Source organism: Lontra canadensis, unplaced genomic scaffold (genome assembly GCF_010015895.1).
Source record: "Lontra canadensis isolate GAN:19392208 unplaced genomic scaffold, GSC_riverotter_1.0 scaffold21, whole genome shotgun sequence".
Lineage (NCBI taxonomy): Eukaryota > Metazoa > Chordata > Mammalia > Carnivora > Mustelidae > Lontra > Lontra canadensis.
This window is the reverse complement of record NW_022631015.1, coordinates 7290738-7434916: the sequence shown is the minus strand read 5'-3', so window position 1 is coordinate 7434916 and position 144179 is coordinate 7290738. Positions and strand designations below refer to the sequence as shown.

Sequence of the window (144179 nt, the reverse complement as noted above, 5' to 3'; positions counted from 1 at the left end):
CTGTAAGTCTTCCTGATCAAACTGCTAAAGGATGTGTGGTGCTTTGCTGGGAAGAGCGTGGGGAAGAGTCCAGGCCATTGCCCAGGCGACCACAACGGGGACTGATCTGAGCATCACCAAGAGCAACCAGGAAGTGCTTGCCACCGTCAGAGAAAGAGAGGCTTACTGCCTGGACTCGAGCAGGGTGGTGAGTATGGGAAGGACAGGGGTGCTTAAACACATATTTAGGAGATCCTACCTAGCGATAGAGAAGAGGGAGAACTCCAGACTGGGTCTCAGATCTCTAGCATGGGTGAACAGGAAGATGGTGCCATGAACTGAACACAAGGGACAACACAGGAGGCAGAGACCACGGTTTTGCACTGTGGAGTCTGAAGTACATGGACAACATTTGGGGAAGGTGTGCGATTTTCCACATAAACATGGCACTTTCCAGAGAGCTCTAGGTTGAAATCACTGAATTGATCACTGTCAGCAGTTAAAACATAAGAGTGGGTGACATCTGCTGGGCAGAGCATATAAAATAAGAAAGGTTATGTACCCTGAGAATCACCAATATTTAGGAATGAGCAAAGGACAAGAAGTCCACCCAGAAAGAAGAGTTGGAAAACTAGTTGGAGCTGGGGGAATTGAGGCATTGGTGGTAAGTTTGGTTGTATTTGTCTGCGAAGAGCTGCCGTAACACAGGGCCACAGACGGGGCTGTGAAACAATAGAAATTGATTTGCTCACAGTTCTGGAGGCTGGAAGTTCAAGATCAAGGTGTCATCAGGGTTGGTTCCCTCTAAGACCTGTCTCCTGGACTTGTGGATGGCAGTCTTTTCCCTGTGTCCTCATGCTGTCTTTCCTGTCTATGTGTCTCATGTCCTCAGGTCCTTTTCTTAGAAAGACACCAGTCCTACTGGGTTAGGTTTGACCTAACTACCTCCACAAAGGTCTTTCTCCAAATAAAAAGTCACATTCTGATGTGCTACGGGTTAGTACTTCAGCACATAAACGTAGGGGGACACAATTTAGCCCATAAAGATGGTTTGATAGTTAAACAGAGCACAGAGGCCCAGTAATTTAAAGATGCAGGGACGCCTGGGTGGCTCAGTCGGTTAAATGTCTGACTTGATTTCAGCTTGGGTCATGATCTCAGGGTTGTAAGATCAAGCCCCCTGTCAGGCTCCAGGCTCAGCACAGAGTCTGCTTGAGGTTCTCTCTCTCTCTCCCTTTCTCCCCGTGCCCCTCCCACCCACCCCAGCTCCCCCAGCTCACACACATACATGCACACATGTGCTCTCTCTTAAAAAAAAAAAAAAAAAAAAAGATGCAAACTGCCCTTTGGATTTGGCAATGTGGAAGTCGTCGACCTTGGTTGCTACCACGAGACAGCAGGGCATTACAGGAGGTTCCTGAGTGGGAACAAACACTCTTTAGAGAAATGCAGACAAAGGCACATGCAAGGAGTGTTAAGAAGAGTAGCTATAATGTCTCTACTCACTTTTTCTCGTTTGAGATGATCTCCAGAACAGGACAATTTCATTTACTGAGTACTTTTTATGTGCTAGAAAAATTCATTAATCTTCACAACAAGTTGAGTAACTGAGTCTTCTGGGGGTTAAGCAATTTACCGTAGGTGGCCAGGCTCGGAGTCACCATCGCAGCTGTTTGAAAGCTTCAAAGCTCTTGTCCTTCCGCACTCCGTTAGGCTGCCTGTATTTAAAGCAGACAGTCGGCAAATTAGAGATGGGATATTTACTAAAAGCTCATTTGTAAGTCATATGCTTGGATCTCAGAATACATTTTCCCATAGAAATGTGATCCGTGGTGACTGGGCCCCCACCAGCCCACAAGTGGGCTGTTTCAGTTGTAATGTATGAGAAATGCTTTTCATATTTATACTACCAAAAAAAGAAAAACCTAAGGCTTTTACCATACTAGTGATTGAATAAAACAGCAAAACAAGAATATCATTGAGCAAAAAGCTTTTGAAAATTATCTTAAATCCTAGGCCTTGATTAAATGTCGCTAAGGGAGTCAGTAGGGGAAGGCTCTGGGGCATTTTTTTGAACATGTGCGTTTGAAACGTTTCTTTATTCTGTCCAATTTACTTCAAACATATGGTTCCCCTCCCTGCTCTTTGATTCAAGTCATTCATTGGCCATGACTGGGAAGTTTAACTCATAAATGTAATTTTAAGATGAATAGAATTGTTTTCAAAAATTAGTTAATATATGTAAAATACAAAATAGAGCCCGGCATGTAGTAAGTGGGTTATAGTGCTGGGTGATGGGGTCCGTGATCAAAGGAGCGAGACTGATACAAAGCAAAGGTCAAGCAAAGCTTTATTTCGCACCAGCACCGAGAATCAAACCCCCTCTTACGGAGAGAGCAACCACCCCCAGCTTCACAGACTAGCTTTTACAGAGCAAAGGCCATGTGGTTGAGCCTGGCCAATGAGATTGTCTCCACCTGGCCTGACTCATCCTTGCATTCTGGGCTCTGTTATCTCCACCTGACCTGACCCCTCCTTGTATTTGGGCTCTGTTATCAGGGACTGGTCAACCATATTTTACTGGTTTCCCAGACTTGCTTTTAAGTAAGTTCCTCTGGAGGGAGGGGCAGGGTCAGTTTATGTTTTACTGCACAAACAACAAAATGGCTGTTTAACCGAGATGGAGTCACTCTGGCTAAGTAGGCCCCTACACTGGGTACCCTTCTGTAGGCTCTTTGAATGTATTAACTCTCTTATATTCATTCATTTAATACTTTTTTTAAAAAGATATATTTATTTATTTGACAGAGATCACAAGTAGGCAGAGAGGCAGGCAGAGAGAGAGGAGGAAGCAGGCTCCCTGCTGAGCAGAGATCCCGATGCGGGGCTCGATCCCAGGACCCTGATCAGGATCATGACCTGAGCCGAAGACAGAGGCTTTAACCCACTGAGCTACCCAGGTGCCCCATCATTCATTTAATTCTTGTATATCAACCCTACTATTGCCCCAGATTTATATTGGGAAAATGGAGGCTCAGAAAGACAAGTAACTATCCCAAGGTAACACAGCTAGCCACGCGCAGAGCAGAAGTGAAAACCCAGACTTTTAATGGCCTTAAATGTGAGGAAAGATGCTAAAGAAGATGTGTGATGGCTAATTTTATGTGTCAGTTTAGCTAAGCTAAGGGAACCATTTGTTTGATCAAACACCAGTTCAGATATTGCTGTCAAGGTATTTTTTAGATGTGATTAGTATATTTCTCTTTTACAATTTTTTAAGAGAGCAGGAAGGTAGAGGGTGGAGGGGCAAAGGGAGACGGAGAGCGAGAATCCCAAGCAATCTCCATGTCCAGTGCAGAGCCCGCCTGAGGCTCAATCTCACGACCTTGAGATCATGACCTGAGCCAAAATCAAGAGTCGGATGCTTAACCAGCTGAGCCACCCAGGAGCCCTGATGTGATTAATATTTAAATCAGACTTTGGGTAAAGCAGGTGACCTTCCACAATGTGGGTGGGCCTCTTCCAATCAGTAGAAGGCCTTAAGAGCAAAGACTCAGAATACTCAGAGAAGGAACTCTACCTCTAGACTGCCACACAGAAATTCTGCCTGAGTTCCCAGCCTTCAGACTCAAGATTACATCAGCTCTTCACTGAGTTTCCAGCCTGCTGCTCTGCCCAGCAAATTCCAGACTTGCTAGTCCTGAGGACTTCAGGCGTAAACTCCTTTAAACTAAAAGCCTCTCTCATTCTTTCTCTTTCTCTCTAGAGAGGTAGATAGATAGATAGATAGATACACAGGCAGACAGATGATAGATGGATAGATAGATGAATAGATGCAGGGATAGAGAGAAGACAGACGGATGGATAGATGGATGGGTAGATAGACAGATGATATAGAGATCTTTGCTGGTCTGTTTCTCTGGAGAACCCGAATACACACAGGATAAACATTGCCCACAGTCACCAATAAGGCTGTGGAGCGAAGCTAGGCAAAAGGGAAAGCGACTACAGAGGAAGATGTGGTGAGGGAGTGTTGGTTCGTGTTATACTGGGAGCCAGATACGTTAGTAGAGTTGAACCAAGGCAACCTGGCTTCTCCCAGTGAAAGAAGGAGTGCTGGAGAAAGTAGAAGACCTCCTCTGGCTGGAGCGTTGGAATGTGGGTGGGTGGAGGGAGTGAGCAACATGTAATTCAGAAACACTGAAGAAAAATCAGCACGAGGGGCGCCTGGGTGGCTCAGCGGGTTAAGCGTCTGCCTTTGGCTAAGGTCATGATCCCAGGGTCCTGGGACAGAGCCCCACACCGGGCTCCTTGCTCAGCAGGGAGCATGCTTCTCCCTCTCCTTCTGCTTCAACCCTGCCCGTGTTCTCTCTCTCGCTCACTCTCTTTCAAATAAATAAATTTTAAGAAGGAAGAAGAAAAAAGGAAAAACGGGCATGAGCAAGCTGGGGAGCCTTTACACAGTCTCTCAGGCATCCAGGAACTCCTTATTCAATAGTTTCATTACTTTCATCTTTACTCCTTCCCTAGGATTTTTGTCAGCTTTTTTGAACTTTTTTGACATACAATAAAATTCTCCAATTTTTGAAGTTACAATCTGATAGGTGGTGACAAATGTACATGGTCACATTGCCCATCACCACAATCAGGATATGGAACATTTCCAGCGAGCGCTCCCAAAAGCTCCCTCATGCCCCTTTGTAGTCCATCCCCTCTCCTCACCACCTCCCTCTACCCCTCCCACCCCCCACCCCCCACACCCATCCCGCTGCCAATCACTCCAAGGCAGCGTCTATCTCTGGGGTTTTTGCTTTGCAGAGGATTTCCTATGGGTGGAATCCTAGGGCATGCACTCCTCTGTGTTCAGCCACTCTCCTTTAGCATGATACTTTTGCGCTCCTTCCCTATGGTTGCATTATCAATAACTCATTCATTCAGTTTGCTGAATAGCGTTTCATGATATGGATACACCAAATTTGGGTTCCACGTACCAGCCAGACATTTGGATCATTTCCAGTTTTTTCGATGATGAATAAAGCTGTTACGTAGAACATTCATGTACAGGCCTCTGTGTGGACATATGTTTTCATTTCTTTGGGGTAAATACCTAGGAGTGGGATTGCCAGATCATGTGGTAAGTGTATGTTTAATTTTATAGGAAGCTGCCAAATTCCTTTTCAAAGTGGCTGTATATGATACTGACAAGGAGAGGAAAGGGAGAAAGTAGAAAAAATCATCCTGCTGTTGTTTAGTGAAAAATCAATAAAAGGCTTTCAATAAGGAAAAGCAGTTTGGAATTAGCAGAGGGTTTCATTTCTATGTGCCATCCTTTTCCACGGGCCACAAAATCAGAACCTGTTGTGCTTTGACATCTTCAGGTTAATGTAATGTGAGACAGGTATGACCATTCTTGGACCTCAGATTCGAATGCGCCAGGAAAAAATGCATTAAAAAATTTCTCTAAATTGAATTAATTTTGACTTGGTGCCTACATTCCCTTGGCTGGAGGGAAACTCAATCTCAATCATTCTTAGGGTTCTTTCCCTATCTCCAGTGAAATGAAAATGTGCCAGGATCTTACCGGGACCAAGGCCAAGAGATGGGTCCTGCTCTGTCAGTCATGAGCTCTTCTGGGACACTGACTGCCCAGTCCTCAGGTCACTTGGCTGTGCTAGAGGGTTACTAAGATATTTCTGCCAATCTTGGAGGACTGATGACAGGAAGTCCCTGTTTGTCCACGTAGCTCCAAATGTCAAGCACCCCTGATATGCCTATAAGGGTCTTGGGACACAGGAATATTTTTTTAAGATTTATTTATTTATTTATTTTAGAGAGAGTGAGAGTGCACATGTGTGAGTGGGTGGGAGAGGACCAGAGGGAGAGGGACAAGCAGAGTCTGAATTGAGTGCAGAGACGGATACAGGGCTCAATCCCACGACCCTGAGAACATGACCTGAGCTGAAATCAGTCAGATGCTCAACCAGCTGAGCCACCCAGATGCTCAGGGCACAGGAATATTTGACAGGGCTAGGGATCCCACAGCCAATTTCTCCTTGAGGTGTTGCCACCTCTGGGAGAAGGACGCAGTACCCAAGGGTCGGGGGAAAGTCTTGAAAAGTCTTTCCACCCAAGTAACTTGTTAGCTACCTGCATGGGAGAAGAGAAAGAAAAATACACAGGAAGGAAAACATAAAGTAATGCTACAGAATTATCCCATCAATACAGAGTAATTTTTGTGACATGTTAATAATAATTCGTGTTTTTAAATGATGACAAAATGAAGACACAAAACTAATAGTTATATTGATACCAAAAGGAAAAGGGATTACTTGACCACTCACATTCTGCCTGGCAGAGAAGAAGATCTTTCAGGAGACCCTCTAGCTGCATAAGTGACTTTCAAATTGCTCACCCAGACCCAGCAAGCATCCTTGACTCAAGGCAGACAAAGCTCTCAGGCTCACAGACCTGGTTGAAGCAGAGGTGAGGACTTGAAGACCAAAAGAAGCCCCCCCCCAGAGGGGGCTCATCTCTGGCAATGACTGCCCACTGTGCTGGGCTTTGAGGCTTTTCTCCCCATACAGACATGTCTTCTTAATCTCAGATCTTCAGCTTTTTCAAGCAACAGAGAATAGAAGCTGGACTTCGTGGAGACACTGAGAGCGTGCTGGAAGAGGAGGTTGTGGGGCACGTGTCATGAGGCTGCTTTAGGGTCCTGCCGGCAGCCAACGGACTGATTCCACCATCATGGCAGCGACTCTGCATTGTGCTCGTGATGCTGTCTCAATGGACCGTCTCTGGGCATCTCCACCAACTACTGCAGATCGATGGCAGTGGGACCCCTCTGGTCAAAGTGACTTTCAAGGGGCCCGAGTGTCATTAGCTGGAGGAGGATCTGACCATTCAAAGCCCCCGGGGTGAGGAAATTCTTGCCTCCATTTGCCGGAATCAAGGACAGTGCTTAATGCTCCCCCCAGGGCATCTCTCCAGAGCACTTACCATATTCTCTTCTCTCAGCTTCTCCACATCCATGGTTTCCCCCCTTAATGTCTGACCTCTCTTCTTTGTTGGCCCAATTCTCCACTTGACAGCTAAATGGTGGCATCTGTCCAGCTCTACCCTCCCTGCGCCATCCAGCCTGATGGTCTCCTACGTCACTTGCTGTTGTCACCGGCTCTCCTCACGCCATCCAGCACCCTTTCTTCTGCCTCACTACAATTGGGAGGTCATTTGTGCCATCTGTCAGGGGTTTGTATACGCATTTCTCTCAGTGTTTCTATGGAGGGCAGAGTTAGGCACTCAGGGAAATAGGATAGAGTTGCTGAGCTGTTTATTGGACACTCATTCCCTACCTTGTTATTGACAATCGCCCTCTCCTTACTCTCCTTCTTTCATTTTTCACCCTGTTAAGTCTTGGAGGAAAGAAGTTTCCAAGATGGGAGTTCCCTCTGTCAATGTCAATCAGAGGTCAGACACCGGAGAAATACATTTTGTTTTTATTTAAAAATCTCATTAGAGAATGTGTATGTTTCTGTTGTGTCCCATACACCAGCATAATCCCCTCCAGTTCCATCTGTGTCAGTGCAAATGGTGGGTATTCATCCTTTCTGATGGCTGAGTAATATTCCATTGTGTATATGAACCACATCTTCTTTATCCATTCATCCATTGAAGGATGTCTCGGCTCCTTCCACAGTTTGGCTATCATGGATATTGCTGCTACGTTGTACTAACTCCCCTGCCACATGACAAAGTGAATGAATTCAAAGTAGGAATCCTTAGTGTCTTTGTGTCCCCATGCAGCTTATAGGGCAAAAGAGACAGCAGTTGGTACGTGCTATATCAAAATACAGGCCAGGGAAATGCAAAGCAAAACCACAGTGAGATAGCACCTTACACTTGTTAGGATGGCTAGTACCCAAAAGACAAGAAATGTGATTGTTGGTGAGGATGTGGAGAAAAGGGAACCCTGTGCGCTGTTAGTAGGAGTGTAAATTGGTGCAGCCACTACGGAAAACCGTATGGAGGTTTCTCAGAAAATTAAAAATAGGACCTCCCTATGATTCAGCAATTCCACGTCCAAGTATTTATCCTAAGGAAATGAAAACACTCGATCAAAAGTTGATCCGCACTGCCATGTTCACGACCACATTATTTACAAGAGCCAAGTCATGGAAACAACCTAAGTGTCCATCAATAGATGAATGGGTAAAGACAATGTGGTATGAATGGGATACTACTCAGTCATAAAAAAGGAGGAAACCCTGCCATTTGTGACAACATGGGTGGACCTAGAGGGTATGATGCCAAGTGAAATAAATGAGACAGAGAAAGACAAATACGATATTATCTCACTTACATGTGAAATCTTTAAGAAAAAAAATGAACTACTAGAACAGATTGGTGGTCTCCAGTGGCCAGGGGTAAGGGGAGAGAGGAATGGCTGAAGGTGGTCAAAAGGTACAAACCTCCAGTTATAAAAAAAGAAAGTACTGGGCATGTAATGTACAGCATGGTGACTGTAGGTTAATATATTTGGGTATTGTATTGTGTAAGATGTATTGTATTTTTGAAAGGTGCTAAGAGAGTAAATCTTAACCTCTCATTATAAGAAACAAATTGTAACTGTATGTGAGTGTGGTAATGCATGTTACCTAGATTTATTCATTTCATAATATAAACACATATCAAACCATTATGTTGTATACCTGAAACTAATATAATGTTATATGTCAATTAAACCCCAATTTTAAAAAGCATACAGTGGAATATTATCAGTCTTGGAAAAGAAAGAAATTCTGACACAGGCTACAATATGGATGAATCTTGAGGACATTATGCTAAATAAAATAAGCCAGACACAAAAGAGTAAATACTGTATGATATGACACCCAGGTGGCCCAGTCAGTTAAGTGTCTGATTCCTGATTTCAGCTCTGGTCATGATCTTGGGATCATAGGATCAAGCCCCACGTCAGGCTCTGCGCTCAACAGGGAGTCTGCTTGAGGATTCTCTCTCTCCTTCCTCTGCCCCTCCCCCAGCCTCTCCCTAAAATAAATAAATAAATACTATATTATTCATCTTATATGAGGCACCCAGAGAAGTCAAATTCACAAAGACGGAAAGTGGAATGGTGGTTGTCAGGGACTTGGAGGGGAGGAGGGAATAGGGAGTTATTTTTAGTAAGTATAGAGTTTTAGTTTTCAAGATGAAGAAAGTTCTGGAGACAGATGGTGGGGATGGCTACATTAACAATGTACTTAATCACTAAACTGCACACTTAAAAATAGTTATAATTGTACATTTTGTTATATTTTTACCACATTAAAAGAAAAAAAAAACCTTAAAAAGTATAGGGTAAGTGCTGTGGGAGCTCAGAGGAAAGTCTCCTGTGTCTCTCCTAAAAGGATTGTCATACCAACTGCTTAAATAATGTACTTTTTCATTCCTAGTATAGAGGATTAAGATCATAGTTGTGGAGGGGAGGGTTTATGAAGCTAATGAAGGACTGCGTAACATTAGTGAGAAGTAAAATGCTCTGTTAAACTGTTTTCCATGTGCAAAGACAATTGGAAGCACATCCAAACAGGTGTGGGGCACAGTTTCTAAATAGTGGTCTCAAATTATCCTGACTGTGGGTCTTGAATCACCCTGACTGTGGGCCACCATTTCCATCTCCGCCTGGATCTCAGGACTGTTCGCTTCTGGAGAAATTCACCAGGCAAAACTGAGCTGCTCGAATAGATTTGCTGCTTCCCAATAATGGAGTTTTCCTTTCCATTTTTAAAACAGCAAATTTCCTATTACTGCCAGATCCAATCACTACTTAACCACACAATGACTTCAACTCTCCCAAATGTTCCAAGGGGATGGAAAACATTCCTGCCGCACATATGTACTTGGCTCTGAGGCAAATGGAAAACACCAAGGAAGGGATGTTTCAGGAGGTGATGGCAGGCCATCTAGATCCCTTCCATGAGAGACTTGCTGTGGTGGGGAGTGCTATTTCAAATGATTTCCCTGGAGCCTGGCAAATAATAAATACCACTCTTACCTCCCACCGCTTTTTGTGGTTTACTCACTCTCTCCTCCACTCTCTGACCCCAGCACGTGCATCACTTTTTCCCACCAAGATGGCTGTGCGTGTATGCAGCCACAGGAGTGGAAGAGTCTGGAATAAAGGAGCTTGCCCGCCAGTAGGAACTGCCAGCCCAGCCCAGCCATTCAGGAGGATTCTCTCGAGCGCAAAAGACCATTAGAACTGACTAGTTCCATCTGATTATGTAATGTTCCAACCATGGTGTTCCATTTCAGTTCCTTTTAGTATTAAATGCCCATCAGAGTTAATAGAAATTCTCTTCAGAGGCTCCTGGGTGGCTCAGGGGGTTAAAGCCTCTGCCTTTGGCTGAGGTCATGATCTAGGGTCCTGGGATTGAGCCCCACATCAGGCTCTCTGCCCAGCAAGGAGCCTGCTTCTCCCCCACTCTCTGCCTGCCTCTCTGCCTACTTGTGATCTCTCTCTCTCTCTGTCAAATAAATAAATAAAATCTTTTTTAAAAAAAGAAGGAAAAGAAATGCTCTTCAAAGGCATCCAGTCTTTTTAAGGAACAAGGAAAAAAACCCCAACAGATTAACTACCTGAAAATTCAATTTCTTTAGGCATGAAATCAATGTGATTATCTTTTTTTTTTTTTTTTGAGAGAGAGAGAGAGAAAAAGAGAGAGAAAGAATTTGTGAGGTAGGGTGGAGGGGGTAAGGAGCAGGGGCAGAGGGAGAAGAGAGAGAATCCCCAGTAGGCTCCACGCCAAACACAGAGCCTGACTTGGGGATCAACTCATGATCCCAAGATCACAACCTGAGCTGAAATCAAGAGTTGGTCACTTAACTGACTGAGCTACCCCAGGGGGGCCCAATAGGATCACCTTTACTGAACTGGAATTCTCATTTATTTTCCACTGTGTCTTTATAATCTCTGGGATAAAATGGTTTATCTTTGCATGTCACCCATGTTTCTTAATTTCTGTTTCCACTGTCCGCATATTGATGGTATAGATGCCTCTTTGGGCTGAGATGAGGGGGTCTCCATCACAAGGAGTTCTGGGATCCTTCCATTTAAGTAGTTGATTCCAACTTCCAGTAACCATCACATGAATTCCCTCCTGGATAGTATTCGAAATATCTTAGTTTCTCTCCAAAAAAGACCTTGAGGCCAGAGTGTGGATCCAAAGCAACCCAAGTGTCCCTAGATGATGAATGGATAAACAAAACTTGGTGTACACCTACAATGGGATCTTATCAAGCCTTTAAAAGGAAGGAAATCTTGTCATATACTGCAACATGGATGAAACTTGAGGACATGATGCTTAGCGAAATAAGCCAGTCACAGAAGGACAAATAGTGTATGGCTCTGCTTGTGTGTGGTACCCAGAGTAGTCAAATTTATGGACACAGAAAGTAGAGTGGTGGTTGCCAGGGGCTGATGTTTGGGGAGGGAATGGGAATGGGGAAGTTAGTGTTTAATGAGGATGGAGTTTCAGTTTGGGAACATGAAAAAGTTCTGAAGATGGACAGTGATGGTGGTGGCACAATATGAATAAGGTTAATACCACAGAACTGAACACTTGAAAATGGTCAAAAGATTTAATTTTATGTTACAGATATTTTACATACATTATACAATAAAAATAATCATTTCTTAAAAATAAAAAGAATATGGATCCAAGTAGTTCCTTTAAGAGGAAACCCCAGGAAGCACCATAAGGGAAGAAAAAAAATTCCATCTAGGGTATATTAATGAGTTCCCACTGTAGGCAAGTGGGTGCCATTTCTCTGAGCAGAACACACCTCAGAAGGGTCCCCTGAGAGTGAGGGAGCCGGGGTATTTATCCACCACCTGCAGTCCCATGCTTGCTCCAGGATCATTTAACTCTCTGACCCTTCTAGCCTGCCAGCACCAGGCAAAGCACCCACCAGAGGCCAGCCGATGCTCTGGTCCAGAGAGGGGCACAGGCCACGGATGCACACAAGGACTGTTGGCAGTCAACCTCAGGGACAGGCCAGGGAGATGCAGGTCAGGCACCAAGAGTGTCTGCTACGGGGACGTGGCGTCCAGACAGCTCAAAATTCATGTTCCCCTAAAAGCAGGTCTGTTGTTTCATCAGGAAGAGAATCTCCAGCCCTACATAATTTTCTGAGTCATCAAGGCTTTCTACGCATCTTGTGTATGTTCTTTAAAAGTGCCTTTATGTGTCCCTTCACTCACAATAACAAACAACATAGCTACGTTTGAAACATGTTTCGTTTTCATTCCCGAATTTCAAACTGTACCCTCTGAAAACATTTCCTTTTAAAGATAAACATTTCCATGCCTAGAGTATTCAGCTGGAGTGTATTCCAACTAACTTTGGAGGGACTGAGGAATACTCCTTGAAGCCAAGTAAATTTGTTTCACTCGTATTAAGTGTGGTTAGGTTTAAATTTGAAGGCTTCACACTGAAAAGGCTGGGAACTCCTTTGGAGACAGAAGTGTGCATTTTTTTTTATTGGGTCAAAATATACATCACGTAAAATTCAGCATTTTAGCCATTTTTCAGTGTAGTTCACTGGCAGGAAGTCCATTCACAGTGTTAGGCAAGCAGCACCTCGATCGGGACTTCTTCATCTCCCCAGACTGAAACTCTCTATCTGTGAAACATTGACTCCCCATCCCCCATTCCGCCCCAGGCCCTGGAAACCATCCTTCTGCTTTCTGTCTCTGTGGATTTGACTCCTCTAGGGACCTTATCATATAAGTGGACTCATGCAGTGTTTGTCCTTTTTTGAATGGCTTACTTCAATGAACATCATATCCTCAAGTTTCATACCTGTTGTAACATGTGTCCAAAGTTCCTCCCTTCTTGAAGCTGAATAATATTCCATGGTATGTATAGACCACATTTTCTTTAACCATTCTCCTGTCAATGGATGTTTGGGTTGCTTTCATATTTTGGCTATTGTGCTTCTTTAGATAAAACACCTCACATGGATTTACTTAATGCTCTGTGCTTCCTTCTTCTCATCAATAAGAATGAGAATAACAGGGCCTTCCTCCCAGAGATTAGGAGAGATGAGGACTGGCTGAGTTCATACGTGGGAAGCACATGCAATAGAGGCTGACATATAGTAATCGCTTAATAGTAACTACTCTTGTTAGTATCATTGTGATGACTATTACTGAGAATCTTAATAAATCTACTCGTTCTTCTCTTGGTCTACTAGTCTCATGGGACCTCAAGAGTCAAGCATACGGTTTCTCTTTGCCATCACGAATCAGTTCTTAAGGCTAGTGTGTTTCAGGGTTCCATATCAATATAGTGACTAACCATTTATAATGGTGCCTTGAAGATTATCAACTAACAAAGAAATGTGTTCATAATATGAGTATTAAGCTTAGTGGCAGGTTGGAAGTTACACATACAGCATAATATCATTCAAAACTATATTAAATCTATATAAATACATTTTATAAAAGTATGTCTGTTGTTGTCGTCGTTGTTGTTGTTCAAAACTCTGGAAGAACAGTGGCCCTTAGTTTCTCATCTGGGCTAATGCAATCCTCTCCTGATTTTCTCTGAACCTTCTTCTCTGGCTTTCATTCATTCTCCATTCAGAGACCAGAATGTTTCAAATATCTAAATCAAATCCCAACTCAGGACCATAGCCTGTGAGGTCATAGTCTGCCTTTTGAGGTCTGGCCCTTCAAGACTGCTCAGCTCACCCTACAGGTTCTTATCAGTCAGGTCTTCGCTCAGATGTCCCCTCCTCAGGAGGGAAGCCTTCCCCACCTCGTGACCAGAGCCATCACCCAGCCCCTCACCATCACAGCATGCCAATTGTCTGCACAGAATTGTGGCAACACTGAAAGTTCTCCTCTTTCCCCATCTGCTTCTTTCCCCATCTGCTCCTTGCTCCGCTCTGGACTGTGAGTTTCATGAGAGCAGGGATCTTATCTTGTTCATTGCAATCTCCCCAGAACGGCGCCTGGAACAAGGCACAGACACAGTGGGTGTTCAGTACAGGTGCCGAATGAGGGAGCGAGCGAATGACAAAGACCATGCCGGAAATGATAGTGGAAACTCTGAGTGGTAGAATTAGACCACAGATGATTTTTTTTTTTTTGGCCTGCCTCTATTTCTCACATTTCCTACAATAAGTAGAAAATGTGTTTGTGTCATGTAAAACTCTTTTGGTATTAGGCAATCAAAAGAAGGTTGTTTGCACAATTAACTGCTTCTGCGGCATAGTAAAACCAGTGCAAGAAGAAATTTTTTGGGGAAAAAAAGAAGAATGAAATTTTGAGAGATCCTGCAAAGAGAGCTCACCCAAGTTTTCAGTTCCCTTACTTGGCATTTGTGTCACTTCTCACATCCTCAACCTCCTTGGGGCACAAACAGGGACTTCTGCCTCATTCTGGGGCTTGGGGGACACAGTATCTGTCCACAGTCATTCCTTCTTATGGAAATCTGAACTGAGCATCATCATGGTGCAAGACACAGAGGCAGGCACCAAATCTGTACAGTGGGGACAACATCCCTGCCATCATTCCCCAAACAGGTATTGAGAGTGTGAGCATGAAGACTTGTTCAGACATCATTCTCATTTGTGGTGAGGACACTACAAACAGGAAGTGACTCCACCCAGGGAATGGCTCTGCCGAAATGATCGGGCACCATTCGAGACCTGGACACTTCCAGGAGAGTTACATTTCAGTACTGGAAACATTTCCTGATAGTCATATTTATCCAGTCAGAGTCAGAGGGAGGTCAGAGAGTCATTTTCCTCAGGTCACACTCAGCCCATTCGGAATAGGGAGAATGGTGGATATGAAAATGTTTTTGGGAAGGGAGTAGAGGCAGAAAGAAAGAAGTGACACAGTAGTCCGAGGGAGAATAGAAGCATCTGTTCCCTTATCATCATGTGCCTGTCACCTTATCGTGAATCCAATCTCAACCTGTATCTGTAGGATTCCAATAAATCTGCCAAGTAGTGTATGTGAGTGTGTTTATGTGCGTGTGTACATTCACACACACACACACACATACACACACACACACACACACACACACTCTGACACAGTCCCCTTGTACCTGGCTGGGAAGATGAACCCTGAAAGTAAGGGGCAAACATTTAATATTTAATACACACATTAATCTTGAGTAATGTGTGTACTAAATATTAGAACAAAACCAAACAATTACAGAGGTTGAACCTAGTCTGATTTATAGAAATAGTCTTGGTAAATGTAAGACATAAAGGTGGAGTACGAACTGCAAAGGCCCTCAATCAGGAAGCAACATGCACTGTAACAGAAGTGGCCTCAAGAACGCTCCATAGCTCCAGGAAACCAGGAAGAAGACGGCTTGTCAACAGAAAAAGTTAAAATGATCAAAATTATCACAATGTCTTGCATTTTTAAATTTGTGTGAAGAGTCAGGTTCTGAAAGATGTCTCTTTGGCTCATGCCATAGGATTGGCAATTCCAGAACTCAGGGTGAGGAGACATAGGGGGTGAGGGGAGATAAGGGGCGTGAGTGTAGAGATGATGGGAGATGGGGGAGTGTGGCGATAATGGGGAGGAGTGTGGAGATGTCGGGGGGGTAGTGTGGAGATGATGGGGAGTGTAGACATGGGAGAGTGTGGAGATATTGGGGGTTAGTGTGGAGATGATGGGGGAATGTAGACATGGGGGAGTGTGGAGATGATGGGGGGAGTGTGGAGATGATGGGGGAATGTAGACATGGGGGAGTGTGGAGGTAATGGGGGTAAATGTGGAGATGATGGCAGAATGTAGAGTGTGGAGATGATGGGGGGAGTGTAGACGCGGGGGAGTGTGGAGATGATGGGGGGTGACTATGGAAACCATAAGTGTGGAGATAATGAGGTGTGTAAGAGATAAACCAGACTTCCTCTCTTGTGCCTCACTTCTATTATTAATACCATGATTCCAATGCCCAAGAGACAAAGAATCCTTGGGATTATTGCCTCAAGAGAGAAAATCATTCCCTTTTTTAATCTCCCTCACCCTTCTTTATCAAAGCAGTTCTTCTGGAGGGCCCTCACTACTGGGGCAGGAATGACCTGGGATCTGGGTAATAACTATGTGCACATACGTAAATCCACGTACAAAAAATCCACCATGACAGGCTGGGTTAGGTATGGCAATGTCCACTCTTAGTTCTGGATTTTCGTCCAGTCATCTGAGATCAGCAGGTGACTGGTTTTTCCTAGCATGGGTCAAACACTAACCCGGGAACAAGATAAAGCAGGGAGGAGGATCAACCCCTCAGTGGCCTGCTGAGACTGAGCTTGCAAGGGACAGAGGCCGGCAAGCTCCTGACCCTCCTGCAGCAGGATCCTCCCTGAGAACAAAGAGGCCTTGCAAGAGAATCCAAGCCTCTGAATGGAATTCAGCCCACTGGCTGCAGCTGTCTCTAGGAGAAAGAGATCCCTGTATCTTGGAGCCCAGGACAACGAAGGAAGAGGGTCCTGGCCAGACTGACCTGTCACCTTGGCTTTAGGAATGTGGATTTCAAACACCTTGGAGGAAAAAATGTTACTGCAACATGGCCAGAGAGTCTTAGAATGACTGCAAATCAAGACCAACAGGAAGTTCTAGAAACAAAATTATTTCAGTCACAGCATGGAAGGGCATAGCCCCCGCTGCTGGGGTGGGGCTCCTGTGAAGGCTCCACAGGGAGTTCTCCTGTCACCTTCTGCCCTCTTCACTCCTCCTGGGGCCAGGCCTGGATGATGGGTGAGTTTGGGAGGAGAAGCTGGGGATTCTCAGCCTGCAGAAGGCAGGTGTGCTGGGCCTCCCTCTGCCACATAGGACAAGGGCCCCAGGGAGGGGTCTGCATTTGTTCAGCTGTGCTGACAATAGGGGGGAATGCCTTACTGGTTCTCAGGGTGAACTTCGGGGTCCCCCATACTTCAGCTGAGCATTCACATTAGTAAAGCTGACATTGCTGTTCCATCTAGTTAGTCCCCTGTCCATCCCGTTTTGAATTTGGGTAGGGGGCAGGGGTATCATAAATCATACCAATTATGAAACAGTGAGTGTCCAGTGTTTCTGTGGAAAAAGAAAGCAGGTTAGTGGCTGCAGGGGTTGTGGGAAGGGAGGAAGGAATGGGGAGCGCTATGGACTGAATAATGATCCCCAAAAATTCATAGATGGAAGTTAACCCCCAGGGTGACTATATTTGCATATAGGACCTGTTGGAAATAATTAAGATTAAATGAGGTCATAAGAGTGGGGCCCTACACCACAGGATTAGGGCCCTTATACCTTATACTGGGGAGCTTGCTCTCTGTCCCTGGGCATGCACAGAAAGGTCATATGAGCACAAAGAGCGAAGGCAGCACCTATAAGCCCAGAGAAGAAGCCTCAGAATGAAATCTACCTTGCCAGCACCTTGATCTTGGACTTCTCAGTCTCCAGAATTGTTGAGAAATAAATTTCCACTTCTAAGCCACCCAGTCTGGGGTATTTTCTCAGAGCAGCCAAAGCCAACTCATTAGGGAGTGACTGCCAATGGGTATGATTTCTTTTTAGGGTAATACAAATGTTCTAAGACTGACTGCAGTGATGGACACACAACTCCACAAATAACCAAAAACCATCAAATTGTGCACTTTAAACAGGTGAAATGTATAGTATGTAAATTGTAGCAATAAAGCTGTTTTTAAAGCAGTAATAACATTTTATACACAGATTTTGTAAAGATTTATTTATTTGAGAGAGAGAAAGAGTGAGAGAGAGAGTGTGTGCACAAGTGTGGGGGAGGGGCAGAGGGAGAAGCAGAAGCATACTCCTCTCTGAGCAGGGAGCCCGAAGTGGACTCGATCCCAGGACCCTGAGATCATGACCTGAGCCTAAGGCAGACACTTAACCAACTGAGCCACCCAGGCACCCTACACAGATTTCTTCTAGAACTTATACTCAGTGAAAGAGAGTTAAAGTCAACACACATCAGATTCCATTTGCAAAATGATGGGAGCAGGTACATCAGACAGGAGGCTTGGGGTCGCAAGTGACTTCACAACAAGGACATTTCATCTCACACACTGAGAAGTCCAGATGAAGGGCCCTCTGGAGTTGGCTTATTCAGAGTCTCAACAACCCAAATTCTCTTATGTTCCAAGCATCATGCTTCACCCAGCCACGTGCTGAGGTATAAAAGTGAGTGCTTTTGTATGAGATGTCTCTTTTTGAGAGCGAGGAAAGCCTTTCCCAGAAGGCCCCCAGGAGACAGCCTCTTACCTAACATTGGCCAGATGGAGTCACATGACCACTCCAAGATAGATCACTGCCAAGAGGGTGGGGTCACATGACTAGCTCAGACAAGGGAGCCCAGGGAAGACCTTTCCTGAGCTCCTGGGCTCTGAAAGCAAGAAAAAAAGGGGGAGGAATGGGTTTAGGTATACAACCAGTGGCATCTGCTGGTGAGCTGAATGATCTCTAAGGGTCCTTGCAGCTCAAATATCTGGTCACCATGTGAAAAACCAACATGTAACACTGGTTAAGCAGTGCTTATCGCTCACATGTGCACACCATAAGATTTGCCTCTTCCTTCTTTTACATCAACTCAGATCTTCCACTGAGAACCTCGAGATTCCATCAAGAGTTCAACCCAAGACAGGAATTTAGAGCCACACCGAAAAGGTACCCAAAGTCACTACATTAGTTCAGACAACCTATGATGTGCTATGGTTAACAAATTAATCCTGAACTATCAGTAGTTTCACATAACAAATATTTAGTTATTCCTCATGCTGCACAGCCCACATGGGTCAGTGGAAGGCTCTGCAATCCAGGAGGACAGAGGATCTGCCAGCTGGTGACGCCACCATACGGACACAGTTTCAGAGTCTGATGTGACACAGAGCACTCCCATCGGCTCATTAAGGGCCTTTTGACTGGAAATGACCCTTGTTTCTTCACACAACCCATTGGCCAAAACATATGGCCCCCACATAACTGCTAAGGATCTGGAAAGTATTCTCATGTGCTCAGGAAGTAAAGAAAAAATTAAATGTGATGAACACATCTAGTCTGTATCACAGGCACTTTCCTTCTCAAATCATGAGAACCTGGACTCTGTCCCTGAATGTTTCTATCTTCTAGTTCTACATTGACATCTATCATCTGAATGATCAATTAGCGTTCTTGCATCTATACCTGATGACTTAATACATTTTTTTAAAGCAAAACCATTTTTTTTTCCAAGGGGGAAAGGCCCAGGGAGAGGGAGAGAGAGAGAGAATCCTAAGCAAGTTTCATGCCCAGCATGGAGCCCAATGCAGGGCTTGATCTCACGACCCTGAGATCATGACCTGAGCCAAAATCAAGAGTTGGATGCTCAACTGACTGAATCACTTGGGTGCCCCCAAAGAAAAACAATTTTTAAAGTACTCTCTTAGTTTTATTTCCTTATTCTTTTTTAAGTCATACACATACTATGTAAGCAGATGACCAAAATAAGTGAATATTCACTAAAGGTTGAGTATCCATGAACAGAGTCTGGGACAGTAATCAAATAATTTTATATTAAATACATTGGGGTGCCTGGGTGGCTCAGTGGGTTGAGGCTTCTGCCTTCGGCTTGGGTCGTGGTCCCAGGGTCCTGGGATCAGGCCCTGCGTCGGGCTCTCTGCTCAGCAGGGAGCCTGCTTCCCCCTCTCTCTCTGCCTACTTGCAATCTCTGTCTGTCAAATAAATAAGTGAAATCTTTAAAAAATAAATAAATACATAAATTCACACATTCAATTACAAATACAATCATTATTTGGGTCTACTGAAATAAAGCATAAATGTGCAAAGTTCATATAAAGGTGCAAAGTTCATATAAAATATTATAATTCATATTAATTCTAGGCAAACTGATAACAACTTTCCAACACCAAGTGGGTGTCTTGCAACACAGTTTTCATATAACTACCTGGAGTTAAGTATCACACTAAGATAGGCTTAAAGATTCCATCCACCACAAGACTGACCTCATTTCAGATGCCAGCCACAAGTGGTGTTCCCAGGCCACACGCACCTCTGATCAACCAGCAATACATTTGAGGATTCCCATAACCCTTTCAGGTTCAATAATTTGCCAGAATGACTCACAGAGATCACTTAAAGCTTTACTGTGATTACAGCTGAGTATACAAGATGCAATTCAAAAATAGCCAAATGAAGAAACACATAGGACAAGGTCTGGGGGCAGGAGGAAGAGGCAGACAGGAAAGGGCACAGAACTGCCATGGCCTCTCCTAATGGAATCTAGCCATGTCTTCCTTCCAGCACGCCAATGTGTTCATCACCTGGGAAGCTCTACTGAAACTCGGTGTCCAGAGATTTTTATCGGGGCACCATGATTACACATGATTACACACAACTGATTAAATCATTGACTACATGACTGAACTCAATCTCCAATTCCCCTCTGGGGAGGCTGGGCTGACCCAATGTTCTAGCGCTTAAGTGGTTGGTCTTTCTGGTGACCAGATCCTGAAGCTGTCTCAGGAGCTACCCCAAGTTGCCTCATCAGCATAACAAAACACTGTGGTCATTCAGGAAATTCTATGGGTGTTTGACGCTCTGGAACTGAGGGTGAACACCAGATGTATTCTTTATTAGACCATACAAACAAACCACATTTTCAGTCTTTCTCTTCATGCTCCTTAATCCTACAGTATTTCTGATCAGTCAGGATAATGACTGTTTTCCTAATAGGCTCATAGACCTAAACTAATATCATCAGGAAGGATCTTAGAGATTTCCCTATTTTACAGATAAGAAAAGTAGGATTCATAGAAGTTATATTATTTGCCTAAAGCCAAACTACTTGGTGAAAGAATTGGAATTAAATCCTTATCTTCTGTTTAGCCTGCATATATTATAGAAAGCCACAATATCTCTTAATGCCATGTAGCTAACATGCATTTCTGGAGAGACCCAGCTCCTCTAACCCAGAGTTCCCTGCAAACACACCCCATAGCCCAAGGCTAAGCTGCTCTTGGTCACAGTTAGTACCAGCCTTAACTGGTTTCTACTTCCTGATGCTACAGCAGCCAAGTGTGTCCCCATCTTCTATTTTGGTCCTTTCACAGAGACAGAGAGGTGACAGAGAAGAAACCAGTCCAGTTCCTCCACCATCCCTAGATACCACAGAATGGCAAGTGATATTAGACATTAGACATTAGACATTAGAGACAGCCTAAGCAAGGGTATAGTATGATAACCATTTTATCAGCACCCACTCCCCCCCTCAAAAAAAAATCCCTATTCCATCATCAGCATTCAGAAACTCTGTTCCTTTTTTTTCCCCCTAAAGATTTTATTTATTTATTTGACAGACAGAGATTACAAGTAGGCAGAGAGGCAGACAGAGAGAGAGAAGGGGAAGAAGGCTCCCCGCTGAGTGGAGAGCCCAATGCAGGGCTCGATCCCGGGAACCCGAGATCATGACCTGAGCCGAAGGCAGAGGCTTAACTCACTGGGCCACCCAGGAGCCCCTGGAAATTCCATTTCTTTAAGGTAAGCAAATGCTTTCATTTTATGAGAGATATGTTCCAAAATTTCAAAGCCCTGCAAAGGGAATACATTTATGCAAACTCTCCCTAGAATGTGATTGACTGCTATCTGATTATGGGTTTTGCTTTGCATTTCATTTTAAAGTCAGAGAGAATGAATACCCACAAAGACACTGAGTATATTAAACGCATCCTGAAATTATACTCTGAGCTGATCACAGCAACACTGGAATGTACTTGTATTTCATTTCTAATCTCTTACCCCTGCTTATGATGGAGATGTTGATGAGGGTGAAGTAGGCAATGGGAGGAGAGACAGGAAATATATAACGACTATAAATTGACTAGTAAAATCTTGAACTGGTTAATAATGGAGAATCATTGCCCAATTACCTATTAACTAAGAATCACCAAGAATGCTCATGAATCATTGCCTTCTTCCCTGGAAGACCAATGAATAAAGAAAGATACGAGTTTCTGATATGAAAGTAAAACTCAAAATTCTTTAAAAATTAACTCATCTAAACATGTATTTGTTAAAAGCACAAACATACTATGTTTATTCATCTAGGTCTTTTATCAAGAGATATCTTCTCTACCTGTTATATATCCCTTCCCCTTTAAGGAATAATTTTTTCCCCTTTTCCCTCTCTAATCAAACCTGTAATCAAACAATTGCCTTAAAGATCACAGTTTTCTTTTTAAACACTTTATTGCTTTTAAGTAATCTCCTCACCCTACGTGGGGCTCAAACTCATGACCCTGAGATCAAGAGTTGTATGCTCCAAGAACTGAACCAGCCAGATGACCCTCAAAGATCATAATTTTTAAGACCCCTAAAGAAGGCTGAGCGGTATTAAAAGCTGATCACGGGGGAGGAGCAAGATGGTGGAGGAGTAGGAGAGCTAAATATCATCAGGTCCCAGGAGTTGAGCTAGATAGTTATCAAACTATTTTGAACACCTACAAACTCAACAGGAAATTGAAGAGAAGAAAAGCAGCAATTCTAGGAACAGAAAAGCGACCACTTCCCCAAAGGTAAGATGTGCGGAGAAGTGAATCCCAAACAATAGAAAGATAGACCACGGAGGGAGGGGCCAGCTCCCAGCAAGCAGTGGAGCAGTGAGCACAAAATCGGAACTTTTAGAAGTCTGCTCCACTGAGGGACGTCGCTCCAGAGGCTAAGCAGGGGTGGAGCCCTAGCAGGGACAGTGGGGTCTCAGGACCCACTGGGTTACAGAAAGACTGGGGGTGTCTGAGGGTGCCAGAGCTCCTTGGTATCACAGCTGAGAAGCGTGTAGCAGAAATGGAGCCAAGGAGTGAGCTCTCAGCTCAGGGTTACCTTAAACCGTGATTTGAGGCACAGTTGGACCACTGCTCTTCAAGCAGGGACCCCTCAAGTGGCAGATGTGGGAGACTCACCTTACTCCCCCAGGGGGAGTGGCATGGGATCACATGGCAGGAATCTGCTGGGTTTGGAGACTCCAAATGGGGCTGTCCGCCAGAGACAGAAATGCTCAATCACAGGCTGGGTGAGCTCGGAGTGCAGCCAGGGACCAGGGAGATGGGAGGGATTGACTGCTTTTCTCTGAGGGTACACTGAGGAGGGGTGCCCTGAGCTCTCAGCGCCTCTAGGCCAGAGACTGGGAGGCCGCTATCTTCACTGCAGTCCTCCAAAGCTGTATAGAAAGTGTTCAGGGAACAAAAGCTCCAAGAACGAACCCAAGCAGATTACTTAGCCAGCCCCGCAAGGGCAGTGCAATTCCGCCTCGGGCAAAGACATTTGAGAATCATGGCAACAGGTCTCTCCCCCAGAAGATCAGCAAGAACATCCAGCAAAGACCAAGTTCACCAATCAATGGGAACTGCAGAACTCCAGAGCTAGGGGAACACAGCACATAGAATTCATGGCTTTTTTCCCACGATCCTTTAGTCTTTCAAAGTTAAATTTTAAAAATTTTGTTGGTCTCTTATTCTATTTTTTTTTTAATTTTTTCCTCTTTCCTACTTTAAATTTTTTAAACTATTTCATCTTATCAATACATTTTTTAAAAATCTTTTTAGATTTTCATTGTTCTAGTCATATTCTATCCTTTCATTGTATTTAACCTTATTTTTATATACATATAGGTTTTTCTTAATTTAAAGTTTCTTCTAACAAATAAAAATATACCCTAAATCTAGCACACGGCTTTGTCCTTGTCTCCAGCCTGGTCACACTTTTTCCTCTTTTTTATTCTTTTTTCAACCAACTTCTTATCAATTCCCTTTTTAGAATCTTTTTTAAATTTTCATCTTTAGAGTCATATTCCGTCCCTTCATTGTGTTTACCCTTATTTTTGTATATATATAAGTTTTTCATTCTTTAACATTTTGGGAAGCCGTTTCTCCTAACAGACCAAAATACACCCAAAATCAAGTGTGTGGCTCTGTTCTATTCACCAGTCTAATATATGTATGTGTAACATGTAATATATACATATATAATATATAAATATAAACATTTATTCATATATATATGTTTGTTTGTTTTGTTTTTCCTTCTCGCCTTTCTTCTCTTTCCCAGTTTCAGGTCTCTTCCAATTTGGTTAGTGTATATTTTTCTGGGGTCATTGCTACCCTTTTAGTATCTTGTTCTCTCACTCATCTATTCTTATCTGGATAAAATGACAAGGCGGAAAAACTCACCTCAAAAAAAAAAAAAAAGAACAAGAGGCAGTACCGACAGCTAGGGACTTGATCAATACAGACATTAGTAAGATGTCAGAACTAGAGTTCAGAATAATGATTATCAAGATGCTAGCTGGGCTCAAAAAAAGCATGGAAGATACCAGAGAATCCCCTTCTGGAGAAATAAAATCCCTTTCTGGAGAAATAAAAGAACGAAAAACTAACCAAGGTGAAATCAAAAAAGCTATTAATGAGGTGCAACCAAAAATGGAGGCTCTTACTGCTAGGATAAATGAAGCAGACGAGAGAATTAGTGATATAGAAGACCAAATGATGGAGAATAAGCAAGCTGAGAAAAAAGAGGGATAAACAACTACTGGACCATGAGGGGAGAATTTGAGAGATAAGTGATACTATAAGACAAAACAATATTAGAGTAACTGGGATCCCAGAAGAAGAAGAGAGAGAGAGAGAGAGAGAGAGGCAGAAGGTATATTGGAGCAAATTATGGCAGAGAATTTTCCTAATTTGGTGAAGGGAACAAGCATCAAAATCCAGGAGGCACAGAGAATCCCCTCTCAAAATCAATAAAAAATGGATCAACACCCATCATCTAATAGTAAAACTTACAAGTCTCAGTGACAAAGAGAAAATCCTGAAAGCAGCTCAGGACAAGAGGTCTGTATCATACAATGGTAGACATATTAGATTGGTAGCAGACCTAAGCACAGAGAGGCCAGAAAGGACTGGCATGATATATTCAGAGCACTAAATGAGAAAAAACTGTGAAGCCAAGAATACTATATCCAGGTAGGCTCTCATTGAAAATAGAAGGAGAGATAAAAAGTTTCCAGGACAAACAAAAACTAAAAGAATTTGCGAACACCAAACCAGCCTTAGAGGAAATATTGAAAGGGGTCCTCTAAGCAAAGAGAGAGCCTAAAAATAACAGACCAGACCAGAAATGTAAACCCCAGAAAGAACAGAGACAATACACAGTAACAGTCACATTACAGGCAATACAATGGCACTAAATTCATATCTTTCAATAGTTACCCTAAATGTAAATGGGCTAAATGCCCCAACCAAAAGACACAGAGTATCAGAATGGACAAAAAAGCAAGACCCATCAATATGCTGTCTGCTGGAAACTCATTTTATACCCAAAGACACCTCCAGATTTAAAAAGGGGTGGAAAACAATTTACCATGCTAATAGACATCAAAAGAAAGCTGGGGGGGGGCAATCCTTATATCAGATAAATTAGATTTTAAGTCAAAGACTATAATAAGAGATGAGGCAGGACATTATATCATACTTAAAGGGTCTGTCCAAAAAGAAGATATAACAATTTTAAATATCTATGCCCCAACGTGGGAGCAACCAATTATATAATCCAATTAATAACAAAATCAAAGAAACACATGGACAATAATACAATAACAGTAGGGTACTTTAACACCCCCCTCACTGAAATGGACAGATCATCTAAGCAAAAGATCAACAAGAAAATAAAGGCTTTAAATGACACACTGGACTAGATGGACATCACAGATATATTCAGAACACTCCACACCAAAGCAACAGAATACACATTCTTCTCTAGTGCACATGGAACATTCTCCAGAAGAGGCCATACCCTGGGTCACAAATCAGGTCTCAGCCAGTACCAAAAGATTGGGATCATTCCCTGCATATTTTCAGACCATAGTGCTTTGAAACTATAATTCAACAACAAGAGGAAAGTTGGAAAGAACTCAAATACATGGATGCTAAAGAGCATCCTTCTAAAGAATGAATGGGTCAACCGGGACATAAAACAATAATTGAAAAAATTCATGGAAACAAATGAAAATGAAAACACAACTGTTCAAAATCTTTGGGACACAGCAAAGGTGGTCCTGAGGGGTAAGTATATAGCAATACAAGCCTTTCTTAAGAAACAAGAAAGGTCTCAAGACACAACCTAACCCTATACCAAAAGGAGCTAGAGAAAGAAAAACAAATAAAGCCTAAACCCAGCAGGAGAAGAGAAATAATCAAGATCAGAACAGAAATCAATGAAATAGAAACCAAAAGAATGATAGAACAGATCAATGAAAATAGGAGCTGGTTCTTTGAAAGAATTAATAAGATTGATAAACCCCTGGCCAGACTTATCAAAAAGAAAAGAGAAAGGACCCAAATTAATAAAGTCATGAATGAAAGAGGAGAAATCATAACCAACACCAAAGAAATAAAAACAATTATAAGAACATATTATGAGCAACTATACACCAGCAAATTTGACAATCTGGAAGAAATGGACACATTCCTAAAGACATATAAACTACCACAACTGAACCAGGAAGAAATAGAAAGCTTGAACAGACCCATAAGCAGTAAGGAGATTGAAGCAGTCATCAAAAATCTCCCAACAAACAAGAGCCCAGGGCCAGACGGCTTCCCAGGGGAATTCAACCAAACATTTAAAGAGTTAATACCTATTCTCCTGAAACTGTTCCAAAAAATAGAAATGAAAGGAAAACTTCCAAACTCATTTTATGAGGCCAACATTACCTTGATCTGAAAACCAGACAAAGACCCCATCAAAAAGGAGAAATATAGACCAATATCCTTAATGAACAGAGATGCAAAAATTCTCATCAAAATACTAGCCAATAGGATCCAACAGTACATTAAAAGGATTATTCACCACAACCAAGTGGGATTCATTCCTGGGGTGCAAGGTTGGTTCAACATTCACAAATCAATGTGATACAATACATTAATGAAAGAAATAACAAGAACCATATGATACTCTCAATAGATGCTGAAAAAGCATTTGACAAAGTACAGCATCCTTTCTTGATCAAAACTCTTCAAAGTGTAGGGATAGAGGGTACATACCTCAGTATAATCAAAGCCCGTCTATGAAAACCCCTCACTGAATATCATTCTCAATGGGAAAAATCTGAGAGTTTTTCCACTGAGGTAAGGAACATGGCAGGGCTGTTCATTATCACCACTGCTATTCGATATTGTACTACAGGTCCTAGCATCAGCAATCAGACAACAAAAATAAATAAAAGACAACTGAGACAGCAAAGAAGAAGTCAAACTATCACTCTTTCCAGATGATATGATACTTTATGTGGAAAACCCAAAAGACTCCACTCCAAATCTGCTAGAACTCATATAGGAATTCAGTAAAGTGTCAGGATATAAAATCAATGCACAGAAATTAGTTGCATTTCTATACACAACAATAAGACAGAAGAAAGAGAAATTAAGGAGTCAATCCCATTTACAACTGCCCCCAAAACCATAAGATGCCGAGGAATAAACCTAACCAAAGAGGCAAAGAATCTGTACTAAGAAAACTATAAAGTCTCGTGGAAGAAATTGAGGAAGACACAAAGAAATGAAAAAAACATACCATGTTCATGGATTGGAAGAATAAATATTGTGAAAATGTCCATGCTGCCTAAAACAATCTACACATTTAATGTAATCCCTATCAAAACACCATCAACTTTTTTTTCAAAGAAATGGAACAAATAATCCTAAAATATATGGAACCAGGAAAGACCTCAAATAGCCAGAGGAATGTTGAAAAAGAAAACCAAAGTTGGCAGCATCACAATTCCAGACTTTAAGCTCTATTACAAAGCTGTAATAATCAAGACAGTGTGGTACTGGCACAAAAACAGACACACAGATCAATGGAACAGAATAGAGAGCCCAGAAATGGACCCCAAGTCTATGGTCAACTATCTTCAATAAAGCAGAAAAGAATGTGCAATGGAAAAAAGACAGTCTCTTCAACAAATGATGTTGGGGAAATTGGACAGCCACATACAGAAGAATGAAACTGGACCATTTCCTTACACCACACACAAAAACAGACTCAAAATGGATGAAAGATCTCAATGTGGGACAGGTATCCATCAAAATCCTTGAGGAGAACACAGGCAGCAACCTCTTTGACAGCTGCAGCAATTTCTTCCTAGAAACATCACCAAAGGCAAGGGAAACAAGGGCAAAAATGAACTATTGGGACTTCATCAAGATCAAAAGCTTTTGCACAGCAAAGGAAACAGTCGACAAAACCAAAAGACAACTGACAGAATGGGAGAAGATATTTGCAAATGACATATCAGATAACGGGCTAGTATCCAATATCTATAAAGAACTTATCAAATTCAACACCAAAGAACAAATAATCCAATCCAGAAATGGGCAGAAGACATGAACAGACATTTCTGCAAAGAAGACATCCAAATGGCCAACAGACACATGAAAAAGTGCTCCACATCACTCGGCATCAGGGAAATACAAATCAAAACCACAGTGAGATACCACCTCACACCAGTCAGAATGGCTAAAATGAACAAGTCAAGAAATGACAGATGCTGGCAAGGATGCGGAGAAAGGGCAACCCTCCTTACACTGTTGGTGGAAATGCAAGCTGGTGCAGTCACTCTGGAAAACAGTATGGAGGTTCCCCAAAAAGGTGAAATTAGAGCTACCCTATGACCCAGCAATCGCACTACTGGTATTTACCCTAAAATATAAATGTAGTGATCCGAAGGGGCACTTGCACCTGAATGTCCATAGCAGCAATGTCCACAATAGCCAAACTATGGAAAGATCCTAGATGTCCACCAACAGATGAATGGATGAAGAAGATCTGGTACATATATACAATGGAATACTATGCAGCCATCAAAAGAAACAAACTCTTGCCATTTGCAATGATGTAGATGGAACTGGAGGGTATTATGCTGAGTGAAATAAGTCAATCAGAGAAAGACAATTATCATATGATCTCCCTGATATGAGGAATTTGAGAGGCAGGGTGGAGGGTCATGGGAAGAAGGGAGGGAAAAAATGAAACAAGATGGGAGCGGGGAAGGAGACACACCATAAGAGACAATCTCAGGAAACAAACTAAGGGTTGCTGGAGGTTGGGGTGGCTGGGTCATGGACATTGGGGAGGGTATGTGCTATGGAGAGTGTTCTGAAATGTGTAAGCCTGACGATCCACAAACCTATACCCATGAAGCAAATAATACATTATATGTAAATTAAAAAAAAAAAAAACAGTGATGGCTTTTGGCCAATGATCTGTGGATGGAGCAGTAGTTCTTCAAGGCCAACCAGTGAACCTGTGAATGATCAGGCTTTTTCATCAGAATTGCTTTGGGGGCTTTGTGACGATGAGATTCTGAAGGATCATTATATAAATGTGTAAATGCACTATGCTCCTGTTTGGGACATTTATTTGATCTGTAATATACCAAAATTGTTATGAAAAACAATTGCTAGGGTACCTGTGTGGCTCAGTGAGTTAAGTGTCCAACTCAATAATTTCAGTTCAGGTCCTGATCTCAGGGTTGTGAGTTCAAGCCCCACATTGGGCTCCAGGCTGGGCACAGAATAATAAAATAAAATTAATAATTAAAATTTTTTAAAAATTGCCCTTTAAGTTATGCATAATTCATTTAATCAAAACTAAGTATTTTTAAACTTCTGTGCATTTTTTTCTCAAAATAGTAAAGTCATATAACACTTGATCATTATTGAATGAAAAGACCATAAGAAGAAACATTTATTAAGTATCTGTAATATGACTGAACTCTGCACCCAAAGGAAAATTCCTAACTTTTGATGTTAGTCTTTCATTCGCTAATGAATTCCTTGATTCATTGTCAAATAAATATTAAAGAATGTTAGTAAGTCAAAAGAGTGATTATTTTAAAATGCTAATATTGGGAGTGGAAATAAAAGAGCAAAAACAAGTGTAATTTATCTCCTGTTTTTTGTGCTACAACATTCTCTAATTTGGACAAATAGTTCCTTATATTTAATTGAGGCTGGCCCCATAAGAGCATTGGGGTTATAGGAATACACTGCGCAGACATCCAGAAGCTAGTCAGAAGGAACGTTGGAAGATGCCGTTGCTTATTTTAAAACACACACACACACACACACACACACGATTAGTCATTCTTTTAGGAAAGAGAACAAAACTCAGCCTTTTTGAGGAGGAGTGGGCAAACTTTCTGCAAAAAAAGGGCAGATAGTGAGTGTTTTAGGTCACCTGTCTCGGTTGCAAGTCTAGTTCCCACGCAGCCGTGGACAATATGTAAACCATCAGGGGCAACAGTGAGCCAAGAAACCGTTATGGACACTGAAATTTGAATTTTATATGATTTTCATGTGTCATGAAATATGCTTCTTCTTTTGATTTCTCTCCCAACCATTTAAAAATGTAAGAAACATTCTTAGCTCACAGGCAACAAAAACAGGTGGCCTCTTGGCCACTCAAGAGAGGGAAGCTGCCACATTTCAAGTCTAGGAAGTCTCAGTCACAAGACGCCTGCTGTAGTCGGAGCGTCTGTGTCCCCCACAACACCTCACCCCCAATGTGATGGTATTGGGAGGTGGGGCCTTGGGAGGTGATTAGGTCGTGAGAGTGGTGTGCTCTCCTCGCCCCTTCTACCATGTGAGAAGACGGTGGTCTACGAACCAGGAAGCAAGCTTTCACTGGACACCAAACGTGCTGGCACTTGGTCTTGGACTTCCCAGCCTCCAGAACTCTGAGAACAAAATGTCTGTTGTAGAAGCCAGCCGGCCTATGATATTCTGTTCCCGCAGCCTGAATGGCCTCAAAGTGTGTTCTTCATTAAGAGATTAGGAGCTCACACAAACCACTGGAAGGGCTGGAGGACTTGGACCTAGGCTGGGCTTTCAGGAGCAAATCCCACAACAACACCTGAGACCTGGCCCGCTTCAAACTACCACCTCTGTCCCAACCAGGAGCTGGGAGTCCGGAAGCTTCTGAGTGACAAAGATCTGGAGACTTGGTGATGAGAAAGCCCCAGACATGTCCCCGGCTCAAGAAACACCATGAAATCTCCCCAAGAACCACCCCTGCAGAATCCACGCCCTACTCCCTGCCTGGGAGGTCTGCCTAGGCCACACTCACGTGTGCCCCTTGGACTGGCTGCCTGCCACCTCATTATCCCTTGCTGGGACCCAGAAGCATGGCTCTTAGTGCAGGAACACAAACTACTGGGAGAGTAGAATGAGCACCACCCCCATCCCAGGGAACTTCCCTAAAGAGCCTAGCACTGTGCCTGTCACCTAGGAAGTGCCCAGTACATTTCCAGCTAGAAACACATAACGCAAACTGATACATGTCTTCCCTCTTGGCGTAGGGAAGAGTCAAATAAAACGGGAACGCTAACCTGTTTCTTTTCTTCTGAGTGACTTCTGTCCCCACACTGGAATGATTCCCACTATTATCTACCCAGCAATAAGACAGATGTTTTTTTGAAGGAGCTGGTTTGCAAAGCAGCCGAGGAAGTGAAACTCCTGGATAAAGTAAAAGAATGCTCCTTTCAACGAAGACAGTTGCCTTTTATGGCTTTTGCAATAGATTCACTGAAAAGCTTTATTTCCCTGCAAATACACTGCCCCTTCTTAATGATTAATTAAGCCAACAAAGCCCTAGAAATCTCAGAACTTTTCTGAAATGCTTTACTTTTGCTTCCCATGAACAATTTCAAGACTGGTGACATTTATTTCTGCAAGCAGGTGAGGAGACCAGGGGTTCATCTAAGCATCACCTGCCCTACTCACCTCAGAGGTAAAGGGGACAACATCTCACCCTTCTGCTAGGAAGCCTCCACTGGGAGATGCCTGGCTGGCTTAGTTGGTGGAACATAGGACTGTTGATCTCAGGGTTATAAGTTCAAACCCCATGTTGGGTGTAGAGATTCCTGAAAAACAAAATCTTTGGAGAAAAATTAAAAAAGAAAAAAGATGCCTCCACTGGGATCCATGTGGGGAGTGTAGGGACTAGGTGACACATCTGTGCACTGGTTATCAGGTCACGCCTTTGCATGATTCTGGGTGAGCTCCTATCTTCCCTGGCCTCCGTGTTCTCACCTCTAAAATGGGTACTAAGCCTACATTCTCCAGCACCTCACAAACATATGAGGGCAGAAGAGAAAAGACAGGCATGGACTGCAGACACCGCAGAACAGTCAGCTAGCCTGGCTGCCCCCCACTGCATCACCGTGGCGGGAAGTCCTTGCTAGTTCTTCTGGATTTCTGGGTAAAAATTCTTACAAGGGCTGGACACGCACATTTCCCTCTTTCTTTCTTACCAAACAAAGAATGCTGTCTGAGCTGCCAAGAGTGCAGCCCGCATGCTCCGGAGTCAAGACCTTGGTGTTGTGGAGTTGAAGTGAAATGATGCCTGTCAGGTGTGCTAAACTCGGACAGAACAGGTGTCCAGAAAATAACAGCTGTTATGAGTGCGGTCTCATTGCTTCTGTTACCAGCTGCCACCTCCAGTCTAGATGTTATGTCTCAGTGACGTTCCTGACATCATTTCTGGAATGTTCCACAGCCAGAGAATTTTCAGGGAACTGAAGAGTTCCTTGCAGCTTCCTGGTTAGCACCTGCACGCCCCTCTAAGGGATGCCAAATCTGGAGGCTTGCCTGTCCTGCCTGCTCTCTGAGAGGGTGTCAGCTGCTGTCCACTCACCTGTGCCCCCGTCCCTCCATCAATTCCCTCAGGCACCCGGATGATATGCCTGGTGCTGCTCAACCCCCACCGGCCCCACACTGACAACGAGACAGGTAAGGCAGGATGAGAATGGCAGGGGAATGGGAGCAGCTATTCCCTTTGTCAGAGAATCCAACTCACCGGCTTTTCCTAATTCAGAAAAACCGATGCTCTGAAATCTAGACTTGCTTCTTCACTTTGCCTTTGAATGTGCTTCAATTTAAACAGAAGCCAGTCTGGAGCCAGAAAAATGTGGCGCACTGCCCCCTTCACTGTCACATATTACCCAGAAAACTCTGACCTCCTAGAATTTTTTGAAAATTCCAAATCTTGATTCTTACCCTGTCAAACAAAGCCACATTTTCCAATAATCTTTTTTTAAAAAATAGACTTTATTTTTTTAGTATTTTATTTAGTTATTTGTCAGAGAGCGACACAGTGAGAGAGGGTACACAAGCAGGGGGAGTGAGAGAGGGAGAAGCAGGCTTCCCATCTGACGCAGGGCTCAACCCCAGGACCCTGATATCATGACCTGAGCCGAAGGCACTTAACAACTGAGCCACCCAGGTGCCCCCAAAATAGACTTTATTTTTATTTATTTATTTGACAGACAAAGATCACAAGTAGGCAGAGAGGCAGGCAGAGCGAGAGGAAGGGAAGTAGGCTTCCCGCTGAGCAGGGAGCCCGATGCGGGGCTCGATCCCAGGACCCTGGGATCATGACCTGACCCGAAGGCAGAGGTTTAACCCACTGAGCCACCCAGGCGCCCCAACTTTATTTTTTAGAACACTTTTGGCTCACAGCAAAATGGAGCAAAGGTACAGAGCTCCTACACATCCCCAACCCCTTCACCATGTGCACAGCCTCCCCAACTGTTGACCCCCCCAATCATCATATTTAATGATCACTCTCATAAAATGAACTAAGGTGCATAACCTTTTTTTCATGCATCTCACGGAATAACTTGCCTTGTGTATATAGTCACACTCTAACTTGGCAAAAAAATTATGGGAAATGTAGCTATGCTTGATGAAGCCATAATTCAACAAAGCTATCAATTTTGCCTCCTTTGCTCCAAATTTCTACTTTTTCTCCAAAGAAATCAAACTCTTTAAACCTGTAGCAGTATTTTTTTGGGGAGGTGGGGTTGCTGTTATGTGTTTAAGTAGGTTGTCCACATGGATCTTCTGTAAAAGGGAGAAAAATCCTTCCTTTCCCCTCTTCAGGACTCAGCATCCATCTCAAATTTGATCCCTTTCCCTTTGTGGTCTGAGTTCTTCTCCTGCTTCTTTAGGATTATTATCAGAACCACTAGGTTTAGTACTGCATCTCCAATAATCTGCTACTCAAAACCCATGACCCACAGGGATATGTCCACAAATACTCTGCAGTCTATGTATTCCCGTTTACTCTCAACCTTCTGGTACCTCCCAGGTGTTGGTTTTTATTCTCACAATGATCCCCCTAAAATCTTGTTTCTTTCATATTCCCAAGACCAGGCTAGACACAGTGCATTCCAGTTAGAGTACAGTTGCTCCAAGCTGCCTTACACAGGGCAGAACCAGAGTCCTTCCAGATGGATAAAAGATGGAAGGCCCACGCTAACTTGTTAAGGAGAAAGCCTCCGTTTTAAATTCCTTCCTCGAAGGAAGCTGGACTTGCTTCCCTCATTCCCATGGCATGGCCGAGCATTACTGATCACCAGCCCAGGGCATGGGTTTACAACTACCAATCCCGGGTATCTGTGATAGAACATGTTCAAGTGAATTATACCAGACTCCTAATCATTCATCGCCTTAACTTTTTTTCCAGGCTATCTTGACTCCTTACATAGAGGAGTTCCTGGAGGGAAGAAGCCATCATATTCTTTATTCTCTTTCCTTTTGTTCTTTTTTCATTGCTGAGGTATAATTTTACTATAATAAAACTCGCCTATCTTAGGTGTATGATTTGCTAAGTTTTAACAAATGCATTCAGTCTTGCAACCAGCACAATAGTGATATAGAACACTTCCATCACCCTAAAAAGCTTCTTTGTGTTACTTTACAGCTCCCTCTCCTCACCCCCCCCAATCCCTACCAACCACTGATTTGTCAGTAGGTTTTACCTTTTCTACAATAGTATGTAAGTGGAATCACGCAGTATATAGTCTTTTATGTGTGGCTTCTTTCCCTTAACATGCTTTTGGGATTCATCCATTGCTGTTTCAATAGTTCACTCCTTTTTATGGCTGAGTGGTATCCCACTGGATGGATAGATAATTTGTCTATGCATTCACCAGCTGATGGGCATTTCAGTTGCTCCTGCTTTGGGGCTACTATGAACAAAGCCGCTTGAATATTTGTGGGCAGGTCAGAGTGCGGACATGTTTCCTTTTACCTTTGGTAACACAGAGGCAATCTAGGAATAGCTTAGGAGAAATGCTGCTGGATTGTATGGCATGTTAAACTTTAAAATTAAAGAAAAAAAATCACACTCTTAAGTTTTCTAAAGTGGTTGTACAATGATACCGTCCTGCCAGCAATAAACGAGAATTCTGGTTGTTCCGCGTTCTCAGCGACACTTGGTAGTATCCATCTCTCACTTTCAGCCATTCTGGGATGCGCAGTGTTACTTCCTTGTGGTTTTTGTTTGCATTTCCCTTAGTAATTCTGTTGAGTTTCTTTTCATGTGCTTATTTACCATCCATATATCTTCCCTTGAATATCTACTCAGATCTTTTGTCCACTTTTGGGAGGTTGTTTTAAGAGCTCTTTATGTATCCTAGATCTGTCCTTTGCTACATGCTTTGTGAATACTTACTCCCATTCTACGGTTTGCCTTAACAATGTCTTGTAAAGAGCAAAAGTTCAAATTTTTTAAGATCTTATTTATTTATCTGACAGAGATCACAATTAGGCAGAGAAGCAAGGAGAGAGAGCGGGGAAACAGAGCAGAGCTGAGCAGAGAGCCCGATGCGGGGCTCGATCCCAGGACCCTGGGATCATGACCTGAGCCAAAGGCAGAGGCTTTAACCCACTGAGCCACCCAGGCGTCCACAAAAGTTCAATTTGATGAAATCCAACTTAGTGGTTTTCTCTTTTATGTGTCCTGTTTAAGAAATCTTTGCCTAACCGAAGGTCACAAACAACTTCTGCTATGTTCTCTTTTAGAAATTTTACTTTAGCTTTTACATGTAAGTTTATGATTATCTTCGGGTTGATGCTGGTGTATGACTTGAGGTAAAACTTGAGGTTCCTTGAATTTCCTATGGTTATCATGTTGTTCCAGCATATTAGTACCATCCTTTCTTCATTGAATCACCTCGCAGCTTATCAAAAATCAAATGATCACACATCTGTGCATTTACTTCTGGATTTGCTCTTCTGTTTTACTCACCTACATGTCTATCCTTTTGCTAATACCACTCTGTCTTGGTTACTGTAACTTCATAATAAGTCTTGAAATCAGGTAGTGTAAGTCTTCCAACTTTGTTCTTTTTCCTCCTAAAATGTTCTGGTTAAGTCCACTGCATTTCCATATAATTTTTAAATCAGTCTGTCAAAGGAAGGAAGGAAGGAAGGAAGGAAGGAAGGAAGGAAGGAAGGAAGGAAGGGAGGGAGGGAGGGAGGAAGGGTAGGTGGAAGAAAGGGAGGGAGAGAGGGAGGGTGGAAGAAAGGGAGGAAAGGAGAAGGGGGTAGGGAAAGGAAAGGTACAAAGAAACAAAGAAAGCATGCTGCTGGCAGGCTACAACATAGATGAACCTTCAGGACATTATGCTAAGTGCAATAAGCCAAACACAAAAGTACAAATATTTTATGGTTCCACTTATACGAGGTTCCTGGAGTAGCCAAGTTCATGGAAAATGAAATGGTGGTTGCCAGGGCCTAGAAGAGGGGAAATGGGGAGTTGTTTAATGGGTTTGGGGAGATGAAAAAGTTCTAGAGATAGATGGTGGTGGGAATTGCACAGCAATGTGAATGGACTTAATGCCACTGACTTGTACGTCTAAAAATGGTTAAAATGGTCAATGTTATGCATATCTTACAATAAAAAATATATTATGCCATTTTTTAGGAGGGCCTGCTGGTAATTTATTGCAATTGCATAGAATCTGTTGTTCAATCTAATGAGAATTGGTGCCTTAAAAAGAGTGTTCTGATTGGTGGGCATGACATCTCTCTTCATTTATTTAAATCTTCTTTAATTTCCCTCAGCAAGATTTATAGTGTTCAGTGTACAGGTCCTGCACATGTTTTGTTCAATTTTCCCCTATATATTTTATGTTCTTTGATGCTAGTTCCAATTTTCATTACTAGATATAAAAATTACTAGATTTCTGTATATTGGTTATACAGCCTTGCTAAATTTATTAGTTCTAATTGTTTTTTTTTTTTGTAAATTCCTTAGGATTTTCTACACAGATGATTATGTCATCTGTGAATAAAGACATTATTACTTTCCAATCTATACATTTTCTTTTTATTGCATTATTGTACGAATTAGGACCTTGGTACAATGTTGAGCCCAAGTGGCAAAGCAGACGTCTTTGCCTTGCTCCCAATCAGAAATGATTCATTCTTCCACTGTTAAATACAATCTTAGCTCCAGATTTTTTGTAGATGTCCCTTACCGGGGTGAGGCTTCCTTCCATTTCTAGATGCTTAGAATATTTTGTTTTTGTTTTTGTTTTGTTTTTTTTTTAAACCATGAATAGGTATTGAATTTTATCATATGCTTTTCCTGCATCTGTGGAGGATCACAGGATTTTTCTTCATCCACATGGTCAATTACCCTGATGTTTAATGTTATATCATCCTTGAATTCCTGGAATAAAACTTACATGATCATAAGGCATTTTTTTTTTAATGTGTTGCTGGATTTGTTCGCAAAACATTGCCAAATTTTTGTTAAGGTATCTATGTTCGTGAACTCTGTTAGTCTAAAGTTTACTTATAATATCTTTGGTTTTGGTATCAAGAGCACAGCTGGGAGTTCCCTCCCTCTTCTATTATCTGAGTTTGTGAAGAATTGGTATTAGTCCTCCCTACATATTTGGTAGAACTTACCAGTGAAGCTGTTTGGGACTGGTTTTCTTGTGGAAAAGTTTCTAACTGAATTTAATGTATTTATTGGATATGAGTATCGCAAATTGCTTCTTCTTTTTTTAAAATATTTTATTTATTTATTTGACAGACAGAGAGATCACAAGTAGGCAGAGAGGCAGACAGAAACAGAGGGGGAAGCAGGCTCCCTGCTGAGCAGAGATGCCGATGTGGGGCTCGATTCCAGGACCCTGAGATCATGACCCAAGCCGAAGGCAGAGGCTTTAACCCATTGAGCCACCCAGGCGCCCCTCAAATTGCTTCTTCTTGAGTAGGTCTAGGTGATTTGTGTATTTTAAGGAATTTACCATTTCATCTAAGTTGTTGGATTTATTGGCATGATATTGTAACATTCCCTTTTTATCATTTTAAAGTCTCTAGAATCTAGGGACACCTGGGTGGCTCAGTTGGTTAAGTGTCTGCCTTCGCCTCAGGTCATGATCCCAGCATCCTGGGATCAAATCCCGTATCGGGCTCGTTGCTCAGCAGGGAGCCTGCTTCTCCCTCTGCCTCTGCCTGCCTCTCTGTTTGCCTGTGCTCACTCTGACAAATAAATAAATAAAATCTTAAAAAAAAAAAAAAAAGTAAAGTCTCTAGAATCTATAGCAACTTGTCCATGTTCACTCTTTTTTGTGTTCAGTCTTGGTATCAATCATTTGTATCTTTTTTTTTCTTTTTTCTCCTGGATGGAGTCTGGTTGGATCCACCTGCCTAGAGGCTGGTCGGTTTTACTCATCATTTTTAAAAATTTTTAAAGATTTGTCTGAGAGGGAGCAAGCGAGTGAGCACAGTGGAGGAGAGAGAAACTTTAGCAGACTTAGGCAGTGAGTGCAGAGCCTGATGCAGAGCTCTATCCCAGGACCCTGAAATTGTGACCTGAGTCAAAACCAAGAGCTGGATGCTTAACTGCGCCACCCAGATGCCCCTTGACATTTTAAAAAAAATCTGCCTTTGGTTCCATTTACTTTCTTTACTGCTTTTCAGTTTTCTATTTCATTGATTTCTATTGTTTCCTTCCTTCTGCTTAATTTGATCTTTATCTATACTGTTTCAGGATGGGAGCTTAGGTAATTAACACTTTCATCTTTTCTTAGTCAAGCATTTAATATCGTAAATGTCCTTCTAAGCACTGCATTAGCTACATCCCACAAATTCTGATATGCTGTGATGTTTTTGTTCTGATTCAGTTCAGAGTATTTTCTAATTCGCCTTATAATTTTTGGCCCATGAGTTATTTAGAAGTAGGCTGTTTAATTTCTCAATATTTGAGGATTCTTCAAATATCTTTTATTGATTTCTAGTTTCTTTTGTGCTCAGGGTAATACTTTGTATGATTTCAATCCTCTCCAATGCATCAAAAGTTGTCTTATGGCCCACTTGGTCACTATCACAAGTGTGTATGAAAAGAATATTCTTCTGGTTGTCCAGGTGGTGTTCTACAAATGTCACTTGTGCAACACTTCTTTCTTGAAATGCTATCTGCTCACACTATGTATTGATAAGGCCCAAGTGTTGAAATCTTCACCGTAATTGTGAACTTGCCCTGTTGTCTCTTCAGTCCTTTGTTGTAGGTATTTTGAACCTCTTACGAGGTGCACATATATTTAGGATTGTTCTGTCCTCTTGATGAACTGACTTCTGTGACGTTGTGAAATAATGTTCCTCTTTATCTCTGGTAACATTCATTGTTCTGAAGTCTACTTTGATCGTTTGGTGTTAGCATGACACTTTTCCCTATCTTTGTATTTTTACCCTATTGGTATCCTCATATTTAGAATGGGTTTCTTACAGACAACATACACCTAGGTCTTGCCTTTTTAATCCAACTTGACAACCTCCGCCTGTTGAGCGCTTAGAACATTTACATTTAATGCTTAATAAGGTCAATATGGGTGGGTTTAAATCCACCTTCTTGCTATTTTTTATCTTATCTGTTCTTTCCTTCTCTTTTTCTTCCTACCTTCTTCTTTTGGACAGTTTTTAATGATTCTGTTTCCTCTCGACTATGGCTCATTAGCTATTCCTGTTTTGTTTATTTAGTGGCTTCTCTAGCATTTATTTTATATATTCACTTACCATAATCATATTCGAATGTTATACATATATAGTGTGAAAACCTTACAATTTCTGATTCCTCCTTCCACACTTGTACTACTGCCGTCTACAGGGAGCTGTGGCTGACTCAACCGCGTGTAACCACACCCACGATAAGTAGCCCCACAATACAGCAACCTGCACACAGAGCCCACTGCATAGGGTAAAGTGAGAAACGGAATAATACGTCCATGTTAACAATGATCTCACTGTTTGGGGACAGGCTGACTGCATAGTCACCAATTAATCAGCCACCAACAAGCCTTAGCTCTGGAGCCGGGTACTCCAAGGCCTCCAGCTATGCCAGATATCATCCCTTTCTTTTTGCTGGATCATGGTGGTGCCTAGGAGACAGTCAGGAATTTCCATGGCAAAGAAGGGGAGATCCGAGGTGGGGCTTGAGACAGCAATTATTTACCCAGCAGCTTAAGAGGTATTTCAGTATTTTTAGGCTGGTCAACCATTCAGGTGTGTGCAGCTGTGTACATGCCTTGGAGATACGGAATGTGAAGCACTTCCCTATAAATGCTTCTCTACGGAGCCCTCAAGGATGTATGGCTTGTGTGCTAACATTACAGCAGGACAGAATTCTCTGAGGGCATGAGACAGGTATCTAGGTTGGTCCAATGTAGAAGGCAGAGCAGAAAGAAAATATTCACAAGTGTGTTATAAATAATAATGGCAGGTATTCAGTACTTGCTATCGATCAAACACTGTGTGAGGCAAGTCACATTCATTATCTCTAAACCACACCAAGACCCTTGCGAGCATATTGTTATTCTAATCTGCAGATGAGGAACAGGAGGCATGGAAAGATTAACTCCCACCCCCCATTCCCCCCACCTCTGCACACACACACACACACACACACACACCCGTCACAGTGAAAGGCAGACCTGTATTGTATCCATCTCACTCATCCCAGCGCCCCCTTTGATCAAGGCTATTCCTTCCACTATGTGAAGAATTTACTTACAAGTGTTTCATTTGTATGAAATAGTGTCAGCAATAGCAAATAAAGCCCAGGCTCATGCTTCATCTCTCTGGATTCCTGAAAGCTCCCCTTAATTAGCCTTCTCATTCTAGAAGAGGAATCATGCCTTGGAGCTGGAGGGAAAACATGGGTTACCAAAGTTCCATGATTATGGGAAATTAGCCTCATAAACATAGCACTCAAGCAACTCAACCCCAAATCCCTTAACTGGTGCCACAAGGTATGATCCTCAGAAGGCATGGCCTCTCTGGGGCCTGCAGTCTTCCTTAATTTAACATTGTCCAGATGCTATGTATAGCAACATTTTATTTTATTTTTAATTCGTCTGACAGACATAGCATAAGCAAGGGGAGAGGCAGAAGGAGAGGGAGAAGCAGACTCCCCAGTAAGCTGACACAGGGCTGGATCCCAGGACCTGGAGATCATGACCTCAGCGGAAGTCAGACACTTAACCATCTGAGCCCCCTAGGCGCCTAGTGACTTTTTAAACTGGAAGTGCTTCCTGCCTTTTATTACTAAGCCAAAGGACTAAAAGTAAGTTTGAAGTTTGTATTCTATTTTATGATGGCATCCTTCCTCTTAGGTGACCACACTGGGTTTTTGGATAGGAAACTGACTCAACTTGCTCAGTAAAGATGAATCCAACTTGCAGCCCCTTGAATCTGACAAATCTTACATTTTTTCTTTCCTGAAAAGGAACAATAGAAATTACTGGTGTCAATCCAAATATCCAAAAGCTGTGAGGACTTTCCATGAGACCAAACTCCCAAATCTATGACCAGAGTAGGAAGTACAACCGCAAATGTAGTAAGTGAGATTTAGTTTCGTAATTAACACACCTGCTGGCTCAGTTATAACAACTCAAAAGCAGGCTACATAAAAAGAAATCAACCTCATAAACATACTCAAAAACTACAAATAGATTTTGGTTTTTTACACTCAATGCAACAAAGCTTCACACCAGAACTCTTGGACCTACACAAATTCACTAAACATAAAAAGAAAGTGTCCTCAAAGATAGGAGTAAAGACCTTACACACACTTTCATGGTATTAATACTTCTGTGCAACATAATATATGTGTTTAAGATTTTTTTTTTCAAAGTCAACTTAAAACATTTTATGTAAAATTTGCCATTTGACAACTAACTTTCACTAAAAGGCTCAAGATTACCCCATCAGCCTTACTCCACAGTGACAAAGACTTGGAGATCACTGATCTAATTAATAAATGAGAGTGACAGGTTCAGTTTCCCATTGAATGTAATCAGTGCCCTGGGCTCTGCACAGTAGCCACCTTGACAACATGTAAATTAAAGCAACCAAGACCAGTCTAAATATTTGAGAAGTTGCCTTAATTTCTTTTGCTCACAAATGCCTCTCCCTTAAACTTCAGCATAAGTGCTGTTCTCCTCTGGCAGATTAAAAAATCGTACCCACATCCTCTTTAAGAGGAGTAGGAGAGATAGGAGGCAGTGGGCAGGAGGACAGAGCAGGTTTTAATTTTTCCTTAGCTGCTTCCAACTTCCTTATGTTGGCTAAGATTCTTCCAAAAACCTCACATTTAACTGTCAAGCACTTGTAATTTTGAAGGTACTATGAGATTTTGGGGTGCCTGCATGGCTCAGTCGGTTAAGCTGCTGTCTTCAGTTCAGGTCATGATCCCAGGGTCCCGGGATCGAGTCCCGAATCCAGCTCCTTGCTCGGTAGGGAGCCTGCTTCTCTCTCGGCCTCTGCCTGCCACTCTGCCTGCTTGTGCACTTGCTCTCTCTCTCTCTCTCTGACAAATAAATAATTAAATAAAATCTTTCACAAGGTACTGTGAGATTTTGATTTTTAGGTCTTCATGTGAAACGTAAAATTGATCACTGCTAAGAACTTTGGTATATAATTAATAGGTATCAAGACATTAAGGGAAGTTTATTTATGAATCAGTTTGAATTTAACAAAATGATAGGTGGGAAACGTTCATTTTTTTCAGATTTTATAAAGGAGTTCAGAAAACTTGGTGGATAATGCAGAGATTATTATGAAATGGTAGACACCACCATGATACAAGTCCATCAAACGTGTCCCCAGTTAATGATAGTTGTATAGGGGCGCGTGGCTGGCTCAGTCCGTGAACGTGCAGCCCTTGATCTTGGCGTTGAGTACGAGCCCCACAACAGGTGTAGAGATTACTTACAAAAGAACAAAACAAAAACACCTTTATAAATAAATCAATAAATCAGTAAATAAATAAATGTCTGTATAGTGGTTAAGAGCAGGGGCTCTAATTCCAATCTTTGTTTGCACTGCTTGTATGACGTTGGGAAGATAATTAAGCATTTTTATGCCTGAATTTTCTTATCCATAAACATTTATCACCTACATCATTCAAGGAATCATACTAAGCACTTTGGGGACTCAGATAAACATACCTTACTTTCAAAAAATTTTAAAACCTAGCTGGAGACACAAGCAATGGTAAGTAGTTATAATACAAGAGGGACGAACTGAAAGAGCACGAACCCTGGGGCAAGAGTGCCAAGACTCCCTTTGAGAATGAGAGCAAGTTATTTAGTTCCTCGAGCCTCAATTTCTTCATGTCTAAAATGGTGGAAATACTAGTCTTTACACCTCAGAGTGTTTCCTGACAACTAAATATGTTTATTACAAAGAGCTCATCAAAGCCACAAAGAGATACCACTTCACACCTGTAAGAATGGCTATTACCAAAAACACACATAAAAAACACCAGAATATACCAAGTATTGCCAAAGACGTCGAGAAACTGTATCCCTGCTGCACTGCTGGTGGAAACGTAAAATGTCTAAGCCCTATGGAAAACACTACGAAGGTTTCTCAAAAAATGAAACCCGGAGTTACCTTATGACCGAACGATTCCAATTCTAGACATACATCCACAAGAAGTAAAGACAGGGACTCAAACAGATCTCTGTACAGCCATGTTCACAGTAGTGTTATTCACAACAGCTAAAAGTTGGAAATAATCCAAATGCTCACCAACAGATGAATGGACGAACAGGTATGGAATATACACACAATGGAGTATTATTCAGCCTTAAAAGAAATGAATTTCTGATACATGCTACAAGATGGATGAACCTTGAAAACACTAAGTAAAATAAGCCACACACACACATACACACACACACACACAATTCTGATTCCACTTCTATGAGGTCCCTAGAATAGTCAAATTCATAGAGACAGAAAGTGGAGTGGTGATTACCAAGGGCTGAGGGAAGGGGTAAATGGAGAGCTGCTGTTTAATGGGTAGAGACAGATTCAGTCTGGGATGATGAAAACATTCTGGAGACGTATAGTGGTGATGGTTGTACAACAATGTGATTGATTACTAATGCCACTGAACTATGTACTTAAAAACAGCTCATGATAAATGTTGCTATGTATACTTTCTATATGTATATTTTTAAAAAGTTAGGTCTGCTACATAGTAAGTGCTCAATGAATGTTAACTATCCTTAGTGCTTTTAAAAGAGTACAGCAGAGAAAATTGTTTATGGCCAGTAGATTATAAATGGAGGCATGAAGGTGCCACCTGAGGTAGGATTTAATATGGATAAGATGGATAGCAGTTATAGTACTGATAAATATCAGTATTTTGTGAATCAAAAATTAGATGTTAAGTGACAGGGGCTTGTAAATCCTTCTGCCAAAATTAAAAATGATAAATTGACAGCTCTTGTGCTAGGCATGGGGGTTATATTGATAAAGATATAAAACCTTCTCTCAAAGAGCTCATAATCCAGTGAAGGAGTCTAAAACACAAACAGATAAGCATGGAAAATTAATATGTGCAAGGGTCAAACAAAGCCTCTTTCCATCTAAATCTATTTTACTGGATAGTTTGCAGTAGCTGGTATTATACTTAAAAATCTATAAAGAACTCTGGTTACATTTTACTTCTCATCCTTGTGCGGAAGCCATGCTCATCTTCTCTGTACCCTCCCAATTCTGGCATATACTGGCATATACATATACTGACAAAGCAAGCATTCTGGTTAGATGATCTCCTTTTCCCACCTATTCTATTTTTCATGAAGTCCACCAACATACTTCTTTCCACTTATTTCTCTCTTCTACTGAAAATCCAAGTATGCCTTTCAATCTCACTTTTTTAGTTTCTTCCACTCAGCAAAATCTTTGAAATCACATTGAAAAACAAAACAATAAATTAAGTTACAACATATAAAACTGCTGATGAATTCAAATAGTTTTTGACCTACAAAAGCAGCGATTCCACATGGTTCCCCATTATGTAACACCAAAGTCCTTAAGATTTTTAAATCTGAATTTTTATATATTTAGATATTAAGTACAATAGCAGTAGTAAGATTTCGTATTGGCAGGTAAACTGTTGATTTCCAACTTATAAAATCTGAGAGCTGTTTTTTATACCTAAAGCCCAACAGCCAATCTGATCTAAAGCCAGTCAACCTTTCTGTCACTGTCGGTTACTTATTTTAAGTTTCATTTTTATTTGAAACCTACCTTGGAATCTTCACCCTGAGTTTTTAAGATTCCAAATATTGTTAACTAGACAGGAGGTGATTAACATTTAATGGCCAACTTTCACCTGAGTGACCTATCATACAACAAATATACTACAAACAAAAAGGAGGAGACAACTGACACACAAAACATGGGTCAATCTCAAAAATATGTGAGGTGGAAGAAAGTACGTATTATAGTATTCCATTTATATGAATTCTGAAAAAGATACACATCTAATTAACAGCAACAAAAACCGGATCTTGGTTGCCTAGAGAAATTGGTAAAAGGGGTATATGAGAATTTTGGGGGGTGATGGAAATGTTCTCTATCTTGATCACGGTGACAACTTCATCGGCTGGGGTCTAAGTTGGTCAAAATCAAATGAAACGTACACTTAAAATGGGTGCATTTTATTTTATATAAACAGTACCTCAATAAAGATGATTTACATAAAAGAAAATGACAGTATATTTTTAATTTTAATTAAAATCTACCTTTAATTAACAAGTGAAAGATGAATGCTTTTAAAAACTTAACATATTGTGGATAAAGCTGAAGTTTTCTTTGACCACCCTCTCAATCCTGGTTTTCATTCCATATCTCTCCCATCTATACCTCCTCCCACAAATAATTACTGTTATGAGATTGGTATTGGTCCTTCTGAAGCTTTAAAAATATATTTACATACATACATGGTCACAGAAAATGTACAGTATTATATTGTACGTAAATATAACTTGTATATATTTTTCTGCAGTTTGCTATTTTCACTTAGCATTATGTTTCTGAGATCTATCCATGTTATTATAAAGTTTATCTCTTTTAAATCCAATATAGTAATCTACCACATGACTATACCATTTTTTATTTAACGAGGCCATTCCCCTTCTGACAGATATTTAGGTGGTTTTTTCCCTACTATATTTCACCAGTGCAGTGGTTAAGTCGTAGTTACTGAGGTGGCCACAGGGATTACAGATTGTGGTTCCAAGGGGATGTTAACCTTAGCTATAAGGTTTCATTTTTAAAAATGAGAATGTGTTCGTGTATTATTTATACAGTTTAAGTACTGACTTTAAAGAATTTTCTGATACATAAATTATCACAAAGAATGAAACAAAATCTGTAATAGGAAGCAATCGTCTATTAAAATATAAGCAAAACAAAGTTAAAGGACATAATAGTATACTCATGGTTTGAAACATAAGTAGTTACTGAAAATTAATGATCTGAGCACTAAACAAGTCATATAAACATTCTCCTACTCAAAGAAATTGTAATTAAAATGCTGTCATGCTGGTTATCATGACATAAGCATAATTAATACATGCACCAATACCTCATTATATTTTTTGCTTTCTCCTTTTATGACTATGATGTCTTTCCCCATCCCTGAAATGACAGGAGTAGAAAAAAAGGTATTACAAATGATGGACATCTTAGTATCAGAATTTTAAAATAGTAATTCACTAGTAGTATACTTCAGAACAAGTTAAAAGATACAGTCAGAACTAAAGAATACTTTTTTTAACTAAGTAAGCTCTACCCTCATTGGGGGGTTTGAAATCATGAGCCTGGAATCGAGAGTCACATGCTCTGCCAACTAAGACAAACGGATACACTAAACAGTAATTTCTTTTAAGAGTAAATATGGAAAATGAATCATTAAAACTAAAGGACAAAATGGACATGGGGATAAGCAAAATGAGAAATTTTTTTAAACTGCATTTTAGAGTTCTGCTTTAAAACTGACTTTGAATATATATATACATACATACGTATGAGGACCAGAGAATTTATTCCAAATAAAATACTGAAGTCATAAAATCATAGACGGAATTCAAAAATTGTCTGATATCCTTACGCTGGTTGCTATCAAGTCCATGCAATTCATTAAGATCAACCCTGTACTTTTGAGAAGTATTTCCTACTAATACTACTTAAACTTTAAATATATCCTCTCTAAAAGCAGATTATTTCATGTTTACATTTGAAGCTAATATATTTAAGTCAATAAAAACTGTTCAGAGATGCCAAAAATTACTTCAATGGAAGAAGCATTAACAAACCAGAAAGTAGTAAAAGAGCGTAGTAACTCTGATAATTAAGTTAATTTGTACATAATTATTACAAAATATCATTCATTATATGAATCAAAGGGATTACTAAGGAAATATTTCATTTTTATAAGAGGACTAAATCACAGCCAGCTTTAAACCTACGAACTGAAGGACAGTAACATGAACAAAATTATTAAATCAATAAGCATTACTAATTCCTGATCACCAGCAGCCCTGGAGAGGGACAAGATACCATTTGAGAAGCTATTATTAGACAAATACTGTGCGTATACTACTAAATCAGACGTGGACTTGCCTTCAAGGAGCTCAGTCTACTAGGGAGAGTAATAACTTAAGTTCAATAAAAAATACATGGTAGGCGGAATGCTGACAAAATCGGAAAGATCAGCTCTGCCTCAATGAGTGATAAGAGGTTTCATGGAAATGACTAAGCTGGGTCTTAAAAGACCAAGCAGGCTTTAAAAATAAAAATTAGGCAACAGAGCCTGACACAGAGAGGCATAAATGTGGCACAGTACAGATGAGAAACTGTTTAAGCAATTCAGGCTAGCTAAAGCATAATTCAGTATTTCATGGGGTAGTGGCAAAAACAAGGATGGGTAGCCAAAAGCCCTGATGCTGGTGGTCTTGGGAGCCATTCTAAACAATGTGGATTTTGCCCCTGAAGAGTTGTAAGAGTGAAAATTCACTCAGGCAGTAAAGTAGGGATGACTCCACATGGGACAAGGTTACAAATGGTTAGAACAATTACGAAAACTATTATTTCCCAGGTGGACAGCAGTAAGGAGGTGCATGTAAAGGTATCTTCAGGTAGAATTGATGGCAATGAGGAACTAACCAGATGGCAGGAATAAAAAGGGAGCAACTAAAATAACTCCATGATTTCTGGCTTAGGTGAACAGACGATGTCTGTCCCATTAAACAGAATAGGGAATGCTGGGAAAAGAGGGTCAGTACGAGAAAAAGTTCTGACTAACATTGAGATCCATGCAGATGCCTGTAAGCAGCTGGACTACTGGAATAGATTGCAAGTGATATAAATTTATTATTTTACCATTAGTTCCTAACTTTCCAGCTGTCAAAATTTTATCAGCGATATTAACAAGGACAAAATTAACTTCATATTAAAGTTTGGATCTTCTCTCTGACCCTAAAGACCCTTTAACTCAGGAATTAGCAGGAGAAAGAAATGACAAGAAAAAGGAGGAAGGAGCAGAAAAAAGAGATCTAGGCAAACACCTCATTTATAGAGTTAACTTCCTACCTACCTTCCTACCTCGACATTATTTCCCTATGTCCTTGCTAGGAAATAAGGAGTAAAAGAGGGAAACCCATATTGAATCAGGCATATAGAGAACTATGCCACCAGAGCTATGGTTACTTGCACTAAAATCAAATGATAAGAATTCTCACAAACACCTTACTCTCCTTACTGTAATTTACTCTTACAAGTCATTTTTTCAACGTTGTCTACAACAAAAGGATCGATTTACCTTTCAAGGGTAAACAATTCAACATCGGATGATGCAGTGTTAAGACTTACCTGTCCTTCCTTCTTCTAGAGTCCCAGTTTTTATCCTTATCTTTATTTCTTTTCCGTTTATGTGGGCTCCTACTCCGATCCTTTCTATGTCGTGAATACTCAGCATCGAGATAACTTCCACCAGACTGCCGGGAATCTACTGAAGCTGATCGTCTTTCTTCATTCTTTTCAGCATCATCCTCTGCTCTTTGCTCTTCTTGCCAATGACTGCTGAGTTCTTCCATGTGCACATTTATGACATCCCGTATCACCTCGGGGGAGAGAAGCACCCAATTTCAGATAAGAAAGATTTTTCAAAAAATTATACAAAGCTAAAAAAATCACTGTTAACAATCAGAATGGACTATGGGACATAAGCAGTTTAGAGAACATAAAAAAGTCAATGGTCAAATTGGAATATGAATGGTAGATAAAAGTACTGTAATTATTGATAAACTCACTGGTTGACCACCATATTATGATTATGTTAGGAAAACTATCCCTGTTCTTAAGAAGTATATACTAGGGGCGCCTGGGTGGCTCAGTGGGTTAAAGCCTCTGCCTTCGGCTCAGGTCATGATCCCAGGGCCCTGGGATCAAGCCCCATATCAGGCTCTCTGCTCAGTAGGAAGCCTGCTTTCCACAACCCGCCTCGCCTGCCTCTCTGCCTACCAGTGATCTCTGTCAAATAAATAAACAAAACCTTTAAAAAAAAAAAAAAAAGGAAGTACATACTAAGTATTTAGTGACAAAAAGATCACGGGGTAACTTCCTCTCAAATAGTTTAGAAAAAAAATAATGTACAGTTAGAGATCAAAAGAGAAAAAACGTACAGACAGAGTACAAATGACAAGCAAATGGGACAAAATGTTAACAATGGGTGATCTGGGTAACGGATATTCAGGAGTTCTTTATACTATTTTTATTTTTGCAACTTATTTGTATATTTGATATTATTTACAATTAAATTTTTTTTTAATTTTATAATTAAGTCAAGATGACCAACAAAATACAAAACATCTCCGTCACTTCACAGATACTTTCCTAACAGACTATATAAACCCCTAACTTCTCAGAATGACTTGAAAGTTTTTTCTTTCCTATTTATCCATGCAAACAACAAGCATAGGGCTGGTCACCTGGAGCACAGACGAAACTAAAATAGCTTACACTTCCCTCATGCCTACTGAGGAAGTGTTTTAAGAAGGTACGGGGGAGGGGCGCCTCGGTGACTCAGTGGGTTAAAGCCTCTGCCTTGGGCTCAGGTCATGATCCTAGGGTCCTGGGATGGAGCCCCGCGTCGGGCTCTCTGCTTGGCAGGGAGCCTGCTTCCCCCTCTCTCTCTCTGCCTGCTTGTGACCTCTGTCAAATGAATAAATAAAATCTTAAAAAAAAAAAAAAAAAAAGGTACAGGGGATAACTGAATTTAAATTTAAAAAGGGGCCGGGGGACGCTGGGTAGCTTAGTCAGTTAAGCATCTGCCTTCAGTCAGGTCATGATCCCAGGGTCCTGGGATTGAGTCCTGCATCAGGGTCCCTGCTCAGTGGGGAGCTGGCTTCTCCTTCTACCCCTTCCTCACCCCCACCCCCAGTCGTGATCTCTCGCAGACATACAGACACAGACAGACAGAAGGTACAGGGGACAATGGGCAATCTCAAAGACACAAACTATATAGTCACTATATAATGACTGAGTTTCTCCCCACTTTAAAGAAACTTTCAATGGCTCCCAAAGTAAAATGGAACAATGTCCAAAATCCTTAATAGAGCCTCTGAAGCCTTTCATGATTTTACTACATCACGTAATTGAAACCAGCCTTATCTCTTACTGCAATAGCTGAGAAACCCTAAGCTCTAGGCACCTTGGATTACTGATGGGTCTCTGGAAAACTCCTGCTCTTTTATATGTTTTTAGGAACACTAGCCCTTTGACCTAGAATATCCTTACCCACGGGTTCCCCTCCTCTACCATACTCTCTTGTGAAAATCTAAGACATGTAACGTGAGTCACACACACACACCTAAATTCCCACTCCCAGCTCTAGCACTTCTAGAGTAGCCCAACATGACTCCAGACTCGTAGTAGCTCTACATGAGCTCCACGAGGCCCGAATGTTACTGGATAGTTTCCAGGCTCACCACACAGGAAAGAGCCCATGAACAGACATGTTTTACCATTCCTGCTTCTCCCTTTCCTTCGACTGCTATCTCATGAAGCTGGTATACCAGCTTATTTTCAGAAAACATATAAAGATGGTATACCAATCTTATATTTTAAAAAAAGAATTGCTATTTTCTCCCACATACTTTGATCTCATTTTATTTTATCACTTAATGCAATCTGTATTTTGAAAGAAGTTTCACTTGTTAAACTATACGAAGTTTCTGCTGGGTGGGGGCTGTGTGCCATTTATCTTTACCTACCCAATAGCAGTGTTATGCATAGTGAGTACAGGCAGCAATAATTCTTTTTTCTAAAATCTAACAAAGTTTAGGTTCTAATCCAAAGCAAACAAAAACTTTAGATGATATGAATGAAACTAGAAGGAGGTAAAATGTTGACAAAGCCATGACCAGAAATATGATAAATCACTGAAAGATTTATAAACACTGAAGTTTTTACAGATGAAAGGTATTTCGCATCTGCTTCCAAAATTATCAGTGTGGAGGAAGGAGAGAATGGGAGGTAGTGAGTGAGAATATAAATAAAATGACAAAGTCATATGTTGATAATTGTTGAGGCTGAGTGACAGGGACAAAAGGGTTCATAAGACTATTCCAGTCACTTTAGTATATGTTTGAGTATTTCCATAACATAAAGTTAATATACAATTATGAAGAACACTAGTAACAACATTTACACTTGATTACAAGGTAATGAGACTGGAGAAGAAACACTGATGAACCACCAAGTACTTGAGGGACTTTAAGAATACTGAGGCTGTATGACATGGTCCCAGACCGCCACTGGAAGAGATAAGCCTAGAACATGTATTTTAATTGTAAAAAGAACAGCAGATTTAAATACCAAGCTATGTGGTACAGAGAGCATAACAGCAATCAACCAGGGAAGGAGCACCTCACGGTAACAGTGGACCTTAAACTTATCGAGATTTAAAAGAGCAACAACAAAGAGCATTTCAGGTGAGCAAACAACTTGTTATCCTGACACAAAGATAGGAGTAAATGTATGTAATCAGATATAGTTTAATAGACATTCCTGACTAGAGCAAAAGAAAATATTCAGTAAAATGAGGCCAGATTATGGACAGTCTTAGAAATCATAGAAAGAAGTAAGAAATAATGTGGTAAGAATTTAGAGATTCAGTGAGGAAATTATTTGTAGAGTCTAGGTAAGTAAGTCATGTACCAAAAAATTCACCAGCTATATCCACTGAAGGAACTCTGAAAATAAGTCTAGATATATATCAAGAGATTAAAGTATAAATAATTTATGCCAGACATTTTTTTTTAAAGATTTTATTTAGTTATTTATTTGACAGAGATCACAAGTAGTCAGAGAGGCAGGCAGAGAGAGAGAGAGGAAGCAGGCTCACCGCTGAGCAGAGAGCCCGATGTGGGGCCCGATCCCAGGACCCTGAGATCATGACCTGAGCCGAAAGCAGAGGCTTTAACCCACTGAGCCACCCAGGCGCCCCTATGCCAGACATTTTTTAAGCCTAAATACTTAACAGAGTACACAAAAGCATGCTAAAATTTCTGTAAGGAAAACAGAAAGGCTATTTGTTGACCAATTTCTGTGTCCACATGCATTCTCAATCAATTCGTATAACAACCCTACAAAGTCTACATAAAATGTTTAAAATGAAAATTATTGACACTTAAAATGTTCAAATAAGCTATTCAAGCCAAACAGGCAATGATAAACAGCAGGATCAAAACTCTAACACAGGTCTAAAGCCAAAATCTACGCTTTTATCGTGACATGCTACTTTCTCAAAAGTTGGTATGGTTTTAAGATTGTACAGCCTCTTCACGTAAGATTTTTGTACCCTGAAAAGCCTTTGCCTGGCACAGTGGATCTGAAAGGAATGGAGCAAATACAAATCAGGTGTGGCCGCCTTGAAGATACCTTCTTTCAGATAACCTCTAAGGAACTGCGGAAACCCACAGAGCAGACTTACATAACTATCTAAAGTAAATTTCTGTTCTCAACAAAGCTCTAAAAGAGTATATAAAACTTACCTCCGTATATGATTTCTTGGTTATGTGAACATTCTTAGCTCTATAGGACTGGCGTCTTCTTTTATAATCTCTCACTTCTGCCAGGATTTCAAGGTAAGATTTTGGACTTTTTCGACTATTATCTAAAAAGAATAAAATAAATTACATCCTTGGAAGCTTTTAAATTCTTATGAATTAGCAGGAAGAAAGACCACAATAATCCCATACTTCAACATGTTTCCATGCATCTAAAAACATCTTAAAAATTTCCATATTATAGAAATAGGCTGTTTTATATCATTCCTTTTCTCTAGCCATTAGTTGAAGCTATGACTGTTAAAGTACAAAGATTAAAGGACAAGAACAGTTGTAACAATTTTATAGAAGGAAGGTGCGCTTAATGTAAAAGTCAGAGAGCAAAATTTCACACACTGAGTAAACATCTTAACATATATGTGAATATCAGATAATGCAAAACCATCCTATTTCTATTCAAAGTGGTCTGACAACTAAATCCTAGTAACACACAAAGAATGAAATGACAATTAAGAAATATAAAACATGGTATTCATCTCAAACCTTGATTGACTTTGGCAGCCAAGTCTACAAAGAGATCACTGTCATTTTCAATAATCTGTGAATCAGAGCGCTTTTTCTTTGTCTCCTCCACTACAAAATCATAGAGGGCAAGACGATCGGCTTGGGTCAGATCACAAACACACCGTTTGTGATTCAGAGGAACTTCAACAGGTAACGAAGAATAAATCCCTAAAGTAAAAATAAAACCACAAGAATAAACAAATACATGAAGCATGAATACGTTATGGACTTAAATCTACTCCTTATCTTTAAACATGCGCTGTAATAATGCAACATTAACACAACTGTTTTCATAGTAATCCCTTAATATACAAAATATCCATCTACGTGATAAATGGTAAATAGTGACTTTATCCTCAATGCTATATCCACAGAAAAGATGTATGTGGATTCTTTGCTATTCTCTTTAACAATGTTAGGACAGATCCCATGAAGGCAGGCAGTAATAACCATGAGATAATTTGCTCATAAAACTTCCTGGGTAACAATTTTAGAAGGCTACCAATACTATAAAAGCAGATATTAACTTTCTTTCTGTTTATATGCTTTTCCCCATAAAAGGCGAGAGAAAAAAATGTAGTACACATTATAGTCCTTCTGAAAATAAAATATGGAAGTATGAAAAATATGTTAAAAATGTCTTTTTATATGAGGCATCATGTTAGGTGTTCCATATTCAAAATATATCCCAACTGTACAATGATTCAGAGTTAGGGATCAAAACACAATTACTTAAGTAGCAGAAATCCCAAACTTCCCCAGACCAGAGAATGACAGATTAAACTAAAACCAAACTTTTAATTTTCTAAAGAAGCATATTGGCATAACCAAATTCATTTAAAAAAGTTAACAGGAGTGCCCCCCCAATAGTCACAGAACTTCCTAAAATCTGTTCATTAATGAAAGAAAGTAAATACAATACCTTGATATGATGTATTAAACATTGAAGAAAATTTTTGTTTTGAGATTCAAATTTTCTCAAAGAAATAAAAAAATTATAACTGTAAATAAAGCAATTGTTTTAAAACAATTCTTTCTAGCCTTCATTATTCACTGATGGAAACAACAAACAGGAGCTACTAATGTTTCCTAAGTTACCCTAAAGTAATAACTCTGGTTCATAGAACAAGGTAAGATCAGTAGCTCTTCCCAGTACTTTTATTTGATAAAGTCTAACCTCATTGACTTCCTAAGTAAAGAGTCCAAAGAAAAATTAAAATAAGAGCAAACTATGAACTAAGAACTACAACACACAAAAAAGAGATGACTTTACATATGTCTACAAATTAAGAGGAGTGCTACATTGAATATGAGTTTGTGAATAGCCAGGGATAACAATACATGGTCATTTGTATTAGTCAAAGGGTTCTGAATTAGTGGAGAAGGGTTTCCTTTCAAGTTGATCAATTTCACTCTAATGCTGGTAGACACTTGGAAAAGCCTTTTTATGCAGGTAAGTTTTAAAACATTTAACTTTGTCCTATAAAACTGACTTAGCTTTGATAAGCCTAATTCCTTTGAATATAGGCTATAAAAAGCTGGGAGAAAAATATAAAGATTAGAAAATACTGATATATTATAAACAAGCTCCACATAAACCTTTGCCTGTTACTTTTAGACAAAGAAATATAATTTCCTCCTTAAAATATTCTGGAGTCGTCTTTATTCATCTGAAATTTCTGTATGGTGAAGACTAATACTTAAATTCCTTGAAATTCAACTAAAATTCCAAAGATTATAATATTGTGACAGTGGTTAAGATAAAGTTTAGAAATTTGAGTGATACTTTTAAAAGGATATCATTTGCAAAAAGGATACTGCATATCTTTAAATAAGGAGTATATTCAGGTTCCTAATTCCTCTTTATACTCACCCCAATTACTGAAAAAGAAAAAGTACAGGAAAAGTTAAACAACAGACTGCATTCAAATCATTGAGAACATATAGATATTTCTGACAAAAAAAAAAAAGGAAAACACAAATAAGTTTACATTTCCATAAAAAGTAAATTTTCAAATATAAGCTTCTATATGATTTAGAAGTATATCTGAATGTGCTGTAACCATATTAAATTCTATGATCCTCTTTTTTTTTGTAGTAGCTTTTTTTAAATTGTGGTAAATACACATTACATACAATGTACCATTTAAGCATTTTTAAGTGTACAGCTTAGTGGCATTAAATACATTACACTGTTTTGCAACCATCACCTCTATCCATCTCCAGAACTTTTCATCACCCAAACTGAAACTCTAATCTAGCTTTTTAGTTACCTTTGCCACGACAGAGCATCTTAAACATATGACATATAATACTAAATATTCATAAAAAGAACTGGTTCAAAGCTACAAATTCAGAATTTTACAGAGAATTCATACAGAGTCAATTTCCAAATATCAAAGAAAAAGAAATAAGGCCCACAGAAGTAAAATGACTTGCCCAAGTCTCACAAGTAGTAGGAACAAATTAGGCCTAATCAGTTACTTGGGTCTCTTGAGGGTTCTTTTAGTATAATGCACTGATCTTCAAATCATGGCCATGATTCAAATATATGTCATGAAACTGAAGTACAGCAAAAAATAATGAAGGAAAAAGGTAAACCACTAAATATAAAATGACTGTTTATGATTAAAATTAGCATCCTGGTTATAAAATTAACAAAGGTAATTATATCTGAAAATAAGTAAGTAGATCTAATGGTTGTTTCAAGCTTTCACAAAGGTAAATGAACTTAGAATTCTATACACTGGTGGAGACCTAATATGAGTGATAAAATGGAAACAAATATAACTCATCAAAAGACATATAATTTAGTATGTGACAAACAAATATTAATTAAATGGGAAAATGTAAAATTGCTCATATTAGTCATTCTTCCTTCAAAGTAAATAAATTAGCAAGATATTAGGGGATTCTTGTTCTTGGCTATTAGATTTTAAAATCTCTTAACACACAAGTGGGCCACAAAAATAAGGTCTACTAAGAAACAGTAGAACTCTATACAATATGAAAAAAAGTTTTAAAAAGAGGATCATATCATATAATAAAATTCTTAAGTTAAATCTTAATTTAAGAGAGTGCCAAAACAAAAATTCCTCTTAACTTTCTACTGAAGGGACTACTTATTCAGAGTAATTCTTTGCTTTTGTAAAGAACTAAACTCAAGGTCCAAATCTACCTTATTACTTAGTCATATAAATAAAAAAATTTGAGAACATTCTCTAAATTACACACATACATAAAATTCTCAGCCATTTCATTATCTTAAAAATCACTTTCTGTACATTAATGTGCTTAGAAATTAAATTGCTTACACATAAGCAGCCAATTATTAGAGCCCGGGCTAGTTTAGCATTCATTATTTCCATTACCCTAAACAATACTACAAGATAGTTTCACACCAGAGACAAGGACACAAAACCTCAAAAAAGCTGTCATTTGTACCAGGCCAAGAAACTAGTTTCTTTAAAGCAGGCTTACACAAACCAGAATAAACAAAGAACAGTGCTAATAATAGCAAGCAGTGAGTAGGTACAGATTTAAAGTTTGTGGTATTCTTCTACTTAATTATAACAGACATAATAAATAATGAATATATTTGAGCAGTGATTCCTAGTCCATAAATTTCACTTAAATGCAATTTCTATCAGAAAACAGAATAACTCAGTTGAGAGTATGTACCAAATCCAAAACTTGGTTCTCAATCCAGCGCAGCCATTAGCAAGCCTTGCTATCATCTAGCAAAGGAGTGTTAACCTATTTCTTTACCTAATAGGAGGGGAAAATAGTTGTCCAGCCCATGTAAGTGTGTTATGAAAGAGAAATGAATACATGAAAGAACTATAAAGAATCTCTTTTAAAAAAAACTAAAGTATCAATAGTCTTCAGAATAAACACACAAGAACCTTATTATTCCTCTCAGACAAGGTGTGTTTCTTCAACAAAGACACTGGATTAGATGATCTCCCAGTTCTCTTTCAACTCCAAAATACATCTAGTAAATCTATCTAACTAGTTAGATCAAAAAAGGCCTCGAACTATTAACCCCTCCAAAAAACAATAGCAAAAATCTTCTACATTTTTCTGGCTCATTAACTAAACAGGAGTAGGGGGCAGAACAATAATAGGAGCCCAAAAAAGGACTGACTGATCACAGCTCAGTAATCTTTTCAAATAAGAGCCAAATGTCTCCCTCAAAGAAAGGAAAACAACAACAACAACCACCACCCAGAATTTAGCACAAAGTACATAAAAATGGGACCTTTAAAACAGGAAATACAGGAAAGATTATTCTGTCTGTGGTATGGAACCACTATAATGTACACTAAAGGTAAGAGAGCGCCTCCTGAAGCCACAGTAGAACTTGGGAAAAGATGAAGTCCAGATACTGGTTTAGAACAATGGGTAAAGACTGAATTTCAACAAGGGAGAAACAAATCCTAACTCTGCACTAATTTAATGAATAGAATTCAGCTAGAAAGAATAATGAGAGGGGGAAAAAAAGGTAAGATGTCCAGAGAAAGCTACCTTCAGAAGGTTCAAGGACAACTCAGAAATCCTTGTAAGAAAAGCAAAGTCATGCTTTGGCTACATGTTATCCCCAGGTTCAGAAATCTATTAACACTATTCACTCATCTATTAAATATATTAACTCTATTAGTTAATAAATCTATTAACGCTATTAACATTCCAATGGATTGTTTTTTCTTTTCATTTCCTAAAAGCTCATACTTAAAAAAAATTCTAACCTGTTCTTTGCTGAAGTTAAGTCCCAGGCAGAAACTCTTAACCCAGCTCCGAAGCTGTGTATGAAGGGATCCACAAACTTTCTGACACTCTATGTAAAACTCTGTGTTTGGGCTTTATTTGAAGGGCCAGCTGTGAAGACGGCTCTCTTTTAGCATAAGCCTGTCCTTTTACACTGCATTTCAACATTCTTATATTTAACAAGGGACTAACTCTCAAGAGAGAGAGCAAATCTCAGGGTAAGACGCTCTCAATGCAATTTAGTTACCTAATAATCAAAATAAAAATTATCTACAAGGTAATCTCACCTATCAGGTGATTCCAAAGCATGAATCCCTAGCTAAGACACTAGCTAAAGCTGCTCAAATACTTTGCTGTATTTGAGCAGAAAATATCTACCCAATGAAGCTGACACTAAACACACTGACCTAATATTAAATATAAAATTTAACTTTCCCCATACAACTGTTTCCACAAGATTTTTCTTAAAAATCAGTAACATTTGCTTATGGGACAAAAATAGTTCAAATCATTAATTAGCTCAAACTATGATGCCACTTACTTTGATTATAACCATCACCATCTTTTCCAACTGCAGTTCTAGCTTGTTTAATTATCTGGAATTGTGAGTCCTTATCTGTCAAAAAAGCACCCATAAACACAGTATGAATCATCAGTGTCCACAATCATATTATTAACTTGTTTCCAATCCAAGCTCTTTGCGCACACTGGCAAATCGCCAGAATCTGGAAAGTGAAAAAACCTACACCTGCTGCCTAGGTAATCTGAAGGCAGAATTTTTTCAGATCGAGCCAGAACCCAGTAAGTAACTAGATGGCAGGCAGTCTAGAAAACATTACCATCAGGCATTCTGCAGTAGCTGCTGCAAATTTCAGCAACCAGTAACAGCTACCATTGTTTGAACCCTGCTAAGTGCCAGGAACTATTCTAAGCATTTTACGTATACTACAACATTTAATCAGTGCAAAGGTGCATTATCATCATCCCGTTTCATGGAGAAATTCAGGCAACAAAAAGGTGTAATTACTTGCTGAAAGTTGCAAATCTACTAGTGATAAAACCAGGAGTTGAATCAGGGCATTCGATTCTGGAGTCTGGAATTTTAACCTCCGCACCTGCTGTGAACACTTGGAACACATTTCCAGCCTCAGTCTGCAAACTGTGTTGTGTGGCCAGATTTTTGTTATATCCAAGAAGGAAGGTATGTGTCTTATTGCACAAAGCTTTGAAGGGTTTTCACTGCCGATTACTATAAACCTGGTCTCTAAACTCCAGATTAAGCAAACTAGTTTCACTATACATTAATTAATCTTACATTCTCTTAAAGCATGAAATGTCCTTCTTAATCACAAGCATACTTATAGAGTCCATTCTTCTGATAATTCAAAAATGAAATATCAATGCCTATACTATCTTTAATATAATCTATTAAATTAATACTTACTCAAAGTAATTGAAGGTATCTTCACATTCTCATAGAAAAAATCAGAATTATACATTTGATCCTAAACAGTAAAAACAAAGAAGTTAGTATTTGTAACCAATAACTGCCTATTTTAAGATTTGACATGAACAAACAAGAGATTACTATCATTTCAGTATTTCTTACAAAAATTAGCAGTTAGGCAAATACCATTCTACCCCACAAGTGACTAGTATTTATGTCAGAACACTTCACACTATACCCACCAAATCTTCTGAATTTATTCATGCATGAATTACATGACATATACATAATAAATATATGGTACCTCCTCTTCTTTGGTATAGCCCAGTTTCCTCAATCTACAAGACACCATGTGCTTTGCTAAAGATGATTTAGGCATGTGATGATTGGAATCATAGGGACATATCACAACTTCATCCTATAAAAAAGAAAGAGAAGCAAAGAAACATTTTTTTTTAATATTTATTGGAAAGAAAGAGAGAGAGAGAGAGAGAGAGAAAGACAGCATGTGTGTGGGGCAGAGGGAGAGAACCTCAAGTGAACTCCCTGCTGAGCACTGAACCCAGGTGGGGCTGGATCCCACGACCCATGAGATCCTAACCTGAAGCGAAACCAAGACTTGGACACTTAACCAACTGAGCCACCCAGGCACCCCATGGGAATACTATAGTCAAATGATTAAATCATTAAATGTTTACTACTTGCTCAAGTAATACTATCCATTTATCTCCTCTTCTAGGGGCCTCTTTCCCAACCCCGGTGTGTGTGTGTGATATATTTTAAAAAACAAAAAACAAAAAAAATTTCCCTCAATCTCTCTCTCCTTTATAGCCCCCTCTCCCTCTCCAAAGCCCAACTTTAAAAGATTTGTTTACAAACTACCAGTTAGTAGGTCACTAACAATCTTCTTGCTAAAGAAGATGTGTCAAAGCACAGGTCAGACTCTTTAAAATATTTGAACTCTTTGAAGGTCACAATCCAATTGGCCATTTCTGTCATCCAGATAGTCTTCATGTTCTACCTCTCTAGTTCTTCTACTTGGTCTTCTCTAAAGATGTCTTCCTTGTTTTCCCTGTACCCCTTTAAATGTTGGCGTTTCATGTAAGTCAAACCAGTGACCTTTTGCCATTTGATATACACTTACTGGAAAATCTCATGGCTTTAAATTTCACTATAGAGTAATGGCTCCCGAAATCTAGATTTTTAGACCTTGTTTCTCTTTTAAGTATCTTATACTAAAAACACTAACAATTCAATGTAACAAAAATAAATTCATTACATTCCTGGTCTCCTGACCCCAAACCCATTCCTTTTATGTCTCCCAGTTTCCTCATGGAGAAAACCATCTCCTCTTCCTCGTCATTGATATCTAATCAATATCCATCCCTTTTCAGCCCTAAGTAACTCTGAAATCCCTCCACAAAATCCATCCTCACTGTTACTTCCCCACTTCAGGACATCAACATTGTTCTGGATTACAACAGCCATTGCCTAACTGCTCTGCTTCCAGACCTGTTGTCCTTCTCATTCTCCGCACTGTGGCTGCTCTGAATCCCAGGTCTGCCACTTACTGTATGAACTTGGTCAAGGTATTTTACCTTTCTTTGCCTCAGTTTCCTCATTTATAAAATGGGAAAAACTTTTCTTTTCTCACAGAGCTACTGTGAAGATTAAATAAACTATACATGGGTTTATACATTCAGAGCAATCAAACAGGGCCTGGCACATAGCAAGTGTTCCAATGTAAGCAATTACTAGTTTATTAAAAGACAAATATGATATCGTCTGGCTTAAGATACTTCCATGCTTCCCCACTGCCCTCATTTAAACAACAACAACAAAAAACCAGATTCTTTAATACGGCTGACACAGGACCTTTAAGATCTGGATCCTTGCCACCATCATTCTTCTCTACAGTCTATGCTTAGCTATCCTTAACCACCTTGGGTTTCCTGATCTGGTCACACCCTTTTCTCTGGACTTCCTACCATTGATGCTTTCTCTGTGCTTCCCTAGCTAATTCAGCACACTTTAATCAGCTCAGAATTCACTTTATCCAGGAAACCTCTACTGTCCTACCACAGCTATAATAAACAGCTATTCCACCCTTCATAGACTTTATCACATTGTAATGTAGGCTGATTTCTCTAGATTTCCCCTCACTATGACCACACAATAAGCTCTACGATAGAACCTGTGACTGCTCTTCGCTAAACTTCAGTATTAAAACCCTCTAGCAGAGGGGCGCCTGGGTGGCTGAGTGGGTTAAGGCCTCTGCCTTCGGCTTGGGTCGTGGTCTCAGGGTCCTGGGATTGGGCCCCGCATCGGGCTCTCTGCTCAGCCGGGAGCCTGCTTCCCCTTCTCTCTGCCTGCTTCTCTGCCTACTTGTGATCTCTGTCTGTCAAAATAAATAAATAAACTTTAAAAAAAAAAAAAAAACCCTCCAGCAGAAAAGTGAAGCTTCGTTAACTATGCAGACTATTCCAGGAACGATGGATGTCACCTACCACGATTTTTAAACTAGTCACTCTCTTGAATTTCAGACGTTAGTTCTGTAGCATTTAGATGTACACTCAGAGTTATTTGTCATAATTTTGGAATTTTACAAAGACGTTTTAGAGAGGCAGCATAGCAAGGAAACACAGAGATTCTCAGGAGCCAGAATGCCTGGGTTCAAAATCCCAACTGCTATTTACTAGCAGTGTGTCCTTGGACAAATTACCACTTCTCTGGGTTTGTTTTCTCATCTGTAAAACGTGGCTAACAGTACTCACAGGGTAATTATAACTATTAAACGAAGAAACTAGGGTATAGTAAGTGGCATAAGCAAAGTGCTATTTAAGTGTTAATCCAAGAAATTTCAGGTTACTACGATGCTGAGTAAACAGTGTTAAGTAAGAGCATGGAAGGCCCCACTCAACGGAATTCACAGCTTCAAACATCACTCTAAACAAATTTTAAAAATTTCCACGACGCCTTTAATACAATAAATGTGAACTGTCTGTGTATAAGTCAAACACGCCTTAGGTGTCTTTACGGAATCAGTAATGTAATTTAAACCTGGGAGAAATTATTACAGCGTGACGAACCCAGAAAGAGCATTAGAGATCGTGAATTATCCCAGACTGAAGCGCTTCTTCTCCTCCCACCCCAAAACACAAACAAACAATCAGGACTGTTGACTTTTATACACCTACCTACATTTTTTAAGGCAATTCTAATGTTCAAAAGAGTTGTTAGTCACCATCTCTTAGTGATACCCTCTAATAATCCTAGCATCGATGCTGTCCCTTCAGAAGTGCAGAATTTTAAGGCGGAAAACGGGGAAGTGAACTCCCAAGCTCTCCTGACACCAAATCTGGTGCAACTGCTGCATCCATGTGACACATGACAAAGCAAACGGGGCAACACCTCCGCTGGCGGCACTCTGAGGCCGATTCCCGTATTTTCTAGATAAACCCGAGACCTGCCACCCCACCTCACCCACCGCATTTCCACCCTCTCCTTGAACCGAAGTTCCGCAGGAGCGCCGCACCGGCGACCCTAGCGGAGCGCTCCGAAGGCGCCCACGCGCCCCACCTGAGGCCCGCAGGCGTCAAGGGCGCTCCAGGCCCGGTCCCGGGCGCCCACCACGGCTCTGCGGACCGGAGGGGCTCCCACGCGGATTCCTTCCCCCCACGCCAAGACACCGCAGGCTGAGGGCCACCAAAGGACCCGGGGCTCAAGCCCCCCTCACCTCTGCCGCCTCCTCCCCGGGGTCCAGCCGATCCAGGCTCCAGCCCAGGGACGCCGTCACCTCCTCCAGCCTCCGGCAGCAGCTCTCCACGAACTCGCTAAGCTCCTGCTGTAGCCGCCGTCGCTCCTCCACTGGGGGCGGCTCGCCCTCCATGGCCGTGCCCCACCCGCCAGATGGAAGCAGTCGAACTGCCGGCGCCGCGCGGGGGCCTCTGGGAATTGTGGGCGGGACCAGGTTGCCACGTGATTGCAACCGCCTATAGGGAGAGGCCCGGGAAGGGCGGAGCTGTCATTTTGAGCGGTGTTCCCAGGGGTCTTCCGGGTCTTCCAGGAGTTGTGGCTGGTGCAACTGCTAACCGGTGCTTTTGAGCCCGGGCTTCCCTGAACTGCATTCCCTCTCGCCCCCAGAACTTTTAAGAAATGGTTTACATCGCCCCTGCCTCAGCTGCCGCTAAGATGCTCGGTCCTTCCGATGAAGCTAGGTCACTTGCTTCAACTGAGATTAGGTCTTCATTTCAAACAGCGACAAGCACCGGCTTGCAGCAGCTCCCGCCGGGCGCTTTCCGCGCACCGTGGCCTCCACCTCGGAGCTCGCCTGCATCTCTTTGGCCCTCATGCTGCACGAGGATGAGGTGGCAGTCACGGAGGATAAGATCAATGCTCTCATTAAATGCTGAACCTTTCCGGCCAGGCTTCTTTGGAAAGGCCCTGGCCGCTGGTCGCATTGGGAGCCTCATCTCAAAGTAGGGGCTGGTGGACCTGCCCCAGCGGCTCACGCTGCACCAGCCAAGGTCCTGCCCTGTCCACCAGTGTCTGCTGCTACTGAGAAAAAAAAAACGGGAAGCAAAGAAAAAAGAACCCGAGGAGTCTCGTGATGACATGCGCTTTGGTCTTTTTGACTAAATGTCTTTAAACATGTTCAATAAAAAAGCTGAGCTTTACAAAAATAAAATGGTTTGTATCTACAGAAAAGTTTAAAGAGTATTTGTACGGCCATCCTCCAGCTCATTAATTGTTAACATTTGCCCACGTTTGCGTTCTCTCTCTCTCCACAAACACACAGCCCCACATATATTTTTCCAGAATTTGAAAGTCAGTTGCAGCTGCTTCAACCCCCAAATATGTCTGCATGCATCTCATAAGAATAAGGACATTGTCCTACATAACTGCCATACATTGTCAAATCTAAGAGAACTAATAGTTTCATATCATCCAATGTTCAGTTTATATTCAAATTTTCCCAGTTGTCCCCTGAATTCCTTTTATAGCCATTTCATTATGAGTTTTTTCAATCCATGAGCTGTAATGGGCGATTGTCTCTTTTAACCTAGAACATCTCTCCACCCTCTTTTTCAAATTAAGTCACTGAATTTTGTCAGGAGCTGCGGCCAGTTGTCTTGTAGAATGTTTCTCTTTCTGGACTTACAACATTTTCCCCCTTATGACTAGGTTTTGTTCAAGCATTTTTGCATGGAGATGTGTGTAACCTTATTATACCTCATACAGAACACATATCATAAATGTTCCTATTAGTAATGCTAAATTTGATCATTAGGTAAAGGTAGATGGTTACATCACTCCATCATAGGCCATTTCCCTCTGAGGGATGATACTTTGAGGCCATATGAATGTCCTGTCCCCAACAAACTCACAGAATCCTTCCGTGAACCTGTCATTATGTTAGGGGTCATACTTGATGATTCTCTGATACTGTCATGGCTTCTTTATTTGTTACAGGCTTCCCTACCATACATTCACTTTCTTGTTCACTATGGAATCAAAAGATTTTATTTTTTTAAAGATTTTGTGTATTTATTTGACAGAGAGAGGGAGAAAGCACAAGCAGGAGGAGCAGCGGGCAGAGGGAGAGGAAGAAGCAGGCTCCACACCCAGTAGGGAGCCCGATGCAGGGTTCCATCTCAGGACCCTGGGATAAAGACCCAAGCCAAAGGCAGATGCTTAACCAACTGAGCCACCCAGACACCTTTTGACCTTGACTAATTTTGATTTGCTTCACTACAGTGTTCCTCCACAGATGTATATGTATACATATACGTATATGTATGTGGGGTTCCCTGCTCAGTAAGAAGCCTCCTTCTCCCTCTCCCTCTACTGCTCCCCCTGCTTGTGCTCTTTTGTCAAATAAATCATTAAAAAAAATTAGCCAAGGTCAAGGATGTCCTCTCTTCGGGACACAGCCTATCTCACCTCAGAGCTTAATGACAACTTGGGCAACAGCCTGGGGGTATACTCTTTCAACCTGAAGAACTGCTCTACACTGATGCTTATTATTTTTTTTACTTTTTAAATATTTTATTTATTTGACAGAGAGAAAGAGAGCACAAGCAGGGGGAGTGGGAGAGGAGAAGCAGGCTCCCCACTGAGCAGGCAGCCCAAAGTAGGGCTCGATCCCAAGACCCTGGGACCATGACCTGAGCTGAAGGCAAATGATTAGCCAGTTGAGCCACCCAGGTGTCCCTTATTAATCTGTTTAATCACCATTTTTCCAGGGAGAACTTCTGACCCATTCTAGATTTGGCCCCTATTATAGGCTGAATTGTGTGCTATCCCCACCCCCATCCCAGTTCATACACTGGAGCCCTAACCTCCAGTGTGACTGTATTTGGACATAGGGACTATATAGAGGTAATTAAAGTTGAATGAGGTAATAAAGTTGGGGCTCTAATGTGATAAAACTGAAGTCCTTCTAAGACAAGGAAGACATACCAGAGCTCCTTCCCTGCCCCTTTACTGCCTACCACCCAGAAAGAGAGCTTTCACCAGCAACCAACCCAAGCACACCTCTACCTTGGACTTCTAGCCTCCGAAACTATGAGAAAATGCATTTAAGTCACATAGTCTGTGGCATCTTGTTGTGGCAGCCCAAGCTGACTGATACAGCCTCCTAGCTCTAGCCGGAAGATCTCCCTTCATTTTGCTCAACACAGCATTTACCACATATTTTCCCTCTCCCTTTAATATTATGAGGGCTATTTTTGCACCATGTGTTTCTACCATGGGATTCATAGGTTCTGGCATAATGTGTAGCACACAGAGCTTAATACTTACTGAATGAAGTTAATTACAAGTCCTCCAGCTTGGGAGGTGAGCAAGGAGAAGAAAAGGAGGTAAGACAGACAAGGAGGAAATGAATGCTGTTTTTCACACAAAGTCCCAAAGCCCCCAAGATTTTAAGTACTATCTTACATATGACCTTTTTTGTTCTTCACAATTAGCAACTCATTTGTTTTCCTATTTTCTCACCTATACTATAAAATGTTTGAGTCAAGCAGAGAAAGTAAATTATCATATGGTTTCACTTACTTGTGGAACACAAGGAATAACATGGAGAACATTAGGAGAAGGAAGGGAAAAGTGAATTGGGGGGAAAATCGGAGGAGGAGACGAACCATGAGAGACTGTGGACTCTGAGAAACAAACTGAGGGTTTTAGAAGGGGGGGGTGGGAGGATGGGTGAGCCTGGTAGTGGGTATTAAGGAGGGCATGTGTTGCATGGAGCACTGGGTGTTACAGGAAAACAATGAATCTTGGAACACTGCGTCAGAAACTAATGACATATTGTATGGTGACCAACATAACACAATAAAAAAAGTTTGAGTATATTAATACATACTGCTGATATATGAAAGTTGTCCCTCTGATTGCTTTATATGTGTCTCCTGTCCCCACCCAGACTGCAAATGTCTTGAAGTCAGGTGGCTTGTAAATTCTGTTGAATCCTCATAGTACCTAGCCTAATACTAGACGTAGTAAGTATTCAGGAAAGTCGTGTTGATTTAATGACAAATGTCTGAATTTCAAAAGTTTCTCTTTGATACAAAGAATAGGCTTATATCTCACTGTCCTTCAACAGAGAGTCAAGAACTCTTCAGGACTTGTTTTGATAGATTTGATGACAATTCTTTCCTCTTAGGGGACAAAATGAAACCCCCATGTATTTGGAAAATACCCGAATGGAATCTGAGCCACTTCATTTTATTAATGGAATTATGGTGACTTTTGCCCATGCTTCTTAGAACTTATTGTCCAGAATAAACAAAAACGGGGCATTGATCTGTGGCCTGACCTCTGTACACTGCCTGGCACACAACAGGCACAGGCACTTGAGAGATGTTGAATAAACTACAAAAGACCAGCTTCCAGCAAGAATTCAGAATTAAAAGTTTTTTTCTTTAGTCTTTTTTGTAATTTTTCTTTTAAAATTTTTATGTATTTATTTATTTGCCAGAGAAAAAGAGAGAGAGAGCATAAGTAGGCAGAGCGGCAGCCAGAGGGAGAGGCTCCCCACGGAGCAGGGAGCCAGATATGGGACTCGATCCCAGGACCCTAGGATCATGACCTGACCTGAAGGCAGCTGCTTAACCGACTGAGCCACCCAGGTGCCCTAATGGGTCTTTCTTAATAGGTATTTAGTAAACAGAAGGTTTTAGAGATAATTTAACGTAATTAACAGAAAGACTCTGATAAATACCCTGGGTGTACAGACATATGAAATCAAAACGCGAAAACTTCAAAAGTCTAAAAGTTTATTGCCAGAATAGCAAACTTCATAAAGACACCTTTTTAAAGTACATAGTAAATGACGAGCAAAATAAACAGAAAACTTTGGCCAAAGAGAAGCAAAGATTGCTGCTATCATGCACGTATAGTCAAATTAGTGCCAAACCAGACGGGTGCATTTAAGAGCACATAGGTTACACAATCCACAATCTAAAACTAAAGGAGACTTACTCCAAAATGTTTGGGTTTGCGGTGGAGTATTCTAGGGAGAAAGGGAGGGGTAATTTTCTCCTAATACAGAAAAATGGAAGCATTTAGATGAGAAACAGAATGAGGACTAAAATAACCATGATCAGCGTAATTTCATCTCCAAGAACAGAAATACGTACTATAGGCTAAAAGAGTACAAGCATTGACCAAAAATCTAAACACAGAAGGAACAAACTCTAGATTCAATTTGTGCTATCCTTACAACTGATTACCATGTCATACATACTACATTCGGCGTATTATGTACTTCAGGTGAGCTAAGAAGATAAAAAGCCAGAACAGCCTTTACTACTTGATTTCAACCAGGGTTATATCTTCAGAATCACAGAAAGTTCTATCACTATACTGCAAGCACTAGGTCTTCTTCTAGTAAAGTATTTAGTAAAGTGAACATTCACGTAAACGAACCCAAGAAAATAGCAAGTAACTGACTACTAGTGCCCAATAGAGCTACTGCTGAAGGAGTAGGAGTAAGAGTAGGAGGAATTCCCGGTCGCATCAAAGCTTCCTCTCCGGGACCCACTGCGGGAACCGGAGCGAGAGCCGGAGCGGGATCCAGAGCGAGAGCCCGAGCGGGATCCAGAGCGGGAGCCTGGGGCAGAAGACATGTTATAGGGGCTAGGCAAGCCCTTAGATGAGACAGAGGCAGCCTCCAGAAGGCGAAGGCCGGTGATATCTTCCACCATGGAGCGATTCATGGCATCCTTATAGGATATTTTTAATTTGGTTTTGGGGCAGGTCAGGATTTTGGCGTAGCTGCTGGTGTCCTGCAGCCTCTGAGCGGCTCTGCCGTCGATGAACCCCTTCCGGATGGCTTCTTCCGTGCTTATCCTCCCATGCACTTCCGGGTCAACAAGGCCTCCAGTGAGGTACTGGAACTCCAGGAAGCGCTGACCTGCCTCGTAGGGGAGCCATTTTTCTTTGACTGCCTCTGCGGCTGACATCTTCTTCTTTCCCTTCACACCTTCAAAGCCGATGAAGGCTTTCTGAGCGGGCTTCAGCCTGGTGGCCATATCTTGGTCGATCAGGCCCTGGGAGACTGCGTCTTGAAGTGACAGCTTCTGACCGCTAGTTGGGTGGATGATGCCGCCTGTGCAGGCCTGCGCCTCCAGAAGCCTCTGACCCGTGATGCTGTCGACGATGCCCCGCTCTATTCCTTCCGTGATGGAGATCTTCTCCAAGTTTTCCGTGTCAAAGATGGCTGCAATGGGGCTCGATTCTTCCAGCGGGTCAGACAGAGAGCTGCTCCGGATGGTTATGTTCCTGACACTGGAGACGGTGGAAATCTTACTCACTGACTCGTGTCGGGAGTTGCTGAAAACCTCATCACTGACACCACCCCCTATCCCACTGCTGTTGCCGACACCGTTTTTCAAGGAGATCATATCAGCAAACTGAGTGAGGCTGAGGCTGCCGGATCGGTACTGATCGAAGAACTTCCTGTCAATGAGGCCCTTGTCAATGGTGTCTTGGATATCATACTGACTGCCTGTCTTTCTGTCAACCAGGACCACCCTGGTGGAGCCGTCGGATCCAGTGATGGTTATTTCTTCCCACTCACACTCCTGCTCACACAGTTCTCTGAAGGTTTCATAATCTATCAGGCCCTTCTTGTAGGCCTCCTGAACGGACATCTCCTTGTTGGTCTCTGGGTCAACGATGACCACTCTACGCTTCCTCAGGGTGTTCTTCTGTGACGTCTGCACCTCCTTCTTCTTCTCCTTCAGGGGCAGAAGACAGAGCCCTGTCTCCTCATCCTTGATACACCGTTCTTTCAGCTGCAGATACGTAAGATTCTCTTCGGTGTTGGGGTCAAAAAACCCTTTCGTATCGTCACTTGGATCTGACAGAATCTCACTGAGCTCCTCATTAAAGTAGCCCCTCTTGTAGGCCATGTCAACCGGCAAACGATGGCTCTCCTTCGGGTCGATGATCCCGCCCGTTGCGATCTGTGCTTCCAGTAAACGGATGCCGTGGCCCTTTTCAATGAGTTCCTTGTTCATGGCTTGGAACAAAGAGATGATGTTTCCTGTTTCGGGATCATTGTACCCGGTGACGGCTCGTTCTGCAGAAAGGAGCTTCTCTTTGAACTCAATACCCACCAGCCCTCGTTTGTAGGCTTCCTCCACCGGTAACCGCAAGTTGCTGACAGGATCCACTATAAAGCCAGTGGCTGCTTGGGCTTCCAGCAACTCCAGGGCAGTACCAGGTCGGACCAAGCCAATCTTCATGGCCTCATAAATGCCAAGCTTCTGCTTCGTGGTCTCATTGTATATGCCTGCTATGCAACTTGAACCCTGAAGGAAGTCTTTAATTCTCTCACCAACCTCGTCATAGGAAATCTGACCCGATTCCAGTTCATTTACAGTGGATGGTCTCAATATACCGGAATCTACCAGCTCAGAGACGGTCACCTGGTGTCTGATTCCTTGGAAGGACATACTTCTCTTCTGCACCGACAGCAAGAGCAGCCCAGTGTGTGGTTCGATTCTGCACCGTTCCCTCAGCTGCATGTAACTGACTTTCTTTTTGGTGACTGGATCCACAAAGTTTTTCTGACTATCTCGGGGATCATTCAGGGACCGATACAAATCTCTGTCAATCAGCCCACGGGCCAACGCTACATCTTTTGGCAAAAAGACACTATTCACGGGGTCCACCACACCCCCCGAAGCAATCTGGGCTTCCAGCAGGCGCATTCCGGTTTCTCTGTCGATCAGATTTTTCTTGATGGCTTCCGAAACAGACACTGTCTTGCCGGAGAACGGGTCGTCAAAACCAGTGACGGCTTTCTCTGCTGTATATATCTGCTGGCGGTCATCGAAGTCAATGAGGTCCCGAGCAATGGCGTTGTCCACAGTCAGCTTCTCGTTCCTGTGGGGGTCGATTATACCACCTGTAGCTGCCTGGGCCTCCAGGAGCATGACTGTGGATTCTGGGGTGATTAACTTCTTCCTCTTGGCCTCCACCAGGGAATACTTCTCCTTCGGGGAAGCAGATGCTCCGGCGATGGCTCCCGCACCCCGAAGGAAAGGCTGGATTTCAGAGGCAACTTCCTCCACTGACTTCTTCCCCTTTAACAGTTTGTCCAAGGTTGTTTTGTCAATCAGTTGGCACTCGTAGAGCTGCATGGCCGTCACCTTCTTCCTCAGTCCATCGAATACCAGCTTGGAGGAGTCGACGGTCCACTCATACTCAGTCTGGGTCTCCCGGTGGGAGCCGTAGGGACGCTGCTTGAGCCTGTCGATCTCCCTCTGAAGGCGGGAGCGCTCTGTTTCCAGCTGCGACTGCGTCTCCCTGGTGGAGTCCTCCAGCTTGCGCCTGTACCGCTCCTCGATCCTCTTGATCTCAGCCTGCAGTCTCTCGATCTCGCTCCGGAAGCTGTTCTTCTCCCTCTCGCTCTTTTCTCTCTCCGACTCGATCTTCCTAATGGTCTCTTCCTTGCGGGAGTACTGGGTTTTCCACTGGTTGAGGTCATTCTGGATCTGCTGCTTCTCGCACTCCAGGCGCTGCTTCAGCCTGCTTTCCGCCTCCAGCGCTGTTTTCAGGCGGTTGAGCTCATCCTCCAGCCTCTGGAGCCGGCTCTTGTCCTGCTCCAGAACTTTGATCTTCACCAGAAGGCTCTCCCTTTCCTGCACCACCTGAGTGCACTGGTTCTTGGATTCCTGAATCCTGTTCGATGCCTGCAATTTAAAAAGAGAGAAATGGGAAGAAATTATGTTGTGATTGTATCATACGGTGATCATAATTCAATCTCTTTTCCTACATTAAAAAAACAAACTTGTTTACTTATTTGCCCTTCTTCTGTGTTCCCTGGATATACTGCTATTTCATCTTATAAATTCACAAAAAAATAAATTCCGTAAATATAGGTTGCCACTTTGATAAATGGCTTCATACTTACTATTGTTTTAGAAGGAACTAGGAGAAGTTGTAGACCTCTCTTGTTCTTAACAGGAATTATGGTTTGAAAAAATATAGGGAGTTTTGTTTCCCGGTTATCACACCTGCTAATACCTACATCCCACCTGTTACATCTACACTAACACATTTAATAAAGCAAAATAAATCTACGGACGTATGCACACCGCACACCCAGCCCCACACAAATATTGTCTACAGAAGTCAATCGTATTAGAACTTAAAGAAGGTATTTGTAAATTAGGGGTTAAAAGAAGAAAAGGCAAACAAAAAGAAACATATTAGGGTGGTGATCAAAAGAGAATTGAATAATGATCAAAAGAGAACTGGATAATGCATGCAGAAAAATCACGTAAGCAAAAAAGAAAAGGTGGTTTTTAAGCCCCTTTAATATGGCTTTTATCAGAAACATTCATGAAAAATGCAGGTTAGAGCTCATTAAGTGAAGAGCTATCTACTAGGAAACAGAGTGGACCGTCCAGAAGACAAGCTCTGAGCTGTGACACCCCCGCTAATGTTCGAAAGGCATGGCCAGACAGCGGTTCCACTCAGAGGGGCATCAAAGCAAGGAGCGCAGAGTAGGGCACATGGCACTGAAATTACACTAGGGCAGAGCAGTGGCCTGGGTTACGACAGGGAGCAGCTCGGCAAGCGTCAGAAAAAGCAGCGAGTCCGGGAGCATCCAATCCCCGGAGCAGGAGCACAGCCGAGACCAGCTGCAAGCAGAGCGAACGATTTAAAAGACAGTGAAGCTGTGATCAAATATTTGTGAGTACCTCTAAAGCCTGCTTTTGGAATTTCTCAATTTCCTGTCTCAAATTTTCCCTCTCTCTCTGTAAATCATTAATGAGCCCCTGCAGCTCCAGGGTCCGGCTGTTGCTCAGCTGGAGCTGGCTCCGGAGCTCAGAGATGGTGGTGTTTTTGTCGCTGTCCGCCTCGCTCCGGCTCCTCCTGAGGTCGTCGTACTCCAGCCGCAGGTTCCGAAGCTCCTCCTCCAGCATCAGGTGCTCCTTGGTCAGGTTCTCCGTGAGAGACTGCAGCCTCTCGATTTCGATCTTGCTCTCGTTCAAGCTCCGGCTCTTGTCCTCGATCGCCTTCTGGAAGTGCTCGTTCCTCAGGTGAGCCTGCTTGACGTTGTCCTGCTCCTGGAGCAGCTGTCGCCGGAGGGCCTCCACCTCGCCCGAGAGCCTTCTCAGCTCCTCCTGCGTCCGCTGCTTGTCCCGCAGGTGGCCCTCCAGCACGTCCCTCTGCTGCCGCAGGTCGTCCTCGCTGCGTTTCTTCACGATGGACGCCTGCTCCAGCTGCTGCGTCAGGCTGGTGATCTTGATCGCCTGCTCCTTCAGGGACCGCCTCAGGCCTTCCAGCTCCTCCTCCAGCTTCTTCCTCTTGGACGAGTCCTCGCAGGCGGTCCTCCGCAGCCGGGCCAGCTCGTCTTCCACCTTCTGCTTCTGCAGCTGCAGGTCCCTCAGCGAGCTCTGGAACCGCGCGATGTCCTGGTCCTTCCCACTCCTCTCCTGGGACACCCTCTCGTAGTCAATCCGCAGCCGCGAGAGCTCCTGCTCCTGCAGCTTCAGCTTCCCGATCGTCTCGGTGGCGCTGCTGTTGGCTTTCTGCAGCTCGTACTGCGTCCTCTGCAGCTTCGCGTTCTCCTCCTCCAGGCACTTCCGCGCGCTGGTTTCCGAGTCGATGAGCTGTTTGAGCCTTTCTAGCTCCTTGTTTTTGTCCTGGATCGTCTTGGCGGCGTCGTCGAGAGACTGCTTGTAGCGCAGGCTCTCCTCCGTGCGCATCTGGGTGACCTGGCGCAGCTCGATCTCCAGCTGCTGCTTCCTCTGCGACACCTCGGTGCCGGTGGCCTTCTGCTGCTGGGCGCTCTCCTCCACCCTCCGGAGTGTCTCCGTGGTCTGGGCCAGCGTGTCCTTCAGCCGCTTCACCTCCTCGGACAGGCTCCGGTTCTCCCGGGTGAGGGTGTCGATCTGGGCTCGGTAGCCGCTGGTGTCCTCCTCCTTCTGCATGGTGAGCTGGTGGATGGTGGTCTTGGTGATGTTGAGCTCCGTCTCGAACTGGTTCTTCAAGCTGATGATCTCCTCATCGTAACTGTTCCTTACCTTTGCCAGTTCATTCTCATACTCCCAGCGGCGCTTGGCCTCCTCCTGAAACTCGGCTTTGAGTCTCTCGATCTCCTTGTTCTTGTCCTGGATGGTCTTCGCCGCCTCCTCCAGGGACTGCTTGTGTCGAGCGTTGTCCTCGGAGCGCTGCTGGAGGACCTGCTTCAACTCCAGCTCCAGGTGCTGCTTCTTCTGCAGCATCTCGGAGCCGCAGGCTTTCTGCTGCAGGGCGTCCTCCTCCGCCCGCCGCCGCTGCTCCGTGGTCTGCAGGATGCTGTCGTTGAGCCGGACGATCTCGTCCTTCAGGTCCCGGTTTTCCCTCGAGAGGCGGTCAAGCTGGTTCCTCAGGTTTTTGGAATCGTCCTCCTTCTGCATGGATATCTCCTTGATGGTGGTCTTCGTAATGTTAATCTCTGTTTCATACTTGTTCCTTAAATTACTCATCTCCTCATTATAGTGGTTTCTTACCTTTGCCAGCTCATTTTCATATTCTCTCTTCCGGGCGCCCTCCTCCTGCAGAAGAACCCTCAACCTCTCTATCTCGTACTCCTTCTCCTTGATGGCTTTCTCAGACTCCATCTTCTGCCAGCCCAGGCTCTCCTTCTCACACTGCCTGGCCTTCTGCAGCTGGTCATAGTCACTCTTCTGCTGGTCAAACCTGTCTTCCACCGCCTTCCTCCTCCGCTTCTCATCTTCGATCTCGTAAGTCAGCCGGGTGATCTTCTCGTTCAGTTCTTTTATTTGGCCGTAGCACTTGTCCAGGTTTTGCTTCGCGGACTTTCCATCCAGCTCCGCTTGCCTCTTCAGCTCCTCCAAGCTCACGAGCTTGGCTTTGAACTGGGAACATTCCGCCTGGTATTTCTGCAGGTTCTGATCCAGGAATTTGTTCTTGTTGCAGTTTTCAGAGTTGGCATCCCGGGCCAGCCTGAGCTCCTCTTCCAAAACTTCAATCTTGGTATTTTTCAGCTGGGGAAGTGAAAGCAGAAATTAGGTTGAAAGAAAAACATCTCGCGTTGTAAGACAGAAACAACTCGTCGCCCCTCCCAGCCCATCGTGGGGTCTCCTTTCTCTTTACACGCCTGCACGTGGGCACCCACACACCACACACACACACAGAAGCACACATACAGAGTGATACAAGGCGAGAGCTACTACACAAAAATTCCTGAGATCTCTGTTCTCATCATAATTCTTCCATCAGCCATCTGTACGATCTTAGCAAATGATACAACAGCCTGAGTCTGTAAATGAGCCCATCTCTCCCAAGATTAAAAGCTTGAAGGTTTCACATATTATGTTTCCTTTCTTTCAAGGTAGAAAGTTTCCATAGAAACTCAATGTGTGTATTAGAAATGAGGAGTAAGCCAAACTATGGAAAGAACCTAGATGTCCATCAACAGATGAATGGATAAAGAAGATGTGGTATATATACACAATGGAATACTATGCTGCCGTCAAAAGAAATGAAATCTTGCCATTTGTGACGACGTGGATGGAACTAGAGGGTATTATGCTTAGCGAAATAAGTCAATCGGAGAAAGACAACTATCTATATGATTTCCCTGATATGAGGAAGTGGAGATGCAACATGGGGGGGTTAAGGGGGTAGGAGAAGAATAAATGAAACAAGATGGGATTGGGAGGGAGATAAACCGTAAGTGACTCTTAATCTCATAAAACAAACTGAAGGTTGCTGGAGGGAGGGGGGAGGGAGAGAGAGATAGGGTTATGGACATTGCGGAGGGTATGTGCTATGGTGAGTGCTGTGAAGTGTGTAAACCTGGCGATTCACAGACCTGTACCCCTGGGGCTAATAATACATTATATGTTTATTAAAAAAAATAAAAATAAAAAAATTTTAAAAAATAATAATAATAATAAAAGTAAAAAAAAAATGAGGAGTAAATGAAACAATTACTCAACATAAAAATTCCAAATCCAGCCAATCCAGGACATTCTCTTCCTTAACTGAATACACACAAACAAAGCAAATAAAGCAAATCCCTTAACCAAATGATAAAGGAAATTACTGGCTTTTTTTGTAAGGTAAAGTAGCTAGAATTTTATAAATATTACCTAACTCCATTCACAGCCGCGTCCCTGATCACAGAACTCACACCTGACTTATGAACAAACTATGTACCAGTGAGTGTTTACAGTGAGTGTGTCCAAATCCAGATTATAATGAGGCAATAATAATAAGGTTCTATTCCATTTTCTTTTCTGATCCTCCAAGGAAATCAAGTAAGTAAATTACCTTCAGATCTTCCAAACTCTTCAGCATCTCACTTAAGAATCTATAGTAGTCTCCAGACCTTGTAAGTAGTTCTATGTACCGAGCGTGGATATCTGCAGCCTTGCAATAAAAAGGAGTGAAAGGAATTTTAATTGAAAATTGAAATGATCGTTTAAAGAGTGAACTCCCCTCGTTCATGTGTGCTAATTCCAAAATCTAGAGGTAAGACAAAAAGCTGATAATATTGTATTCCAACCTCACAACCCTAGGGTGTTTCTCTGAAGCCATCTGACCAGTGATGCTCTCCGATGTCTTTGGGAAGAAGCTGTCTTTTAAAAGTCTGCTAGACGTTTTCCACTTGCTAAGAGCCTCCCTCATTAAGCCTAGAATTTTAGCCCAGTTCCTGCAAAGATTCTAGCATATAAACACTAGATCCAGACTTCCACTGACCATTTCCTAAAATGCATCACATATTGATGACCTACACTAAGGGAGCATAACCTGCTTTTAAACCTGTTTTGAGTGGATCCCCTGGAACAAGCGGTGAATTCAGGGTCTGCAGGGAAGATAAGAAGGAGACAGGGAAAAAAGATGTAGGAGGGACAACTAGGAAATAGGTAATGACATAGCTACCTCTTGCAGAATCACCCCAGAGGGAGACTGGACCATGGTTCTCTTGATAGGTATGTTCAGGAGAGTTTCCAAGCCTGAGGTGTATGACGCCAGCTGGAGTTCATAATCCTGTCAAATAAAAAAGTTTAAGGTAAACATACCTAATGGACCTAAACCAGTCACTGACAGCTACAGTTCCATGGTTTTTAATCACAAGCTGTATTTCTAATGACTAACCCCAAGGCTATCATGTACGGAGAGTGTCCAAGTAGCTAATATTACATTATTAAACCAAATGGTACATCTTTATACCCTAAACGAAGATTTTTACACATACTACCAGTGTAAAGAATGAAGACCAGCCCACCCCCACAGATGTTGCCCATGTGCAGTGAATTCAAGTTAAAGGTTAACAAACTTTTTATGGTCTGTTCAGGAAAGACTACATGAAAGCCGTAATTGCTATCCTCAAGAAGTTTATAGTTTTTGGGGCGCCGGGGTGGCTCAGTTGGTTAAGTATCTGAGTATTGATTTTGGTTCGGGTCATGATCTCAGGGTCATGAGATCGAGCGCCACATCAAGCTCTGTGCTTAGCCTGGAGTCTGCTTGGGATTCTCTCTCTCCCTCTCCCTTTGCCCTTCCCCCTGCTCAAGCATGTGCATATGTGTGTATGCTCTCTAAAAAAAAAAAAAAATCTTTAAAATTTTAAAAAAGAGGTGTGCACTCTTTAAAGTAAATCAGAAAATAATGCAGTTAATAGTATAGATTTTTTAAATATGGAACACTTCACAAATTTGCATGTCATCCCTGTGCAAGAGCCATGCTAATATTCTCTGTCTCGTTCCAATTCCAGTCCGTGTGCTGCTGAAGTGAACACAGTTAATATTATTCTTGATGAAATGCCAACATTCTTTGTGAAACCAGCATACCTTAATTGAATTTGCACAAAGTTCGGCAATTTTTTGCACTTCTTCTGATTTGTCTCGTTTCCCACATATTTCATTGTGCAAGTTCTATACAAAAAATAAAATATTTATAAACAATAAAGTGTACAAATAATTTTATATAAATAGTATTACATGGCTAAACAACTGTTTTCCCTCAGTTTATTACTACATTCAGTGACCTCACATTCTCACAGCTAAACCTTAGGAGATGAGGGTGTTTTCTCTTCAGCAAAGAGAAGTACAATTGTCACCTTTTTTTTCCTCTAAGAGGAAGCTTATTGATCTGTGCTCTTTTCTGATCCTAAGGCCTCAACTTATAAAGATACTTTACTATAATGTTACATTATTTCTAGTTAATAATTGATTTCTTTGTAAGTATCTCGATTGTTTTTCCTGCGGGCCATCTGCCAGCCATTCACAAGATGAACTAGTAATATTATTAAATACCCTTTCGAACCTAGGTACTGCTGAGAAAACCGGAGGAAAATACAGCTTACGCCCAGTGCTCTCTAAGGGAATGACATACTGGCTTGTACCTTCTGCTCATTCAAAAATCGCATGACTGTGTTGGAGTCACCAAACTTCATGGATTCCAATGCATCCTGACGGCGTTTGGCATCATAGAGCCACTTGCAGAAAGCCTGATAGTTATCACGGTAATTCCTCAGTTGCTTGATTTGTTTCTCGAGGTCCCACAGTCTGGAGGAAACAGAAAGAATAAAATTATTAAAGCAATGCTACCTTTCCTGAAAGTATTTAACAGAGTTATCACATGATATCACACGTTATCGCCCAGTAATTCCACAGGCTACACGCTCAGAACTGGAAACATGCACCCATACAAAAAGTTATTCATGAATGTTCCTAAGGACATCTTCCATGATAGCCAAAAATCATCAATGGATGAAGGAAGAAATAAAATGTGTACAGCCGTACGATAAAATATTATTCAACCATAAAAAGGAATGAAGTACGGATACATGCTGCCCCACGGAGGAACCTTGAAAACATTATGATGAGTGGGGAAAAACAGTCACAAAGGACCACATATGGGCTGATTTCATTCTTACAAAATGCCTGGAATAGGCAAATACATACAGAGACAGAGGGAGGACGGGTAGTTGCTTGGGGCCAGAGGGTTGGGAGGTAACAGAGAATGACTACTAATGGGGACAGAGCTTTTTTTCTTAGGGTAAAGAAAATGTTGTAGACGTAGATTGCGGTGATGGTTACACCCTTCTGATGCACTAAAATCCACTAGACTGTACACTGCCAGTGGGTGAATTGTGTGACATGTGAACTAGCTATCGATAAAGATGTCTGTGTTCTTTTTTAGTCAATAAAGATATTTTTAAAAAGTAGTTACTAAAAGGAACGACATCAAAATTCAGGATACCTTTAAACCCTCATTTGGAATGAGGTGGTAGAAGACACAATTTTCTTAAATTTCAGAAGAACACTCACTCAAAGCATCTGCTCCTTCCAACCGTCCTAACAAGAGTTTATAGGGCCTACAAGAACCTGATCAATGGCTTCCATTTTTTTCTAAGAGCCTGGAGAGCACCTGTTAGGGGTTGATTCAAGCTGGGCTGTTGTGATGTACCCACTTCCCATTTCCAACAAAGTTGCCTCCAAAAACAGAGTGCCCCTTGTGCCTAACTTACATACCAAACCAAACCAAACCACTACTTTGACAGTGATCACTTCAAGCGACATTATCTTGGAACAAGCAAATGGGAAGAAAGCAGGGAAAGAGGTTGGCACACCTGTAGTCTATCTGTTTATCTATTTTTTGCCAGCGGTCTGTCAGCTGTGTGACTTTGTCACTGAACTTGCCCAGATCCAGGTCATAGAGTGGATACTGCTGTGAGGTCTGGGAGTGGATCTGCTGGGCTTTCTGCAGCTCTGTCTTCATGGTGGCCAGCAAGGACTTCTTCAAGTTCAAGTCATTTTTTATTTTCTGTCGCAGGAGAAAGAAAAGAGTACAAGTTCATCTCTTGGAACACTTGTATTTTTAAGTGCTAATCAATCCAGGAAAACATATTCACTGATTGCATTTTCCAATATTTTTGTCCTTGATCTAGTTCCTGATGCTACCCCATTGATAAAAGATTCAGTGTGAGAAATTCATTGGTTTGAGAAATAATAAATACCATACTGTATTCCATTCCTGAATAATTATAACACATATGAACATTCTTGAAGAGGAAGAAAAGTCCTGTCATAAAGAAACAAGTTTAATTATGTTTAACTCTGCATTCCACAAACTAATCTCACCACAAATTACCTGTGCACATAGTTCCTGCTAGCGCACTCTGGAAAGCAAGTGTTCTAGAGATAAAGACCAACGTCAACTATATGTGGCCAGCGAAATCCAGGAATCCTCAAGACTCATTAAAAAGTTACCGAAGCCTCAGGATCGGGCACTGAGCAGTCCTGCATTATTTCCCATAACCCCGGGCACTGTGATAACGGACTGTGACTTCCGGTTACCTTCAGTCCACAGCGGTAAGCTTCCACTTTATCCAGATCCAGGCACACAGTTTCCTCTTCGGTGAGTCTGGCTTCGTACACCTTCAACATGTCTTCTGTCTGCAGGATAGCCTGGAGTAGAGCTCTCACTGTGCATAAGCTGTAAGGAGCCAAGGAGGCCAAGAACGTTGCCAGTGACATAATTAGACTTTGAACGTTTGGCTCTGGCCGCTATTAATGAAAGAATGTTAAAGCCAATAAAAAATTCATTTTGCGGGGCACCTGGGTGGCTCAGTGGGTTAAAGCCTCTGCCTTCAGCTCAGGTCGTGATCCCAGGGTCCTGGGATTGAGCCCCGCATCAGCCTCTCTGCTCAGCAGGGAGCCTGCTTCTCTGCCTGCCTCTCTGCCTACCTGTGACCTCTGTCTGTCAAATAAATAAATAAAATCTTTAAAAAAAAAATTCATTTTGCCTATTCTACAACTGCAGGAGCAACAGACTTTCCCCGCCCCACCCCTGCACCAACTGCAGGAGCAACAGACTCCCTCCCCAACCCCACCCCTGCACCACGATTCAGACAGCCATTGTGTGTTCACTGAAAATTTCGAAGTCCTGACTCTTACAGATATACCTCAGCTGTAAGATACATTAGATTTCACTACGGTGGAAGGAGTACCGAGGCCAGAGGACCTTCTCCCTGAGGCACAGAAGAATGTGAGGAAGCCCGTAGTGAACCGAGCAACTGGGAGGCAAAGCTGCAGTGAGTCAAGCAGAGAAAGCAAACAAAGTGTGACAGAATGAAGCCTGAGAACGGCAGAATGTGTGTGACCGAGGTCACTCGCGTTTACCTGTTTAAGTAGCCGTCTGTCACACCATTGATATTTTCCAGTTTCTGGAATAGCCCAAATACTTCATTCTGTAAGTAGCAGTATTTTTCCGAACCTCTGAAGTTAGCTAGCATGTCTTTCAGCTGGTTGAGAACCTCAGCAATGGCCTGAGAATCGTTCTGCACACTCTGTCCAAAAAAAAGAAGGGAAGTGCTACATGTAGCCATCCCATTCTTAGGGTATTTTTTTTTTTTTTTTTGGTCCCGAAAAGCCTTGAGAGACAGAATTAACCTATCATTTCGTTCTTTGGGGAGGCCTTATCGGCACGGTGTAAACATGGCCCTCTTCTGTAGGGTATCTAACTTGCACTTCCCAGTGCGGTGCCCGGGCGTGGCTGAGCAGAAAAGATCACGGAGTGGGGAGTTCAAACACTGCGGCTGCAGTCCCAGCTCTGTCCATGGCTTTGAGCTTTAACCAACACCCGCCTCACCCCATCAAATCTCTCCGTGTCAGTCTTCTGTCTATAAATACAAATAATTCTATCTGTTTAGCCCGTACCATAGGTGGTATCAGGCAGCAACCAAATTAATGTCTATGAAAACTTTCCCTATGTCCCACAAAGGGAAACACTGTAGCCTGATCCAGCAACCCACAAACGAACACAAAGGTGGCTTCATCCCCAGCCTGGTAACCTTTTACAAACTGGAAGCAGAGGAGAGAAAAAAGGAAATCCTGCCAGAAGCCTGTTTTCTTCAAAATTCGTGCTTCTTCTCTATAAATATTTAAACCAATTGGTTTTTTAATTAGTTCACAGGTAAATAAAAATATAGCTAGTACTGGTCGAAACAATACTGGATGCCTACCTTCAGCTCATTTATTTTCACTGTGATGTGGTGCGTAGACCCCTGGTCTGCTAGGAGCAGGTTTTTAAGCGTCATTCTGCCCTCACAGTGCTCCATCTGCCTGCGAATCTTCTGGAGCTCCATCAGCATCCACGTTTCTTGCTTGTCATTTTCTCGGTTGGTTTCGATCACTTTATTATGGTTGAGATCTTGGCAGGAAGTATGATGAGTGATTTCAGTGGTGGTTACTGTAAAAAGAGGTTAGGACCGCAAACATCAGAGAATTCCTAGCTAGAACGGTGCCTGGCGTCAAAAAATACTCATACTGCACAAACTGTAGCTCCCTCCTTTGTTTTGATTCTGAATATTTAGAGTATAAGTGACTTTAGATATGTTATTTTCTGAAGAAGGGATTCTGAAACTAGTTGTATGCAAATTACTTTCTGTTGGAGATGCGTGTGTGGTTGAGACAAAGAAAAAGATGCCCCTAACCTGTCTGGTGCTGGGGGTGGCCGGGGAGCTGGATGACCAGGGTCTGGTAGTGCTTCTGGGCATCCGTGAACTGAGACTGCATCTTCCGCTTGTCATCATCTCCAAACATCTCCGAGCCCTGGCTATTTCTGATGAACTCTTGGTAATGCAGCTCAAGGTCAGATATCGTCTTCATGTAATCTTCCTGCCGCATGGTTTTCAGCTGGAAGTGAATTAGGCAAGAGTGTTGGATCGTCCCCGTGCCGTGAACAAGAAGAGTGCCAGAAAATGCCCTATGCTAGAGGGGCCTTAAGGCAATACTTGTCAGAGGCCCATTAGGATACAAAAGGTCTTTGGGGCATCTCGGTGGCACAGTTGATTAAGTATCTGACTCTTGGTTTTGGCTCAGGTCACGATCTCAAGCTTGTGAGATCGAGTCCCACATCAGGCTCTGTGCGGAGTCTGCCTGAGATTCCCTCTCCCTCTGCCCCTTCCCCCTCTAGTGCGCGCTCTCTCTCTCTCTCAAATAAGTAAGTAAATATATATATACATATATATATGTATATATATATTGCATTAAATTTTATACACACACACACACACACACACACACACACACACACATAGACCTTGAGGACTCCAAGATTACTCCTAAGAGCTACAGCAGTGCATTATCTATTTTTTTTCTACAGAATTCTATTCATCACAGGAAATATTACTGAGAAGTTGCAAATCTAAAGCAGGTTCCAGCAAAGCTGCAATGACTGAAAATGGAGAAAAGGGGGAGTAAGGGGGAGCCCACCAGACTTATTCATTCTGTGCCTCTCTCCTCTCTGCTGGCCCTGTCATCCCTAGAGGACCCCCCTGAAGCTGGAATTCTTCAGACCACAACTCAAAAACCACTGGTCTACAGAACTAATGTTTTGGGTGTTATTCCGAGAATTCTACTCCACCTTTCACTTCTGAGATATCCAGAATAATCGATGACCTAGCTTTCTATTACTTCAAAGAAGAATCAGATCCAGGGTATTACAGGACCACATGCCTTTTCCATGGGCCCTTCTGTCTTGCTGGGCAACTTTAATTTGTACTTCCATCTGTACCAGAGCCGGCTGCGTGCGACTCCCTCCCATCCTACGTGGGATGGACCCTAACCACTCAGGCAGGCTGAGCTAACTCTCCAGATGAAATACCAAAGCCTCAGCTGCTAGTCGGTGTGTCTGGCAAGAACAAGCGCCCTGGAGAACAGCGCAGGGCACCCGCCAGCAGCCTGAATGGTCCTAAGGATGTACCTTGGCGATGGTCATGGCCCTGATTTTCTCGATGTCAATCATGCAGTAGTGCCAGGACACCAGGCTCTTCATGTTGATGTACAGCTGGTTCCACAGAGCCAAGATGGCCTCGTAGTACTGCTCGATCCTAGAAGGCACAAGGGGAAAGAAAACATGCTGGAGCTCGGCTTTCAAACCCTGACCCAAATGGGAAACCTTGCCATGCTTACACACCACATAGAAAACTACAACAAAAATGAACAGAGTAAATGTATGGTTTTTAAATGTATATTTTTTAAACACTCAACATTTCGATGGATCTGGACTAAGTTACCTCCCCAAAGCTCATTCTCGATGATCTACGTTAGTAGAGATAATGAACTTTGTGTCAAAATATACATTTCTTTGTTCTCGTGTTGTTTGTCAGCAACTTTTTAATTGACAGAAGTCTAACACCATGCAGGATGACAGGGAGAAACCAGTCATGGGATGCTGATGGCTACTGCAGCTTGGAAATGAGCATGTGGGCTCATTTTGCTGCCCTTCCTATTCCGTGTAAAGCTGAGGATTTCCATGATAAAAGGTAGACAAGAATCTGCCATGGGCAATCTGTACAATGAAAGCTCTACTTCCTTGTTGATGAGCAGGTATTAAAACGAAGGGCATTTTATATTTGTGGCTACCTGCAAAATTAGTGATATTCTAAGAATGGAAGAAGAACTTTGAAACAATGCCTTCAAGATACATGGTAAGAATTGTTTCTTCACAGACATCCAGATCCAGGAGGCACAGAGAACTCCCACCAAAATCAACAAAAGCAGGCCAACACCAAGACATATTGTAATTAAATTCATAAAATAATGAGAAAGAAAAAAATCTTAAAAGCAGCAAGACAAAGAAGTCCTTAACTTACAAAGGAAAACCTGTAAGGTTAGCTGAAGATTTCTCAACAGAAACTTGGCAAGCCAGAAGGGAGTGACATGATATAGTTAAAGAGCTGAATAGGAAAGATCTGCAGCCAAGAATATTCTATCCAGCAAGGCTATCATTCAGAATAGGAGAGATAAAGAGTTTCCCAGACAAACAAAAACTAAAGGAGTTGATGACCACTAACCCAGACCTGCAGGAAATATTAAAGGAGACTCTTTGTGCACAAAGAAGAGACAAAAAGTCACAAATGCAAGAAAGAATCCGAGAACATCTCCAGAAACAGTGACAAAACAAGTAATAAAATGGCAATAAATACATATCTATCAATAATTACTTTGACTGTAAACAGACTAAATGCTCCAATCAAAAGACACAGGGTGTCAGAATGGACAAAAAAGCGAGACCCATCTATATGCTTCCTACAAGAGACTCATTTTAGATTGAAAGACACCTGCAGATTGAAAGTGAGGAGGTAGAGAAACATTATGCAAATTAAAAAACATTTATTATGTAAATTTCAAAAGAAAGAGTAGCAACACTTATATGGGAAAAACTAGACTGTTTTGTTCTTATATTATTTTTATCCTGCTTTGGTCAGGGTCGTAAGGTCCTCATGGAATGATTTTGAATCTGTTTCCTCTATTCCATTATCTGTAAGATCTTGATAAAGATTGTCATTAATTATATATTTTAAATGTTTGGTAGAATTCACCAATGAAACCATGTGGTCTTGAGCTTTTCTGTGCTGGGAGATTTTTAATTCCTAGCTCAGCTTTCATTCTTGTTATTGGTCTAAGAAAATTTCCTATTACCTGGATTCAAGATTCATGATTCACTCTTGGTAACTTGTGCATTTTTAGGAATTATCTTGGTTTTTTCCTTTTAAGTTATCGGATTTGTTAGTATATAATTCTTTACAGTAATCTGTTAATCACACTACATATTTCTGTAGTTAATTTTTATACTGTTTTCTCTTCCATTTCTAATTTTGATTTTTGAGTCTTCTCTCTTTTTCTCCCCTTTGCTACTGTAAAGTACTGCTAATTTTGTTTCTCTTTTTAGAAAAACTGATCAACTTTCAATATTATGTTATTGTTTATTCTAGTCTTTATTTATTTCTGTTTTTCTTTGTTCTTTCCTTCCTCTACTAAATTTCAGCTGAGTTTCTTCTTTTTCTAGTTCCCTGTGGTATAATGTTGTTTATTTGAACTTTTTTTCTTAATACCAGCATTTATAGATAAATTTTACTATTATATCTCCTTTTGCTGTATCCCATAGGTTTTGGAATATTGTGGAGTTTTTCTTTTGTTTTGAGACATATTTTGGTCTGCTGTTTGATTTCTAATTTGGCCCACTGCTTGGGCAGTACTGTATTGTTTAATATTACATATTAAATATTCAGTGTTTAAAAAAATGTTTCCTCCAGCCCCGTACAGTCAGACATTCTCTTTTACCTTCCTAAAAAAACCACAGTTCTTCAACATAAAGTTGCATGACAACGCAAGGGACCTTCCTGAAGCTCATTTTTTTTCAAGGGAGGGGATTTTTGTGAAAAAAGGCATGTCTGTGTTTCTTGTACAAGCATTTGCCCTATTTTTCCACACTCACATTCATGTCGTGGCTACCAGAAACTTCAACAACTTACTTGCACGAGAGGTCTACGGCCAGAGGGTTTGGAGGAGGGATAATCAGACCAACAGAAGGGACGAGCATGTCCACGCCTCCAGGACCCGTCACATACCACTTGCTGCGCTCATTATTGTCCTTCAGGATGCACTCATCCCCTTTGTGCACGATTTTCTGTAAGGCAAGCAGCCCCATGTTTTGGCTTTACTCATGAGTACACATGATTATCTTTTTTTCTCAAAGAAAGAACTAGAGATAAAACTGTACAAACCATTTGAGCTTTTACCTTATTATTTTTCTTTTTCTATTTTATTTTTTTTAAATAGGCTCCACGCTCAGCATGGGGCTTAAACTCACAACAGTGAGAACAAGACCCAGGCTGAAATCAAAGAGTCAGATGCTTAACTGACTGAGCCACCCAGGTGACCCTCATTATTTTTCTTTAAATGAAGATCATTTTTATACATTCCAACAATACTGATGCATTAAACAATGCACAAGAGCCTAAAAGCTATCTATAGTGATTTAGGTAAAGTAACTTTCCAAAGAAAGCCCAGAGAATCCATTTATAGAGTGAGAAATCCTTTCGTAAAGCAAAAACTTACCCCATAGCTTTCCTATTTTTGTGAGTTCATATTTTACATATTAGATCTACGATGTGGCACTCACTTGGCGCGTGTACTCTCTCTTAAAATTTAGAAGTAAAAACAAGAAATTCTGGCATCAGGTCCCCAGAAAAACAACTTTCTAAATTAACTCCACCATCGGAACACCTCACCTTCTAAATTAACTCCCTGGCTTCTTGAAAGGGGTACACTTTGAATACGACAACTATCCTCACTGGTAAAATGTAATGAGCTTGATATTTATGTATTTCAACCTCTATTTCGACTTCTCCTCTCCATGCAAGTTCTTAAAATATTTCTTCCTGCCAGAATAAACTCCACTGTTTTACAACACTCATCTAAGCAACTGATCATGTTTCTTAAACCCTCCGTAATTCTTATAAGAAATCAGAGCTGTGGGGGCGCCTGGGTGGCTCAGTGGGTTAAAGCCTCTGCCTTCGGCTCAGGTCATGATCCCAGGGTCCTGGGATGGAGCCCCGCATCGGGCTCTCTGCTCAGCAGGGAGCCTGCTTCCTCCCCTCTCTCTGCCTGCCTCTCTGCCTCCTTGTGATCTCTGTCAAATAAATAAATAAAACCTTAAAATAAAAAAAGAAATCAGAGCTGTGGGAATTACACAAATAATTAGTAAAACCAAGTCACCGTTCCATATAGATGCTTGTAGGTACCGCAGAGCCCACAAAATTGATGTGTTCTGTGATGACAGAAAATCTGCACTGATAGTCACTTCCCCTTCCCCTGCAGCATAATGGTCATATCTCTCATTTCTTTTATGTCAGAAGTTAAAAGAGATTTCAAGAAACTTAAAGATTTTAGAATTTAAGATTTAAAGGGTACTCACAGATAAAGTTTTGCGTATTAGAAGAAGAGAAGTATTGAGACTTAAAATGAATAGTCTAGGGGCGCCTGGGTGGCTCAGTCGGTTAAGCATCTGCCTTAGGCTCAGGTTATGATCCCAGGGTCCTGGGAAGCCACCCCCCAACTTGTGGGGCTCCCTGCTCAGTGAGGAGTCTGTCCCCCCCACCGCCCCTCCTCCCGCTTCTGCTCCCTCTGGTCTTTCAGAGAAATAAAATCTTTACCAAAAAAAATGTTTTTAAATTAAAATTAAAATAAAATAGCCCATAAATACTCGCTGTCCTAAAGACTCTGCTAAGGACTCTGGACAGAGATGCTGCATTTCCACGGCTTGCTGCTTTGTGTATGAAAGGAAGGTATTTACCGTGCTGCCCACTGAAACCTGGATTAAACTCTCCTCCCTCTATTGGCAAAACTCTCAGTGTAAAGAAAGGGAAAAACTTGGGCTTCACCCCCAAATAACGGTGCCCACCTGGTCTTGTTTGTAGTCACAGAGAGCCCTGAGAATAATGGGTTTGTTGCTCCTATAGTCCGGGTTCCGTGGTTTCAGCTGCACAATCTTCTTGGACTTGTTGACCAAGTTCTGTACCTGACGCTTGTATTCGAGGATTTTCTCTCGTTCTTTCTGTAATTGCAAATAAGATCATATTTTCATCACGCCGGTATTCTGTGAATGTCACAGAAGACCTGCAAGGGACATCAGCCTAGATGCTACGACATGACGGATGAGACATTGCTAGCGTGGCATGAGCTCCAAAAAGCCACAAACTACCCCTTCTGCAGGGACTTTTAGCCACTTCAGAAGCTACAGAGCCGGGAAGTAAGTGGGCTGGAAAGAACGTCATTTCGTGAAAAGCCTAAGGGGCTAGAATCTGAAGCATGCTTTTTCCCAAAGGAACTTCCACATCAAGTAATCAGTATTCTCTCTGTTTTCGTTTGGCGATGGTACCTCCAGCTCCTTTATCTGGTCCAGCAGGCGCTGCAGGGGCATGTTCTTGTCACAGGGGTACTTCTTTCTGATGGAGTCCTGAAGGCCTTTCAGGTAGGCTTCGGTTGACTGAGCCTCTTCAAAGAACTGTTGAAGATGAGCGTGACAGTCGTTAAGCGTCTGCTTTCGGCTCAGGTCATGATCCCAGGGTCCTGGGATCGAGCCCCGCCTAAGGCTCCCTGCTCAGTGGGAAGCCTGCTTCTTCCTCTCCCACACCCCCTGCTTGCGTTCCCTCTCTCTTGAAGCCTGCTTCTTCCTCTCCCACACCCCCTGCTTGCGTTCCCTCTCTCTCTGTCTCTCTCAGTCAAATAAATAAAATCTTGAGGAAAATAAAGATGATAAATAAAGATGAGCATGATCGCGTGTTCACGAAAAGGCACTCAGTAAACAGCAACGTCTAGTATTTCCTACTATTTCCAGTACTTCCAGGTCAAGGACTACCTTTCTGGGGTCTAGTTAATAGGTGGCTAAAGAAACAGTATTAAGTCATGTGACAGTAAGAGCCATCTGAGTGACGGGTGCCCAGGTCACCAATCTACGCTCCTCTAAACTGAAAGCCAATAAGTGGTATTTGTAAAATATTTCCAAGGTTGTTTTCAGTGCTTTTACAAAATACATTCCAAAAAATAAGGTATTAGGACCTCCACGACAATTAAATTACAACTAAGCGTAAAAACCTGAAAGTAGGCAGCATTTTCTTTGAGGTGAACGTCAATGCACTTGGTGATCTGAAGAATCCAGCTCCACTGAGTCTGAAGAGTGTCCATATAGGCCTGAAGCAAGAAAACACCCGCCGTCACGTCACCGCTCAGGCATATAAGGACATCCGTCCTTTCACAGGTATGTAACCCCAGTAAAATCTACAAAACATTTCTTTATCGAATACCCACTCAAGCAAACGTTTTTCTAAAGAGTGAAAACAGGACTTCCCAACAGGGAACTCGGTATGGTAGCGATTCAACCTAAAATCCAGTTTTAGCAAATAGATACCATTAGGAGTATTGGTCAAAATACTCATCAAACGGCATAGCTACTGACTGATCAGAATTAGAGCAGACACTAGAGACAGAACCATCACAGGGCTGCTCCAGGGCACCCTGTCCCTATTCTGCTGCTAGACGATGGGTACGTCCGAGGAACCCATGCAGAGGGCTTAAGGGTCTTAAGGCAGTGACTCTCACCAACTGATAGGAAAACACTTTGTTTTGTTCTTTAACAACGAGTACGGCCATACCAATTGATGTCACACCAGCTAATGTCAGCCTTGAGCACAGCCTACAGACGGCAGACTCTGCAGGGCTGAGATCAGCAAGCCACAGCCCCAGGGCCACATCCGGCCCACTGCCTGCATTTATAAATAAAGTTTTATTGGAACGCAGCCATGCTCCTTCACTTACATATTATTATGGTTGCTTTCACACTACAATGACAGAGTCACGTAATTTCAACAGAAACCAAGTGGTCTGCAAACCTAAAATGTGTATTATTTGGTCCTTTCCAGAAAAGCTTGCCAACTGCCAGTCTAGGGTGTTGATCCCAAAATATATAAAATAAACTCGTCATGGCTTTATGACAGATAAAAATCATTGATCTAGATAGTCTTTACCAAAAGTTCCCTTTTTTTCCTCTAATAAAAAATATAAATCACATGAAGCCTACCTCAATTTTGTCTGAAGCCGGATGCTGATTGAGGACAAGCTGGTCACTTTCTTGTTTAAGTTTATTGAGCTCTTTTTCCTTAACCTCCAGTTGGCTCATGCGTATCTGTAAATGAGAAAAAACCCGACCCTTCAGAGCAAGTCACCATTAGCCTTCCAGCATTTCTGCCGTATTCAAGGGAAGTCAGAACTCAAAACTGCGCTACGGAAATGAACAACTCAAAGAATCGTGTTAGGGTTTCCTCCAGAATCATAGCATTTTTAAGACCAAAAAGAATGTCTGAGGTCATCCAGTACCTGGCAGAGGGCACAATGGTGACATTTCTTGCCCAAATCCACACAGGTAAAGGAAGTAAAGGGACAGTGAGAAGTAACACGGGGATTTTCTAATTCTAGGTTTTAATCCCCCCTCCTACTGTGCTACCCACACTCTGGGATATCAGAATGCCTGATGACCCTCTCTACGGGCTTCCGGGATATTAAGCAATGCACCGCCTCTCTAGAGTCCCTGAAAAGCTTCCAGAAAGGAATGGCTCTCCGCAACCACTTCAGCAGAAGCTGGATTCCAAGTAGCTGATTGAGATCATCCCCATCCATCCCCAGGCAGGAGCCTCATGTCTACGGCCAGGAGGGGCGAGCTTACAGAGAAGGCCTCCTGCTTCTGGGCGATGTTGGTGTTGCGGTCACTCCAGTCGTACAGAAGCTCCTCCTCCTCGCAGTCATTGATCCACATGATCTCTCGGGACGTGGCCTGGATGATGTTCTGCAGCTGCCGCAGGTGATCCATCCTCTCGAAGGACGCTTTCTGCCCGGGAAGTTCAAAAGCAGCGTTAGGGTGACAGCAGGCACGTTAATGGGGTTCTCTGCAGATTCCAGAGATTAGTCTATGTGGTCCCTTTTGCCAAAAATTAATTAATTAATCAATCAACCAATTAAATCACATGAACCAATAAAATGTTCAGTGACCCCCTAGTATGTAAAAAAGACCCATCCAAACTTATGACGAACAAGGGAGCAATTTTAGATTATTGGAAGAGCCTAATTCAGAAGGATCTTGACCCAGACACTGAGGTTTGGGTTCAATAATTAGTTTCAGATTACAAAGGGAAAATTCGAATCTTAAAAAGATAAATCAAGCTTTTCCTGCCCTCTTCCGCACCCCCAAAATTCAAGGGACTGTCAGCCACAGCCAGACCTAATAGGACACTTGTGTCACTGCTAGTTACACTATTTAAAAAGGATCACCGCCAGAGCACCTGGGTGGCTGTGTCAGTTGAGCGTCCCACTCTTGATTTTAGCTGGGATCATGATCTTGGGGTCCTGGAATCAAGTCCTGAGTCAGGCTCTGCACCCAGCAGGGAATCCGCTTGAGGCTTCTCTCTCTCTCCCTCTCCCCCTGCCTTTCCCCTGACTCACGCTCTCGCTCTCTCTCTCTCAAAAATTAAAAAATCTTTAAAATCAATCAATAAATACAAAGGATCACTACCACAAGGAAATACTGAAAAGGTGAAGGCGACACAAATTGGTAAAAAAAAAAAAAAAAGACAACAGCTCTTCTTCTTACCAGACCAGTGAATTGATTCCCACTTTGTCATAAAATGGTGATGATGGTCTAAGAAACCCCTCTCTGGGGAAAACGAGTCTTATTTTTGCTTATACTTAAAAAAAAAGGCTGCACGTCACAAGTGGAAAAGCTTTATTTCTTTAACTCTAAGTACTTAAAATAGGTGCTATCTACGTGACTCTCAACTTATGATAGAACAGCATCAGGTACTGTTTTCAGAAAACAGTCTTCTAACATTCACTTCTCAAGGAAACCGGCCAGGAGACCTGGAAGTAGCATCTCCAGGCACCGGGCATATACCCAGATACTCCCAGGGCCGTCAGGTTCCTCTCGCCCAGGCGGGCTCCATTTTAATGGAACGGAACCAGACTGAACACAGAGACTTCGGAAGTCAGTCAGCTTACCAGCAGGTTTTCATACTCCTCCTCCAACTGGTAGATGGCAGATTTCTCCCGCTAGAAGAAGACAGTGAGTAATTATTTAATTCCCCTTGTGGGTGTGTATACCAACCGCAGCCCTTCTGAACCTCCCTTTTGTCAGATAATGACTTCATATCACTCGGTAGAAAGAAGTGTTTGCTCTATAAAAACTTTTACCCACAGGGACCTTTTCCCTGTTGGACTTGAAGGCAACCCTCTCCCCGCGCTGGCCCGGTGGTACCATCCTCACAAAGTAAACGGCCGATCACTGTCACTTGAGGACTCACTTGTTTAAAAATGTTAAGTTTGACAATATAATTTAGAATTCCCCAGATCTTAGAGAAAAGAGGGAGAAATCTGGTCAGAGACTTAGGGGGACAAAAGTAAGGGGAGAAAAAAAAGGCAATACAAGTGAGGATGAGTATCTCTGGTCAAAGTAAAAAAAAAAAAAAAAGAGGGATTTAAAAGCATGGAGACCTGGGTGGGAACCGGGCACTAAAAACCAGGTGATTATAAAAACTTTAAAAAAAAAAGGGGGGGTTGCGCCTGGGTGGCTCAGTTGGTTAACCACTTCAGCTAAGGTCTTGATCCCAGGGTCGTAGGACTGAGTCCTTGCTTGGCAGGGAGCCTACTTCTCTCTCCGCCTCTGCCTGCCACTCTGCCCTCTTGTGCGCCCTCTCTCTCTCTCTCTCTGGGACAAATAAATAAATAAATAAATTCTTTTAAAAACATAATAAAAAAAAATAAAAACCAGGTGATTATTTCATGATGCAATTCTTGACCCAGCTTCAAGGAAGAGTATCGGTAAGAGACATGTAGGAAAGGATTTGCCAAGCCCACAAAACTCTACAATTGCTGTGCTCTATTTGAAGAGATGCTCTGCTTGCTGAAAACAACAAACAAAAAACCCCACCATCCCCCCAACTCAAAAACACTCATCTACAAACTATGCACAAAACCACGTGGGTACGCCCTTTGCCTTTTGCTTACGTCTTCCTTAAGAGTTAACACAATCTCTACTAGGTCTACCCGAGTCCACTTCCCCATTTATGAAATGGGATTTTTAGAAATTTCCAGTCCGTTGGGGGAGAAATCTTAGGCTAATGTCTCAGCCAAAAATGCCCAGGATTGAGGAACAACACAATGCTTCGGTATGCTTTTCCAAGACTCAACAACTGAAACATCTCTAAGTACCAGGTCGGCTTTGATCTTGTCCAGCTGCCAGCGGTAGTCCCCAATGGCGTTGTGGATGCTCCTGTGGCTGTCGATGTGCTGCTCCACGGAGGCCAGGTCCACGCCCCAGGCCACCATGTCCATCTCCGCCTGCCGGGGGAAAGAGAGCGTGCCTTCATGCCCGATGCTTTGCGTCCTACTCACCCTACCCCCCGCGTCAGGGGTCCGAGAACTAAGGGACATACATAACTTCCATTCCAATAAAACTGAAGATGTATATATTCAGTATTTTTGAAACCAAAAAAAATTGTGTAAAGGCTTGGAACTCTCAAACAGAGAACGGGGCTGGCCCAATACTTCCCCCAACTTGTTGAACCCCAGCTCAACATGGCTGAGGAGAGATGATGGGGGAACGAGATTCCTGAAAGCTAGATCATGTCCTCTGAGAGGGGAAAGCAAAAAATCTACCTGTGTACAAGTGGGGTGTGTGTGTGTATGTGTGTGTAATAGGTGTGCATATCTACGTATGACACATTAGAAATTACTGACAGAAGTTTCTATACACAGTCATTTTTCAACCGTGAGATAGTTCATTAAGCTTAGTCATGTCCCAAGCTAAACAGCCTACCTAATCGTATTTGCATTGTTTATTCCTTTAAATTGTTTTGATCCCTGTAATTGTCAACTCTTTAAATTCAGTGTTTACCATTATCTTTCAGGATGCCGAACTCTCTATAGCCCATTTCAAAGAGAAGTTGCTACAGAGCATACTAAAAGCTCATTTCAATTAACGCTGGCAATATTAAGATGGTGGGTGTATGTGAGCTCTTTAAAAATTAAATCTGACTCCCTTTCCAATTTGAGTCTCCCCTACTTTGAATTTAAGAACACCCCATAAAAAGAATCAAGCATTCTGTTCCACAAGCCTATCAGCTCATCTGTCTTTCACATGAGCTCATGTAAATTTCCAAATCACCTGTGTCATCTCTTAGACATGCCAAGGGCAAACATTCCAGTCTGGTATTGTGGCAAGAACGTAACACACATTGTTCTAAGCCACATCCATGTCCTAATACACTTGGCAAGCCTTCAGAGAGGGGAGCCATTTCAGCCAGACTGCCGAGAATTTACCTAGGACTTTGACCTTTCTCTTCTTCAGCTCACTGGGGCTTTAAAGCAGAAACAGGTGAGTGCACTTGGGAAGTTAATGAGATGACCAGGCTCCCGTGCCCGCCCCTCATTACCAGCCAGGGGTGCAGTATCTGACCCGTCCATCAGCAGAAGCACAAATCAGGGAAACAAAACAAAAGCCTGGCACAGGAGATGTGTGACTGCCTACTGATCATGGTGAGGGACACTGCTCCCTTATCAGCTGGCCTGGCCTGCAGCTCAGTCCCTCGGGGGGAGTGAGAAAGAATGCGGGCTATGCTTGGGGGAAGAAGGATAAGAGGGAAAGGGCCCCAGAGAATCCCAGAGCAAACGGGCAGAAAGTGATCAAACAACTTTTAGTTCCCTTGAAACCCTGGAGGCCAGCTGATCTGAAGAGCTTCCCTCATGAATTGCACCTATTAAAAAAACACTCCCCTACCTGACACAAAACGGAGTCTATGAGAGGATGCCATTTCCCAAAACTTAAAAAATGTCGAGCCTTCGCAACAAGGGAGTGTCACGAACCTACACCCAACATGCATGCAGAAAATGACCAATTATGAGCTGTCCTTTCATGTAACTGTCATACTGACTAAGAAGAAATTAAGGGATTGGATGTTTCCTAAGTAATTTGGTTTAAAGGTGGTCTCACCTAACATCACTTAAATACGATGTAGTTTAAGCCCCATCAGCTCTGCCAAGCCTTCTTTTCAGGGCTCTCTTCCTTCCCCGGGGACTGGAGCACCACCCCTCCCCCAGCCCTATCTACTCGGGATTTTATCACAGCTCAAATAGCAATTAACCCTGCATGCTCTGGACAGAAATGTGGCGTGTGGGTGTCCATGTTTTCGTCAATAATATCCACTTTCAGAATTTCTGAACACTCACTTTCTGGTATGGTGCCAGTACATATAGAGAGTTCTAGAAATGTGTGTTCAAAGGTCAAAAGGGAATCTGAAAACTAGGACTCTAGTCTGGTTTCTGGGATTACAACTGACTTTTCTCTTCTAGAAGCCCTACCTTCTGTGATAGTGCCGCACCGTCTTTATAACACGGAGGAGGAAAGCTTAACTAACTGAATGAATGAACATGTAGACTCATAAACCCACTTAGGAAAGAACACATCCCCCAAAATCTCGAGTGGCTGAGAAACTTTAGAACCGCTGCTCAACTGGGCCGACGACAAACAGTAAGACCAATGCTTCTTACGACCATGACCGCATGGCACCACAAACGATGTCTGTCTGATCAACCTAACACATCCCCCCTCTCCGGAGAAGGATGGTTCATCGGCAGGTGGCTTGCATGATACAATTCCCAGCGACGAGATTATGGCATATTTCTAATGCCACCTGTTCATTAAAGGGCATAATGACCACATAAAACAACAAAACAATAATTAGCAGGGGAAACACTTTGTAGAAACTGCCATGGCGGGGAAAGGCTCAGCATAGACTCCAGTTGCCATTATTTCGCTCCCCTCCCACACCCGTGCCGTAAGGGTTGTCCAAGAACAACCGACACCTCAAAAATATAAGGGAAGCCACCGATGAGCCCAAACCAGAATATCCAGTTTTACCGTTTCCAGCTCTTGGATTTACCATTTTAAATACACCTCCACAACACGTTTTTTTAAGTACCTATCACTAACACAGATGAGGTCACATACCATTCAGATAGAACAATGAGGTTTTTTGGCGCATAAAGGCCAACACATTTTCAGGTTGTGAATGGTAAGAGCTAGACATTTAAAATCTACTAATTAAATTATACCTAAGTGTTACCTGTGAGAGAAGTTTTGACCAGAAAACCATGAGGCTCCTTCCCCAAGCCACAAGAGAGGGGGGAAAAAAAATTGTCGGAAGTTTTATTTATTTCAAAATAGAAGCCTTCGATTTAAATTGTACACAAGGCAGGGCACCTGGGTGGCTCAGTCGGTTAGGTATCCGACTCTTGATTTTGGCTCAGGTCATGATCTCAGGGTTGTGAGATCGATCCCCACATTGGGCTCCACACTGAACATGGAGCCTGCTAGGATTCTCCATCTGTCTCTCTTTTCCTCTATCCCTCTATCCCTCCCCGACTTGCTCATGAGTGCACACCACTCACTCTCTCTAAAGAATAAAAAATTACAAATAAATTATATATGAGGAAACTACGGAAAATACCAGGTTTCCGCTGCTGGCTGAAATCCCAGACCACTCACTCTGTGGCCAGACCGCAGGGGCTGAGCCTGCCATGTTCTATACCTCTGACACACTCAGGCTTGGAACATTTGAGAACCAACCTCATCAGGAAGGTGCTTACCCTCTGCTGCCTCATCCACCCCAGACATTCGCTGGTGAGGCGCTTGGTGAATTCATCCCAGCCAGAGCCGCTCTGACAGGTGTACCCTCCACCACCCTTGGAGCTGGCCCTTCGGACTCGAGGGGCGCTGATGGCTTTATAAAGGGCTCGCATTTGCTCCTGGAGCTGCAGCAGTCTGAAAAGAAAGGAAAACAATCACACTGTTGCAGGAAAACTGCCTATGAGCCCATGTTCTAGGCAAAGGTCCCCCTTTCTGAGTCTCCTTCGTTGCCGGGATGGAGGTCACAAATGCTGGATTTGGAGAATTCTTTACCACCTGACTTGAATTGCAATCACATATAAAAACCTCACTGTTGTGATGCTCAGAGCCTGAAACATCACGGAAAGTGTAGCTGGCTTTGCCTAACCTGGTAGCACCCTCTGCTTTCCCCCTAAATTTCACCCTGGGAATTTGCCTCGTATCCTGGGCCCCATGTACCATGACAACAAAGTCAAGACAACCCGTTTCTGCTTTAAACTGCTTTTCCAACTCTACAGGTCTCACTTTTGTACACACGAAACTGAGCTTAACTTGGTATTGGACCCTTGAAAGTCAAATGCTGTGCCAAAGGCCGTTGCTGCTCCCCAGATGGAAGTCCAGCGAACATTGCGTAACAAACTCAACCCTTCAACACCAGCCGGCTCCTTTGGGCGGGTCTGTCTGATTTTTTCATGGCAGCCACATAAGATGGAGGCAGTGAGTGCAGTCCATTTGTACACAGTAGCTACAGAACACCAAGCGAAGGGAGCCCTCCCCCTAGAATAGCTGTGCTCCCTTCAAGGGAGGACCTGGGCCACGGGATCGAGCGAAAGTGGACTTATGATGCCTGCATTTGGGCTCTGGGGTAAAGGCAATACCTTTTCTGATAAGCATCACACGGCTGGCCCATCTGTCGCATCTCTCTGATCAAGCTATCGGTAATTTCCATCTGATCATTGGCCTGGGCAAAACACTCGTCCAGTTCTCTGCTTCGAGCCAGCTGTATTCCATCTCCGTATTTCAGCTCCTAGAGGAAAGAATTCACATGAAGGAAACATGTGAAGAGACCGCTTCACGGGTGTTCACACTAGTGTGGAAAATGCTGGAAAGAGAAGCTTCACTTGTGTCAATGGCAGCAAAAGCTTCTGCTGTGAACTTAACAAACAGTGTGAGTTTCCATTTTGCACATGACTGCAAAGAATTCCTGCCTGCAAATTACCTTATTAATTTTAGAGAGGTGGGTAAATAGAGGAGGATTCATGAAGCAAAATTTGTGGACCGTATTTTAAATTTTTACTAGTCTTTTAAAAGTGTATTTATAGAACAGTGAGTTTTCCGTTTCTTCAATGTGTTAAATGCTATCTTTCCTATTTACAAACAACATTCCGCCAATGGGAATTTCACTGGGGTAAACATAGTACTATTATGCTAGATAAGGTCTTTTACATATGAACTGCGATTTTCCTCCGTCTTATGAGAACAAAGTTTTTCCATTCTTAAAAAGGAAGCTATCCGGGCGCCTGGGGGGCCCAGTGGGTTGAACCTCTGCCTACAGCTCAGGTCATGATCTCAGGGTCCTGGGATCAAGCCCCGCATCCCTCTGCTCAGCAGGGAGCCTGCCTCCCCCTCTCTCTCTGCCTGCTTCTCTGTCTACTTGTGATCTCTGTCAAATAAATAAATAAAATCTTAAAAAAAAAAAAAAAGGAAGCTATCTAGTTCATTGTCTTGGACCAATCAATCTCCTGCTGACGCATGACGCTTATGTGAGATGTCACCTTTGGGGCAGGGGTGATGGGCACAAAAGAGTGCTCTGTACTATTTTTACAACTTCTTGTGAGGCTATCATTATTTTCAAATTAAAAATTGTTTTAGAAAAGGAAACCGCCCTCTTTTCCCATGCAAAAGCCTGCTGCCACAGGGCCATATAGGAGCTTTCCCTAGAATTTTACATTTGCTGCTTTAATTGGGCTTCAGCCAAATGAACCTTCTTTCTCTTAACAGAAATGGTAGCAAACACACTACATTTCCCTGACGTTATTACACTTCCGTGCACATAAGTAAAAATACACTGAGAACGTGACGCCATGTAAATTTTCGAAACCACATGGAAAGCGTTTCTATAGCCACTACACCTTGTGTCCAGGTCTAGGGCGTGCATGTGTTCAGTCTGAGTCGCAGGAGTTTCCTGTTTTGCTCTAGGTAAAGGAATCATGGCTCTGTGAGAAGGAGTGCGTTGCAAGTCAGAGACTTGAAACGACCCGAACTAGAACCAAGCTCATTTGCCGAGTCCCAAATATCCTTTTACAGGGACTAAAGTTAAGTTATTTTTTTAACTGGGTGAAATAGACCAGAATCCACCCCAAATCTCCAAAATCGAGAAATTAGAACATTAAGATATTCTCCAAACAGAACCTTGCAAATTCACTTGGTTAAAATCCTGCTTTATATTTATTTAACAGGGGTACTTTGTGATGGGCCAGATCCCCGGTCCGCATCGGGGAGGCTAGAACTCAGCCCTTTCGTGGGGACGTGCAATAAATCAGGGGAAGGAGGGAGAAGGGGTCTATGGCCCCAGCATTCTCTAGTCTAGTTTTAGCAAATTCGAATGCTAGCTACAGTGTTTTAAAATAAAAGCTTGACACATACAACATCACAGTGTCCAGGATTTCTAAGCCTGTTTCAATGAGAACCTAAGCTAATATCCAGAAATACTGGGAGGTTTTCGTTAAATGCTACCATTTTCCTCGATTTTGAATTGCATTTTCTTTTTTTTCCCTTTCTTTCTTTCTTTCTTTCTTCCTTCCCTTTTCTCTTTTTTCCTTCCTTCCTTCCTTCCTTCCTTCCTTCGTTTCTCAAACAGAATTGTTCTCACAATGTGGTAATTTTTCCTAAAGAAAACAACTAACTTCTTAAATTGATGGTGTACAACACAAACCCGCGATACACACCCGTCAGGCTGCATCTCTAGGAAGAGAAAGCGCTACGATAATCACACAAACCGTAATAAATGAGGAGCTGTTGCAAAGCCGAAAGGGTGGGCATCTGTGTAAACATTTGCTGGGGGACACCCTGGGCGAGCCCTGGTTTCCACTGTTAAACCAACATCACCACTCGGTGAAGAAGATACACAGCCCTCTCTAGTCCGTTTAGGAAAAGATAATTTCTAAACCCTAAGTACGCGAAGGAGGGTCAGGAGTGAGGAAGCGCAGGTCTAACGGGGAGCAAAGTGAGCTGCGGCCGGCCGAGGGAGGGGACAAGCAAGCTCACCGGCTGCACGATCAGCTCCGCTCGCATCAGGCAGTCGGAGCAGCTCTGGAGAAGCTCCTGGATGGTGTTCTGGTTCTGGTGCCTGGACATCGTCCCGGTTTGACTGATGAAGCAGACACAAAAAAGCAGGCAAGAATTTTTTTTTTTTCAGGTTTCAAAACAATTTCAAACTTTCAGAAAAGTTGCAGAAATGCAACGAAAACACTCCTATAGACCCTTCAGCCAGAAACGCTGACATGCTTCCTGTACCCCCTCTTCCCCCTCTGTAGGTGTATTTACCCATCGATACCCACGCTTGTCAGAAGCACTTGAAGATCATAAGCTTTTACGCCAAAATATTTCAGCGTGTGTCTCCTAAGAGTAAAGACTTTCTATTACATAACCACAGGAGAACTATCAAAATCAGGACATTTAAAACTGAGTATGATTGGCTAATCTATAGAACATTTTTCAATTTTACTAATTAGCCTAATAATTACTAAAGTTTTTTTTTTTTCCCCAGGTCTAAGATCCAACCCAGAAATAGTCCCTTGAGTGGTAGAAACACATTTCTAGCAGCTTATCTATCACCTTTCCCCCTTCACCCCCCAATAATCCACAATGAGGATTATCTGCACAAGCCCCTCCAAGGGAAGACCTCAACGGATCAGACCCAGAGCATGAAAGTTTCACTGGCCAGTCTGGCTGAGGAAAACAGCTAGAGGCACGAGACGAGCTTATTCTAAAGAAGTATTTTCCGCAATCACAATGAGAATAATGATAAAGAAATACGGTGTCAGGAAAGTGAAGGGAAATGTAAACAACTCTAATATAAAAACAAGCCACTTTTCCTTTCAAGATGGCCCTATGGAATATTCTTCTCTACAAGGACAATCACCCAAATGTACCTCTCAAATGAAACACTCTTTTTTAAAGATTTTGTTTGAGACAGACTGAGAGAGAGAATGAGCTGGGTAGAGGGGACAGAAGGAGAGGGAGAAGCAGACTCCCTGCTGAGCAGGGAGCCTGACTTGGGATTTGATCCCAGGACCCCAAGATCATGATCTGAGCCAAAGGCAGGTGCTTAATGGAGAAAGCCACCCAGGTGTGTCCCCAAAACACTTTTCTGGTAGATGCATGGCAGAAATCTTAAAAGAAAGCTGGTGATGTAGATGTACCATATTTTAAAGAAAGAGATGCCGGGAATGTAATGTGTTCCAGGTAGAAGTCAAAAGAAAAGGTATAATAAAAATAGTCTTGGTCATTTGCCAGCATACTCTAAACCATGGCACAGCCTCCTATAGCTTAGTTTAAGAGAGATTTAAAGCATGTTGAATTATGGTTTCATGTTCAGGAAAAGGTCTCCCAAATGCGTTGTAAGAAGCCTGAGTCCCTCACAGGGCCCCGGAGGCACCTAGGCCCCTTGGCCAAGGCCGGCCTACACCTGCAGAAAAAACTGTTCGATGCCTGTTTGATGCATTCACTTTCTCCTACAGGTGTGTGTACCTGGAGCTGGGGCGGGGGGGTGTCTGTGTGTGCTGTAAAGAAAGATTTTCACTGTTTAATAAAAGGGGGGTGTTGTAAAACCCAGGCTATACTATTATGCACAGATGTGGTAAAATCGCAAGAAATTTCGTCCACGGCACCTGATTTTGCATCTTTTCACACTGGGGAAGCACTGACTTTCCCTGCCACTTCTTTGCCATCCCTCCCTGCAAGCAAGGCTCCTACAAGCCAGCACTAGTTGATGTATGTGGGTGAGGACCCAAGCTCTCCCTGGGAACCACTCCCGGATGATGACACTGCTAGGATGATGACACTGCTCGTCCAGGCAGGCCCAGGCAGAGCGCAGCCCAGCCCGGACCGCCCACCCATCAAAACCAGCATGCCCCACCCCTCACCCCCCATGAATGCGGCCTTCTCTTCCTTCCATGCTGAATGATACAGGAAATCTGGCACATTACATCGCTGAGATGTAAACAGGACTCCATCAGTCGTCAAAACTTGTGCAAAATTCCAATCGCCTTAGAATCACAGGAAAGAAATTCAAGAGACAAAGGGAAAAAAAACTGGGAAATACAGAAAGCTCATTTAGAACCCTAGAACGGAAAAGGAATCAGGAAGGTCCTGTGTAATTATCTTTGTTTTCTTTCTTGAACGGGGATGAGAGTACCTTTGTTTGGAAGCATTTTCAGCAATCCTGTTCACAGAGTGATTCCCACAAAGAAAGCCAGTCCCCATCATACAAATGAAAGGGCTATCTCTTCAGGCAATGGAAAGTCAGACTTAATAACATGTGCTGTTGTAAAAAGTATTACAAACTGGGTGAAGGGTCCAGGAAAATTCTCCAGTAGCTTTACAACTTTTCTGTAAATGTGAAATCATTCCAAAATAAAAATGCATTAAAAAAGAGAGAGAGAAAGAGAGAGAGAGAAAGGCAGGGAGGCCAACTCAGCTGTGAATGAATGGACCACGGTGTACATATAAGTCTTTTAAAGGGTGAGTTTATGACACTCAATTCTAAGTTCACTTGTCAAAATATAAAACTCACCAGCTTCTTCAAAACCAATTATTAGTTACATGACACAGAAATGAACTGTATCCAGCAAAAAGGGAGGTGAGGAAGTTATATGTTGGCTTAAAATACTGATGGACTTTCTACATTTTTTTGGTTCCCTCCTACTTTTAGAAGACATTTGTCTGGACAGCAGTGGACATCTCTATTAATTAAGAAGCCATCTTCACTGCTTCCTCTCCCCTGCATACATCTGAATTTAAATTAAAACAAAACAACAACAACAACAAAACAAAAAACAAAAAACAAAAAACTCAGGTTACTTCATGCTGCTGATAATTCTCAAAAAAAAAGTCTTCACGCTTTGCTAAAGGACCTGCCTATGTTCACCACACATGCCCTAGATTTCCACTAAAACCCCATATGTGTCGCTTGGCAATTAAGTGAATACACTGACAGCAAGAGAAATGCACGAAAATCGAATCTTTTTAAGGGTCAACAAAAACGGAAAAGCTAAGTGTCAGAACAACGTAATGGAGAATCTTTGGCCTTGCTGTTTGTCTATAGGAAAATATGACCTAATTAACCAAGTTCCATCTGACACGCTACTTCTCAAGACTTTGCCTGGCTTTTAAAGCAAGATCTACACATCCCCTCTTTAATCTGTTAAGACTCTCACTTCGGTCCAAGGTGTGGCCCAGAACAACCTTTGGAAACAGAGCTAGGTGAGAAAGGGAACTGGGTGTACGCTTTTTTCCCATAGGTCAGTCTGTCAACATGAGACGAAGGGAGGGAGACTCGGGCCCACTGAGGTTTGGTGACTGGGGAAAAGAGAATCCACTTTCCTGTTCCGTTTGAGGGTCTCTGGCCCAAGGGAAGATCCCCATAGAAATGGATCTACTGAAATCAAGGAGGAAGGGTGGGCGAAAGGATTGTGACTCATGGAGTCGGTCTGGCATCAGGCCCCTGACCTTGTGCGGTGCAGGATTCTTCAGCAGGAGAGCCGGGAGGGCTGGCTTCGGGGAACATGGCATGGTTTTTTACAGTTGTGTGCCATTCACAACTTTTTGAGTCAAATCCTATTTTGTATTGATCACATAACAATTCTGGAACTTTTTTTCTTTTAATATCAGAAATGTCTAGACCTGGGTTTTCTCATCCGTTAGGCAAGATGATACCTAAGATGTCTTTAGTTCACTCTTCTGTAACTGTTTCATGAAACTACCAAATGAACTCCCTCCTACCGAGAATATTAAAAAAGTCCGTCCTGTCTCATGGCAGGGAAGTTTCCTCTTAAGTTCATCCACGGACTGGGAAAATGCACAATTCTATCATAGGTGAAGAAATAATTTTTAAATAAAATATTTAACAAGCATGGAAAGATTTTAAAAATCCCTGGCCTCAAAGAACTTTTCACTACGGGTATATATAGGTGTTGGGGTGCAGAGATTTTAAACCACGGTGGGAATTGAACTAACAAGCTCAAAGTTCACGTTTTAAATCCCATTTTAGTGACTCAGTGACAAAAAAAAAAAAAAAGATCCACAAGAAAACAAAACTCACTTGGGTCAGATCAGTCAAAAAATACTGACTTCTAAAATTAATAGCTGTCCTTGAAAAAATAACATTTGTCCTCAACTTTTCTGAAATTCTGGTTTTTATCTTCACACTTACAAAGGCAAACGATTCATACAACAAAGAACCTGCCTACACAAACACTTAAAAAAAAAATTCATTCTGAAACTTGTTTAAACAAGTAGTGGTTCAAACAGTTTACATAAAGATCCCTTCAACAATGGCTAAACGGAAAATGCGTTCTGGATTTTAATCCAAATTTTAGGGTCAAAGCACACAAATATGTGAACAATATTAGACAGTTATCTTTTATTTTACTACTGACAAATAACATTCTTTTCTTTAAAAAAAAACACTTCAGAATTAGCTGTTTTAAGACATTAGTTTAATGCTGCCAAGAATATTATAGGAAAAAAAAATAAGACAAATATTTTGAACAGAGGCATGCAGCATTACAAGGTCATTTTTTTTAAATATTTACTTTTTGTTTTTTAAAGTCATTTTATAATATCTACACTGTTCATTACACATGTGGCCCACACCAATGAATTCTGCATTTCCTTTTGTGGATACACTTTCTCTCCTATTGGACTCCTTCCTTCTTCCTTCCTCTGTCTCCCTTCCTCCCTCTCTCTCTGCCACCTTCTGTATCTCTTGCCTTTCTTTCGTTCATTCCATCAACCTAGGGTCCTGAACAAGTACCAGAAATGGCATTTTATGTCTCTTTATATATTCAGGTTCGAAGAATAGTGGCCTTAGAAAAGCTCCATAAATACTGGTTGGAAATTAGAATTGTGTGATGCATTTATTAATATTGATCTTAAAGCCAATTTGCTTAGCTCTTTATAATTTTCAAAGCATTTTAACATGTACTATTTTGAGTTTCTTTCAAGGATCTTGAAAGAGGAAAAAGTGATCTTTTCATTTTTTCATGGAAGGACGGTATCATACCTCCGAGACACATCAAACGTGCTACGCAGCAGAAATGTCATGTGTCCATCCTTTGGAAGTCACAGACCAAATGCCGCCTGCCTGGAGCTCTTGCGTTCCCACCTCTGCCCTTATTCTGCACTAGTTATTACACACCTGTCTACCCCAGTCCTGGAGAGCAAAGTCCCGTACCTTAGTCACCCTTGACTCCTCCATGCACCTAACAACCTCATTTTTCAGACAGAAGGTAGTTAATGCGTATTTGTTTGGTTTAGTAACGAAGAAGAAAAACAAAGGTAAATAAAAGACTGATCCAAGGATATGACCACCATCTCCTTACCCTGATTTCCAAATCCAAGTCAGGTAGCGCACCTGCCCTGTCCCCTACCCCCCATTCCCACCCCAACAATGTGCGAAAAGGGTTTTTTCCTATAAATTTTAGAGATGGGGTCTTCTCCAAACCTTCATTTTGTCCTCACCCGGGAGCTTTGGAAGCCGTCTGTAATAAAAGCTCCACTTCCTTTCCGTTTTATTATTCTCACACTGCTTTCAGTGGATTGGAGCATTGTGGGGCAAACAGAAGACATACCATTAATTTCATGAATATTCTGAGGTCGGTAGACCAAGAGTCCATTCCCTGCTCAGCCATCTGCTTGTACAGCCTGTGACTGGGAGCAAATGACTTAACTCGCCGTGCCTGGAGTTTCTGCCTCTGTAACACACAGGAACACACCCACCTCCCGGGTTTGACGGGATTCTTAAGGGGAGCCAGGAAGGTCAGCAACGTCCCGCACAAACCCAGTCCTCACTGCAGCTGCCGCTAGGATAGTATCCTGAGATTTCAGTTTTATCCTGCATTTTGTGTTTTTGTCTCAGTGCGTAATTCTGAGGTTTGCCCAAGGATATTTTGCACCAATTGGGATAAGGTGAGAAGCAAAAAAGAAAAACAAAACAAAACAAAAACCAAACCAAAACAAACCAAACAAAAACATGAAAAAGAAGAGATGGATTAGGTATTAAATATGAGGCATTTCACAGGTTCCCAAAATTATTACAAGACCTGAAATAAAAAGTTTGAGATGATTCAAAGAGAGTGACACATTTTAACAACACAAAACTTACTAAAGGGATAAGAAAATTCAGAAAAAGATGCCCTCTTTTCCTTCATTAAGTGGGGATGACACATGGATATTTGGTCCTTACAAACTTAATGCCATAAGAATTTCTATTTTGAGGGGCACCTGGGTGGCTCAGTGGGTTAAGCCTCTGCCTTCGGCTCAGGTCATGATCTCAGGGTCCTGGGATCGAGCCCCCGGTGTCGGGCTCTCTGTTCAGCAGGGAGCCTGCTTCCTCCTCTCTCTCTGCCTGCCTCTCTGCCTGCTTGTGATCTGTCTGTCAAATACATAAATAAAATCTTAAAAAAAAAAAAAAAGAATTTCTATTTTATTATTCCCCTATGAGAAACCTCCCATTCATTCTGAGGGAACAAAAAAAAAATTATTTACAGGTTATCTGGTTATTCCTCACGAAGTCAGCTCCTTTTCAACTTTTTTCAGGTGCCAGATGAAGCAAGGGACGTTATGTTTGCATGTCAAAAAAATTTCATTCCAGGGGCACCTGGCTGGCTCAATTGGAAGAGCATGAAACTCTTGATCGTGGGGTTGTGAGTTCGAGCCCCACGTTGGGTATAGAGATTACTAAATAAATAAACTTTAAAAAACAAATAAATAAAAAATTGTCAATGTGATTCCAAGCAAGAACTTAAAATCTGTTTGCTAAAGCATCATCAATTTCATGAAATGTGGATTTCACCTTCATGAGGTCCTCCCAGGTCCTGGACCCATCCAGTCCCCGGTACGGGCGATAAGATGTAAATGGTTGGGCTGTGCTAACATTTTTCCAGGATGTTGCCCCAAAGGAGAGGCTCACTGAGACTTGGGGTCTGTGGGGTGGTGACTTCAGTATCAGAACCACACCTACTGTTTCCCATCGAGTGCAGGACAGAGAAAGAGAAAAGGGAAGGGTGGGGCTGGGCCATAAGCAGCATGGCCTCCAGACTGAAGCACGCCTTCTAGAACCGCCTCATCTGGAAAGACTGGTTGGCTGAGGGTTGAGCTGGACTCCCCAAGTCACACCCAAGCCCGCCTTTGCTCCACCCTCGGTAGTCAGCTGTGAGCCATCAGGGCCATCAGCAGGTTTTTTTTCTTTCCCAACACATTTCAGTCACCTGAACTACGATGAAATTATGCCCATATTTAGAGGACAAAGTTAACTGCTGTTGAAAGCTGTTCTGTAGGGCTGACCAACAGGAGTTGGCTGAAGGCAGCATCACACTGTGTTTCTTCCTAAGCAGATGGAAACCCTACCAGAGTAATAACAAAAGAGTACAATGGTAATGAAATAAATATTTCACATGAACACAACAGATTAAAAGCATTTTAGCTAGAAGAGTTTTCAAGTAAAAAAGATGAATTCTAATAGTCAAGGTTTTTGATCGTTTCTTGACCCACTGTGGTATCCTGGATTCAAACGCAGCTCAACCACTCACTAGCTGTGTGACCCGGGCCACGTCACAAAGTCACTACTTTAACCTCAGTTTACTATCTGTACAATGGGAACCTTCCAATAATGGACAGAAGATACCTGGCATATCACAGTTGTCTCCCGGGTGATGGTAACTATTATTAACCACTGATCTGATACTTTTATAAAAGATGGAACTTACTCAAAGTTAATAACCATGTCAGTGTTATCTGCTCTCGATTAAGCTAAACTGAATCTTACTTTGCAATCGCTTCCCAGAAAAATATTTAGAAGATCCCTGCTGTGAGTCACTGGACTCCAAGCCTGTTTTCTCAGACTCTCCCTGGCTTCTCGCATCCAGCTCTCAGTGGCAGCCGCAACCACTTTCCTATCCCACGGTCAGGCCACCACCCTCAATCAGACTTTCATCACCTCTCTCCTTCACTGCCTGATGGTTTCCTTAAGCCACCTTCCTATGGACCCAGCACACGGCTGCACAGAAACCATCCGACAGCTCACTAGGACAGTCTGAGCTCCCTGCTCCTTCAGTGCAGGGCACTGCCCCTCGGCTTCCGTGAAAACCTGCAATGGCTCCCCTCTGCCTATGCACATTCCCCACCATGGAGTCAAGGTGTCCCAAGGGCTGGTCCCAAGGGCTGGTCCCAACCTGCCCTTCCTCCTTGATGTCTTACAGCTTCCCACTCAGAAAGGAGACTGTTCTGCAGGCCTTGAATGTGCTCCTGGTCTTTCGCCTCCCAGATTTTTCTCGTGCTCCTCTCTCCTGCTGGAATGTTCTTTGCCCATCCATCCTGACCTGTTGAAACACTCCCAAGTCTAATTCAGCATCACTTTCTTTATAAAATCTCGCTAGTGCCTCCACTACAGATGTTATCTTTAGGAAGCCTTGGAATCAGTGGTACTCTCCTGTCCATCATCCTTTTGTATTATGGTGCTTATTTTCCTTTAAGGAACTCTATTTCTTTCAAAAAGTCTTTGTCATAGAAAACAAACAAAAAAAAAAAGTCTTTGTATTTTCACCTTTGACTCTTCTTGACACCTAACACTCACTACATGTTCCATATTTACTGAATGAATGAATGAATGAATGAATGGAACTGAGATACTTCCATTGTTTAAGTACAGGACTGTCCAGTCTACTAAAAAAGATACATGGTCTAAAGGCACAGGCTGACAGGAGGGCAGAGGGGAGTAGCCTTGAATTCCCTAGCCAACTTCGCCATGGGTGGACTTGGGGATTTAGGGAAAGTCTTACTCTACTGGTCTCCAAAGTGGAAGAATGAGGCTTCTGTACACCTTTGCACTCTCCCCAGCCTTAAAATTCAATGCAAATGGACCCGTGTATCTCTCACTAAGGAAGAGGCTTCTTTTTAAAAGATAGTTTATTTTTTATTTTATTTATTTATTTATTTGACAGGCAGAGAGGCAGGCAGAGAGAGAGAGAGAGAGAGAGGTGGGCAGAGAGCCTGATGTGGGACTCGATCCCAGAACCCTGGGATCATGACCTGAGCCAAAGGCAGAGGCTTTAACCCACTGAGCCACCCAGGCACCCCTAAAAGATAGTTTAAAACAAACTTTGTATCAAGTAAGATTCACATGTATTTTGGCTTTGAAATCACGAGTTCTGGAGAAAAGTAAGCATTAACTTTATGACCACATATTTCTGAAGCTTAATCACCCTATTTGGCTTTTAATCCTCCAATAATATCCACACTTTGATCAGGGAAATATACAACTGTAGGACTTTGTCGCTTGGCCTCCAAATTTCACTACAGATTTGTCATTTCTTTTAACCACAGGAACAAGGCTGGGGTAGATCTGCCTAAACTGAAAGGCATATTAGTATAACATCCTATACAACCAAAATCCACAGTTTAAATTTTCAAAAATATACCTCTTACATCATCAAGCACATAACATTTACCGAACTTTCAAACACTGAGTAAAGAAAAAGAAATGAAAGTAGTTTTGATTCCATTCAGCCTACAATAAAGAAAACACAAAAGATGGGTGGGCAGGGAAGGAGGGAGAACCACAAATGAGATAAAATACTGTCTTAAGAACTGACAAGTGTTCTTAATATAAAGCACAGACACAGGAAGATGTTTTAAAGTCATCTTAGAAAGAAAAAGAAGATTTAGGGCGCCTGGGTGGCTCAGTGGGTTAAAGCCTCTGCCTTCGGCTCAGGTCATGATCCCAGGGTCCTGGGATCGAGCCCCACATCGGGCTCTCTGCTCAGCAGGGAGCCTGCTTCCTCCTCTCTCTCTCTGCCTGCCTCTCTGCCTACTTGTGATCTCTGTCTGTCAAATAAATAAATAAAAATCTTAAAAAAAAAAAAAAGAAAAAGAAGATTTAGATTCTTTACACACTCAAACTAGTTTACTTAGGGAAAGGTTAGATACAAACGCCAATTCTTTAAAATCGCGATTATTTAAAAAAATAATCACTCAGACAATAAAGTGGCAATTTAAATAGACAAGCTTAAATTCAACCAATAGCTTCCATGCCAGTTTTTGTGCCTTAAAAAGAAACAAAAACCTTTATTTAGAAAGACTTTGGGGGCAGAAAAGCACTTAGTGAATTCTTAATCCTCCTTCATTTGGGGGCAGTCGGGTCAGAGATGAAATCCTACTTCTACAAAGTACATGCTCTGGGACAAGTCCCTCTGCGCAAAACCATTAAAAACACCAGAAAAAAAGGTGTCGGGGCAAGTTCTGTCTCTCTTCCGTCAGTTCTCCTTATTTTTAAGATCCACAAGTCAGCAGTTGCTGGGAGAGAGAGAGAGAGAGAGCGCGAGCGAGTGTGTGTGTGTGTGTGTGTGTGTGCGTGCGTGTGTGTGTGTGTGTGTGTGTGTGTGCGCGCACGCGCTAATTCTCATTCCAGAGGGGTCAGCCGCACCATGGGCTGGCCAGGCATGCTGGGAGAATCCCCATTACTGGATCAAGAAAGAAGGGCCCCACACTGACTCCAGCCCCCAAGCAAGACGCCCCGCTGCCCGGGGCGGGGTGGCGGGGTGGGGGGGTGGGGGGGTGGGGGGGTGGGGGGCTGGGTATCAACATCAAAGCACAAAAAGAAACGCCCTTCCCCCCAAATTACGTAATTCAAAACTTCAGTCTGTCTTCCCTTCCCAGAGAGGTAAAACTTGACATACTCATTAACAGCTTTTAGGCTGGAAAAACAGAACACAAGGTATAATACTATGGGAAAACATTGATCCTTCTCAAAACTTAGTGTCTCCGTGAAGGATCCTTACAAACCATGCATCTTCCCGCAGTTCGTTATCCGATACATAATACTTCACAAATTTACCTCTACAGGAGGCCGAGGGAGTGAAATAGTCCAATAACCAGTAAGGTTTATTGTCAATTAAAAAAAAAAAACAAAAACACGGACTCTGAATGAACACAATCATATTTTTTTAAAAAAATACAAAATCAAAATGAAATACTTGGTTCATAAAATGCCAGAGAAGAAAAATTGCTGCCCAAGAATCCTTGCAAAATTCCGACTTGACTATAAATGTGTGGGTTAAAAGAACGTGCTTCCCAAATACAGGAAGACTGGGAGGGAAAAGTAAAGTGTCAGATTTAATCGGTTGGCTAAGTTTTAAAACAAACTTAAAAACCAAAGTAATAACTGGCAAAACTTTCTCCCCATTTTTCCTAGTACTCGGTACGTGTCTCCTGGAAATCCCCGGGGTGCATTATGTTCAGAAAACAAGAGCTCCAAGATCGAGACAATTCTTTGCTAACTCAAAAAGAGGAAATCAATTGCCAAGATGCTCGGGGAAAATAAAGACATAAATAAACCGAAGCAGAAAACAGGTCAGAAAACAGGTTGCAACTCGAGCAGTCCCTGCGTTCAAACCTGCTGGTAAAACAAAAAACTCCTGGAGCGCATTCAGGCTGCACCTCCCCAGCCTAAGGCCAGAGGCAAGGTAAATAATTTTCTGGAACGCAGGCCAGTTTCCCAAAAGCCCAGCTTGGGAAGGGCTTGCAGGGGAGCGGGGAGGGCGCCGACCGCAAAATTCTCACTGCTCCGGTGGGCATCTGGCATCCAGCTCTGTGGCCCCAGTAAAAGCAGCCTCATTATCTTCCCCCATCCTCCCAAACGACCCCCACGATCGGTTTCCGCAATGATTCTGAGAAACAGACCCTCCCCACATCCCGGGGGTCCCCTGCGGGGTACCTGGATCGGAAGAGACCCCCAGCGTCGCGGGCTGGCGCGGATGGGAAGCAGCGGCCACCCCGCCACATGTCCCCGCTGCCACCCGAAGACCCTGCGCCCGCACTCGGCTACCAATAATACACCGAGGTCCTTCCTCCTGGGCTTTTTTAAAAGGAGGAAACCAAGGGCGCAGGCTTAGGGCCACAGGTACGGGGGCTGCGGCGCAGCGGGGCAAGGGGTCAGGCGTGTCCTGGCAGAGGACCTGGGGCCTGGCGACTGCTCCGGCCCGAAAGCTCAGTTTGGGTAGCAGGGGAGACTGAGGCGGGGCCTTCTTGAGACCCGACCCAGAGCCTCCGGACGCGCAGCCTCCTTACAAAAGCCCTGGGTGGCAGAGCCGCCAGGCGCCCGAGAGGGGTGGTCTTGGGGTGACCAAGAATTTAGGATAAGCCACCAGAGGCGGAGGAGCCCCGAATCCGAGCCCTGCCTACAGGTCAGGCCGGAATCCCCGCTCGTTTACTGTTCTACTTTTGGTAATAGTTGGTTAGGTTGGGTTTTGTTGTCGCAGCCCCGCCCGACCTCCCACCTGCCGGCCGGGACAAAGGGGATGCCAACTGGGCCCGGCGGCGCAGGGGGTGGAGGGGAGGAGTCCAGGAGGCAGAGACCCCTGTGGCGCGCACGCCAGCCGCGTCCTCCTGCACCCCTCGCCGGCCACCCTCCTGCCCCGGCTCGCGGGAAGCGAGAAGGCTGGGACGGAGAACCGGTTTGCAGGGAAGGACCGCTCCTCTCCGGGCTCGCACACCCACCCACCCGGGTGTGAGCAGCGCACGGGGCGGGAGGACACCGGGCTGCTGCCCCAGCGCCAGCAGGAAGTGCTTTCACGAGCTCGAGCAAAACCACTTTCCTCCTCCAGGACCGGGCTTTTTTTCGTCAACCAGAGGAGGGCTCGTCCCTCCCTGTCCCAGCGTGCTGGGGTTCGGAGAGGAGAGCACCGAGACCCCGCGGGCCCGGGCGCCGGGTGTCTGCCCGCCGGCCGGTACCCACCAGTAGCCGTCCGAGTTCTGGTCGGTGACCGTGCAGCGCCGGGAGTAGTACATCCTGCTGGTGCCCCCGCCGCCGCCGCCGCCCCCACCGCCGCCGCCGCCGCAGGTCACCTCGTAGCGCAGGTCGGGACCGGACTCCGCGCGGGTCATGCGGCCCAGCGTGTTGATCCGCGGGTGAGAGCCTCCGTTGCAGCTCATGTCGGCGGGCACTCAGAGAGCAGCTCAGCGCCGAGGCATAAGCGAGGGCGGGCGGGCTCGGAGAATGTGGGGTGGGGGGGTTCGAAGGAAGGCCCCCAAACTGGGAACCGGGGCGGGTGCGCAGTCGATCGCGGGGACGCTCCTGGCCACCAGGGCCGTCCTGGCTGCTGCGAGCGCGGTGCGGCGGACGGAGGTCGGGCGCGGGGACGACGACGGGCGGGGAGCAGGAGCGGCACAAGAGCTGTGGCTCGGAGGGCGGCGAGGGCGCAGAGGAGCGGGCTCGCGGCTGGGTGTTGGTGTTGGTCGGTGAGGGCGCGAGTCTCCTCCCCGCTGGCACCCGGCGCCCAGGCCACACCTGGCGGGTTTCTTCCCAGGGCGGGGTGCGGCCGCTGCGCCTCCCCGCCCCACCGCGGGTGTCACCGACGCGCTCGGGCCGCCCCTCCCCACCTGCGCCCGCCCGCCCGCGGCTCCGCCCTGCGCTTGCGAGGCGGGGGGAACGCCGGCAGGGGCGGGGTCCCCGAGACCCGAGCGCCCCTGGCGCGGCGACCAAGGGGAGGGCGTGCGGCGCCGGAGGCCTTTAGCTCAGCGCTTCGGCGGCGGCGGCGGGGCAAGAGCGGCCCCTGCTTTTCAGGATTTCCTCGGTCCCCGGGGCGGAAATAAGACGAAAAAATAAGGGCCATTCGATTGGAGGGTTACTTATTAAACACATACTTTTGCTAATTCCTGGAAACGGTGCCAGCCAAGCTTTGAACAGAAACATAATTGAGAAGAGCACGCTTAGATGGTGAGGTTTCATTTTAGGGAACTTTTTTTGGAATCTTCTTTTATTCCGGGATTTCAGAAAAGTTGTCTCAAAAGTCCGATTTCCGACGTGTTAAACGAGCCACCACTTCCTGGGGAAGTCTTCCCCATGAACAGTTAATTTCTTTGGTGTGAAGATTAAAAAGAACACACTAACCATTTTGCAATAAGTAAAAGGAAAATATACATTGTCATTTATTTTACTTTGCCTGTTGGTGATCATTTTGAATAAGTTGCAAAGACTTCCACATTCAGATCCAGTTTTTTTTTTTTTTTTTTTTTTTTAAAGAACCTTGGGAACGTTTGTCTCACGCCCCTGAGCACCTTCTCCCAGGATCCATCCCTTTCGAAAATCAGCTTTTCCCACAAGTCAGTAGCCTTCCTGGGACTTCAGTCTGAGAACAGCAGAGAACCCTGGACAGAGATCATCCACTTGGTACAGATGAGTAAGTCTGAGCCAGAACATTCCAGCAACTTGCTCCAGGGCCCCTCCCAGTTAGGTGTGAAACACACTGTAGTCTCTGGGACCAGGGCTAAGATGCAGACCCAGTCAGGCAATACGTAAAAAAAACTGCTTTTATCATCTGGAGAACTGTTAGATTACTCTTTAATAAACACCATTTAAAGATCTTTATAATAAATATTTGTCCTCTTCCCAAGCAATGCCCATTAACTTACCTTCCTACACAATATATCCCAAAATGTTTGTGAACTGAAAAGAACGAAAATGGAACTACGTTTACATGTCCTAAAGGGAGTAGGAAGTTTTCTAAAAGTTCCCATATTATAGCACCCCCCAATCACACCTCACTCTTTAGGCACAAATCTCCAACAAAACATGCTGTTCTTGTTCTTCTCAATCAACCACAGAGTTGACCAGATTAAATACCATGAGGTCAAAGTTTACCACTGTTAGCACACTCAATAATTCCCATCACTGTCTCAGTTTAGACTCCTTTTTAATAAATGAGAATATGATAAAGTTCAAATTCAAATGATCACACTAGCTCTGATGTACAGACAAGAACGGTGTTTCTTCTGAACATTGAATCTATAGCTCAAAGTCTTTATCAGCACAAATGGCCCATAATATCCATTGGTTGGAGGGAAGAAAAGCCATTTGGGGTGTCAGTGCATACGGCACGTAATTTAATTTGGGGTGTTTTGTTACCTCTCTGCGTCTCATTGGTTCAGCAAATAATTATAACCTACTGTATGGAGGGCCAGTGTTAGATTTTGGAAAATTTGAAGATGAATGAGGCATTATCACCGCCCTGAAAAATATAGTAAATCTTCAATTTAAAAACCTCAGGGATTTCTTTATTCTTATGCTGTGCAATGAGAAGATCATGCAATTGCACAGGAAAATTCTCCTTAAAAAACAAGACAAATCTGTAAACCACAGCCCATTCATGACAAAAGCTCCACCTAACTCACATTAGACCCAAACGCCCCCAGACTCACAGGGCTGTTCCATCTCTTTACAAAAAAAGGGGAAGAGGTGAAAAATACAGCCCACCAATTACACACCTCTGGCTACCGTTACTTGGTAGTCTATCCTACAGCTTCCTGAGCTCCTTTAGGGCATTTCCAGGAAGGGGATTGCTTTCAGCTAACCAAACATATCAGGTTTGGGAAGACAATGGCTTCCGTTTATCTTTCTCCAAGGATGATAAAGGAAGATAAAAAGATGAAATAAAAGATTGACATGATAGATGGAATCCAGACATATACACATGAGTTGTCTAAATAAGGTCACCTCATTGAAGGCTGGAGATCAGAAAACCAGAGTTCTGATCTTAGTGCTACAATTTACTTGGGCAGGAGATCAATTTCTTCACATGCAGAATGGAAATAATAATTTTGCCCTGTTAATTTTATAATATATGAACATTCTTGAAAGCAGAAACATTGTATAAAGCTAAAGTATCACCCATTAAATCAAAAGCTCTTGGCTAGATAGAAATTTTAGCTTTTAGTGTTTCTTTAATCCCCCATGAGTCAACAAAACTCCCTTTTGCAGATGTTTAACCTTCATTCACTTAAAAAGCAGTTTTTAGGGGTGCCTGGGTGGCTCAGTGGGTTGAGCCTCTGCCTTTGGCTCAGGTCATGATCTCAGGGTCCTGGAAGTGATCCCTGCTTCTGGCTCTCTGCTCAGCAGGGAGCCCCCCCGCCGCCCCGCCTCTCTGCCTACTTGTGAACTCTCTGTCAAATAAATAAATAAAATCTTAAAAAAAAAAAGTAGTTATTAAACATCCACAATGTGGGATGCCTGGGTGGCTTAATCAGTTAAGCATCCACCTACAGCTCAGGTTCTGATCCCAGCGTCCTGGGATCCAGTCCTGCATTGGGCTTCTTGCTCAGGGAGGGGAGTCTGCTTCTCCCTCTGCCTGCTCCACTTCTCCCTCTCCCTGCATATGTTCTCTTTCTCTGACAAATAAATAAATAAAATCTTTTAAAAAATAAAAAAAAGATAAACATCTACTATGCGCTTCACAATAGGCTCAGCGAATGATCACGCGAAGATGAGTAACGCGGGGCTCTCTTTCTGTAGGATATCAAGCCTGCCATAGGAAAACAGATCATTCCAGTACGTTTGATACATTATTACAAACACATGTTTATAGAATCCTGCGAGCAGAGCAGAAGGGTTTAGGCTATTTCTTACAACGAGGCTTAAAAAGTGCCCCATCCAAAATCTGGCAAAGCCCTCACTAGCTGACCTAAGGTCAGCTATTTTTTACCCCGGCCACTTGTAGATATGTCCCCTGGTACTGTTAGAGACAGATCACTGACATGTAACTTTCTCTCTGGCTGACCTCAGAGATGACCTTGTGGTTAGGTAAGAGGCATCAGTCAGATCCTGAGCATATTTTTAAAACTAAATGGAGCATCTTGATTTCAATGAGATTCGGAGGAGTCAATTTACTTGCTCAAAACCCCCTGGGAACTCTCTCATATCTCTTTGTTGGTGAAATGATATCCCTGGGCCACAGAAAAGATCTACAGCCCTTGAGTTAAAATAGCTGTTCCTCCTGCCAGGGGAGTGGTATTTTAACAAATCAGAACTACAGAAGCTAGGATTGGAACTATAATGTGAGGTAAAGAAAATGCCTATTAAAATACCAGATAATATAATCTTTGGTTTAATCTTTGCTTTTTCTTTCTTGTGAGTAAATTACAATCCTCCAGAAATCATTAAAACTGGGTTCTCAGTATCCCCAAAATAAAACTGAGCTTTCCTCCTTAAAGTTGAAACTACTCATTGAAGAAGACAATTTGATAAACCACATAAATTTCATTTCGGAAGTAGGGAAATGTTGGCAAAACATATACATTAGCCCAGAACTCTCTTTATTATCCTTGGTTCAAATGACCTTCAGGAACAGGAGAATTTTCCTGTCCGTAGTGGTTTTTTTTGTTTTTACCAGGGGAAGGGGGTTAACTTTTAAAAACATTAAAAAAGCTGAGAGAAACTTCTCGAATACGTTTTCTGTCACTGTAGTGAAAAGATTCTTTGTTGTTGTTGCCACTTGTTTTGGTTTTAGCACAGGTCATACCTAATAAATGGTGCTATCTTTTATGTTTTAAGAGTCTGGTTTTTGGTTTTGGTTTTGGTTTTTGGGTTTTGGGGGGTTTTTGGTTTTTGGTTTTGGGGTTGGTTTTGTTTTTTGTTTTTTCTTTTGACAGCCTCTAACTGGATAGCACAGATATTGGGGATCCATCCATGCTTTCCTGCCCAAACCTTCTTTGCTTTAAGACCCCAAGTTGCAAGGTTGAGTGGCTGGAGGTTAAGGGTATGGATGATGGTGAGCACAGCTTTGGACCACATTGGGACCATTCACAGCCTTGACCAAATGACTTCTCACCTGCCACGCTAAACAATAGCTCACACTAATTTTCAGTGGATAAGGCGCACAGTCAATAAATATAATATAGGGGCCAAGTAAGTTAGCCTTTTAAATATACCCTCAAAGTAATTTTTTAAGCTTATCGTGATTGTGAGGAACTGTCGGTCGATCACATCGGGACAGGAACACTTACTCAAACTCCTTAAATAAGTCAAGATGCAGAAGATTGCTGGTAAACCCAGTTATCCCCAAACACCGCATGGATTCATCACATGCTAATAGCCACGTGAAGAAAATTATGAATAGCTACTTAGCCTTTATGGAAGGAATTCCAAATTGATGTTCCAGGGAGAATTTCAGAAATAAAACCTGCCTTAGAGAATCTTTATATAAATCTTAAGAGCCTCGGAACTCTCTTTACAAAGGAAGCCCTGTGAGAAACAGCCAACAGCGAGAACAGGTTGTCATAGTGTCAGACTGGTAATAGTTTGAGGGGAGCCCACTGTCCCCCCACAACACCTGCCCTATGCCTTCTGGTGCTTTGGCCCCAGAAAGATTTCCCCAAGTCAAGTGCCATATAAATCAAAACCCACATTTTATTTTACTTTATTAAGACTTTTCTAATCATTTTTTTTGAGAGAGAGAAAGCGCAAGCATGAGCTGGGGGGAGGGGGAAGGGCAGTGGGAAAGAGAGATGCAGACTCTTTGCTGAGCGTGGAGCCCAATATGACGCCCAACCGACTAAGCCACCCAGGCGCCCCCAAAACCCACATTTTCATAAAAGAAATTAGTGAGTCCCAGAGAGGTTAAGAACCTTTTCTGAGTTGCTTAATATCTAAGATATTATAATTCTGTCTGTTTCTGGCCTCACGACCTTTTCACTATGTCAAAATTCCTGCACAATCAGACATGAAAGCAAACATTTCTGAGCAGTAGTTTGGTATCAATTTAAAACCAAGGAACTATCCTATTAATTGTTATTTTCCTACACTAGACACATAGGATGTCTGGAAAAGCAGTCACTATAAAATTATCAGCCTGTTCTACAAAGTCACACCAAAAAAAACTTACTCATTATTTTTAGTCCTATTCCTATAGGTGAGGTGAGTGTTTTACTTGGTGTCATCAAATCACAGTGCATGTTTTGTTTTGTTTGGGTTGATTTTTGTACAAATACAGCTTCCATCATTTAGAAAAAGTGAAATGAGGCGTTCCTATACAAACAACCTAAAATCAGAATGGGAATGAAGCTGTAAATGATCTCACATCTAACTTTGAGTAGAGTATAATGCAAAGGACATGTCACCTAGTCTCTGAAGTGACCATCTTCCAAAATTCTAGATATTCATAGGTAAAATAGGACATTCCTGCAACCATTATCATTTTATCATAAGGAAGGATTTATTGTACTTACATTGTTTCCTTGCTGCAGAGAGAAATGTCCTCATGGGTTTAAAGAATAAAGGGAGTTTAAAGAATTAGCTCCTGTCTTTAATTATCTTGACATCTGAAGCATCTAACACAGTTGACAAAACATGAAACATAAACCAAGTGCTAGTAGTAACAAAAATCCAAGAGTGAGCTTCTAAATAGAACAGGAGCTGGTGGGGAAAATTCTCAGCTTTAACGCATCTCATAATCTAGGGTCACAATAGTTTCATTTTGTCAGAGACTTGGTCAGATCACACATCTCAGGGAAGAAACTCTGTTCAAACTCTTGCACTGCCCACAGAAACAACGAAAGTAATGAGAAGTTGCAGTCCTTATCAGGGTCCTGCCTGTGGGGATGCGGGGGAAGGGGGGTAAAACCTAGATGTGACATGAGAGTTTGCTAGCAAATCACGTAAAAGCCTTGCTTAGAAGGATAAATATTAAGTTGGGGTTTTCCCCCTGACAACTATAAAAGTTTGTTTGCTGTAAAAAACTCAGAAAACGTGGGATGCAGAGAAGCTAAGAAAATTTCATCTATAACTACACCATCCGAATGAGGCAATCACACTATGCATTTTTGGTAGATTTCCTTCCAGTTTTTTTTCAGTGAATTTTTTTTTAACCTGACGTCAGATTCTATATACAAATTTGTATCCAGCTTCTTAATTTAGCATTATACCGTGAGCGTTTTCCAACCTCATTTAAAATGTCTTATCAGCAATGCTTTAAAAGATGCATGCCATTTTGTTGTTTGTTTTTAAAAAGGATCTTTTAAAGTGGCAAGGCGCAGATCCTGAAGCTTCCTATAGGAGTGATTCACGCCATTCTAGAATTTTTCACATCAATACCAAATAGCATCCACTGTGGATGGGAAATGAGACAGAGAGAGGCAGATCTGAAGCAGTGAGCCATCATCTTATGGAGGGCAGTTACAACAGCCACCAAACATGTTTAAGAAAACAATCCTGCCCTGTGGAGGGTCCTTGTGGGGTCTTCCAGCAATGTCTCTGTCGTGCCTGGTATAAGGGTTGCAGACATCTGAAACCAGAGGTTTTTCTCCTAAAACCTTTAGTAATCCATAGACATTCATACTTCGGAAGCTCTAAGAGCCTGGGTTATTTCTGGTTTCCTTAATCAGCTCCCCAGACTGAATGAACTGAACACTCATTTCCAAACGGGAAACCTTCCCTTCAGCAAGATTTGGATTCAAGAAAAAATCAGGCAAATCAGGAGGAGAACCTATAGGACTGTTTCTTCTGCCCATTGCAAGAAATGAGTGCCCACTGCAAGAAACCTAACTGGATTTGATTTGTACATTTTTCATGATTTGCAGAATTTTCACCTGAAACATTTAAACCATGCTGACATCAGACAGAAAGGTTTCAAATTTAGGAAATCATTATAGCACAGTTCCATGGCAGTTTCAACAAACCCCGTGAAGCAGTTTGGTCTTGCAAAGGTGGGTGTGGAGAGCTACACATCATTCTCATTAAACCTGTCTGGCGGCTCCCTGGAGTTTTACCTGCTTGGCAATTTGGCTTCAGGTGGAATCGAGCAAAGCATCTGGAGTCCTTTCCCACAGAGGTACTGAGGAGAAATGTCACCCGTCATCTCTAAACAACCTTTTATTTTGTTTTACCAAATAAGGAAAAAATAATCTCATGATTTAACATTATTAGAATTACTGCATTCTTAAAACAAAAATCAATATCTCTCTTCGGTTCGTAGCCCTGAGAAAATATGTACTATGCCAAAGGATTTTCTTAAATATAATATATTGAGTTTGGTAATATACCAAAGGTTTTTTTAAGCCTCATTTTTTTAACTACGGAGGGATTTGTCTTTGTAAGAGGGAACTACATTAACATGGAAAATATCTCGATCCCATTGTTATCACTAAAAATAAATGTTAAGAAAATGGTTGTAGTCCATTTGGATAGTCATAGATGTGGAAAGAAGACAAATGTATTGTAAAGTAAAACAAACAAACAAAAAATTGGGAGCCTTTGGCTGGCTTAGTCGGTACAGTGAGCAACTCTTGATATCAGGGCTATGAGGTCAAACCCCATGTTGGGTGTGGAGTCTACTTAAAAAGAATAAATAAATAAATAAATAAATAAATAAATAAATAAATAAAATTTTCAAGAGTCATTCCTTTTTGTTAAAGGCAACTTTTAAGCCAAATATATAGTGTGATCAGATTGTTTACATTAAAATGTATGGGTTAGAGGGGGCACCTGGGTGCCTCAAGCATCTGACTCTTGGTTTCCTCTCAGGTCATCTCTCAGGGTGGTGAGATTGAGCCCCACATGGGTCTCCTAGCTTAGTGTGGAGTCTGCTTGTTAGAATATACATTTCTAATAATAGAACTATAAAATCAAGGTATGCGATTTTGTAGGGAAAAGGTAGCTTTTTGTATCTAAGCTTTTGTATCTCACCTAGAAAAGGAAAGTGAGATTCCCCAATACCTGAGTCTTAAAATTTTAGTATTCAACAATATGAGAATAATAATTCTAATTCCATTTATTGTACAGAACCTTACAGGGGTTTTCTTCAGTTTTAAAAATTGTGATAAAAAATACATACATGGCATAAAATTTATCCTTTTAACCATTTTTGAGTGTACAATTCAGTGGGACTATGAACATTCACAATGTGTGTGACCATCTTCGTCATCCATCATCCCTCCATCACCACCACCACCACCATCTGTCTCCAGAACTTTCTCATCATCCCAAACAGAAACCCTGTCTCCATTGAACACTATACCTTCCTCCCCTCCCCTAACGCAGCCCCTGGGAACTCCTAACTCCTATTCTATTTTCTGTCCTATAAACTTGACTGTTTTAGGTTCCTCATGTAAGTGAATCATACAATATTTGTTATTTTTTTGGTCTGGCTTATTTCACTTAGCATAACGTCTTCAAGCTTCACCCATGTTGTAGCATGGGTTAAAACTCCCTGCTTTTTAAAGGCTGCATAATATTCCACTGTATGTAATGAGCACATTTTGTTTATCCATTCATCTGTTGATAGCCTTTAGGCTATTATGAATAATGCTACTGTGTTGTTTTTTAAGTAGTAAAATTATTATAAACTTATTCTTTTCCTTACAACTTCCCCCTCCTCCCAGAATTCATAACTGTACTTTTTTTTTTTTTTGCTTTTGCTTAGTTATCTATTATCATTAATTTATTCCTCAACCCTCTCCTAGCTGAGTAAATATTTTCTCAACACAAAGATTCACAACAAGTATTCTATTAATTTCATCTGTTTAAAAAAATCCTTCCTGGGGTGTCTGGGTGTCTCAGTTGGTTAAGCATTTGCCTTCAGCTCAGATCATGATCCCAGGGTCCTGGGATGGAGTCCTGCATTGGGTTCTCTGCTCAGCAGGGGAGTCTGCTTCTCCCTCTCCCTCTATCCTTGCTCATGTACTCTCTCTCTCTCTCACTCACTCTCTCTCTCAAATAAATAAATAAAATCATTTAAAAAATTCCTTCCTGGTTGGGGAGGTGGGAGGTGGGTGAAATCAGAGAAGGGGATCAAAATGTACCAACTTGTAGATTCAAAATAAATAAGTCATGAGATGCAAGGTACAGCCTGGTGACTATACTTAATAATACTGTGTTACAATTATAAAAGGTGCTAAAAGAGTAGATCTTTAAATTTCCCATTGCAAGAAAAAAAAATTTTTGTAACTATGTGTGGTGATGGATGTTACCTAGCTTTGTGATCAGAAAAAAAAAAATTCCTTCCTGAAATCTTCTGACTTGCTCTAATCTGAGGTGACAGCTCTTCAGACCTGCTTCTCCACAGTCTACCTGGGAGCTCCCTTCACTTCTTTTCCCTGCCATGTTTGTTGTACTGTCTGTTTTCTGGATCCCATGCCTTTCACTCTCTTGGTTTATTCCCTCGTTTTGATAGCACTCACGTTCCACCAACTTTACTGAGAAGGAGTGCATGGGAAATACCTTTCTGGAGAACTTGTGTGTCTGAAAATATCCTTATTCCATGACATACTTGACTGATTATTTAGCTGGGTATAGAACTCTAGATTGGAAATCACTTTCCCTCAGATTGTCAGAAGCATTGCTCCCTTCTGTTTGCAGAGCTGCTTTTGGAAAGGTCCAAAGCCACTCTGTTTCTTTGTATGTTTTATGAAACTTTCGGTAATCAGGACATTCTCCAGATTTTAGATAAGAGCATTTAGGGAGTTCAACACTCTTCTTGTTTGGTCCCCAGTGCAGGAGAAAAAAGTGTATTATGGTTCTCAGAGAGTTACTGCAGAAACAAAGTCAGCGGTCAGTAAACATGGTGTTTATTAGAAGAGGAAAGTAGATATTTCTTTTAATTTAACAGATATAGTAAATAAATGAATGAATTCTCCTAAGGAGAAAAGAGTGCACTTTCCTTTTTTCTTTCCTCCCTCTTTCTCCCTTCCTCTCGCCCTCCCTTCCTTCCTCCCTCCCTCCCTCCCTTCCTTCTTTTCTTCTTTCTTTCTCTGTGTTTCTTTCCAGACATGGTTCCTTTATCCAGGAAAAATAATTTCCTCCACAGAGACAGACCTCTTTCTTGGAAATGTAAGAAGAACAAGCAGCTTGCTCTGACTCTACTTCCCAGGCTCCACCTGCTTGCTTCTGGTCAAATGAAAACGGAGTGGCAAGGAGAGGTCCACAAGACCACCCTAGGGACAGGAGAAGGAGGAGTGGCCCAGTCTGGCTCTCACCTCACCAGGCTTCACTTGTGCTCTCTATCACCAGAGAAGCCATCCAGCACCTGCTGTGGAGTAGATTGCGCCATTCCTTTCTCCACTCCAACCACACACCAGCACCAGACTAACCTTCCGGAAAGTTCTCCCCATATCATTATCAAACTCTTCACCAACTCCCCACTGTCAGCAGATGAGATACACAATCCCCAGCCTGGCATTCCATGCCCTCTACAACTGTATCCCAATCTACTCTCTACAAATATTGTGTTTTCTCACTTCTGTACCTTGGTTCACACCCATCCCCCATTGCAATGCCCTCCTACCTTTTCCACACATTCTTCTAAGTTCACCTCAAATATTGCTTCTTCATGAACCCCTCCCAGGTCACCAAAACTTGTAGTTCCTTTTCAAAATTCATCTCGCCATCTATCTGCCTACTCTTCCATTCCTTCATCCAGCAAACATTGGTTGATTTGTTTTGTTTTTGAGTACTTATTATGAGTCTGGCATTGTGCTCCTGCTAGATTCTAGGGAAGCAAACATAAAGAAGTCATCCTTCTGATGCTGGCAGGATTGACAATCTAATAGAACAAATAGTAGCTACCGTTCACTTAGCAGATATTGTAGACTGGGTGTAGCAGAATGCATTGAAAACACTTCGTCACGGTCATCTTCACAAGAACACTGTGAGGGAGGTATTAAAATCCTGATTTTATTGATGATAAAATGGAGGCTTAGCAAGGTCAGGTTATCTGTCCATGGTCACTCACATGGTAATTAGCAGAGCCAGGAATAAGAGTCTATAAAAACCTGTCCTAATGTCCACACTCCTAGGTGACACACTCTCTCTCACCACATTACCCAGCAATTTCTCTCTCTCTCTTTCCCCATTCCCTCCTCCCACTCTTTCCTCTGAGCTCAAAGCATTTGACAATTGATCATGTACTACACATTTTTTCCTTTGCATTTTCTTAGTTCATTATTTAATTTTTTTGCATACTTATACTGTCTTTCCCCAATTAGAGTTGCAAATGCCAAGAGACAGGGGAATTGGGAAACAATGTAGTAAAAAAAAATTGTGACTTTTACCCAGTAGGATTAATATATTTATTCCATTTGTAATAGTTTTGTAATGTCAGCACCTCACTATTTTATGGAGCTGAGAGGAGCTCACCCATGAAATAAATATAAATCACTCACACTTCCAAACAATGACCACCACACTTTTAAATTATGAGGACCATTTTATTGTTAAGAATTGCAAACCGGCACGTAAGCAAAGTTATGCTTCTGACAGCAACTGATGGAAGAAATACATAATGACAAAAAAAACCTCTATGAATTTAATAATGCTTTTAAACTTATGTATATTTTATTCATCACAATTTCACATCTTCATACTTTTGAAAAATAATATATGTAGGTATAAAACTTTCTTTGCACAGTTATAGATAATGCTCGTAAACCCTTAACACACACTTCTCACCTCTAAAGGCATCCACATCCCACAGACTAGGAACCACTGATCCATGAGTTTGCTGACCCTGAGCCACGAGTGGACAGGATCATGTCACCTTGTAAAGGAGGATTCTTCCCTTCTGAGTCCAGAATTCTTTTATGGGGAGGAATCTTAACTTAGGGCAGAGCTCTGACATTTATTTGTCTTCTGTATTCAACAAGAATACAAAAAAGGCCTGGGGTCTCAGTTCACTGATTATCCAATACAAATAGTAGAAGTGTTAATGGGATTAACAGTAGTAGATTTAGTGGGTCGAATTTATATACAATTCAGAAGTTCATTTCAACTGGTGCTTACCTCTCCATGGTGCAGATCTCAGAAAATCTGCCCTAACGGATATGGGTTCAGTCAAAGCTGAAAATGTGCCAGTTGTCAACTGATAACAGAAAGCTTGCCACAGGAAGAAGAGAATCAACCCCCTTCCATCTCATGCCTTCTATTGAAATTTTCATCATAAATCTTTGGATTTTATCTAAAGGCAAAGTCCATATTTTCTGGCTAGAGAGTGTTTCTGAATGGACCAGCAAGAAATCATTGCAAGAATCAAATATATGATTTACTGTATAGTAGAAAAAGGTTATTCAGTACTTTTTCTCGTATGGGAACCTAATGCTTCCTTAAAGAGGCCTAAAGATCCTCCTCACATCAGACTTTAAACCATAGGCAACACCCAAATGTAGACTATGATTCTCACTATCCTGGTAGAGCTGAAAGGAGTACATCCAGTAAGTGATTGCCCCCACAAAGAATCAGGCCCATTCATACAGGGCTGCACTACAATGTTGTTACTTAACTGACAACTGAGATGAGGTTTACTTTTAAAAGTAATAATGATAGGGTTTACTTAAATCTAACCAACCCAGAGCTTATCCTTATTTTTTTATAGAGAAACGTGCACGTGCACAAAATTATTATCTTCATCCCAAAACTGGGTTTAGACCTCTCATCAGGCGCATGTCATAATGAAAAGCAACAATCCTCTATTTTAAGGAGCCACGTGTTTCTTGTACTCTAAAGTTCAGATCTATAAATAATCCATTCGGGGTTCCAAGTCTCTGTATCATATGAAGTGCTGAACCTCTTCTTGGGAAGTCCAGCCTTAACGCAATGCCTGGCACATAATAGGGCTCAGAAAATGAATTAATGAATGAGCTAATGAATGGGATGCCTATGGTTTCAGCAAAGAGATGTATAAACACAGACATTGCACCATCATTTAAGAGCAGAGGCTCAGACTCAGGCTGATAAAACAAAAAGCCATACATGCTAAAAACTGGTTTTCTACTCATTTCCCCCTTCCAGGTATAGATTTTTTACAGCCTTTTTAAAAAAAGTCCTTCAGGGCGCCTGGCTGGCTCAGTTGGAGCATGCAACTCTTTTTTTTTTTTTAACTTTTTATTTTTTTAATTTATTTTCAGTATACCAGAATTCATTGTTTATGCAAGAGCATGAGACTCTTGATCTTGGGGTTATGAGTTCAAGCCCCACCTTTGGGTGTAGAGATTAATGAAAAAATAAATAAATAATCTTTAACATATGTTTCTTTCTCTTGTATGAAAATATACTATAATTAATATTAAAATGACACCATGGAATATTGAATTCACTGACTAGTTTTAATAATAGGGATTTAGACTAATCAAAGGTTGTCATTTTAACTGGAAAACTTAATTGATGGTGACATAATGGGTTTTCATAAAACATGGATGATAGTTTTTTTTATTGAGGTGTAACTGTCATAAATATCTCATTAGTTCAGGGGTACATCATAGTGTTTGAAATGTGTACACACTATGAAATGCTCCCCATGACAAGTCTAGTTACCACCTGTCACCATACAAAGTTATTAAAATGTTATTGACTCTATTCCCTATGTGATACTTTTCATCCCCGTGACCTATTTTATAATCGGAAGTTTGCACTTCTTAATGCCATACACCTATTTTGCCCAACCTCCCACTCCCCTCCCCACTGTGGTAGCCAACAGTTTGTTTTCTTTATCTATGAGTCTGTTTCTGTTTTGACTGTTTGTTCATTTCTTTTGTTTCTTAGATTCCAAATATAAGTGACATCATACAATATTTGTTTTTCTGTCTGACTTCTTTCACTTAACATAGTACCCTCAATGTCCATCTACATTGTTGCAAATGGCAAGATTTCCTCCTTCTCTATGGCTGAGTAATATTCCCTTTTCCATATCCTCACCAACACTTAATTTTTGCTAATAGCCAATCTGACAGGTGTGACGTGGTATCTCATTGTGGTTTTGATTTGCATCTCCCTGATGATGAGTGATGGTGAACATCTTTTCATGTGTCAATTGTCAATCTGTATCTCTTATTTGGAAAAATGTGTATTCAAGTCCTCTGCCCATTTTTTCCAAATGGATTGTCTGGGTTTTTGCTCCTATGTTGCATAAGTCCTCTTTATATTTTGGACATTAACTCCTTTTAGGTATAAGATATGCAAATGTCTTCTCCAGATAGTCAGTTATCTAGTTGTTTCATTGGTTTCCCTTATTGTACCAAAGCTTTTAACATTAATGTAATTCCATTTGTTTATTTTAGCTTGTGTTGTCCTTGCTTGCTTTTACATCAAAAACAGAAGTAAGGGGCACCTTGCTGGCTCACTTGATGGAGCATACGACTCTTGATCTCAGGGTTGTGGGTTCGAGTCCCACACTGGGTATAGAGATTACTCAAAAATAAAATCTTAAAAAGAAAAAAGCAGAAGTTAAAAAAAGGGGTTCCCTGAGGTTGTATGTGTCTTTTGTGTGAGAAATAGTAGAATCGATTCAAGGCAGTGTATGCAATTGTGATTAATTCCAGAGAGCAGGATGTGTTGAGAAAGGTTTGTATGCAAGGATAGCACAGGGTAGAAAAAGACTGTCTACTGAGGACATAAAAAGAAAAAGGAGAAGATGAACAGAAAAAAAAATAGGAAAGTACACATGTGTGCACATCTTGCTTCCTCAGTGGCCAAATGATTAAACAAAAAAGACTGACCCCATCTGTGGGAAAGACTTTTCTTAGCCTTTGTGTTCTTCGGTTTTATATCAAGCTGGTCCAACTTATAAGACACAAAGAGAAGGCGAAATAACTAGCATTCTATAGAATTGAGATTGCTAAGGTAAAAATATTACCAAGGAAATTCTCTGTCCACAGGACCAGATTTAAACTGTTAAAATGGAAAAGTTCAATGGCAGAAATGTTAGTGTACGGTGTTAGGATTAGGGTAGTGGCTACTTTGGGGAATAACCAAGGGGACATCAGGGAAGAGTCTTTCTCGTGTGATGGTAGGGTTCTAGTTCCCTGGAAATAGAACTCAGTGTGTGCGTGGGTGTGAAAATTCATCCAACTGTAACTCATGATTTGTCTATATTTATGTATGTATACTACACTTCAAAAAATCTTTCTTAAAAGCTTATTTCAAGACATTGTGTTGGTAATTGAATCCATATAAAGAATAAGCAATTTCAAAGCTATACGTATTTTTCTTTAAAGAAGATGCCTGAGGGATAGATACTAACAATTAGGAGAAAGAGTGCCTATTCATGAATCAGGCATTTTGAGCTTCCCAAGGAGATGAGAAACTAGTCCCACGTAATTAAAGGAAGTATAGAGCTACACTTACTCTAGGGCCAAAACCGACTGTAGAGAGAAAAGTCTAAGCCTCTGTAGGTCACAGGGTCAGCTAACCTGAACTTCCCTAATTGTTTTCTTTTCTAGTATTATTAAAGGCCTTTTTATGGTGCTGGTAAACAATGAATACAGATTAGTGGCCATTAATCAGGGACGTGGATCCCCTAATGGGGTTGGCTCGGGGGTAGTTTCTGTTAGTCTTATTTAGTAGTTGATTGATCATCAGGGATGACTGAGGTATGACTACAGCTATACCACAGCCATGTTCTCACTCTGAGGGAAGCATTCCTCTCACTCTCCACCCCACACTTAGTGGGTGAAGAAGGCAAAGGCAACATAGCAACACAGAGGTCCCACACTCGGACCTTCAGATTTGACTGCAGCCCTCTTCCAAGCTGTTCCGTACAGGGCCCTCCTCCACTGACCTGAAGGGCAGCCTTGGGACAGCTGTCCTAGCTAGAAGCCTTCCCTGTCAGACACACCCCTTTACCTTGTTTTCTCCAATCTCAAGAACTGATAGAAGTAAATTTAAAAAAATTTAAAAAAATTTAAAAAAAGAACTGGCAGAAGAGACAAGTCATTCATCTTTATGGAAAAAAAGAAACTCTAAAGGATTTTTATTATTTTCATTCTTGAAAGGTAAAAATCGTTGCAGCATTACATGGTGGGGGGACTTTCGAGGGAAGTTTATCAGCATTCCATAAAAACACACACGCTTCAACACGGGCTTCTTACATGAAGATTCCGTGCAAGGTTTCATGAATAGAAAGGAGTTGAGTTGTATTTTTACAAAGTTTGAAACCAGTGGCTCCGCAGATGCTGCACTGTCCCCACAAATACCCTGTTGCTCCCCAGCATAGCTTCTGCCAAGATGCCCAGAGAAAAAGGCCGTGCAGCTCAGAAGGCAGGAAAGGGAGAGTTCGAGAACCGATAGGTCAGACGTCATCTGAACCTTCTCATGCAAACATTGATTGATGTTTTAAAAAAAAAAAATTCAGGCAAAAACAAACAAAAGATACAGACAAAAGGAAAAGGGAAGCAAAAGGGAAATGAACCAAGAAATTGAAGACTTGCAGGCAGTAAACAGAAACACTAAAGTCTGGGCAGGTTGGCCTCTGATGAAGCGGGAGAGAAAGAAGCCAAATCTGATGAACGTCATGAACCATCAGTATCAGTGGCATGTACCACCGTTCTTGTACAATCCAGAAGAATAGTAGTTTATAAATAAAACCCCTTCATAAATGAAAGATTTTAATAGTACTAGAAGTACCACATTTAAGAAGTAGAAATCTCATTCCAGGCCTTAAAAAATGCTTTTTTTGACAAGTGTAAATACTTCTTTTTTTTTTTTTAAAGAAGTGAGTTTGTTGGCTGGTTGTTTCTTTTTTAATAGAACTAGAAATTATTAAGATATCAAATTAAGGGAGGCTTTGATCATCGGCTGGGGCGGCCTCGTGCATTGGCCGCTTTTAATCCTGTAACAAGAAAAATAACCAAATGGCTATTTGAAATCATAATCATGCATTTAACTTGTCATAAACATCTGCTGTTACTTAACCTTACTCCCTTGTTGTCCTTGAGTAGAATTATTTCTAAAACTGCTCCCTGATCTTGGCTTCTCCTACAGAAGTAGGTGCCCTCTGAGACCTCTCGTTCTCAGGTAACTCAGTTTTTCCTTATAAACGTGTTAATTGTTGTGAAAGATGGGAAATGTGTGAGCACGTAACGTATGTGATATGAAGTCATGAACTTGTGGAACTTGAGACCTAGCAGATTATCAATGCTTTAAGATCATGATATTTGAGGGCCTCTATTGTATTCCACATTTACTGAACTGTAATCGACATACAACACTGGGTAAGTTTAGGACACACAACGTGACGATTTGATACACACATACATGGTGAAACGATTACCACAACAGGGATAGTTAACACCTCCATCATCTCCCATAATTACCTTTGTGTGGGGGGGAGGGTGAGACTATTTAAGATCGGCCCTGCTCTCTTAGCAACTTTCATGTATATGACCCAGTATTGCATTTGTGGCCACCATGCTGTACGTTAGAGCCCCAGAACTTATTCATCTTATCACTGGAAGTTCGTATCCTTTAACTTACAGCTCTCCATTTCCCCCACTTCCAGCCACAGGGCAACCGCCATTCTACTCTCTGTTTCTACCAGTTCAGCTTTTTAGATTCCACAGTGTGGGTGAGATCCCACACGATTTGTCTTTTTCTGACTCATTTCACTTAGCATAATGCCCTTGAGATCCTTTTAGAGCCTCTTTTAAGAACAATCTGCCCCCAGATTTTAAGCTGGAAAATCAATAGAATAACTGGGGAGGGGAACTACAATCATGCAGCTTTATATAAATATATATATATTTTTTTATGTCTTTAACTTATTTATTTATATTCAATTATATATTTATAAATATATTAAGAAGTGTAGTAAATATATCTTTTGTGAGAAAAGTCTTCTTTTTTAAAACTTGAAATTGAATATGAGATACATAAAAAAATCTTAGCCTATATAAATTCATTGAATTTTTTTATTTTAAATATATATTTTTAAAGATTTTATTTTTTAAGTACTTTGTATACCCAACGTGGGGCTTGAACTTACAACTCCAAGACCAAGAGTCACGTGCTCTACTGACTGAGGGAGCCAGGCACCACTAGCTTTTCCTAGTTTCAATAATCACACTAAGAACTATATATAAGTTGATCATCCAGTTTATGTTCTGATCACAAAATAAAAACCAGTAAAGCATCAATTAAGGAAGAAAGTCTAAAAGACACTAGAGTGGTAGCCATAATAAGCAGGTGGAAAGGGCTCCTGACCCAGAGAGGTCAACCTGACTTGTCTGACATCACATAGCAAACGTTTTATAGCAAACCAAGACTAGAACCATGTCTTCAGTTTCCTTCATGACCTCTCAGCCCTGGGCCGTTTCCATAACCCCAGATGGCCTCCTGGGTATAACTCGTGGTCCTATGCCAGCCATGCATGACTTGCAAAGCCCAGCAGTCAGAAATGGCTTCAAATCTCGATTTTCCGCCCACTTCCTAGATTGCTTATAGTAATGATTCTTAACCCTCATTGGGTACCAGAGTATCGGAAAGAGCTTTGAAAAAAAATACAATTGCCAGATTCCTTTTCAGAAGATCCTGACTCATTTAATTTTAAAAAACTCTCCCCAGGTAATTCTAATGTGTAGCCAATTCAATGAAAATCACTGCTCTGTGGCACCTGTTCTCATCCCTGGGTACATGCTGGAATCCTTTGTTGGTGTTCTGAAAGCCAATCCCCTGGGTCTGGGGTGCAAAGCTTCTCAAGTGATTCTGACGTGTAGCAAGGTACGAGAACCATCGCTCCTGGGCTCCCCAGCCATTCATCTCCCAGGGAGGATTTTAGGACCCTGATCCTTGCCATTCTTAAAATTCCAGCACTATCAAGCTTCCCATAAATGCTTGTTGATAGAGTTGCCGAATGAGGATCAGTGCTAACTGAAGAAAAAAGCTCTCTGAGCTGCAGAAACCTGCACATACAATAAACAGAGCTAAAAAACATTTATCAAAATATTAACCTTATCTTTGGATAGAGGGAATTATGGTGACTTTTATTTTCTTCCTTACATTGCCCTATGTTTTCTAAGTTTTTATCAAGTGTGTGTAGTACTTTTTAATAAGAACAAAGAAATCAGTCACTGCTCTATGCTGTGGTCCCCACCCTGGGTACACATGGGAATCACTCGGAGGAGCTTTAAAAGTCACCTGCCTGAGTCCCATCTTTTTAAGAATTTCAAAGACCGGAGACCTGTTTCAAGAATTTACTTGCGCTGAAGCTTGGGGAATGATGGTCAAAGGCTTTTCTCAACCTGTTGGTACACTGGTGGGGAGGGGCAGGTTTATTCTGCAGTCTGAAAATTCAGCAGGTCTGGCCGTGCTTTCATAAGCACTTGGGGGTTTTGCAATCCTGGCCATGCGCTTGCTAGGCTCAGCAAAGCTGGTATCAGACAGGGGAGGGACAAAGAGGAAGCTGCCACCAAGCAGGCCCTCTATCCATGTGTTGCCACCTCTGACAACATAGGAATGAACTAAACACTCTTTATATGGGATCACCACCCTCGACTGATAACGTGAAGAACATGGAGATGTAAGAAGACCGTGCTTGTAAAGATTCACGGGCCAGTATCCCTACACACTAACACTTGACCACAACATTTGTAAATCAGAATGCAAATAGCATATGGTTTGAAAATCAGAAGATGCAAATGACATGTGAATGAGCCTTTCAGAGAAAATCGAGTGCTGAGTTTATGTACTTGGCTTATCTGCTAAGCACAGTGAAATAGGCCAGTGGGGGCTCCTGAAGAAAACCTCAAATTCAGGGGCACCTGGATGGCTCATGGGTTAAGCCTCTGCCTTCGGCTCAGGTCATGGTCTCAGGGTCCCGGGATCGAGCCCTGCGTCGGGCTTTCTGCTTGGCAGGAAGCCTGCTTCCCCCTCTCTCTCTGCGTGCCTCTCTGCCTACTTGTGATTGCTCTATCTTTCTGTCAAATAAGTAAATAAAATCTTAAAAAGAAAAAAAACTCAAATTCAGAGTGAGGTCCTCTTACCTTCAAGAAACAAGGTTCTCCTTCCTCAGAAACCTCTAAATTGTAAAAGCCATCTAAAGGCTACTTTAAAAACAAACAAAACAAAACAAAACAAACAACAACAACAAAAACAACCCTAATGCTCAGTTTCCTTTTCCTGTTCATTTCTTCTACCTCTTTCCAGAATTTTCCAGCCTGTTGTGTTGCTTCACACAGACACTCTTCAGTACTTTCCTGAAATGAAATTCTTTATTTTAACATCTTCACCCCAAATGTCCCCCCCTTGATACCCACCCCATTTCATTGCCATCAATAAATCTTACAGTCAGGAAGTTTTATTTTCTGCCTAACCAAATGCCATCTATTACAAATTGAATTGTAAGCAACTTAAGGGCAGGAATCTACTTACTCATCTGTATCCCTCCAAAAGCACATAACTACCGTAGGTTATTATGTATCTGTTGAACAAGTGAATTTCAAACAACAACAGTAGCACTTGATAATGACATCATGTGTTTATTTATATGCCGCAATTTTGAAAGCGTATGAAACTTGCAGCTCCAAATGGGGGCATCTCCCAGAATTGTGCAATTGACATATTTTGGGAATTTCTCACAAATGCAGTATCTTAGCCTCCTGCTTCCTCTCTCTCCTCCCTCCCTCTACCCACCCCTTACCAAATCAGAATTTGAGTTTTAACAAAATCCCCAGACAATTCCTATTACATTGGAGTCTAAGAAACATTGGTCTCTCAACTTTGCACACTGGAATCATAGGTGGACTCTAAAAATAGAAGATGCCTGGTCACCAGCCCCCAAGATCCTGATTCAGTGCGTCTGGGGTGGAGCTGGGAATTAGGATTCTTAAAAGTGGTCCCAGGGGGAGCACCTGAGTGGCTCAGTCGGTGAAGCGTCCAATTCTTGATTTCAGCTCAGGTCATGATCTCAGAGTTTGAGATCGAGCCTGGCGTCAGGCTCTGCACTAAGTGTGGAGTCTGCTTGAGAGTCTCTCACTCTGTCCTTCCCCACCTCACTCTCTTGCTCTCTCTCTCAAAAAAAAAAAAAGAAAGAAAGAAAGAAAGACAGAAAGAAAGAAAGAAAGAAAAGAAGAAGAAAAGAAAAAGAAAAAGAAAAAAAAAAGTGGCCCCAGTGTGCAGCCAGAGAGAAGAACCATTCTGAGTGTCCTTGCTGGAGCGTCCCCAAACTCCTACATATTTTGTAAGCCCAGACAGAGCCTCACCTACACAGTGATTTCTTTCTTTACAACTCAGTCTTCCCTGCAGATTGCATTGTTTCTCATCTTCTAAAACATACCTCATGGTTTCATTTGTCCATACATATATATTGCACACCTAGAATTTGTGTAAGAACCAAGCCTGTCCTTCAACTTGCTTTCACCCTGAATTACCTAAATTCACTTTTCTGGCTTCTTTCCTCACTGCCCTGGTCTCTAATTTTGCAAGCATGCTCCAGTGCTAGTGTAAGTAGGGCTCGTCGTTTCCGGAGCAGAGGAAAAGAAAACGAATTACCTTCCTCCAGTTTTAAAGCAATGCAGAGATTATTCTGAGTCCCAGAGACACCAACAAAAGCTGATTATATTCAAAAGGAAATATATTCTGTTCTTTATAAACATGCCAAGGCTCTCCTTGGCCATCCTCCCTGTAATGGGTAGCCCTTCTAGAAAGTTTACAAGGCGCCCCAGCACTGTGCTTTCCCTGTCTTAACGATCTCAGTTCATCCACCCAATAATGCCACCAGGTACCGCGTGCTGTTATCCCGACTGGGGGGGCGAGAAAATAGTGGCACAAAGAAGTTCGGAAACTCCCCCAAGGTCACACAGTTTGTCTCCTGAAGACAGGATTGCAATGCAGGGGATACAGAGCCTGCTCAGAACTGCGCTGTTCCTTCTCGCGAAGCTGGTGTTTTCGGGAACATACCACGATGTGGTTTCAGATTCCAGGGCATGGGGAAGCCTCTTATTCTGCCATGGTTCTCAGCAGACCATTTAGTGCCTTTTTCCACACCTTTTTCCCACTTTAATCTGAGGCCCATAAAGCTGTTTCCCAGGTGTAATGCATTGTCAGGTTTAACCGGATTACATGTTTGGACAAATTCCTTCTGAAAGTTGAGCAAGATAAGAAACAAGTTCTGACTAATACAGTGAAGGGCTAACTCAAGAAGCCTTGATAGTTTATAATGAAAATTTCCCCTCCTAACCAAATCTACTTTTAAATGTTAATTGGAAAAAAAAGAAGATAGATTAAGGTAATACATGTAGCATCAGCTAGGAGATGATTTCTTTTCATCTCTTCCAGTTCTCAAAACTACATCTCTCAACCTTGGCACTATTGGCATTTTAGGCCAGATAAACCTTTATTGTGGGGGCTCCTCTGTGTACCCTAAGATGTTTACCAGTACCCCTGGCCTCTACCCACTAGATGACAGCAGCACCCTCCCCAGCCTGTGACTTGCTACGTGCCCCCCTGGGGGTAAGGAGTACAGGAGTGAATCCCCCCACCCCACCCCAGTTGGGAACCATTGTTCTGAAAATATTCATTGGACTTGTAATACTACAATTCAAATTTTCCATGTTTCACCCCTAAATATTGTCTCAAAGCTCTCAAGTGTCCATAGTAGGTCGCCCTAGTATTTATCTGCTTTTCTCCTTGTCCTTGGCTACCTGAGTCTTCATCAGATGAACTGCCCAGACAGTCTGCAGAAGGCAGTGATCGGGCTGCTGCAGCAGGGAGCAGAGAGAGGGCCGTGGAGGGTCCACAAATGTGGTTCCAGCGGGATGGAGGTGGGCTCTGCCGTCCCTGTTGCCCTGACTACAGACCCAGCCTGATCTCTGGGGGCCCTCCTCCAAAGCTTACATGGACAACATGGTAACACCTTAGACATTATTCCAGCAGCTCCGGGTAGAAAACGGATGTCTAATCTTGGGTGGTGTTGTTACATAAAACATCTCTGCCCTAAATGCCATCAGCCTAAGGGCCAAGCCAGACTCTGATCTTTTAGCAGAAAAGACCACGTTGGACTATATGAAATGAGTACAGTGAATGGAGATGTTGGTCGTCTTTCCATATGCATGTGGGCCCTCGTGGTGCATATATTTACGAATATGAATGCATGTGGTGGGAGCCCTGCTTTGGAGCCAGTTGAAAAGGACAATTTACACAAGGCTGCCCACAGCCAGCTTCTAGTTGACCTTCAAGCACAATGCCTGAGCACCCAATGGTAGGAGCAGCTACCACTGAGCTCTATGTACCAAACAAGGGCTGAGTGCCTCACCTGGGATGTCTCATTGAAACCTTACAATAGCCCTGAAAAGTCAGTGTCACTGTCACCTCCCTGAGACAGATGACAAAGTCTTGGGTTGGTCAAGTAATTTGACCAAGCTCATATTTCTAGCAAGGCATGAAACCGGGATTCAAACCCAGATAGGTTGTACCCAGGATGTGTGTGTGTGTGTGTGTGTGTGTGTGTGTGTGTGTGTGTGAATTCTCCTTAATTGCAGTAACATGCACATAACATAACATTTGCCATTTTAACCATAAATGGCAAATAGCCTTATAGCTCAGTGGCGTGAAGCACATTCACACTCCTGTGCCGTGACCACCATCCAGCCACCACAATTCTTTCATCTCCCCCAACTGACCCACTCTACCTATTAAGCACTAACTTCCCGTCATTCCTCCCTCCCCTCCAGTCCCTGACAACCACCGCACTGCTCTCTGTCTTTGTGAAATTTGAGTCCCCTAGGCCCTCCCTGTAAGTGTTTGTCTTACAGTGTTTGACAAACTACACAGTGTTTGTCTTTTTGTGACTACCTTCTTTCATGTGGCATAATGTCCCCAAGTCTCCCCTGTGTCCTAGCCTGTGTCAGTGTTTCCTTCCTCTTTAAGGCTAAGTAAGTTCCATTGTAGGTATGGACCACATTTTGTTTACCTCTTCATCCATCGACGGACACTGGCGCGCTTCCGCTTTCTGGCTATTGCGTATAACATTGCTGTGAACACGGGCGTACGAATAACTCTTTGAGATCCTGTTTTCAATTCTTTTGGACCTACGTCCTACAGTGGAATTGCTGGGTCATGCGGTGAGTCTATGTTTAGTATTTTCAGGACTCACCACACTAATTCTCCAGTGGTTGCGCCCTATTTTTACATTTCCTAGTTCCACTTTCTCCACATCCTCACAAAGCTTCGTTTTTGTTTTTGATGGTAGCACCCTGATAGACGTGAGGTGTGACCCCCAAGGGTTTAAAGTTAGTCCTATGCCAAGTTTTTCCCTTCTAGACCTTTTCTTTGTCTTTTTTTTTTTTTAATTTTTAATTTATTTTAGAGAGGCAGTGGTGGGGAGGGGCAGAGGAGAGAATCTTCAAGCAGACTCCCCACTGAACACAGAGTGCGACATGGGGATCCACGTGTGGCTCGATCCCATGACCCACAAAATCACGACCTGAATGAAACCAAGAGTTGGAGGCTTAACCAACTGAGCCACGCGGGCTCCCTTAGACCTTTTCTTCTTAATTCGGTAGCAGTTGCATACACACATGCATGCATGTACACACACACACACACACACACACACACACACAAATGGAAAGATTTTGATCCTAGTACGGTAACTCTTGAAGATTCCTCCTCACTGCACTCAGCTTGTCATCTTGAGCAAGCTGGTTAGAAGGATGGGAGGGCAGGACTACGTAATACAAACCCCCACCCTCACCCCACAGCCTCACCCCACCCCACCCCACCCCACCCCAACCCTCCACCACACACCCCCGCCCCCTCCACCCACCTCCAGCCTCCCAGATGTCAAAGTATGCTCTTCCTCCTTTCTCTCTTCTACAATTTCAGGGTCCTCTCTCAATGCTTAGGAAAACAAACAAACAAACAAAAAATACATAAACCGCATTTTAAGATAGATCAGCTTATTTTGATTCCATTAATTTAATGGGAATGCTCTCTCGGGAAACCTGTTCTGACTTGATCAAGGGAGCTCGGTGTAGGCAAATTCTCCACCTGGCATTCAGAACTTGGGCCAAAGGTGTGGCTACCAAGGGAGACGGGAGTGACTCAAACCTGCTTAGGACTCAGCAGAGGCCCTACCCTAGGCATGTCCCTTTCTCCTCCTCCCTGTTTTTCCTCTGTCTGCTCCATGCTCTCAGGCCTTCCTTGCTTCCAGGCATCCTGGGAAACAGTGGCTGAAATCACAAGGTGATGAATCATAACCCATCCGACCACTCAAGTGAAGGCAGGAACCACTCTAGAATGACTCCTGCAGTTTCAAGACCCAAGGTCCCAAATCCCAGGCCATGATAGCCTCAGAGCTCTTCCAGTTCAAAGGCCTTGGACCAGAGCTGCTTGTTCAAGAGGGAGGATAGCTCTGAATCTGGACCAAAGCCAGGTTCAATCAGGATGTCAATGAACTTACGCAGCAAGTGAGCCCTGTGAATTAGGTTTTGGATGTAGCCTGACAATTTTTCTAAAACATCATCCAATGTCTGTAGCATTTTAAGGCCAAAAGGGGACTTTTAGATCTAAATATAAAAGAGTTTCAGGATTAAAATATGTGTATCATTGATCTTATCCGAAGTTGGAACTGACTGGTATTGTCTCACCCGAGCCCATTGTTAAATTTTTAGGAAATTTATGAGCCTGTTGACTTTGGTGGGATAGTCACACCACAGAAATTAACAAACACTACAAATCAGGGCTTCTTTCTCCCCTCTTCCACCATCAAGAGCTGGTTGTGAAAGATTTACCAGCACCTCACTGATCTTATCCATGCCCTTCATTTGTGGGTGAGAGAACTGAGCCCAGGAGAGGGGACATGACTTACCTAGGGTCATAATATGCATTAGCATCAGAATCTAGAATCCAAATCTTTTCCATCCTATTTCCATGAGTGGCTACCTCAGGTGTAGCCCTGTCACCCAAGACCCGGCATTCTGCCAAAAAACAGAGCCACAAGGATGTCCGTAGCAATAAAGCACAGGGAGTAAGAGACAAATAGTTATCTTGAAAATAGGTTCTCAGAGGAAAGAGGCTGTCCACTACGGGACCCATCCTGAAACTTCCTGCAGTAGCGAGGCTGAGTCATGAACATTCTTCTTGTCATACTTCTGTGGAATTCCACAGGGAAACCTGGAAACAGTCCCTTCTTTGGAATGTCCTCACCAAGAAGAGGCTTGGTAGTCTTGGGAGCAAAAGTGGTATGTTTGGTAGATGGGGGAAACCAGCCTGGGTTCAGAAAGAAGATGTTAAGATCCGTAGCCTGAAAATCCATCACTTGGTATACGTTATTTGATTCGCTCTACGTCCCTTGTGATAAAAGTGGTTCCAAAACAGAAGCGAATGAACGTTTATGTTTACACCTTTTTTCCCCCTCAGTGTGATTTTCCTGTCCTGGCGCAGCTGACTCAAAGACCTGGTTTAGGCCTTTCACAGGGCGGCAAAGGTAGAGAAAGCAGGGCTCGCAAGGGAGGGAGAGATTGGAGAAATGGAAACCCTGACTGAGACACACGTTCCAAATGGGCCTCAGGAGCTGGTTGGTGCTTAGAAAGGCAGAGGGCAGTGAGTCCGGAAGGGACAGGAGGCCTCCCTTCTGCCTGGCTGTCCCACCCAGACTAGTGACCAAGTAGGGACTGGGAGCCACATTGTACGGGATCAGGAAGAAAGAAGGAATCACAGTTCTTCCAAGGTAGGAGAGGAGAGACCAGATGCCTCCAGTTTCCATCACCTCCACACTCCCTCTGAAACCCCTTAAGGTCGCTCTGATCAATCCTTCCTTCCCACCGGTGCCCTTATCATTTTCCAGAGGACCTTTCTCTGTCCCGGTCTCCTCAACCGCAACAATGTTTGCTACATCTGACTCTGGGAGAACCCTGCCTTGTGCTCTCTGACACCCCAAGCCCACACCGTGTTATTTCATCCTTTCTAAGGTTTTGCTCTCTTTAACCCATCACTGTAGTCTTGGCCCCAAGTAGAGTCAAGGTCTCATCGGAAGACCGACGTGATTCCTAGGGTCACTGATCAAGATGAGACATCACTCATGATGAGCAAAGGAGAAGAGGACACAGACCCAGGGTGGGGCCTTCCTGTCCAGATTCCAGATGCCAAATGCCAGAGAAGGGACTCCTATGTGAGGCAGGCAGAAGGAAGCCAGTCAAGTGGAAATAGCCAGGCCAATCCTTGGAAGAGGGAAGCCCACACAGAGACCCAAAGAAGCTATCCCACCGTTGAGGCCCTGCTGTGGAGAGCCCTACTGCCCTTTGGGAGGAAACCCACCAGGCCCTCGGAACAGCCTGGGTGTGCTGGGTCAGAACCTAATATCTTGCAAATCTGCTGTTTGCCATATTCTCTTTTGGTCTCTGTTAGTACTTGGAAAAGTCTTTTATTTCCCCCAAACAATGGGTTTCACATATATACAAAAGGACTGGTGCAGAAGCAGGGCAATAGAAAAATCATTTCCCCGAACAAAACAAAACACATGTCTATTGCTCGGTAGCTGTGACCTTTACAGAGTATAGGATAGGAGTCCATGACCTTCATGCAGCAAAAATATGTGTTCCAATCTCTCGTACAATCCGTTATAGACCCAGCTGGGGTCTTCTCCCATGTCTCCTCCTGGAGTTGTACCTGATTTTTTTTTAAAGATTTTATTTATTTGACAGACAGAGATCACAAGTAGACGGGGGCGGAGGGGGGGAGCGGGGAAACAGGATCCCTGCCGAGCAGAGAGCCTGATGCGGGGCTCGATCCCAGGACCCTGAGATCATGACCTGAGCTGAAGGCAGAGGCTTAACTCACTGAGCCACCCAAGCACCCCATACCTGATTTTATTAGCAGAATAAATTCTGCCCCAATTCTCCCCTGCACCACCTCCTCTATCCATGGGCTGCGCCATAAGGCTGTTTCTAGCCCTTTGCTCTGTGTCTGTCTACTCTACCCTCAACAGTGCAAGCCCTTGGCAAGACTTCAGTTATGACCACCAGGAGGACGACCCCAAACTTTACTTCTGGTCTTGAACTTCCTCTGGACTAACTTTCAACCTTCCTCTGGGCCACCCTGCCTGGAAAGGTGATTGCTGTCATAAGTCATCATTGCCAAAACCGGACTGAATTCTTTTAACCCAAGCTCAAAACTTTCAAAATGATCTTGGATGACCTCCTCATCTTTAGTCTCACATCTGGTTCTGAAAGCATATCGACCTCATGCGCACTGATCTCTCACACTGCCCTCTTCTGTCCTACATCCGTGTCCCCACCCAATCCAGGCTCCCACCCCCTTTCCCGATGCACCATTGCAAACCCTCCTAGCTGGTCTCCCCAGTTCCATTCTCTACCCATCCCAAATCAACCTAGATCAACCCTGACAGATTTCCCTTCCCCAAGCCCAGCCAAGGATTTCTACTCCTCAGCCCAAAGAGCCTTACTCTGCCTGCCGTTCAAGGTCACAGATGGTGAGCACACCTTCACCAAAATCTACCGTTGTCTCTCCTTCAATATAACCTCCCGCATGCCTGTCTGTTTCTTCTCTCTAGAACGTTCTCCCTTGCAACGTCACCTGCCCAAAGTGCTTTTATCCTCATCTAAAATGACCTGGCCTGCTTGGTTGGACCTTTTTCCCAATACCCTTCACCAGATGCCCTGCCTCACTCTTGCACACCTGCTGGGGGCTTTGGGCTCCCCGTGTCATCGACCCTTTTCTGCCCTGTATCAGCACACAGCCTGTGCTCCCTTCCTTTCTCCAGCTCCTTCTTCCTTTCCCCACCACAGCAAATGTCACCACCTCTCACTGTCCAGGCCAGAAACTTTGGACAATTCCAGATGCTTTCCACTTTTTCACCCCGCACCTAGGTCCTCAAAAATCTGCCTCTTAGGTAGCCCTTACATCTGTCCTCGCTGCTCATCTTCCCTTGCTCTACGTTAGCTCTGGACACCCCCATCCAGGGAGCTGCGCTGAGGCAGGCAGCCTGCCATCTCCACCCTGCTTGCTACCTGCATACCTCTGGGGAGGTTGCTTCAGCTTCTCTGAACATCAGTTTTCTCACCCGCAAAAGATTTAAAAATTAAACATTTATGAATTTCTTTGGCTTGAATTAATAAAGAAATTTCCTACCTGGCCCCTGGCTGCAGGGACACAAGAATAAAGTCCAGTGCTCTCAACGCCCCCCATGAACTTGATAAAAACCCATGTGATCCTAACTATACTTTTCCAATGCCAGTAACTGTCAGAATAAAATTTTGTTATTGCTTGTGGGTTTTTTTTGTTATTTTTGTTTTTTTAGTTTTGGGTTTGGCTTTGTTTTGTTTTGTTTTGTTTTGTTTTGTTTTTGGGTTTTTTTTTTTTTTTTGCTTAGACTGTAAGGCCGTGCATGCCGTGGCGTAACTGTTCCTCTTACTGCTCTGAGGAGCCCCCAAGAGAAAAGCAAGCAGTCCGCCAAGTGTGGCAAGCCCTTGCACAGACCCACGCCTTGCAGCGGCTGTTCTCCAGGCCTCTAATCACCCCGACCCACCTCCACTTCGCTCCCTGACGCTTTCCGCATCGCCTCCTCGTGTTCTTCAAGACACAACCCAGCGGTCACCTGGCTTGTAGGGTTGAAGGCTGTAGGGAGCTCTCCTCTGGATTCCAATCATCCCACACTTAGTCTGAGTGTGAGTCCCATGTGGGGGGGGGGGGGCTCGATTCCCCAACCCTGAGATCCCGACCTGTGCCGAAACTGAGAGTCAGACCCTCAACCGACTGAGCCACCCAGGTGCCCCCAGATTTATGATTTTACACAAAGCCTGACAGT

At 42.5% G+C, this 144179-nt stretch overlaps 2 protein-coding genes, 2 non-coding genes and 1 pseudogene across 7 annotated transcripts; 1 reads left to right on the top strand and 4 right to left on the bottom strand.

The window, feature by feature from the left end:
• Positions 1 to 42702: 42702 nt before the first annotated feature.
• Positions 42703 to 64001, bottom strand: SNRNP48 (small nuclear ribonucleoprotein U11/U12 subunit 48). 3 transcript variants are annotated; one of them, XM_032861531.1, is made up of 9 exons: positions 63806 to 64001; positions 60374 to 60487; positions 60067 to 60127; positions 59164 to 59238; positions 53835 to 54023; positions 53277 to 53398; positions 49093 to 49343; positions 46808 to 46860; positions 42703 to 42725 (listed from the first exon to the last, which is right to left on the bottom strand). In XM_032861531.1, exons 1-8 carry the CDS (start codon positions 63956 to 63958, stop codon positions 46812 to 46814), a joined length of 1014 nt encoding a protein of 337 aa, XP_032717422.1. In that variant the 5' UTR covers positions 63959 to 64001; the 3' UTR covers positions 42703 to 42725; positions 46808 to 46811. The 3 variants fall into 3 exon arrangements, with proteins under 3 accessions (XP_032717422.1, XP_032717419.1, XP_032717420.1); XM_032861529.1 differs by lacking the exon at positions 42703 to 42725 and adding an exon at positions 45736 to 46134; XM_032861528.1 differs by lacking the exon at positions 42703 to 42725 and having other exon boundaries at positions 45734 to 46860.
• Positions 44845 to 44953, bottom strand: LOC116870111. The gene has a single exon (XR_004383184.1). It is a non-coding gene; the product is annotated as a U6 spliceosomal RNA (small nuclear RNA).
• Positions 63957 to 64707, top strand: LOC116869860 (annotated as a pseudogene).
• A 3627-nt stretch (positions 64708 to 68334) lies between these two features.
• On the bottom strand, positions 68335 to 113917 carry DSP (desmoplakin). Of its 2 annotated transcripts, none has more exons than XM_032861526.1 (24): positions 113624 to 113917; positions 100876 to 100978; positions 98487 to 98635; positions 97590 to 97764; positions 94155 to 94283; positions 92946 to 92996; positions 91621 to 91782; positions 90979 to 91083; positions 89997 to 90092; positions 89281 to 89406; positions 88804 to 88956; positions 86873 to 87027; positions 84319 to 84445; positions 83048 to 83249; positions 82577 to 82803; positions 81735 to 81901; positions 80910 to 81048; positions 80183 to 80376; positions 78953 to 79115; positions 78399 to 78482; positions 77491 to 77598; positions 76879 to 76977; positions 73293 to 75587; positions 68335 to 72278 (listed from the first exon to the last, which is right to left on the bottom strand). In XM_032861526.1, exons 1-24 carry the CDS (start codon positions 113818 to 113820, stop codon positions 69030 to 69032), a joined length of 8655 nt encoding a protein of 2884 aa, XP_032717417.1. In that variant the 5' UTR covers positions 113821 to 113917; the 3' UTR covers positions 68335 to 69029. The 2 variants fall into 2 exon arrangements, with proteins under 2 accessions (XP_032717417.1, XP_032717418.1); XM_032861527.1 differs by having other exon boundaries at positions 75090 to 75587; positions 113624 to 113916.
• On the bottom strand, positions 78240 to 78346 carry LOC116870109. Its single transcript, XR_004383182.1, has one exon. It is a non-coding gene; the product is annotated as a U6 spliceosomal RNA (small nuclear RNA).
• Positions 113918 to 144179: the final 30262 nt, after the last annotated feature.

What these genes read in the sequence shown, in the direction of transcription:
- SNRNP48 (XM_032861531.1), bottom strand. Translation starts at nt 63,958, where the DNA reads ATGGAGGGCGAGCCGCCCCCAGTGGAGGAGCGACGGCGGCTACAGCAG. An exon ending in TGGTGATGGTTATAATCAAA is followed by an intron (nt 54,024 to 59,163) that starts GTAAGTGGCATC and finishes TTTTTACTTTAG; the next exon opens with GGATTTATTCTTCGTTACCT. An exon ending in TCTAGAAGAAGGAAGGACAG is followed by an intron (nt 46,861 to 49,092) that starts GTAAGTCTTAAC and finishes CTGTCATTTCAG; the next exon opens with GGATGGGGAAAGACATCATA.
- DSP (XM_032861526.1), bottom strand. Translation starts at nt 113,820, where the DNA reads ATGAGCTGCAACGGAGGCTCTCACCCGCGGATCAACACGCTGGGCCGC. An exon ending in GATAAACAGATAGACTACAG is followed by an intron (nt 79,116 to 80,182) that starts GTGTGCCAACCT and finishes TGTTTCCTCCAG; the next exon opens with ACTGTGGGACCTCGAGAAAC. An exon ending in AGAGTTTGGAAGATCTGAAG is followed by an intron (nt 75,588 to 76,878) that starts GTAATTTACTTA and finishes TCACTTCCCCAG; the next exon opens with CTGAAAAATACCAAGATTGA.